Below are 144,179 nucleotides of genomic sequence, written 5' to 3'. Positions count from 1 at the left end.
GCCTAGACCTTCAAGAGCAAAGATCATTCAAGACTTGTCAATTTGCCAACAGATGCTTCAGCAAATAATCCAGCACTTTGAGAACAAAGTTCCCCAAAGACAAATTGGAAGGATTTTGGGCATTTCACCCTCTACAATTCACAATATAGTTAAAAGATTCAAGGAACCTTGTCAAATCTCGGCACGTAAAGGGCAAGACGAAAACCACTTCTGAATGCGCGTGATCTCTGATCCCTCAGACATCACTGTCTTAAAAAAACATTATTTATCTGTAATGGATATCATGAACATGGGCTTGGGATTACTTTAGTAAATTTTTGTTAGTCAACACCATTCACTGCTGCATCCACAGATGCAAGTTAAGACTTTACTATGCAAAGCAGAAGCCTTACATCAACACTGTCCAGAAGCGCTGCTGACTTCTCTGGGCTCGGTCTCATCTTAGATGGAAAGTAAATCAGTGGAACTGTGTTTTTTGGTCTGAAGAGTCCACATTTCAAAAAGTCGTTGTGTTGTCTGGGCCAAAGAGGAAAAGGACCATCCAAGCTGTTATCGGTGTCAGGTCCAAAAGCCAGTGTTTGTATGGGCCAGGGGTGTGTCAGTGCTCATGGCATGGGTAACTCGCACATCTGTGAGAACATCATGAATGCAGACAGATATGTACAAATTTTGGAGCAACATATACTGCTATCCAGCACCGTCTTTTCCAGGGAAGTCCCTGCATTTTCCAGCAGGGCAACTTCAAACCACATACTGCCCGGATTTCTAGTGCATGGCTGTGTAAGTAGAGGGTGTGGGTGCTAGATTGGCCTACCTGCAGTCCTGACCTGTCTCCAATTGAGAATGTTTGGTGCATTATGAAGCACACCATACGGCAACAAAGACCCTGTACAATTGTGCAGCTAAAGACCTACATAATGGATGGCTGGGGGAAAATTCCACTTTCTACACTTAAACTTGTGTCTTTAGTGCCCAAATGCTTAAGTATTATTAGAACAAATGGTGATGTTTCACAGTGGTAAACACTCGACTGTCCCAACTTGTTTGGAGCATGTTGCAATCATCTGATTTGAAATGACTGTACATTTTCAAAAAAACAATGACATTCACAAGGAAAAACTTGTGTAGTTGTAGTGCTTTAAATTTAGCAAAGGGTGAATATAATTTTCAAATCACTCCTTTTTGATTTTATTAGTATTTTTCATACAGTCCCAACTTTTTCGGAATTGGGGTTGTAGATTTAAATAGGGATCTCATGGGTTGTTTTAATAAATATTTGAGTAATTATTATTCATGTACTAATGCCTCCAAAACCTTCCAGTCTTTCTTGAATTATTTGGATTTATATAAAGTAAAATGTTGAATGCCATTCAAATAATTTTTTCATTATTTTGTATAATTTCCTCTGTGTAATTTTATTTAAAAATGCTTTCAAAACTCTTTTTTCTAAGTGAGGAAAGAGGAATCTTACAAGAAACAAAAGGTCAATATTTTCCCTAAAATAGCCACTACAGCACAAGACAATTGTAACAGACTCCGGAGAACAGAGGTTAAGATCCATATGCGGTTTATTAGTAAATGTGCAACTCAAACAGACAGGCAGGGTAAATCACCAGTAATGGAACAGCGTAGGCAGATGAGACGTAGTAATAAACAGGCAATGGTCAAGGCAGGCAGTATCAAACAGTGGGAAACAGGCAGAAGTGAATACAGGCAGGCAGTATAAACAGAGGTAAATGCTCAGAAAATTTAGCAGGAGCAAAATAAGACTTCGCAATGATTACTGTTTGAACAGTGCTTAAATAGTCTATGAAATAGGGAACAGGTGTGAGTGTAATCAGTCCAGGTTGACATGCTGGGAAGTATAGTTCGAGGTGCCCTCAGAACTCGGGCGAGAGGGACCTCTAGTCCTTGAGTTCGTGACAGAGCCCCCGCCCCGCGAGCGGCTCCTAATGCGAGGAGGCATTCGACGCTGGGGTCTTCCACGGGGTCGAGGGGCAGGTCTTTCCGGATGCGTCCTGTGAAATTCAGTGGTGAGTGTGAGGTCAAGAATATCATCTGCTCTGACCCAGGATCGCTCCTCTGGGCCATACCCCTCCCAGTCAACCAAGTACTGAAGAAAGCGACCCCGACGTCTGGAATCCAGGAGCTCTCGAACTTGATAGGCCTCCTCGCCATCCACTATTATGGGTGGGGGGTTTGGATCATCGATCTCCTCCTCCTCCCTCGGGCCACCAGCAGGTTTAAGCAGAGAAACATGGAAGGTAGAAGGAGAAATGCGGTAGTTAGAGGGCAGTTGAAGGCGATAAGACAATGGAGTAATTTGTCTAAGAACATTGAAAGGATCCACATACCTGGGACTGAGTTTCTTGCAAGGCAGATGGAGATGAAGGTCACGTGTGGACAGCCAAACCCAGTGGTCGGGAATGTAGACAGGATTGGGGCGATAACGATCGGCCTGTTCCTTCTGCCTCCTAACAGCTCTTTGGAGGTGGACATGAGCATGGTCCCACACCTCCTTGCTCTGCCGAAGCCAGTCATCGATGGCCAGTAGCTCTGTGGGTTCTCCAGACCAGGGGAACAGAGGGGGTTGAAATCCCAGCACACATTGAAAGGGGGTCATGCCCGTGGACGGCTTCTGAAGGGAGTTCTGGGCGTGCTCAGCCCAAAGCAGATAACGGTTCCAGTCAGCCTGGTTCTGATGACAATACATTCTGTAAAGCAAGTGATATCCTGGCTTAAGTGCTCGGTCTGGCCATTTGATTGAGGATGGTAACCTGAATTGAGACTGATGTTGACTTGTTGAAAGAACGCCTTCCAGGCTCGGGATGTAAACTGTGGACCCCTGTCGGAGACGATATCTTCTGGTAGTCCGTAGAAGCGAAACACCTGATGCATGAGATGTTCTACAGTCTCGAAGGCTGTGGTGAGCTTGGGCAGAGGGATTAATTGACATGACTTAAAGAATCGATCAGTGACAGTAAGAATGACGGTGTTACCTTGAGAGACAGGGAGATCATTGATGAAGTTGCTGGCGATGTGAGACCAAGGACGATGGGGAATAGGCAGAGGTTGGAGTAGTCCTGCTGGAAGTTGCCTGGAGGATTTGTTTTCTGCACAGGTGGGACAGTTGTTGACATAAGCAAAGGTCTCCGCCTGCATGGTGTTTCACCAGAAACGGTTCTGAAGCAGTTGTAATGTGGCTGCAATACCTGGGTGTCCGGAACTGGTGGTAGTATGGACCCATTGTAAAGGTCTTTTCCCGAAGGAGTCATGGAACGTAGGTTTTCTCTGGAGGGTAGTCAGGAGGAGTCGGGTCCTGAATCTGAGCTTGGGCAATCTTGGTCATAATATTTCATTGAACCAGAGCCAAGAATAGAGATGTGGGGATGATGGGTTCAGATGTCTGGTTCTGAGTGTCAGACTCAGACAAGAGAGAGCATCGGCTTTGGGATTTTTGGAACCTGGACGATAGGTAATGGTGAAACTGAATTGAGTAAAGGACAATGGCCACCTAGCCTGCCTAGGATTCAGTCTTTTAGTGGAGCGTAAATATTTGAGGTTTCGATGGTCTGTTAACACGAGTAAAGGATGTCTCGCTCCTTCCAGCCAATGTCACCATTCCTCTAGCGCCGCTTTCATAGCCAGCAATTCTCGGTTGCTCACATCATAGTTTTGCTCAGCAGGAGATAACTTATGGGAAAAGTATGCACAAGGGTAGAGTTTTGGGGGCGTTCCATGATATTGTGAGAGAATGGCTCCGATTCCCATGTTAGAGGCGTCCACTTCAACCGTGAAAGGAATGTTGGGGTCAGGATGGTGCAGGATGGGAGTGGAGGTGAAGTGAGACTTCAGGTTCTTGAAGGCTTGGAGGGTCGTTGCAGACCAACACAGTTTGGAGCCCCCTCCCCTTAACATGGACGTCAGCGGAGCAGCGACTGAACTGAAATTTTGGATAAATCGCCTGTAGAAATTGGCGAACCCCAGGAAGGGTTGCAACTCCTTCACAGAAGTAGGTTGAGGCCAGTTTAGTACCGCACGTACCTTGCTGTCATCCATGGCGACCCCCTCTGGGCTGATGACATAGCCAAGGAAAGACACAGAGGTCTGATGGAATTCACACTTCTCGACTTTGGTGTAGAGTTGGTGGTGGATCAGATGCTGAAGGACTGCTCGAACATGGATGATGTGTTCTTCCAGAGAGTTTGAATAAATGACTATATCGATGTAGACAATAACCCACCAGTTAAGCATTTCTCTGAAGACATCATTAATGAATGACTGGAAGACCGAAGGATTGTTGGCCAATCCGAAAGGCATGACTAGATATTCGTAGTGGCCACTGCTGGTGGAGAATGCTGTCTTCCATTTGTCCCCCTCCCGGATGCGTATGAGGTTCAGTAGTTCGTATGTTAATGTAATCTTGTGTTGAAGCAGTAAACGTATTTGGCTTGCTGTCCGTAAATGGAGGGCTTGAAGCTCGAGACTCAACTCGAGTCCTGATTACCCCCCTGGACTTTACTTATTTAGATAATGAATCTAGAGAATAGGTGGAGATGGGGTGGAGGTGGGATGTCAGGAGAGTTGTCACAGGAAGCAGGTAAACAGCGGCTTATATACTCCTGCTTGTGGGCTGTGATTTGTCAGATTAAAATTAACATGTTCCTCCTGAACCTCTGTTAATTAACTCCATTTCAGTAGTTCAGCAGACACCTAGATAGAGAAAGTGACTGCTGGAAGTAATATTGGTGAGACCCTGCAGAAGGCGCAATTTCAGGCGTTGCTGTGGAAAAGACAAAATAATCATATTTAGGTGAAACTTTAGAAAATTAATTTGTATTTTTTTTTTTTTAATTAATTAATTTTTTAAAATGTGCTAGGGAATACAGTACATTTTCAGAAACAATGTGAAAAAATAGCATGAAATGATCTGAGAAATAAGAGCTTTGGCTCTGTACTGCATACAGATATGCATGGACTTGTAATCATCATTGAAGGATTCACTTTAGGCCATTCGCTTTTTAGGAGTATAAATGTCACCTGTAGTACAATATACTTCTTGCATAGGAAATGCATCACATAGCAATAGATGTGAATTTTCTAGGAATGCATTGAGTTGCAGCTCTGCACTGCATACAGAAATGCAAGAGGAATGTGCTGGGAAATATAGTATGTCTTAATAAACTATGTGAAAAACAGCATAAAATGTTCTGAGAAAGAGCTTTAGCTCTGTACTGCATGCAGATATGCAGGTGAAATGGCTTGCAATCACTTGTGGTCATTCACTCCTTAGGATTATGACTGCCCCCTGCTGTACAATATGCGTCAATAATGCTGAGGGGAAGCGAGAAACGTTGCAGAATGATTATGAATGAGTTGGAACATGGTGCATGATCCGCCTCTCGCAGAGCCAAATTCGGCTCCTGTCTGTTCGAACAGAGGCCGTGTAGAACTGCAGTGTGCTGTGGAATGGTCAGAGTGAGTGCTGCGTGGCAGCAAACTTGTGTTAAAATGTCTGCGTTGGTTTGAAAATAATTTGTCATTAGATTATCAGTCGATTGAAGGGAGTTCTGTGTTGCATGATGCCCCTGTGTTCAGAATGAAATAAATCACGCTCCGAAGAGCACTTTGGGAGAAACAATCGTGATAGTCATGACGAACAATCGCTGAATAGAGCACGCCCTCTAAGCAAGCTGGCATGGTAATCACCTGTGCAGCAGAACCTGATTAAAAATGCTAGTGGTTGAAATGGTGGTTGGATAGAAGTTAATCTTTGTTTCTTTCGCTTTAAAATAAAGTTGAATTCTAATGGCACGAAGCCGGAACAGCGCCCGTTCACGGAGGCAACTGGCACTGCTTTCTGGGTGGAAAGTTTAGATAAGAAAACATATGAGCAGTCGAGAGCTGTTTCACATTCTTTTAAAGTGCAGGAGCAGCCAGTTTGCGGTAGCAACTTCGCACTATAAACTGCTTCATCGAATGGAGCATAGAAAGACAGACAGGGTAAAAAAATAAAAAAATAAAATAATATTTTATATAACACTTAACATGGTAGCCATCAATACTGCTAAAAAACAAAGAGCTGCTGTGGCAGCTTCTGTTGAATAACGAGACTGTTTGGATGGAAGAGCTGTTCTGGTGGAGCCAAATGCTTTGCAGGGAAGTTGCATCCGATGGGTCTGTTCGTGGGAAATGGGTGGGGCCGAATGCCGGGAACACTCTCACATCAGCAGAGTTGTCACAGGAAGCAGGTAAGCAGCGGCTTATATACTCCTGTTCGTGGGCTGTGATTTGTCAGATTAAAACTAATATGCTCCTCCCGAACCTCTGTTAATTAACTCCATTTGTATGCACTGCGAAGGTCGAGCTTGGTGAAGTATCTTGCGGTGCGTAACTGTTCAAGTGCTGCTGGGACAAGAGGTAAAGTATAACGGAACTTTACCGTAATGTCGTTGAGAGCGCGGTAATAAATGCAAGGACGGAGCCCGCCATCCATCTTGCCAATGAAGAAGAACCCGGCTGCCGTGGGTGAGGTGGATGGTCGGATGAAGCCCTTTGCCAGTTCTTCCTCAATGTAGTTTTTCATAGCCTCAGACTCGGGTTCAGACAAAGGAAAGATCCTACCTCGGGGTAATATAGTGTCGGGCAACAGTTCAATAGCACAATCACTGGAGCGGTGAGGAAGTTGAGAGGCTTTGGCCTTACTAAAGGCTTCAACAAGGTCATCAAACTCAGAGGGTAGTTTGAGCACTGAAGAGGGAACCTCCGTGACAGTAGTGGATCCGATGGAAACAGGTGAAATGGGCTTTAGGTAGCTGGAGAAGCAAGTTGAGTCCCACCGGGAAATCTATCCTTCACGCCAAGAGATTTGAGGATTGTGTTGTTGAAGCCACGATAATCCAAGTATTACAGGGTTGTGAGGAGAATGAATAATATAGAGGCATGTTCTTTCAGTGTGAATAGTGCCAACTTGGAGGGTGATGTCCGTAGTGGTGAAGTGAACATGGCCGGTTCCCAGGGGGCATCCATCTAATGCTGCCACTGCCAAAGGAGATTCACAGGGGATCAGTGGTATCTCAAACCTCTTGGCTAAGCCCTCATCAGTAAAATTGCCTGCGGAACCAGAATCGATCATGGCTTGGGTAGTGATTATGTTCTGACAACCAGTTATAGTGAAGGGTACTTCAATACAGGAAGAAGTGAAGAGGAGTCAAGACATCACTCACCGCCGGTTTAGATGATTGAATTGGCCGTAAGGAACAGGTTGCTCGTAGATGTCCAGCCTGACCGCAGTATAAACACAGATGGAGCTTCATGCGGCGTTCTCTCTCCTCCAATGTCAGATGAGCATGTCCAATCTGCATGGGTTCAGTACCACCAGTGCTGGATGTGGTCTGTGAAGTGACAGTAAAGAAGTGGACTGGTCTTCGAGAGCAGATGAGATTATAGAGGCGAATGGCTAGGTCGATAAACTGGCCCAGGGTTCTCCCTTCATCGCGGCATGCCAGCTCAGATTGCAGCTCCAGATTGAGTCCCCTTTGGAAAAACAACTTGAGTGTGTCCTCTACCCATACAGTCTGAGCGGCGAGAGTACGGAAGGTAAGCGCATACTCAGCAGCGGTGTCCTTCCCCTGTTGGAGTGAGAGTAACAGCTCACCAGCATTCTTTTCTCCCTCGGGATGTTCAAATACTTCTCGGAATCGCTGGATAAAATCAAAGGTGGTGAACCTCGAACCCTCACAAGACCATATAGCGGTAGCCCAGTCCAGATCCCTTCCGGTTAATAAGGAGTAGACAAAAGAGATGCAGCTGTCATCAGTGGGATATAGCATGGATTGCTGCTTCACAAACATCGAACACTGCATCAAAAACCCCTTGCACCTAGCTGATGTGGCAGTTGGTCCAATGCATAAATGCGTAGGTTTTGCAAGATCTTTACTAATTCCTCCATAGAAGCAGTCAGCCGGGTGAGTTGCTGTTGGTGGGCAGCCAACACATTAGCTTGTGCAAAAATTTCAGTAGACAATTGCTGGAGCGCCACTAGATCTGTAGTTGGCAAAGTCTTCTGTAACACAGACTCCAGAGAACAGAGGTTAAGATCCATATGCGGTTTAATAATAAATGTGCAACTCATAAACAGACAGGCAGGGTAAATCACCAGTAATAGAACAGCGTAAGCAGATGAGAGACATAGTAATAAACAGGCAATGGTCAGGGCAGGCAGCAAACAATCACAGTAAGAGTCCAGGTAAACAAGGCAGGCAGCAGAGTATCAAATAGTGGGAAACAGGCAGAAGTCAAGCGCAGGCAGTATAAACAGAGGTAAACGCTCAGAAATGTTAGCAGGAGCAAAACAAGACTTTGCAATGATTACTGTTTGAACAGCGCTTAAATAGTCTATGAAATAGGGAACAGGTGTGAGTGTAATCAGTCCAGGTTGGCATGCTGGGAAGTGAAGTTCAAGGTGCCCTCAGAACTCGGGTGAGAGGGACCTCTGGTGGTGAGCAGGAGGAGTCTTTGAGTTCATGACAACAATAGAGTAGACCAACAGGCTGTCCAATCCATTAGTGGGACTACTGAAGACCCAACTGCTTTCAATACTGCACAGCTAATGCATAATGGATCTGGCCATCTGGATTTCTGTAACTGTATGTGTGCCAAGATGTCTGTATCAGAAATCAAAGGCAATGGATTTCTCTGTGAGTTTCAAATAAAATACACATGCTTTGTCATTATGGGTCAGTCAAAATACATCCATATATTTTTTTTTTTTTTTTTGCTATTGCATTCTTGTTAATTACAAGAAAAATCCATCTCTCTATCTCCTGTAATATATTTGCCAAGCATTTGTGATTGTGATTGGTTTGTTATTTGTGATTTGCTGGGTTCAAAAAGACAAATTTTTACAACACTAAAGAAAAAGCGAAAATCTGGGTTTTGGATTCAAGGAGGCACACAAACCACACACTGGTGTCCTGAAATATTAAGGTATAATCTATAATGCACCAGTATGTGAGATGTTTCAGGATGGCACCATTTGCCTTTTCTGAGTTGAAATTTTACGCACTCTATGAAAGTAACCATGACCAATGGTTTGAATGTTCTTAAGAATTCAATCTGTCCTTTCATGCAATACAATATGCAGCCTTTATTAAGCACAGAATGCTGTTATCCATTGAAAACTATTATGAGGTTGTTTCTGTGGCATGCTGTTTTCATGGTAATGTTTTAATCTCTAAAAATATTTTAAGGTTTAAGAGTTTAAGGTTTAAGAGTGTAAATATATATATATATATATATATATATATATATATATATATATATATATATATATATATATATATATATATTTATAAAATATATATATTTTTATAAATGATAAACTAATTGCATTTTATTTTTTTTATATTTTGCATACCTCCAGTTCATTATTTTTAGGCATTTACAAATGTGGTATAAATAAGGCCTTCTAATTTTGACCTTAGAGGACTCTTTGATCTCTCTCTCATAGAGCTTGAAAAGGTAAGATCACTTCTTAATATTCTTCAGCATTTATGGTCATATTGATTTGGTGGTTGCATAGTAGTGTCTCAATTTTGGATTAAAAATCTAAATTATCTTAAATTATTCTGATAGAAACCTAGTCAACAAAAATGTAAAATGATTATATGACATTAAATGTGGTGAACATCATTGTGTAGTTAGTTAGAGTTTGGTCTGATTGAATTTGTGGAAAGTCAATATTTTCCTTCTTTGGTAGCCTAAGACAACATCATTTAGACTTACTGCAGTGCATCAATTGTCATGGTAACATCAGTGTTTGTTGATTACAAGAGCAGAACCTGCCTCTATATGCTTCAGAAAACAAAAATGGAACTTAGCGAGAATGGTCAAAAAGATGCTCAAGTTTGCATATTTCTATAATATTGTAGAAAGTGAATCATACTTATATTGTACCGAGTCAATATTTTTGGTCATAAACTCCCACACACAGTTGTGCTCAAAAGTTTGAATACCCTTGGAGAATTGGTAATATATGTACCATTTTTAAAGAAAACATGAGTGAGCAGGCAAAACACATTTCTTTTATTTCTTATGGGATTCATATTCAACTGTAGGTTATAACAGAATGGCACAATCATAAAACAAAACATGGCAACATAGAAAAAAATGAAATGACCCCTGTTCAAAAGTCTGCATACCCTTAGTTCTTAATACTGTGTATTGCCCCCTTTAGCATCAATGACAGCATGCAGTCTTTTGTAATAGTTGTCTATGAGGCCCCAAATTCTTGCAGGTGGTATAGCTGCCCATTCGTCTTAGCAAAATGCATCCAGGTCATGCAAAGTCTTTGGTCGTCTTGCATGAACCGACATTTGATATCTGCCCAGAGTGGCTCGATGATATTAAGGACAGGAGACTATGTTGGCCACTCCAGAACCTTCACCTTTTTATGCTGTAACCACTGGAGGGTCAACTTGGCCTTGTGCTTAAGGTCATTGTTGTGCTGGAAAGTCCAAGAGTGTCACATGCGCAGCTTTCGTGCAGAAGAATGCAAATTGTCTGCCAGTATTTACTGATAACATGCTGCATTCATCTTGCCATCAATTTTCACAAGTTTCCCTGTGCCTTTAGAGCTCACACACCCCCAAAACATCAGTGAGCCACCACCATGATTCACAGTGGGGATGGTATTCTTTTCACTATAGGACTTGTTGACCCCTCTCCATACATAGCGCTTATGGTTGTGACCATAAAGCTCTATTTTTGTCTCGTCACTCCAAATTACAGGGGTGAGGTGTGTCAAGGTTTTGTTGGGCATATTGTAACCGGGCTTTTTTGTGGCATTGGTGCAGTAAAGGCTTCTTTCTGGCAACTTGACCATGCAGCTCATTTTAGTTAAAGTATCGTCGTATTGTGCTCCTTGAAACAACCACACCGTCTTTTTCCAGAGCAGCCTGTATTTCTCCTGAGGTTACCTGTGGGTTTTTCTTTGTATCCTGAATAATTCTTCTGGCAGTTGTGGCTGAAATCTTTCTTGGTCTACCTGACCTTGGCTTGGTATCAAGAGATCCCTGAATTTTCCACTTCTTAATAAGTGATTGAACAGTACTGACTGGCATTTTCAAGGCTTTGGATATCTTTTTATATCTTTTCCATCTTTATAAAGTTCCATTACCTTGTTACGCAGGTCTTTTGACAGTCCTTTTCTGCTCCCCATGGCTCAGTATCTAGCCTGCTCAGTGCATCCACGTGAGAGCTAACAAACTCATTGACTATTAATACACAGACACTAATTGCAATTTAAAAAGCCACAGGTGTGGGAAATTTACCTTTAATTGCCATTTAAACCTGTGTGTGTCACCTTGTGTGTCTGTAACAAGGCCAAACATTCAAGGGTATGTAAACTTTTGATCACTGCCATAAAAGACAGTTATTAATTTTTTTTTAATTTTAATTTTTTAGTTTTTGCATGATCAGTCATATTTTCAAAATCAATGCCAAAATTTCACAATTTCTGCCAGGGTATGCAAACTTTTGAGCACAACTGTAATTTGTGGAGATTGAACAACAACAAAGTAATATTCTACATTTTCCTTTGCTCTTTGCAAATTTACAATACTTATTTCATGGCTGTCTGGAATACTTGATTCTGATTGGTCAAACCAAACATTCTGTGGTCAAATATTTTTGTATAATGACCTACATAATTTGTATAATAGCTGCAAATGAATGCTGTCCCAGGCAACCAGTTTTCTGTTGGTTGGCCCCTGCCGTGCTTTTTTACAGTAACATACTGGCAACACTATTGCAAGCTAGTAACTGTAAAAACTTGATTACAGTAAGCTACTGAAATTGCTGTTTGCAGTAATTTACTGATTACTGTAATTGGAAGCTAAGATATTACTGAAAAAATATAAATTGTACAGTAATTGTAATTATCCCATACATTGTTTTATTTATTTTATCATTATTATTGTTATTATAAAATGTTTATTATTAATAATAAAGAAAACACATTCCTTTATTATCAGCAAAACATTAAAGTAAAAGACTACACAACATGTACAACAATTAAAAAGGTATGGTAACAAGGATAAAAAAAAAAGGAAGTCATCATTGTCAGTCAGTGCAGGGCCACCAGGATCAAGTGAACACTGAAAGAAAAATATATTTGATCAATGTTAATATTAAAGTCCTAAAGTCATCACACCCAATACTTCCCAAAATGTCATTTAACTGTGTAGCCGTTCACATAAGACATCTTCTTGTGCCCAAAACAGCAAGACGGAGCGCAACAGAATGGTGAACGTGGGTCTTGAGACTTTCAACTGGATGCACCATTTTTCTTTAATAATCGTCTTATAACTGCTTACTTAATTTGGTGTTTCCACTTGAATTTTGTGAAACTTTATTGTAAAATATTCTGATATATGCAAATTAGAGCAGTCGAAATTAATGTGTTAACTTTTAATGCATAAGATTAATTTAAAATGTTTAACGTGTTACTTTTTCTTAACTGCGATTAACACATTTACAGATTTTCACATTCGATTCTGACATTTTATTCAACTCCATGTGAGTGCTGAACACTGGTTGGAATAGGGCGGAAACTTTGCGCTGTGCAAAGGGCCTCTTAACCATAACTTTTTGTACACAAGAAACCCAGATGGGACTTGTGATAAGTCACATTCACAAGACTCGCTGGAGTGAAGCATCAGTATTTCCCCGGAGTCTCATTCCAGACAATTAAGCTGAAGTATCATAACGTGGACAGTGTCAGCGCTAAAAAAAACCAAGACGTTATCTGCAAGCACTTTTCATGTGCAGTTCAAAGCGGTAAATCATGTAAATACGGCTTCATGATCGCTGTAGCAAAGTGGATTGCCACTTTTAATATTGTGGAGGATGAGTGTTTAAGAGATTTAATGCACATTGCAATTAAAAACAAAAACAAATCCAAATTGCAGGGACTATATATTTCAATTAGTTAACCTCCAACTTAGACTCTGGGAAACATTTAATGTTACTTGATTTGGTGCTATTTTAGTGCATTTCTATCCTTATACTGTCAAATGCTTTGTTTATAAATATTAATAATAGTTAATAAAACATGAATGTTACATACTGTAAATATCTGAAAAATTAATCACAAAAATAAAGATATTTCCTTTGTAAAACTCCACAACCACACATAAACACCATGTAAAATGTGGTAACTTGGAATTGTTACCTTAAGGAGCTATTTTTAGTTGATATAACCCTTAAAATGAGTTTTGTTGGTTTAAACTAGGTTGATTAAGAGATGTTAAATACTATTTTTGACTAAACCAGTCATTTTAGATGTTAACAAATTGTTTTGGTACATTTTTTTACAGTGATAGGAATCTGATAGGGATAACCACAGGAATCAATATTTTAACACTAAGTGGACTTGTTTTGTTTGAGCATTCCCAGAACATCCAAAGCAATCTCTTATATAATCTACATCTGATCCTGTGAACCTCAATGTTGTTACCAAGCAATGTTTCCAAAGCAGAGCTTCAAATGGTTTCCCATGACTTAAAAGGATTTGACACTGCAGTGGTCAAACTGGCACTAGCATGATGTTAGTTAAACCCATGCCTTTTTATTTTAGGGCCTTTGCCTCTTGAATGTTGCATTTATATATATATATAGTGCTTTTTCAGACACTACACTCAAAGTGCTTTACACAGTGAACAGGAGACTCTCCTCAACCTCCACCAGTGTGCAGCATCCTGGATGATGCAACAGCAACCATTGTGCACCAGTACACTCACCAGCTATTGGTGGTGAGGAGAGAGTAGTGATATAGGGCCAGTTTATGGATGGGGATTATTAGGAGGCCATGACTGAGAAGGGCCAATGGGGGGAATTAGGTCAGGACACCAGGGTTATACCCCTACACTTTTACAAGAAGTGTTCTGGGATTTTTAATGAGCACAGAGAGTCAGGACCTCAGTTTAACATCTCATCCAAAGGATGGTGCCTTTTTACAGTATAGTGTCCCCATCACTATACTGGGGAATTAGAACCCACACAGAGTGCAGGGTGAGCACCCCCTGCTGGCCTCCCTAACACCTCTTCCAGCAGTAACCCAGGAGGTCTCCCATCCAGGTACTGGCCAGGCTCAACCCTGCTTAGCTTCTGTGGGCAACCGTACTTGAGCTACAGGGTGATATGGCTGCTGGCATTAAGCAGATGCAGTGATGAAGGGACAGGAAATTATTGGAGAGAGAGAGGGAACAGGATTTCATATCACAAGCCTCAAATGCAAATGGTCTCTGATCTAGGAATGAGCTGTTCATATAAATTCTATATAACAGTCTAACACATTTATCCTTACAGTTGCTGCAATACCTCTAACTCTAAAAGTAGTAATTACTTTGATTCTAAAATAACAATTGCTACTTTTCAGTCTGTTTTGTTAACACTTTGAAGCCTATATGCAAATGAATTTGAATTGTAATTGCAGGGAATAAACAAAAAGAGCCATTTAAGCCAGTAATTTATAACTGCTGTTTTCCCCATCTTCGTAATATCTATTTGAAGGATATAACCGCAAATTAATCAAATTAGCATTTGTCTGGCTTCTCAGTCATGACTTTGAATATCACCCTCATGCCAGCTCAAATGCTGGTCTGGCTTGGCATTCCAATGTCCATGCCATGATATATAATTGTGAAGCATAGTTTTAAAAAAAGAAATATATATATATATATATATATATATATATGTGAGTGTGTGTGTGTGTGTGTGTGTGTGTGTGTGTGTGTGTGTGTGTTTTCATGTATTCAGACATTGTGTGTCTGATTAGGCTGAGAGCTGGTCATCATGGTTGGCTGTTCACTTACTCAGGACAGAGAACAGTGCTGATGGAAAGGCTTTAGTGATGAGGCGATTCATGATATGTCACTTGCCCAGTCAGTTCATTCTGATCCTGATTTCACAGCACCACTGTGGAAAAAGAAACAGTAATCGTACCAACGAGCCTGGATTGGTACTGAACAGCATGGTTCCACTATGAGAATCGTTCAGCCCGATGGTATAAAAGTGCCTGTAGTTTACTCTGCAAACTGTATTGCAGATAAGATAAATGTAGCTTTGTTGATCATAATGGGAGCAATTTCATTTTGGCGTGACGTGTAGCCCTTGTATAATGATGCAGTTATGGCTTGTTAAGATCTCTATATTATAAGCATGCTAGAAATTGGCAATGTTCAGTCCATAATAAATAAATAAATAAAAGATTCTGTTTCTCTTTTTTTTTTTTTTTTTTTTTGGCATGCCCAATTCCCAATGTGCTCTAAGTCCTTGTGGTGGCATAGTGACACGCCTCAATCTGTGCATTTTATCTTGTGGCTTGTTGAGCATGTTACCGCTGAGACCTAGCGCTTGTGGAGGCTCATGCTATTCCCTGCCATCCACGCACAAATCACCACGTGCCCCACTGAGAGCAAGAACCACATTATAGCGACTACAAGGAGGTTAACCCAACGTAACTCTACCCACCCTTGCAAACGGGCCAAATGGTTGCTTAGGAAGCCTGACTGGATTCACTCAGCACGCCCTGGATTCGAGCTTGCAACTCCAGGTGTGGTAGTCAGTGTCTTTACTTGCTGAGCTACACAAGCCCCCCTCAAGTTTCTGTTTCTTGTTAAATGGTGTACTTAGTGAATTGTTCAAAAGACCACACATGAATGCTGTTGAAACTGGCTCCTTGATTACAATCAAGAGAACCTTAAAAACAGCAGTGGGCTATAAAATTCCTATAATGCTGACCTTCAAGACAAACAAGCACAGTGTGTAGATTCAGTTATCCATTGCACAGGAACCACTGGAAGCACATACAGCTGACCTCATTAATCAGACTTCATGGACAGATATATTGCTCCACAGCTATCAGTCCACATAATAACTCTGTGTGCACGTGTGTGAAATTTTTGCCAAGTCGCCATTGTCCAGAATTTGGGTGTTACTATTCATCACTAGACATACTGAAAGCTCATTTGCTAAAGTTATGTTTTGTTGCAAAGTTCTCTGGAGGGACTAAAAGCCCTTCGATTGCCTGCAAATCTGACATAATTAGAAAGTTACACTAATGAGAAGGGCAAATGGAGTGGAATCGATGGCTCATGGGGTCAGAATTAATACCAGGCTGCTGAGGGGCCTGAGAGCAATTAGATGTGGACTACAAAGACACCCCAGTGCAGTTTCATCGAATCTGTCAAACTGTGAGGAACACCAGAAGGTCTGATTAAGGACTGGAATAGTATGAACTCAGCAAAATCAGACACTGTGCATTCCCTGGCCCTCAATTACTTTACTAGAAAAACAAAATTAATGGACAAACACAAGAAAGAGAGGATGAAAGAACTTAAATGAGAGTTGATCATTTGGAAATTATGCAACAGTTAGTTCTGGTCATCTAATCTGATTGGACAAGTGGTGTTCCAAGAGTGCTGATACATAATAGCTCAGAGATTCTGCACTACTTGTATCATACTGAATGTCAGTCTGTGAGTTTCTCGGCACCACACAACTGCTGATCCTGCTTTGGCTTCTTTTGGAATCCTTTTCTTTAGCGCCGCAGAAAACAAAACAAAAAAACGGACTATATTGTATCTAAAATGTAAGTTACTCAATATTAAGTCACATTAACTTACCTATGGCAAATAATAACTGTGCTGATATTAAATATATTTTAGTATTTTTATTAATTATAACAGCCACCATGATTATTATTTATCCTCGTGCGACCCCATGTACATATGCGAGGATGTATTTTGACGCAAGGAGTCATGTGACAAAACAACATGGCACCGATCACAGTGGAGTTTGTCTTTGGGAGAAACAGCAACAAAAATATCTCTGGTAAGAAATGTAATTACATTTTTACATTGAAACCTGTTTAAGTCGAATTATTGGAGTCTCTAGTTTCTTCTGATAAGCCATTTTTAAAATTTAAGAGATTTATTGTGAAACGCCACGCTGCTAAACACTATGTACACTTTAGCACATTTTTTCCTTAGAAATCCTATATTTACTGTGCATTTTCACACTGAGGAAAAAAATATATACTTTCAGAGGCTTTAAATGGAGTTAGGATGAAAATAAGGTGCATTTTGAACCGGTCTGAGACCAGTGCAGACAGACAGCACACTGGAGGTTAAGTCATTCACTAATAAAATCCAACCAAAAATTAAGTTTCAGGCTACAGATGATGTTTGGATCACTCAACATGTTTGGCAGACATGGGACAATGGTAATCAGTACATAGATTTAGTATAATGAATATAAGTAATGTATCATTTTATTTTAACATGGTTTTCAGTGATTGGATGATGCTGGACATTACTTTGAATCAGAATTATTTATGTTAATTTCTGATGTAATGTCTGTAACGTCTAAAAAACATGAATAACCAACACTCCTGGAAACATAAAAGACCATTTGATTTAAAAAAAAATATTTTTTTATTTCCCCATGTTTATTAGGTGCTACTAGTTACACATCAAAATGGAAAATGCACACAGCAGTCACGTTCGGGTCTCAGGAGGTTATAGCTCACAACTACCTAGTGTTGTGTAGAAATGTTCACATATTTTCCTTCACTTGGAAAAAATGCCATATCTTGTCTCTAAATTACAGCATTTTTGCCGTGGATCATGACAAAAACAAACAGGGACCCTAAATAATAGGCTGGGATGTCTTTAATGATTACATAAATTAAAGAGATGATATCATAGATTACATTAAGTATTTAAGGAGACCAAATTTCTATTGTATCTTAGATAACTCACAATTGCAGTAGTTTTTTATGGGTTATTAACATTCAACACTGAGACAATTAAAACAGTACTCACAAAACTATTTCTTTTTTAATTATTCCAGGAATTCTCCCCCAGAAATTAGAATGTGATGTCTATATTGTGACTTTGAGTGGGTGTGTGGGAATGCTGAACTTCACTGTGGCAAATACTGATCCGTCCCTTGACGCTGAGATTTGACAATATTCCTAAAATGAACTGAGAACACTTGATAACAAATTTAACTCCATGTGAATTTCAGGGAAAGCATTCGAGGTTGCTGTCTGAAATTATTTAAAATGTTCTGCCAGTTTTTCCAGTGGTTTCTGGCTAGGGGGCTGTCCTTCCATTTGCATTCCTCTCCTATCCTGACATAACATCTCTCTGTTCATTTCATTTAGTGGAAGATACCCCGAAAATACATTGATGGACAATCTCTATTTTTATGTCCCTTTATTCACTATGGAGGAAAGAAGAATATGCTTGTCCAGTGTGGATGAGAGGCATAAACATTGCACAATCAATTAGTTTTCAAACAAAAACATTTAAGTGTGGACGTTAGAGTGTCTGACTGTTGATACAAGAGTAAAATCATCACAGTTTTTTATATATTCAACCTTGTACATCATGAATTTGTTAGGTCCATTAAAGTTTAAAGCAATAACAAGCAATGTTTTCAGATTTGTTGTCACATTCCATATAAATGATTTCTTCTCAATGCATTTCAGATCAGCTCTAATTAAAAAGCTTCCTCAGAATATGAAATGGTTTATTTGGCTCTGCCTAATTAAAATATTTCTAGTGCATTTCATACTTCAGTGACATGAAACAGCATTGCATTCTTTTTTTCCAGTAACTATTATCCCAAATCCACAGGATTCTTGTAAACAAGTTCAACTATTTAAATCTGACAACAAATACATTTGTTTTTAAAAGAACAGTCCACCCAAAAATGATAATTCTCTCATCATTTACTCACCCTTAAGTTGTCTCAAACTCATATGATTTTCTCTCTTCTGCAGAACACAAACAAATATATTTTAATGGAGATATGATGTCTGTTTGTTCATTCAGTGCAAGTGGATGGTGACCAAATGTTCAATCTCCAAAAAGGCAGCATAAAAGTAATCTATAAGACTCCAGTGGTTTAATCCGTGTCTTCTGAAGAGTCTTTGGTTCTTACCCAAAACCTATTGGATCGCTTCAGAAGACATGGATTTAACCACTGGAGTCCTATGGAGTAAGAGTCTTTATTAAAATACTGAGAACAAAGTAACACATTTCAGCACCACAAAAGTAATACAACAAAAGAAAGAAACTTTCCAGAAATGTGGTCCATTTTGTTGCAGGAAAATGACATCTAGGACTCTCAAAACTGTTCACATTAAGGTAGTTTTTAGGAAATTTATGTGGCTGTTCCAAGCAACTTAGCTAATGTGAAAATGGTCAATCTCCATTTCAAAGTCAGCAAATGCTTGGCCTAACATCTCAAACTAATGAAATAAAGATCTTTCTGTAATTTGACTCTCAGCAGTATTTTCTCAGAACATTTGTAAAGAATAGGACCATTAATCATCAGCTACTGTATACATATTATTTAAATAAGTAAAACAAGCTGTAGTGAATGTGAATGTACAGCAAGACTTACTTCTGTGCATCAGTTTGGCTCTAAATACAAACCCTTCAGTATTAATTTTTTTTTCCTTTCACAACAAATTGTTTCTTAGCTCTGAATAAATAAGTTACAGCCTTTTTGTCAAGCTAATCAGGACTGCTTCTCGCTACTTTTGTTTTTCGAGCACTTTTATGAAGCCTGCAGGGGGCAACAGTCATATTCAGTTATTAACCTTTATTCAGGGCTCATGGAGAGTATTGTGAAATAAAACAAGAGCATTCATGCTCTTATTTTTTATTGTAAATAACTTGAGTCCATTGGTCCACTACTTCCAATACCATGTTTACTATTAAATTAATGATTCAAACTTCCATTCGCTTCCATTAGTATCCCCCTAGGCATAGCACAGTGCCAGGATACTCACTAACTAGGATGGTGTCTCTCTGAGCATGATCAGTTTTCATGGTATACATAGTAATAATGTAATATAGAAGGTTGTTGTGCATCTAATGTTGTTTCCACAGTGTAATTTTTATGCTCCAAGAATTCAGTATATCTCTTTTCAGCTTCCTTTTTGGATTACACAACAACATGACTTTATTTGGTTTGATAAATTCATAAAATATGTCACAATTACATTATAGACAGAAGTGGCATTCAGGACCAGAGGCCTAGTTAAATAAGCTAATATGCTTTTCTCTATGCCACTGGAGGAATTGTCATTAATTTGGGAACATTGGCGTCACATCTGCTAAGAATTCCAGTATTTTTAAGAATCATGATTGTACCCACTTGAATTGTACATTGGATTAAAATCAGATGGTTTGTAAACAGTTTAGAGTGTTTAGAGTTATTATTGCCATTTATAACATATTACAATTTCTTTGTTTTCATACAGTATGTGTACCACAGTTGACATCATATTCTATTGTTTTGTTTTTACCAGTTAATGAATTGTGAATTAACCTTTTACTCCTTAAATTTAAAGACATTTAGGAATTAGTCAACTCATTACCTCTGCAAGAGAGTTGGAAATAGTATACTACATTGTTATTTGACTCAATTACTTTATAGTAATCATACAATAATGATGATCCTCTTCCAAATTTCATTTTGTGCTCCAGTCCCATGATTCTCATAACTGATTCACCAACCATTTATTACGATCCTTACACAAATGCTAATTTTCACCTTTATTTAACTGTTCCCTATTATACACAAGATGTTTCAGTGTCCCACAGGGCTTTTTCTGAGGGATGTGCACATTTCCATATGCAAGTAATGGAAATTGAACAGGATGTTTTTGAAGAGCAGTACTAGCCAGTGAAATAGGTTGTAGAATGACTTTTCACTTGATTTAAGGCCCATTCAGTCCACTTTCTAAAATGTCTCTTAAGGTTCAAAATTACATTGTAAGAACCTGTATTTGTACAGGGGAAATTTTGATCTGCTTCCTTGCTGTTATTTTAAATGTTCTCCATTTGCATAATGCAAAAGATGGTACAAGGCTTCCCAAATTACACTTCCCTGTCTCTCCCTCCCAAGTTCATTAAGTCTGCCTTGCTCAGACAAAGAAGGAAGTTTGAGGCTCAAATGAAGCCAATATGTACATGCAAGGCAATTACTCAGCAGTTAAATCAAGCATATGCTCCAACCTGGTGAGCAATTCACAGAGTAATGGACTATAAAACCCATTTTGTCTGAGACACTTACCAGACATGTGACCAGAGTGAGATACCCAGGCCCCCGGTTGTCACGTTGCTTTTGGGTTTTCTACAGAAGAGCCTGCAAGACAATTTACTAATCCTGTTCTCATTCACTGAGCATCCACTGTGGTCAAAAAGTTGTCATGGAGGACTGTGACTGAAACACCAACCAGAGAGATTAACTTCATGCTTTCACTGACCTTAACTGGAAATTATATAACTTTTTCTGACAAGCAACATTCATCTGACCTTCAGTGTATCATGATGGAGACTCGCAATCTCAGAATTTCTCTTGACCCCTCTGTCTTCTTCTTGGAAACATATCAGAGTTACAGATAGCAAGCCACCTCAAACCATTTTTATCTGTAGTCTATCTATTACAGAATGAAAATTCTCTCATTATTTACTTAGCCTCATGCCATCCCAGGTGCGTATGACTTTTTATCTTCTGCTGAACACAAACATAGATTTTAAGCAGAATTTTTCAGCTCTTTTGGTCCATACAATGCAAGTGAATAGTGGCCAAAACTTTGAAGGTCAGAAAAAAGCACATAAAAGTAATCTATAAGACTCCAGTGGTTAAAACCATATCTTCTGAAGCGATATAAGTGTAGATGAGAACCAGATCAATATTTAAGTCCTTTTTTACTATCAATCTTAACTTTCACTTTCACATTCTTCATCTTTTGATTTTGCTGATTCACATTCTTCGTGCATATCACTACCTACTGGGCAGGGAGGAGAATTTATAGTAAAAAGGAACTTAAATATTGATCTGTTTCTTACCCACACCTATCATATTGCTTCTGATGATATGGATTTAGCCACTGGAGTCTTTTATGCTGCCTTAATGTGCTTTTTGGTACCCAATGCAATTCACTTTGGTACCATATAGCGCGACAAACCGCTACATCGCACATTGTTTGTACACACGAACTGAGGCAATAATCAAACACTCTCTGCATGCGATTCTCTTTCTCTCAATGTGACTCATAGTAAATAATTTCACACTAATCGGTCATTTTGTCATATGCAATGGTGGAATGTCTGATTCATTGTTGTGAATCGGTTCATCCTAAACGAGCCCCTCTCTGATATTTAGCATTGCTAAGTCTGATTCATTCTAGTGAATCGATTCTTTCGGAGGGTTCATATAAAAGCAATTCACTAATTCGTTTTAGGTTGTATTGTGTTTTTGGTCCTTTAACTGTAATGTTTTATATTTTGTTAAAAAGTTTAATAAAAAAAAAACAAAAAAAAACATACTAAGCAAACAAAAGATTGTCAGTCTGCTTGTGGAAAGATTTGTAAAGAATTTTTTTTTTTATTCATCCAATGTATTGTACAAAATGCTATACCTCAGAGAACATGCCTGTTGGTTCAACATCCTGAATATTGATTTCATTGCAGGGTTATATAAATCAAATTCTGATTTTGATTATTCTGAACTGACTAAGGAAAACTATGCAGCAAGTAAATATGCATATTAAGTGTGTGACTCTTAACAAATTCATTTAAAAAAAGGCATTCTGAGTTTGTTATGCGATACATATCACGTTCAGTCCTCCTCATTTGTTAATGCAGAAAAGGGTCTCCATTGTTTGCTGAGTAATGAGAAAGATTTTCCTTGACAACTCCACTCCCTTTGCAAGCCAGAGGCTTCTCTATCAACAGCTGACAAATGTCTGGTCATTGTCAGTATGCCAGGAGATGACTGAGCAATTTCATCTTTACCGCCCTGGCCAACTGCCACCTCTATAGCATGAAATACAAGCAATCAGAAACACAAAAACATTTAACATTTAAGGGTAGACTGTGATTACTCTGATTATTAAAACTTAATGTGCTAAAAGCTTATAATCTTTATAAGCCTTTAATAAAGCTCTTTATTTGGATAGTGTCAGTTTCAGGCCTTGCAAGTTATAAATAAATCCTTAACCCATGATTAATCATGGCAGATGGATTGTGTCAAAGTCTCAATTTACTGTCACTGAGGTTGTTTTATTTATTTAACATACATGGTAGAGGTCCCCAGAGAGACAGTTATAACAAGCAATTTGTTCTCTGTTGTATACGTGAAAAAGTAAAAATAAATAAATAAATAAAAGGAACAAATTAGGAAAAATTCTATCACCTTAAATTCAATATTTATTTAAACATTCATGTATTAATTCTTTCATTCATTCACACAATCATTTCCCGTGTCGAACAGGCCATTTGTTCAACAGAAAAAACAGATGTTCCTCTGTTGCTATAGTTACTCTGAAGGAATAATGTGTGCTTTGAAAACAGGAATGACAAGGAAAAGTTTTCACCTTTTACTAATCCTAACCTCTAGAATACCAATTTAGCTTGATATATTTTTCATTCTATGAATTCACATAAAAATATTATGAAATTATGAAAGGCAACAAAATTATGTGCATGCAGAAACCATGAATACATTTTTAATAGTTTGATTTATTTGTGGAATGTCAGTATGTAACTGTGATTTATGTCAGTCTGTCAGAATTTTTAAGTAGACCTATATTTCTAGGGGACCCTGCATCATGGAGTTCCAATAGAGGTAAAAAAAAAAAAAAAGATGAAAAAATTACACCTGTGAAACATTTGTACATACACTCATTGAACACTTTATTAGGAACACTATGGTCCTAATAAAGGTCCAGACGTGGTCTTCTGCTGTTTTAGCCCATCCGCCTCAAGGTTCAACTTGTTGTGCATTCTGAGATGCTATTTTGCTCACTACAATTGTACAGAGTGGTTATCTGAGTTACCGTAGCATTTCTGTCAGTTCGATCCAGTCTGGCAATTCCTCAATGACCTCTCTCATCAACAAGGCATTTCCATCTGCAGAACTGCCACTCACTGGATGTTTTTTGTTTTTGACACCATTCTGAGTAAACTCTAGAGACTGTTGTCTGTGAAAATCCCAGGGGTTCAGCAGTTACAGAAATACTCAAACCAGCCCATCTGGCACCAACAATCATGCCACAGTTGAAATCACTGAGATCACATTTTCCCCATTCTGTTGGTTGATATGAATGTAGCAGACTATAGGATGAGGGACTGGGGTTTATCTGTATATTTTGGGATGGTTGATGCATGCTTACATTTTTGCTGTTTTATTGGAGTGTCGAGTGGCACGTGTGTTTGTTTACATTTGTATTTGCGTATTATGCTGTCCTATTGAAATCTGCTACACCTGTCCTTGTTAAAGACTAATTGACCCCACCCTAACCAAGGTCATTTCTTAAGTTATCGAACAATATAAAAGTAACTTACCGGTGGTGGGAAGACAAGCAGATATGTGCCGGTTTCCTGATGCAGAATTTTCGCTGGTCCGATGAGCTGATTGATCCCACGCCGTTCCTGTAAATGAGAGAAGGAGAGGAAGGAGATGGAACTATTGCATCACTCACTAATTATAAATTAAAGGGACATGTTCGTGCCTATCCAAGTTAATTGGGTGTGTAGCTTTACCATGCTGTGAAGTGGGAACTCATATGTGTTTGTTGCTTGCAGTAGAGGCATACGTGGTGACTGCTTTCTTTTTTGATTCCATTCAATAAAATAAATAAACCTAACAGAAAATAAGGAATCAAATTATATAAAATTAAACCCTTCCCCCCAAACATCTCTAGATGTAGACTTGACATTTTTTAGAATCATAGCCCACACTCCCTCCTCCAATACCAAGTTTAAATCTTTCTCCCATAATCTCTTGAGAGAAGTTGAAGCTCCGTCCCCCAGACTCTGAATTAACAGGGAGTAATACACTGATGCCTCATGACCTTTTCCAAAAGCAGTAATCACCACTCCCAGAGTATCTGCCGCTTAAGGGGGGTGTATGCTACTCCCAAAAATAGTACAGAGCAGGTGGCACAGCTGTAAATACCTAAAAAATTGAGACCTGGGAATCCCAAAATATTGAATCAAATTTTCAAAGGATCTCAACACTCCACTCTCATATATGTCACCGAGCATATTAACCTCCCTCACAATCCACTCTGACCAGCAGAAAGGGGACTTATTAATACATAAATTTGGGTTCAGCCATATGCTCGAGGCAACATTTAAATAAATGTCTGAATTAAACACTCTGGACACTTGTCCATACCGAGTGCAAATACGAGATAACGGGGTATAACTTAACTTCTCTGGTTAGTTTGATAGAAAGGCTTTGCAATGGCGAAATAGGGGCAAGAATTTCCTGTTCAATACAAAACCAGGGAGGGGCTCTCTCATGTGGAAGTGACCAATGAGCCAAATGTCTGAGACCAAATGCATAATAATAAAACAAAATCTTGGGTAGGCCTAGCCCACCTTTGTCAATCAGCCTCTGTAACTTACTGAAATGTAATCTGGGACGTTTACCATTTCAAATCAAGGACTTCTCTATGCTATCAAATTGCTTGAAATAAGAGAGGGGGACATCTGTAGGGATAGATTGTAGCAGGTAGTTCAATTTTGGAATACAGTTCATTTTAATAACATTAACCTTCCCAGTCATAGATAAATGTAATGAAGTCCATCTACCCACATCGCACGATAACCTTTTTATTAAAGGGTAAAATCACACAAATTTGCTGGGAATAAAATACCCGAATACTTAATGCCCAGTTTGGGCCACTGGAAGGCGCCCGGCTGAAAAGCCATTACCGGGCAGTACGCTGTCAGAGCCAAAGCTTCGGATTTAGACCAATTCACTCTGTATCCTGAGAATTTAGAAAAGGAATTAATAATTCTGTGGAGGCAAGGCATAGATCTAGTAGGGTCGGAGACAAATAATAAAATATCATCTGCTTAAAGCAAAAGCTTATGTGCCACGCTTCCCGCCACCACCCCTGGAAAATCATCCTCCTTTCTTATCGCAGCTGCTAATGATTCCAGGGCAAGACAGAACAATAAGGGGGAAAGAGGGCAACCCTGCCAGGTGCCCCTATCCAGAGTAAAATAATCTGAAATTAATCCATTCGTTTGAACCACCGCTACCGGGCATCTATAAAGTAAATTAATCGACCCAATAAAATTATTCTCAAACCCGTACATTTCCAAAATCTTAAAAAGTGAATCCCATTCTACCATATCAAACGCCTTTTCAGCGTCAAGTGAGATGGCAGCGACCAGAGTCTGATCATTCGCCACTGCCCACATGACATTAATGAAACGCCTAATGTTATCAGAAGAATTACGGCCCCGAATAAACCCCACCTGATCTATATGTATAAGAGATGTCATAACTTTTTTTAATCGGTTAGCCAAAATGTTTGACAATATTTTAATGTCTAGCTGGATCAGGGAAATTGGATGGTAATTCTTACACTCGCTTGGATCTTTGTCCTGGTGACTGCTTTCTTGTCACGGAGCTTCGTTGGTCCGGTGAGCCGATCGATCTTGCACTGGTCCTGTTAAATGAGAGGAGGAGGAGAGGATGAATCTATATAACAATGCTCACTAACTATATATTAGAGGAACTTGCTTTTGCCTATCTAGATCTGTTGACCTGGGAACTCATGTGTGCTTGTTGTTTACCGCAGGGGTGTGGTCATACATAGTGACATGGGACGCATGACTATACGTTAGGAGTCTGCTACGGGAATTGCAAAGAGCAGTGTTGGGATTTGGACACACCTGGAGAACGTGGAATGGAATAAGAGACTTATGTGGAGAAAGATAAGACTTTTTTGTTGTATCTTGGTTTATGGGATCCCCTTGGGTTCCCAAATTTAATGGTATTGTATTACACTGCCCTGCCCCTAGTGTTATTAAGGTAGAAGTAAGGAGAATCAAAGGAGTTCTTTCACTGCAGGGGGTAGGACTTGATAAGGAACAATGGTGGCATCTTTCAGAGTTATTGAAGAAGTGGAACAGAGTATTTGCTGCAAATGGGGACGATTTTAGCCGTACCAATGCAGTACATCATTGGATAACTATGGGTGTTGCACCGCCAAGTTGAAAGAGGTATCATCTGATTCCACCTAGTTTATACCCTGAGCTCCGGTCCTTGCAATATGGAATGGTTGACAATGGGGTTGTTAAGGAAAGCTCCAGCCCTTGGGCAGCCCCAATTGTCCTTGTTAAGAAAAAAGATGGTGTTGGAGATTATGTGTGGACTATCGGAGACTAAATACTGTCATTTAAGAGTCCTTAACTAGTCTAAAAACGCAATGGTATTCCACATTAGATCTTGACAGCAGATATTGGCAGGTGTAAATGGATCCCAACACAGAGAAATGACTGCATTCATGACACCACTTGGGCTTTATGAGTTTGAGCGCATGCCCTTTGGATTAGGTAATGCTCCTGCTATGTTCCAAAGACTCATGCAGCATTGTCTTGGGAACATGGTGAATTATTGTTTCCTCATATACTTGGATGATGTAGTTGTATATTCATCTGACTTTGATAGCCACCTGCACCACCTTGAGCAAGTGTTTGAGAAGCTCCATGTGCAAGGATTAAAACTCCAGCCCTGAAAGTGTCCACTGTTCCAAAAACTTACCTGGGCCATGTCATTTCTAGTCACGGAGTAGCTACTGATCCCCCCAAGACTGCAGTAGTTCGGGACTAGCTGGTTCCAAGTATGGTGAAGCAAGTGAGATCCTTCTTGGGGTTTGCAGGCTATTACAGATGTTTTATCCCTGCCTTTTCAAAGATCGCTGCTGCTCTGCATGGGTTGCTCCAAGGTACTGCAACAGTTAAAAGAATGCTCCAGTCTCTTGGATGCCTAGTTGTCAACAGGTCTTTAAGAATCTTAAAGATGCTCTCCTTAAAGCTCCTATATTGGCATATGCAGACTTCACAGAGCCATTTCATTTGTACACTGATGCACAGCATTGAAGGTTTGGGGCAGTACTGTCTCAAATTCAGGATGGTCAGGAGCACGTGATAGCTTACGCTAGTCATGGCCTGAGCCCCACGGAAAGGAATGATCAAAATTATAGCTCCTTTAAGGTTGAGCTGCTGGCTTTGAAATGGGCTATTACTGAAAAGTTCAAAAATTACCTGTGGAGGGCTGAAGTGGATGACTTCTCCAATAAAAATCTCTTGGTCCACCTGGACTCTGCACAATTAGGAGCTGTGGAACAACGTTTGGTGGCCCAACTGGCCAACTATAGGTATGTTCTAAAGTATTGACCTGGTACTGCTAATAAAAATGCAGATATTTTGTCAAGGTTGCCAGGAGAACATTAAGAGTAGGTGGCAGTGAACTCTGTGCAGAACCAAAATGGAGAGGTTGCAGGAGAGGACATTGACTGGCCTACATTACAACAACGGAATTCAGACATAGCCTTGTTGCGCAAGTGGGTAGAGCGCAGGAGTCCACCTTCTAACAGATGCGTTCTTCCTTGTCTCATGAGCTGCAGTCCTTATTAGTGAAGTGGGAGCACTTGGATGTTCAAGGTGACGCTTTGAGGAGACAAGGGTTCGAACAAAGAACAAAGTCGCCAATTTTCCAGTTGCTGGGGCCAAAGGATGAAACAAAGAGGATCTGGCTGATGTATCACAGAGCAGCTGGGCATCCTATTTGGAAAAGTACATGCACCTTGCTCCAGAAATTATTCTTTTGGCCTGGGATGGGAAAGGATGTCCAAGAATGGTCCAGTAGTTGTTAACTGTGCAGTGAACAAGAGAGGCCAAGAGGTAAGAGCCCCATTAATATCAATTAAGACATCTTACCCATTCCAAATTGTTGGAATAGATTTTTTGTCTCTTGGTCGCCCTGAGGTCCCTTATCCTTACTTTATAGTGATGAAGGATTTGTTTTCTAAGTATGCCTTTGCAGTACTTAATAGGGACCAGTCAGCTTTATCAGCAGTGAAGGTCTTGTGGAGTGGTGTGCTCCAGATCTTTGGGTGTCCTGAATAGATCCTGTCAGATCAGGGGGCAGCTTTTGATTCATCCTTGTTCCAGCAGCTGTGTTCCTTGTATGGTTGTGTTAAAAAAACGTATGACTCCATTCCATCCTCAAGGGAAAGGGGCCTGTGAAAGAATTAATCAGACCCTCTTTCAATTGCTTGGAACATTGACCGAGGCTGAGCAAACATGTTGGCCTAGTAAGTTATCTTCATTACTGCTGGCTTATAATAATACCATCCATAATACAACTGGTCTTACTCCACACTTCGCTGTTTTTGGAAGGCAGGCACGTTTGTCTGTAGACCTGGCTTTAAGAGTGAGCCCTCCACTACAGGGCCATAGCCTGGATGGATGGGTGTACCACCATCATCAGACCCTAACCCAGGCATATCAGCTGGTAAAGCAGAGTACTAATTCAAGACAAAAACAGAATGAGTATGGTTATAATAGTCAAGCAAGGTCTGTTCCCTTGTTGCCAGGAGAGAGGGTTCTGCTGCGGAAGTTTCACAGACAAGCTGCAGGAAAATTGGCACCCTGATGTCTACCGAAACACTTTGTGGTAGTTTCCCAACTAAGACCAGGTCTCCCAGTTTATGTGATCCGTCCTGAAGGTAAAGACCACATTGCTCGTACAGCCCATAGGATTAATCTACGTTTGTGCCCCCTTGGTGTGTTTCAGGAACTGGAATCCGATTGTCCAGCAAGAGAAGTGGAAGATTATGCTAGTCAACCCCAAGAAGCCCGGTTGTTCCCCTTATTGGCTGTACCTGTAGTGCCTTCCGTTGAACGGTACAGTACCACGTTTTTCAGGCCAGATGCTGATTTAAGTTCAGATTACCCTGACCCTGTCAATCACTAAGAACTTGGTCTCACACAGTCTGAGACATCTTTTGCATTCCAAATTGGGGAGAAAAAGGGGAGAAAAAAAAGAAAAAAGAAAAAGTAATAGCCAGCATCATCCAATCACTGCCAACCATGATAAAATGCAATTTTGCATAAAAATTTCTGAATCTACAGTATGTACTGATTACCATTGTCCCATGTCTGTCAAACATGTTGAGTGATCTTAACATCATCTGCAGCCTGAAACTGATCTTTTGACCTCCAGTACGAAGGACAGTTAGAGTTACAAGGAGAATTCCTGCTAGGTATCAAAATGAATGATTCGTGGTCAGGACGACCAATGTAAATCTAGCGGGGAGTTTTAATGCAGACTATAGGATGAGAGACTGGGGTTTATATGTGTATTTTGGGATGGTTGATGCATGCTCACATTTTTGCTATTTTATATTTGCTGTTATTGGAGTATCGAGTGGCATGTGTGTTTGTTTACATTTGTATTTGTATATTATGCTGTCCTATTAAAATCTGTTACACCTGTCCTTGTTAAATACTAATTGACCCCGCCCTAATTGAGGACATTTCTTAAGTTATCGAACAATATAAAAGCAACTTACCAATGGTGGAAAGACAAGCAGACGTGTGCCGGTTTTCTGATGCAGAGTTTTCGCTGGTCCGATGAGCTGATCGATCCCACGCTGATCAATAGCACGACTACACGTTGGGAGTCCACTATGTGAAAAGGACATTGCAAAGAGCAGTGTTGGGATTTGGACACACCTGAAGAACGTAGAATAGAATAAGAGACTTATGTGGAGAAAGATAAGACTTTGTTGTCATGTGAAGTTTGTTGATTCATGTCTTTTATTTTGAAATGTTTAGTTCCTGTTTCCCTTGTCATGTGATTTCTGTTTTCCCTCCATGTTCATGTGTCATGTTTTCATTGGTTTATTGTTTAATTATCTTGTTATCAGTTCTGTTTGTTCATTGGTTTATGTTCCCCATGTCCATGTATTTAAGCCTCATGTTTTCCATTGTGTCTTGGTCAAGTATTGAATTTGAGTATAGATGTTTATGTCAGGCCATGTTTATGTCAAGCCAAGTTTATATCAAGTCAGGTTTATGTCAAGTTCATGTTTATGTTTATGTTTAGTTCACGTGTATAGTTAGGGCATTCACTTTTGTAAATAAACTGCACTTGGGTTCTTCATATTCACGTCATCTTCGTCATTGCCATCATTGTCAGCAGCCAACATCGTTACAGAATACTTGACCAACCATGAACCCAGCAGTTCAGCTTCTGCGCCTACGTCAGGGGAATCGTCCCCTGGAGGACTATGTGGAGAACTTTTGCGATCTGGCCTTCCAGGTGGACTTTAATGAGGTTGCACTCAAAGACTGTTTCCGGTTTGGACTGAGTGAGCCAATCTCCATTCTGATGCCAGGCAGTAAGAGTACCCTTACCCTCGCTCAGTATATCGACCTCGCCCTGCAGATCATTGGTTCCACGTTCACTGTGGGGGAGGCAGATGCCGAGCCAGAGGTCCACGACATGACCGCCGCCAAGCCAGAGGTCCACGACATGGCCGCCACCGAGCCAGAGGTCCACATCATGGCCGCCAAGCCAGAGTTTCTAGTCATGGTCGCTGAGCCAGAGTTTCTAGTCATGGTCCCTGAGCTAGCACCATCTTTTCCTCCATGCCACATCACAGCAACGCCTCAGCCTGCTCCATGCCACGTCACAGCCACACCTGAGCAGTTGGACCTGGAGATGGTTCCCACCCTTATACCCACCCTTCGTTCTCCTGAGCAGGCAAGGGGAACTTTCGGCCCTCCGACCCTGCCTGGACCCTCTGAGCCCTGGACTTCGCCTTGGCCTGTCAGTCCCTCGACATTGCCTCAGCTCTGCGTTCCCTCGGCTCCACTGCAGTCCTTCAGCCTGTTGGCTTTGCCGGGGTCCCTCGTCCCTCCGGCTCCTCCTTGGTCTGTTGATCACCTGGCTCCGCTTTGGCTCTCCGATCCTTTGGCTGTGCCTCGTCCCTCCGATCTGTCAGCTCCACCAGGGACCTCCTTCCCTACGGCTCCACCTTGGTCCTCAGTCCCACCGGCTCCGTCTCAGTCTTCCGATCCCCCAGCTCCGCCTTGCTCCTCCGAGCCTCCAGCGCCGCCTTGGTTCTCCCTGCCATCGGCTCCACCCTGGCCTTTCGAGTCTTCGGCTACTCTCCGGGCACCAAGTTCCATGGCTCCGCCCCTCGAGCCTCTCACGGCTCCGCCTTCCATAGCTCCGCCCCTCGAACCTCTCATGGCTCCACCCTCCATGGACTCTGCCACGCCCCACGCCTCAAGACACCCCCCCCCCACGCTCCCTACAGAACTTTGAATTTATGTCATGTTTTACGTGTTTTGTTTATGTGTTGGGGTGTCGGGAGCCACCCCTTAGTGGGGGGGATATGTCATGTGTAGTTTGTTGATTCATGTCTTTTATTTTGAAATGTTTAGTTCCTGTTTCCCTTGTCATGTGATTTCTGTTTTCCCTCCATGTTCATGTGTCATGTTTTCATTGGTTTATTGTTTAATTATCTTGTTATCAGTTCTGTTTGTTCATTGGTTTATGTTCCCCCATGTCCATGTATTTAAGCCTCATGTTTTCCATTGTGTCTTGGTCAAGTATTGAATGTGAGTATAGATGATTATGTCAGGCCTAGTTTATGTCAAGCCAAGTTTATATCAAGTCAGGTTTATGTCAAGTTCATGTTTATGTTTATGTTTATGTTTAGTTCACGTGTATAGTTAGGGCATTCACTTTTGTAAATAAACTGCACTTGGGTTCTTCATCTTCACGTCACTTCGTCATTGCCATCACTGTCAGCACTCAACATCGTTACAGTTGTCAAGACTGTAATTAAATATTGCAAGTGTAACTTCCTCTAAGCCCTGTGATCAAACTAATTATTTTATACTGTGCATTAATAGAGGTTGAGTAACAAAAGGGTGGGTGAATTATTTATAAATAGTAATAGTGTTTCATTTGATATTACATTTGACTGTTGGTTTTTCATTATTTTATGGTGAATGGTTTAAAATAATAAATTAATTTTTTGAACTTACCTGTGGTGTTGCTCATGATTGTGAGACTGTTGGGGTTGTATATTTACCTTATGAAAAATAAAAGACATGAAGTTTACTTGAACATTAACTGAAGCTCCTGACCCCATCTGCATGTTTTATGCATTGCACTGCTGCTACACAATTGGCTGATTAGATAATTGCACGAATAAATATGTGTACATATGTTTTATTTACTTGGAAATATAGCATGCTCTAAGTTCTAGAAGCACTTGCTAAATTCATTATATGAGTTGTCAAGCTTTCTTTGAAGTTGTGAATATTTATTAAATCATCTAATAATCAGATACTTCAAAAACAAACCAGACGTTGCTGTTTGGATTAAATTCTCAGCCTTGCCATTGTCCAAGTGTTTGGGGTTATAAGGAAGATAGGAACATATTGTAGTTCCCTCTATGGCTTTTAAAATTTTTTTATTAAATCTTATAATAATAAGAAACACACACAAACACACACACACACACACACACATATATATATATATATATATATATATATATATATATATATATATATATATATACATATATATATATATATATATATATATATACACACACACACAACATTTAAACCCCCCAACCCCCAACCCCGCCTCCCCCAAAAACAATCCTGTGGTCACAGATAAGTAAATATATACATACACACACATACATATATATATATATATATATACATACATACATACATACACATACATATACATATACACACATAATAATCATACTCACTTAAAAACTATACTACAATACTTTCTCCACACCCCACCCGAGAGCCCCCAAAAATTCCAAATACCTGTCCCATTTCCGGACAAACAAATCTAAATCACCAAGTCTTCCCAATGACACCTCCTCATAAGCCACTACCCTCCCCATCTCCGTGCACCACTCCGGATATGGGGGCACACCAGCTGACCTCCAACCCCTCAAAATAACCTGCCTGGCGATCATCACACAGGTCAGACACCCAGTTCTCAATATGGCCATCCCCCACATTGATGGCCGCCCCATCACCCAGAACACAAAGTCTGGGGCAAAACGAAACCCGAGTGCCCACCACGTCGCACACAAAATTCTGAACCTTTGACCAGAATTTCTGGATCTCGACACACCACCAGAAAACATGGGCCATGTCTCCATCCTCCGATTAGCATCTCCAGCAGGTGGGTGTGTCTTTAAGACCAAGCCTATACAGTCTAGAGGGGGTCCAATAAAATTTGTAATTGTATAAGATGCACCCTTGCATCTCTGGATGCAGAGTTAACGTTTTTAAGAATCTTAGCCCACACTCCGTCCTCCAATGCCAAGTTGAAATCTTTCTCCCATACTCTCTTGAGAGAAGTTAAGGCTCCATCCCCCAGACTCTGAATTAACAGGGAGTAGTACACTGATGCCTCATGACCTTTTCCAAAAGCTGCAATCACCTCTCCCAAAGCATCTGCCTCCTTAGGGGGGTGTGTGCTACTCCCAAAAATAGTACAAAGCAGGTGACGCAGTTATAAATACCTATAAAACTGAGGTCTGGGGATCCCAAAATGTTGGACCAAGTTTTCAAACGATCTCAACACTCCACTTTCATATAGGCCAACAAGTGTAGCAACCCCCCTCACAATCCACTCTGGCCAGCAGAAAGGGGATTTGCCAATACACAATCTTGGGTTCTGCCATATGCTCGAGGCAACATTTAAATAAGTGTCCAATTTAAACAATCTGGACACTTTAGTCCATACCGAGTGTAAATGCGAAATAATGGGGTGTAACTTAGCTTTGTAATGGCGAAATAGGGGCAAGAACTGCCTGTTCAATAACAAACCAGGGAGGGGCTCTCTCAGGTGGAAGTGACCAATGAGCCAAATGTCTGAGACTGAACGCATAGTAATAAAACAAAATCTTGTGTAGGCCTAGCCCACCTTTGTCTATCAGCCTATGTAACTTATTAAAATGCAATCTGGGAAGTTTACCATTCCAAATGAAGGACTTCGCTATGCTATCAAATTGCTTGAAATAAGAGAGGGGGACATCTACAGGGAGAGATGGTAGCAGGTAGTTAAATTTTGGAATACAATTCATTTTAATAACATTAACCTTCCCAATCATCGCTAAATGTAATGAAGCCCACCTGCCCACTTCGCTCGAAAACCTTTTTATTAAAGGGTCAAAATTAACACAGACAAATTTGCTGGGAATAAAATCCCCAAATACTTAATGCCCTGTTTGGGCCACTGGAAGGCGCCCGGTTGGAAAGCCGTTACTGGACAGTACGCTGTCAGAGCCAAAGCTTCGGATTTAGACGAACTGACTTTGTATCCTGAGAAACTGGAAAAGGAATTAATAATTCTGTGGAGGCAAGTCATAGATCTAGTAGGTTCAGAGACAAATAATAAAATATCATCTGCGTGAAGCAGAAGCTTATGCGCCACACCTCCCGCAACCACCCCTGGAAAATCATCCTCCTTTCTTATCGTGGCTGCTAATGGTTCCAGGGCAAGACAGAACAATAATGGGGAAAGAGGGCAACCCTGCTGGGTGCCCCTATCCAGAGTAAAATAATCTGAAATTAATCTATTTGTTTGTACCGCTGCTACAGGGTGTCTATAAAGTAACTTAATCCAAACAATAAATGTACTCCCAAACCCATACATTTCCAAAATCTTAAAAAGATAATCCCATTCTACCATATCAAATGCCTTTTCGGCATCAAGTGAGATGGCAGCGACCAGAGACTGATCATTCGCTACTAACCACATGATATTGATGAGACGTCTGATGTTATCAGAAGAGCTGTGGCCCGAATAAATCCCACCTGATCTATATCTATAAGAGATGTCATAACCTTACTTAATCGGTTAGCCAAAATTTTGGACACATTTTTACATCTAGTTGGATCAGGGAGATTGGATGGTAACTTTTACACTCGCTTGAATCTTTGTCCTTTTTAAGAATCAGACTGATCCAGTCTTGTGACATGGTTGGAGGAAGCTTTCTGTTCTTTAATGATTCAGTATAAACTTCTAACAAAAGTGGAGCCAGTTCTGTAGCATAGGACCTAAACAATTCTGCGGCAAAACCATCTGGCCCTGGAGCCTTGCCAGTAGGTAGGGACTTAATTACCTCATCAAGCTCCTCCAAGGTTATCTCAGAATCAAGAGAGTTTTTTTGTCCAGTCTTCAGTTTAGGAAGATCTAATGGTTCCACAAAGTTTCTAATACCTTCATCAATAGACGAAGACGAGGAACTATAAAGATCAAGATAGAACACTTTAAAGGCATTATTAATATCAATGGCTGAGGTAAATATATCACCACCAGCAGATTTCACTGAGGGAATGATAGAAAGAGACTCTCTCTGCTTTATATATCTAGCCAAAAGCTTCCCTGCTTTGTTCCCCGACTCAAAGTATGACTGTCTTGCCCTGAATAACCAAAACTCCACTTTCTGCAACAAAATAGTATTATATCTATATTTCAATCGGGTCAATTCTCTGAGGCCATCAGATGACATACGGCACTTCAGCTCTGCCTCTGCACTTTTAATATTTCCTTCCAACTCCACAAGTTCTCGTGATTTGGATTTTTTGATGAATGAGGCATATTGTATGATCCGACCCCTAAGAACCACCTTAAGTGCCTCCCAAGCCACGCCCACAGAGGATGCCGAGGACCAGCTGGTCTCCATATAAACACTGATTTCAGTCTTTAACATTTGTTGGATATCAGGATTTTGCAAAAGGGATACATTAAGGCGCCAACTATATGATTTCTTTTTCTCTGTATGTGGCAACACCTTTAAACTCACCAGGGCGTGATCCGAGACTAAAATGTTTCCAATTGAGCAATTAACAACAGATGAAATGAGGGATTTGTATATCAAAAAAAAAATCTATTCTAGAATAAATCTTATGGACTGATGAAAAAAATGTATAGTCTCTACCAGATGGGTTCAAAAGTCTCCAAATATCTGTAAGACCAAGATTTTTACACATCCTGTGAAGCGTCAATGTTGCTCTAGGGGGCTTACACACTTTTGCTTCACTATGATCAAGGACCGAGTCCATCAAAAGATTAAAGTCTCCTCCCAATATTATATCATGAGGGGTGCCAGCGTCTTGCAACATCCCTTCAAGATCTATAAAAAAGCCCTGATCATCAGCGTTAGGTGCATAAATATTAGCCAAAATTAGACTTTGCCCCTGAATTTCTGCTAAAACAATAATGACTCTTCCTAATTTATTATTAAACTGTTTGAGACATTTGAATTGTAAATGTTTATTTTCCAATATAATGACTCCCTTGCTCTTACTTGAGCCAACACTAAAGGAAACATGTCCACCCCATATCTTCCCAAATTTTTCAGCTTCCTGCGGGGAAAGGTGCATTTCTTGAAGAAACACTATATCATATTCCTTACGTTTAAGAAAAGAAATAACCTTCCTTCTTTTTATGGGGTGCCCCAACCCATTCACATTCCATGTGGAGAGAGATAGTACACTCATATTAACATTTGACATTTTGATATAATAGAAAAAATAAATTGTGTGCCAAAAACAAAATTATGAAGACCACATTTCAACATTAATGCAACAATAAAACCCCGAACTTCCCCCCTAACAGAAAAAAGAAAAACGTGTGCATTAACCCTGCACACGACAGCGCCAACCGGCGTCAATCCCTCTAAACTCAAAAGGTCCATGTACGTCTACGAGAGCCCCCGCGACAACTTTGCCATCGGATTGCTAAATTTTGCCTCACAAATTTGAAAGGCAAAATTACATAACATAAAAATTTTTGTAAAACAAACCCCAGCCAACAGGCAGAATAAACACAAAGAACATGTAGACTCATTCACAGAACTGTCTCGAAGGTGTGTTCCTTCACAAAACAAATTCCAGCCGATATAAAGCCGTTCATTTTCCTCGGACAGACAAATTAATCTTCAGTGAGCCAGCTGATGAGTGCAGCAGATGACGTAATCATTCCAATGTCCCACCAACTTTATAAAAGACATCCTTTGTGTGGGCATGTAGATATTTTGTGGTCATCCGTAGTGTCTATTCTCAATCTGCCTGGGAACTTAATTGTAAAAGTGATCTTCCATCAATGCAAAGTTTCTTTAAGGAAGAGTGTTAATCCACAAAACAAAATAAACTCCAGCCACTCGGAGGAGCCAACGCAAAAAGAAACAAAAATGGCTCCCAGCTTCCTCCGAAAGCCAGAGTATGTACAGTGAGTCAATCCACTCACAAGAAAAACACCCAATGGTTACTCACCCATTGTTTCAATAAAAGACATTGCCTGATTGGGACATGTAAATACTTTGCTGCCGTCCTTGGTGTTTATTCTCAGTCTGGCCAGAAACATCAGAGCAAAAGTGACCTTCCGCTGATGTAAGTTTCTTGCATTCCTTAAACCGATCGCATTTCTCTCTTGTCGAGTTCGCAAAGTCCGGGAACAAGAAAATATTGTATTTCTTCCAGGAAAGCTTTCCTTTGCTCCTCGCCTGGTGCAACATGAGATCTTTATCGGATGATCTCAAAAATTTGGCCAGAATCGATCGGGGCCTTTCTCCCTCGCGTTTCTCTCTTGTCGAGTTCGCAAAGTCCGGGAACAAGAAAATATTGTATTTCTTCCAGGAAAGCTTTCCTTTGCTCCTCGCCTGGCGCAACATGAGATCTTTATCGGATGATCTCAAAAATTTGGCCAGAATCGATTGGGGCCTTTCTCCCTCAGCAGATCTGTGAGCTGGGTCTCTGTGAGCTTGCTCGCTCGTTATGTTGAGCAGACTCGGGAAAATTTCTTCTAGGAATTTCACCATATCTCTGCCCTCCTCATGCTCAGATATTCCAACAATTCGAAAGTTAATCCTGCGGCTTCTATTCTCAAGATCTTCAAGCTTTTCAAGAACACATTCCAAATCAACTTTGGTCGCAGGCAGATTAGCGGCTAATTCCCTCTCTGATGACTCCAAACAATCGACTCGTTTCTCAATATCTGTCACTCTTGTGACTAGCTCAGAGAATTTTTTTCCATCGCCGTAATCGATCGACGTATTACAGCGAGATCCTCCAAGTCCGCAAATACATTCATCAACATCACCGACATGTTGGACAGTTGACGCTGAATTCCTTCTCCTGCCGCGCCATCCAAATCAAGTCCCCGGTCCACAGGCCTGTCTGGGCTTTCATCTTGAACACGTAAGTGTCTTTTAATGTCTCCAGAGCCCGAGGATTTTGACTTCTTTGCCATGTTTACCTCAAACAGCAAATGTGTAACTGGGTGTATCGAATTTCACCGGATTATATCACAAAAATAATTTAAAAAAATTAGCAAAGTGCGCAGAGCTATCTCGCACACGTCTGCCCTTCCAATGGCGTCACGTGTTCCCCTGCCCACATATTTGTGAACTCGAAATGAAAATATTTTATTCCATATCACAACACAGAACCAAAGAGTCTATTTCCCTGCACTTTGGAAATACTGGGGAAAATATCCATGTTGACCAAAGCATGATGTATCCATGTATCATATGCTTACCAGAGTGTCCCCCACTCTGGATTATAATGTCATTGCAGAGGCAGAACACTGAACCAGCTTAATGGAATAGGTTATGACCTGATGGTTTCTGATATTGAAACAATCAATAAATGCTTTGACATTTTTAAAATGTAATAGAACAATATGTCACAATCTTGAGCTCAACAACACAAAGCACAGAGGTCAAAAGTTAATCCAAAAATAATTTATTGGTTATGCCCCATTAAAACTAATAGATATGAGATTATGCATAATGTAATACATGGCAGAGACAGGCAATACACATCACTTCAGATGTCCAATGCATTGTCTTCAAAGTAGTCCACTGATTCAAGGATAGACCCATATGCTTCTGCCCTGGAAGTTAACTGAATCCAAATGAGTCAATACCTGGACGTTTAAACTCATGATTTGTGACTGAATGTCCTCAATTAAAAAAAAGACTCATTTTAATTCTGGTTTAGGTCTGCCAGGGTCTGGATGGAAAAAACTGGTGAAGTTAGCATTCATGTCATGATGAGAGGTAAAGATGGGTCTATCTAACATGCATTGTATCCTGGCAGGTTATCAAAATTTTAGATGTATAGTGTCATTTCCATTAAAAAGAGGAGCTCTATTTTGTTTGTGTGTAAGAGCCAAGAATCAACTGCATAATGACTGAGCATCCAGAATAGACAGACAATGGTTTTCAATCATTATCTTTATTTATTCATTTTTAGTTTCTTTTTAAATGTTTTTTACTTAAAATGTTTTGTCAGTTTTATGTTACTTTATTATTGTGTTTTTGCTGCCTTCTTAGCCAGTCACTCTTACTAAAGAAATTACATCTCAATTAGTTGATAAAAAACAAAAACAAAAAAATGTTACTAAGCTATGTTGGAAGACTTTCTGACATTGCTTTTTATATGGTCAGGTTACATAATACATAAATAATTGTTAAAATAATCTGTCACCTGTGGTGTTTTAAAATGGCATATGGTTTGTTAATTGTTAGTTTATTGTTCAGAACAGTTGTTTATTGCCATGTACAGATCTACAGTTAATTGCTGTCATTTTACAAAATTCAACAATAATTATACTTCCTTTACTCTGTTATCTACAGTTCTAGGGACAGATGGAGCTGATATTACCAGGAGTTCAGGCCCTTGTGTAAATAAATTAGCGGTTGAGGAGACCTTCAGAATCTAGCATCCACTGCCTCCACTGTGAAACAGAAGCCGCCATAGAATAATTTATGTAAATGTCCTGGTAGCAGGGTGAGCCTGGAATACAACAGATGGCTGGGGTAATATTGTACTTGAGTGCAGAAGAGGGTATTATTCAACTGGCTAATGGGATAAATAGTCATATTTCTAACAATCTGTCCAGTAGCTGTACTGTTAATGCAAAAACGTATAATCAAATTTTTTACCTCCTGAGACCCCAGCATGACTGCTGTGTGCATTTTCCATTCTCCTTTTTGATTTGTAACTAGTAGCCCCAAAGAAACATGCAAAAAAATTAAAAATGTTTTAGACCAAATAGTTTTCCTGAAAATGTATGTCCACATATGTGGACAGTGGGACTAAGTTTTGAAATTTTAAATAATACCAAGTTATAAATAGACATATTTTTATTTTATTTATTTATTTATTTTATTTTGTATTAAATTGTTTATTATGTTTCCAGGAGTGCTGGTTATTCATGTTTTTGAGACGCTACAGACATTACACCAGAAATTTGCATAAATAATTCTGATTAAAAGTAATGGCCAGTGGGGCCTGGGTAGCTCAGCAAGTAAAGACGCTGACTACCACCCCTGGAGTCGCAAGTTCGAATGCCGCAGAGAATAGAGTGAAGCCTCCACACGCGCTATGTCCGCAGTAACGCGCTCAACAAGCCACGTGATAAAATGCGCAGATTGACGGTCTCAGGAGGCAACTGAGATTCGTCCTCCGCCACTCGGATTGAGGCGAGTCACTATGCCACCACGAGGACTTAGAGCGCATTGGGAATTGGGCATTCCAAATTGAGGAGAAAAAAAATATATAAAATAAAAAGTAATGGCCAGCATTATCCAATCACTGCCAACCATGATAAAATAAAATTTTGCATAAAAATGTCTGAATCTACAGTGTGTACTGATTACCATTGTCCCATGTCTGCCAAACATGTTGAGTGATCTTAACATCATCTGCAGCCGGAAACTGATCTTTTGACCAGATGTTAGCAGTGAATAGACTTGGCTGCATAGGAAAGCTATAGGATGCTCCATTGCTCCCTAATTAGGAAATTATGTAACCTTCATTGTGCTCTGTTTGCACTGGTCTCAGAACAGTTTGAAATGCACCTTATTTTCAACCTAACTCTGTATTCAGCCTCTGAAAGCAAAATTTTCCAGCTTTTGGATGCATCTATTGATTCTCAGTGTAATAATGCACAGTAAATATAGGATATTTTAAGGAAAATGAGCCTATAGTCCACATTCGTTGTCATTGTGTTTAACAGCGTGCTGTTTCACAATAAATCAATGAAATTGTTTTAATGGAATATCGGATGACGCTAGAGACCATACTCTTTTCACTCAAACAGGTTTTAATGTAAAAACTTAATAAGGTTTCTTACCAGATGCAGTTTTGTTGCCGTTTCTCCCAAAGACAAACTCTGTTGTGGTCGGTGCCATGTTGTTTTGTCACATGACTTGGTGCATTGAAAGTTTAACTCTTTAATGCACTGAGATCAGTCAGTTTCAATTAAATGAAATTATGCATAGCCTATAGGGAAGCCAAAACGTAATGTCCACGTTTGTGGACGCGGGGTCTCAGGAGGTTAAAATATGTTTTTAAAGATTGATCGATAATCGGTTTGACCAATTGTTTTTACAGATATTCACATTCTTCCACTTCATTAGTTTACCAATAAATACCACCATTTGGTAGGTCTCTAACAATTGCAAACAAAAAAGTGATTACACTGTGTGTTCAACAGGAAACAACGGTGTTCATAGGTAATGTCATATTGTAGTGTGTTATTTACATAAATTGTTATTTTTTAAATTATTTTTCAGTGCAATATATTCTTGCAAAGCAGTCTCTTTCAGAGATTATGATTAATGATTAACTTATTGTGTCAGAAAGCATAAATAATTAAAAAAGGTAACACCTTACAATAAGGTTGTATTCCTTAACATTAGTTAACTACATTAGTTAACATGAACTACTAATACTTTTACAGCACTAATTAATCTTGGTTAATGTTAATTTCAAAATATACTAATACATTGTTTAAATATAAAAAATTACATATGTTAACATTAATTAACTGTTATTGGTTATTGGTCATAAAAAAAAAAAACTGTAAAACAATATCGGCTGATTTCTAATCTTTTTATGTTGTTTTTGTACATTTTACAAAATATCTTATGAAACATCCACTCATAAACTAATTATGAGTTGGATGTCTAGTGTCAGAAAAGGTCAATATACAATAGCACTGGTCTTAAAAAACACAGGTCTTAATTAAATCAAACATAATCACAATGAAACATAAATAATTGTCCAGTGTGATGAAGGAATAAAGCAAGTTGCCTATACTATACCCTTATAAAGCTGATAGATCCGGTCTGCTGACTTCATGAATTATTCATTAGGATTTTCAACACAATTTAGGTATATGTTGTGATCTAAACAGAGCACAAGCATGATTTGAGACACAAGCAGGTTCTGTGTGATGTGCAGACCAATTTTCTTACTGCATGTCCTTCAGAGGTTGAGAAATAACTTAATGTCAGTTTGATTTACATCTTTATTTGTGTTTATTCTTTAGCTCAAACAGTCAGTTGTAACATTTATACAACTATAACTGATATTTCATTTGTGTATATTTTAGAACTTTTGGGAAGTTAAACAAATTAAGAAAAAAGATGTGGAAAATGTGGTGTTATTTAACGCCTTCGCTGTGACCATATTTGGTATACAAAACATTTCTGTGACAGAATACTCTGGCTTTGTTAACATGCACTGTCATCTGTTTATATGTTTCAGAGTGGTCTATTCATAGGGCATTGTCTAGACACAATAAGATGTATTCTGTTTGCTGTATTTGTCTTCAGGCTCTTCTGTAGGCCTGTCAAAGTATAATATTTACAGCTGAGAGTCAAGTGACTGATGGACTTGACGAGTTCAAATAGCTTCACAATTCTCAATAGAAAGTCTCCATCTCTGCAGAATGTCTAAAAACATTTTGCCTGATCTTTATCTTAGTAGGATGCTGTATCTTTGGATGTATACTGTATATTGTGGGATGTATAAGATGCTGTGTTTGTTCACCCCCTTTGTACATTGAAGGAGTAAACAGCCACTCACAAAAAAATGAATGGGAGAAATCGTAATGATCAATCGGGCATCTGAAGGAACAAATGTACTTTCTTTAAGTTTAAAAAATCATGTTTAGCATGATTTGAGCTAGAAGCCACTTTTACTATGCCATTATAGTCAGATTTTATTGCTCACCATTTAAAATATGTTAAAATACCTAATCTTTACAAACAGTGTTGGAGATTTCAGTCTTTCCCCATTCAAATAAATAGGAGCTGTACATGTATGTTTAGAAATAGTAGCCCAAGGCGAGGCCAGCATGGCCTCAGAGGGAACTGACTTGCCTTAAAAGGTACTTTGGCATAGGGCATATTATATAAATTGGACCAGATCCATTATCATAATGGGCAGCTCTCTAAAAGTCGACTAAAGGGACTCTGGAGCATTAATTGGATGGATTGCATCCTAAAGGCTGACTGCCAGTATCAGTGTCAGCTTTCAGGTGTGATAAAGGTCACATAGAAATGCCATTAGCCATTAGTAGATTATTCTTTACTCTATTTTGTCCAAAAGGCTACAGCAATTGAAGCAGAACAACAGGGTTTATAAACTGCAGCAATCTCATATATCATTATGAGGCAAACCTGATTAAGATTAAGACAAATGTTTTTAATAGTGCCACAGAGCCACAGTGTTGACAATTTCGGGGGAAATCAACATACAAATTACTTACAGTTGTCTAAGGTGGTATTTTAACATGGAAAAAAAAAACACGCACTTTCCCTTTAAGACTATTTGCATATAAGTACATTCAGAATCATTGTATAAAATATGTTTTGCCCTTAAATGGCACTTTTGAAATGCACCATGGTTCAAATTCAGGATTATTTCACAGGAGAAACTAATATCCATTTCAGCACCAGTTAGCTGCACACATACTGTTAAATCACAAGGCATCAAGAGTGAGTCATAATTTCAGTGTTGACTTAAATGGTTCATTTAATTTCTGCTCAGCTCATGTTCTTTTCAATCTACTTCATCCAGTATTTTTACTTCTCGTGTGTGATAAAAAGTTTGGTGAAAGTTTGGAATACATTTTCATTAAAATGTATGTGTTCAATTAACATCATAAATATGTATGCAATTGCCTCTATTATATGGTATTCTCTCATTTTACCTCTATAAGTCAACAAACTACTCTCTAGTAGAGAATTAAGGAAACAGGTCAAAACTGTACTTAATTAGCTTTATATGACCTGTGGTTACCTCCTCCTCTTGTATGGGATAAGAGTGTAATGAGTACAATAGCAGATCTTATGTAATCATTGGTCCGTTAATTTTCTTGGAAGTATGTTCAATAATGCATATGTTTGCACAGGTCTACATGCTATATGTATTGTATGATCTAAAGCCATGTTTTATGTAACAGCCATTGCCCATGATGTAGAAATTTACATTGAAATTTAGAGGTGCTGGAGGCATAACATCATTCGAATTCTAAATGTAGCCGAGAAGTGTTGATGTGTTTCACAAAATAACATGCTTTTGGGTCTTAATGGCTCTTTGAGGTGGGGTAATATTTAATCAGCATCAGGAATTACTAATTAAATTACTAAAAATTGGAATTTGTGTATATCATTATATATATATATATATACAGGTGCATCTCAATAAATTAGAATGTCGTGGAAAAGTTCATTTATTTCAGTAATTCAACTCAAATTGTGAAACTCGTGTATTAAATAAATTCAATGCACACAGACTGAAGTAGTTTAAGTCTTTGGTTCTTTTAATTGTGATGATTTTGGCTAACATTTAACAAAAACCCACCAATTCACTATCTCAAAAAATTAGAATATGGTGATATGCCAATCAGCTAATCAACTCAAAACACCTGCAAAGGTTTCCTGAGCCTTCAAAATGGTCTCTCAGTTTGGTTCACTAGGCTACACTATCATGGGGAAGACTGCTGATCTGACAGTTGTCCAGAAGACAATCATTGACACCCTTCACAAGGAGGGTAAGCCACAAACATTCATTGCCAAAGAAGCTGGCTGTTCACAGAGTGCTGTATCCAAGCATGTTAACAGAAAGTTGAGTGGAAGGAAAAAGTGTGGAAGAAAAAGATGCACAACCAACCGAGAGAACCACAGCCTTATGAGGATTGTCAAGCAAATTCGATTCAAGAATTTGGGTGAACTTCACAAGGAATGGACTGAGGCTGGGGTCAAGGCATCAAGAGCCACCACACACAGACATGTCAAGGAATTTGGCTACAGTTGTCGTATTCCTCTTGTTAAGCCACTCCTGAACCACAGACAACGTCAGAGGCGTCTTACCTGGGCTAAGGAGAAGAAGAACTGGACTGTTGCCCAGTGGTCCAAAGTCCTCTTTTCAGATGAGAGCAAGTTTTGTATTTCATTTGGAAACCAAGGTCCTAGAGTCTGGAGGAAGGGTGGAGAAGCTCATAGCCCAAGTTGCTTGAAGTCCAGTGTTAAGTTTCCACAGTCTGTGATGATTTGGGGTGCAATGTCATCTGCTGGTGTTGGTCTATTGTGTTTTTTGAAAACCAAAGTCACTGCACCCGTTTACCAAGAAATTTTGGAGCACTTCATGCTTCATTCTGCTGACCAGCTTTTTAAAGATGCTGATTTCATTTTCCAGCAGGATTTGGCACCTGCCCACACTGCCAAAAGCACCAAAAGTTGGTTAAATGACCATGGTGTTGGTGTGCTTGACTGGCCAGCAAACTCACCAGACCTGAACCCCATAGAGAATCTATGGGGTATTGTCAAGAGGAAAATGAGAAACAAGAGACCAAAAAATGCAGATGAGCTGAAGGCCACTGTCAAAGAAACCTGGGCTTCCATACCACCTCAGCAGTGCCACAAACTGATCGCCTCCATGCCACGCCGAATTGAGGCAGTAATTAAAGCAAAAGGAGCCCCTACCAAGTACTGAGTACATATACAGTAAATGAACATACTTTCCAGAAGGCCAACAATTCACTAAAAATGTTTTTTTTATTGGTCTTATGATGTATTCTAATTTTTTGAGATAGTGAATTGGTGGGTTTTTGTTAAATGTGAGCCAAAATCATCACAATTAAAAGAACCAAAGACTTAAACTACTTCAGTCTGTGTGCACTGAATTTATTTAATACACGAGTTTCACAATTTGAGTTGAATTACTGAAATAAATGAACTTTTCCACGACATTCTAATTTATTGAGATGCACCTGTGTATGTATATATATATATATATATATAGTTTAATAATTCAAAGGCTGAGATTGTTACAATGGAAAATGAGTTCCTGTATCAGCATGCTTTCCAAAAAAAAAACTTTGAAGTCACAACTTTCTTGAAAATATGCTTCAAAAGATATAACATCTGGTTGAATCCAGCATAAATGTAGCAAGATTTAAGCCCATCCAAAACTATGTAAGAATCAATGTGAAATGTGAAACAAACTTGATATTGAAGATGGATTTGATGCTTGCTGCTTTGTTGTGTAACAAAGGCTTATTTTCTATAATTTCTCATTCCTCTCATTGGCATCATATTTCTCTGCTTTGTTCTCTTGAGAAAAACAGAGTCTCACAGAAATTGATTTTGTGTCAGGAAGTATAGCGATCTGGATCTCTGGTATAAGTACTAGTCAGTTTCATCCTGAGGCTGCGTGAAAAGATACATGAGAATGTAAACATTCAGATGCGCTCTCAGTTTGCTTTACAATTTGACTATCAGGAGTCAAACAATAAGCCTAAAGGTTAACTGATAAACTCTAAAAAGAATCCATTATCCTTAAAGGATTAGTTCCCCCCCCACCTCCCCCAAAAAAAACTTCTGTCATCATTTACTCAACCTTAAGTTGTTCCAAACCCGTAACTTTCTTTTTATCCAGAACACAAAAGGAGAAATTTTGAATTTCTCCTCAACATTTCTTGGACAAACTATTCATTTAAAACAGCTTAATAAAATATAATAATTTCCAGCTTTTAAAAAGATTCTTTTGTTAGGTCATCTTCCTGTTGCTCTAATTAAGTCTTTTGTGAAAGGTGAATAAAGGACAAAGTAAAGGCCTAACTCAGCACTGCTGTGTGCAGCGGAGTGTGTATTTCATGGTTTATGGTAGTGCAGGAGTTAAGACTTATACTTCTCCCCTCTGTCCACTGAGGTAAGATGCCCGTGTTATATTGTTTTGTAAAAACCTCACATTTTCAGCTACGGCCAATGGTGTGACCTCTGTTGAGGTGAAATATAGGCTGAATAACCACAGTGGAGGGCTAAGCATTCCTGCAGCTGCTATATAGTAAGGTACATTAAATTGACATTTTATATGAGCTTTAAATGACTGCTTGTGTTGGTCAGAATACTGTAAAAGTGGACTTACAATTGATTAGATTGTATGTTTAGGGCTTTGCATCACTTCTAAAGTAGATGCTAAGAATACATATCAGATTGCATAAAACTGACAATATGGTAATACATCTAGTAAAGCTGTATTAAAAGGAACTTCATATGGCAGTTTAATAATTTACAGGACTTTCTTATAATCCAATTAATTTTGAAGGCTTTTTTTCTATCAGTCTGTCTATAGCAGATCTGGGAAACATTTTTCATCATTCATATGCCCCACCGATCCATGCAAACATACATAGACCTCCATACTATAATCAATTCTACATGTGTTTACTAAGCATCTGACAGGGAGAAATATTCTCTTGGTACCACTAAATGTTTTTTCAATATATAACTTTGGTTATTTGTTCAGTGAATACTAACTACTGTAAAAAACTACTTCAAATTATCCATTTTTCTCTGAGAGTTTAGTGTAATAATTAGATCACAATTAATGCTTATTTATTGCTTTTATATTTCACAAGACAACTTCAAAATTACAAAGTCCTAGAGTGTGAATAAAGAAAGAGAATTTTCCACTCTCGTGTGTTGAAATGGTTTAATCTAGCATTCCCGTGTATGATTCAAGTGGATTTTCGCTGTACTCAGGAAAACATGGCCAACAACATAATTGGAAAGAAAGAAAGACCCTCTCTTCTTCCACAAGAGGAAGATCTTTCATGTTAAGCTACACAAGTTGTTCCTGACCTGTGGCGATAATGTCTAAATGAGTGAAGGCCCAATAATTCAGGCTGAACAATCCTTTGGTTGGGCAAATTTACAGCATGTTGTTGAGTCAAAGTCTATGGACAAAAGCTGCCACTGGATGACACATTCAGTACTGTGATGCAGCTTTTTGATTTATGACTGTGCACTGAAATGGTTGCTTATGGCTTTCCTAGGATCTAAGTCTCTGGGAAAACCTTTAAACTCATGTAAATGGGTCAAATTAAAAGATATATATTTTCAGTGATCTATTACAATAAAAGAGTTCAGTGTCCTGTACTGTAACTTTCAAAACACAAAACTTACTCCCCAGAGAAAGAAAAGACAATTTATTGAAAGTGGTTGCAAAAACGTTTCATTCTTTATCTCCACAACTTACTAATGTCAGACAGATGAATACAATACAGTGCCAACATTATGGGACCGGAGAGCAAACCTGAAGTAGTGTTAAAAAAGGCAAGAATGGACACAGTCATGCAAATCTAAATTATAACTGTTTTTAGTGCAACAAATATATATAATATAACCAAGGTTGGAAGGGTTACTTTTGAAATGTATTCCACTACAGATTACAGAATACATGCTGTAAAATGTAATTTGTAATGTATTCCATTAGATTACTCAAGGTCAGTAATGTATTATAAATACTTTGGATTACTTCTTCAGCACTGGTAGATTTTTTCACTTGTTTTGACTATAAAAACTCTGCCAGTACAGTAAGACAAAATACACATGTTAAAAATACATTCTCTGAAAAACCTAAATATCTTATGCAGTGTTGTTTCTAAAACAAGATCAATCAAATTGATCTTGTTTTAAGGATTTTTAGATATTTCTACAGGAAAACAATACAAAAAATATTATTAAGAATAGAATTTTTGCCCTAATATCAAAGGTCTTACTAGAAAAAAAGAAATTATGATCTAATGTGAATTTTCATGATAAAAAATATGATTGTGCCTGGTAACATGTGCATGTAAAATGGCTAGAAATAGCATTTTAGTTTAGCGTAAAGCTGACAATTTACACAAGGTTTATTTCTATTTCTTCTGTTCCAAACTTACTTCAAACTTACTTCTCTGTCTTGCAGTGAAAAACACCAAAAGAAAGATGCCCAGGGTCCCTGCTCATCTGCGTGAATTTGCCTTAGGCATGCTGCATGGAGGCATGAGGACTGCAGATGTGGCCAGGGCAATAAATTGCAATGTCCGTACTGTGAGATGCCTAAGACAGCGCTACAGGGAGACAGGAAGGACAGCTGATCGTCCTTGCAGTGGCAGACCACGTGTAACAACACCTGCACAGGATCAGTACATCCGAATATCACACCTGCGGGACAGGTACAGGATGGCAACAACAACTGCCCGAGTTACACCAGGAATGCACAATCCCTCCATCAGTGCTCAGACTGTCCGCAATAGTCTGAGAGAGGCTGGACTGAGGGCTTGTAGGCCTGTTGTAAGGCAGGTCCTTACCAGACATCACCGGCAACAATGTCGCATATGGGCACAAACTCACCTTCGCTGGACCAGACAGGACTGGCAAAAAGTGCACTTCACTGACAAGTCGCGGTTTTGTCTCACCAGGGTTGATGGTCGGACTCGCGTTTATCGTTGAAGGAATGATCTTTACACTGAGGCCTGTACTCTGGAGCAGGATCGATTTGGAGAAGGAGGGTCCATCATGGTCTGGGGTGGTGTGTCACAGCATCATCGGACTGAGCTTGTTGTCATTGCAGGCAATCTCAACGCTGTGCGTTACAGGGAAGACATCCTCCCTCGTGTGGTACCCTTCCTGCAGGCTCATCTTTACATGACCCTCCAGCATGACAATGCCACCAGCCATGCTGCTCATTCTGTGTGTGATTTCCTGCAAGACAGGAATGTCAGTGTTCTGCCATGGCCAGTGAAGAGCCCAGATCTCAATCCCATTGAGCACGTCTGGGACCTGTTGGATCGGAGGGTGAGGGCTTGGGCCATTTCCCCCAGAAATGTCCGGGAACTTGCAAGTGCCTTGGTGGAAGAGTGGGGAACATCTCACAGCAAGAACTGGCAAACCTGGTACAGTCCATGAGGAGGAGATGCACTACAGTACTTAATGCAGCGGGTGGCCACACCAGATACTGACTGTTACTTTTGATTTTGACCCCACCTTTGTTTAGGGACACATTATTCCATTTCTGTTAGTCACATGTCTGTGAAACTTGTTCAGTTTATGTCTTAGTTGTTGAAGTTGTTGTCTTTTTATGTTCATACAAATATTTACACATGTTAAGTTTGCTGAAAATAAAAGCAGTTGAAAGTGAGAGGACGTTTCTTTTTTTGCTGAGTTTATATGGTATTGTCAGGGTATGGTCCCCATGACACATGCAAAGTTTTATGTCAAAAGGTTAATGCATTGCTGAGATACAGCCTCAGATCCTTTTTGGCATCTTGACAACAAATTCAATGAAGCATTACATGACAATGGTTTGACCAAAGGCTGCTATGTGTCATGCATTTAGAGTGTCTGCTGCCATCTGCTGTAAAATTAAAAACTAAAAACAGAAATTTTACAATTTCATATTATATTATATTTTGGATATATACAGTATTTAGGCATTACAAACACAGTTATTTGTCAAAGAGTACCTATTTTTTTAAACAACTTGCTCTGAATATTCAGTTTTTGCAATAATGCCACATGTAGTGCTCAACGTACAGTCAAACCTGACTATGGTGTTACAAAGACTTAGTAAAAGTATTTTTTTCTAACATTTATTTTGCAAACCTCTACAATTACATCATTTAATAAACTCAGAGGATTTTTTTTATTTTTTTATGCATGAGAATATAAGTGTTTCCAAAACAACACAACAAATGCATTGTTTTGTTTGGAAGGGTAAACTCTTCCCAAAATTGGGGTCAGACATTGTAAGGCGGGATGCCAAGGACAGAACTCCCCAGGGAGGCAAAGAGCAAATGTATGATCTCTGAGAAAATCAGCATAGAAACTTTCTTGCACAGATACCATCTCACACCTAGCTGAGCAAGAACTGCCTCACTGTTGTCTTTACACGAAATATCCAAATCTAGGTAAGATCTCAATTGATGATCAATAATATTGGAATCTCAATCTAAAATAGAGGTCTAATATAATTGGAGTCAGATTAAATTATTAATGGAGTCAGATTCGGCCTTAACTAACTCAAATAGTTATGACGCTACAGCCACACATGCACGAAAAAGACGAACACACAGATACCTTCACCACTTCGCTGGATTCCGCCATTGGGCCAGCGAGGTGGCATTTTTACAACATTTATTTCTGTAAGTGTGTGTGTGCGTGCGTGTGTTTGTGTGTGTCAAGTCATTTTTATTAGTATAGCAATTTTTACAACACACATCGTTTCAAAGCAGCTTTACAGAAAATCATGATTTAACAGAAAATGAAACTGTAATATCTATAAAGTCTTATAGTCATCATTGTGTAATTGTAAATGTGTATAAAAATAAATATTTACATATTTAAATAATAATTGTATTTAGAACTCCAGTGAGCAAGTCGAAGGCGACTGTGGCAAGGAACACAAAACTCCATAAGATGTTGGTTAATGGAGAAAAATAACTTTGGGAGAAACCAGGCTCACTATGGGGGCCAGTTCCCATCTGGCTAAACAGCATGAATATAATGCCAATATTAGTTATTTTATGCAGTGCAAGTCATGGTTTAAAATTTTAAAAACTAAGTAAGTGTTAAGGGCCAGTGTTTAATCAAAGATTTTGTATGAAATGTAAGACTAATGACTAATGTCTTTGAAGTCCATCCTGGATTAACTGCAGAAGTTCACATTGATGCATTGTCCTTTGTTAGTTGGCTGATGAAGGCTTTTGTTGGCAATTAATTGATAGTCTATGTATTCCATTTCAAGAGTGCAGTCCATCAATAAACAAAGGTGATGCAGGCAGAGATCAGTGAGGTGCATCGCAGTTCAACCAGCAGGTCATTTCGGTGCTGTTCGGTGGGGTCCATCCTAAGTCCAAGGTTCAGGCAGTGGCATATGAAGTATCCAGTGTCTTACAGTTGGAGTTGGAATCAGTTCATCCTCTGAAGTCCATCGTAAAAGACGTCTGGCTAGCACCGGCTGTTGTTTTTCATCATCACTCAGCGATACGCAGCAGTGGAGTCCGACACCAAGCAGGAACAGAGCTGGATCTGGCCGGCTCTGGTAATATGAATCCCGAGGTTGAGACAGGAAAACAACAGAATTATAGATTATGAGAAATGATTCTGAGAAATGTTCCTGCAGAACTAACTAAAGAAGCCTAATTGTGAGTTGATGGATAAATTAGGTGTATGCCTGGCTAAATAGATGAGTCTTTAGTCTAGACTAAATCTGAGTAAGAGTGTCTGCGTCCCAAACAGTGTTAGGAAGACTATTCCACAGTTTTGGAGTCAAATGGGAAAAGGATCTACCTCCTTTTGTGGATTTTGATATTATAGGAACAATTAGCAGGCCATAATTTTGTGATTGTAATGAACATGATGGAATATGGCGTGGTAGGTCACTTAAGTACTGTGGAGCTAGACCATTCAAAGCTTTGTAAGTAGTTAACAGAATTTTAAAATTAATATGAAATTTAACAGGTAGCCAATGTAACGATAAAATGGGGCTAATATGATCATATTTCTTGGTTCTAGTCAGTACTCTGGCAGCTGCATTTTTTGAACCAATTGAAGTTTATTTATTGATCTTGCTGGACATCCTCCCAGTAATGCATTACAATAATCTAGTCTTGAGGTCATGAACACATGAATTAGTTTTTCAGCATCAGCAACAGAGAGCATGTGTCGTAACTTAGCAATATTTCTGAGTTGGAAGAATGCTGTTCTACAAACACTGGAAATTAGATTCTCCAGGACAGACTGGTATCAAATATAACACCTAAGTTCTTCGCTGTAGAAGATGATGTAACTGTACATCTATAAAGAGACAAATTATATTTTAGCATCTTATTTTTAGAGGTTTTTGGTCCAATAATTAGTACCTCTGTTTTGTCAGAATTGAGTAGAAGAAAATTTCTGGCCATTCAATCTTTGATTTCATTGATACACTCTACTAATTTGGAGAATTGTGAAATTTCATTGGGTTTAGAAGAAATATAAAGTTGGGTATCATCGGCATAACAGTGGAAACTTATTCCACAATTCCTAATAATCTCTCCCAGGGGACGCATATATAAGGGAAAAGCAGAGGCCTTAAAACTGATCCCTGTGAGACTCCATACTTTTGTTTGATTTGACAATTCCTCGTTAACACATACAAAGTGGTTGTAGTCTGATAAATAGGACCTGAACCATGCTAATGCAAGTCCACTAATGCCAACATAATTCTCCAGCCTGTTCAAGAGAATGTCATGATCTATAGTGTCGAAGGCAGCACTAAGATCTAAAAGCACTAGAAGAGAAATGCAGCCCTGATCAGATAATAAGAGCAAGTCATTTCCTTCCATGCAATGCGAAATATCTCTAATTTTGAATTCTTCCACTTACGCTCCATTTTCTGAGCTGCTCTCTTGAGAGCATGAGTGTGATCATTCATGGTGCTGGGCTTTATTCTAATCGAAGGGGGGCAACACCATCAAGAGTGCTAGAGAAGACTGTATTTATATTTTCTGTTCCCTATCTGTCACTCACTCGACGTTGTGTCGATGACACTAGGGGTCACTCTTGGGAGCCTGAGACACCTCTGGTCTTTGATAAAAGGCCAATGAAAATTGGCGAGTAGTATTTGTATGCCACTCCCTTGGACATAGGGGTATAAAAGGAGCTGGTATGCAACCACTCATTCAGGTTTTTTCTCTTCGGAGCCGAACGGTCATGCTCATTGAGCTGAATATCACTGTTCATTCACCTCTGCTGGATCTGATGGTGCATTTCAGCGGCTTCTCCCTCCTCTGCACTGGTGCACTGCAGAGAACGCCCCTGGGCGCTTCGGCAGAAAAACTAGAGAGTATATTTTCTGAAAGAGCATTTTTCCCCTCTAAAAGAGTATATATTTCTCTAAAAGAGCACATACACAGAACGTCTTTTTAAAGACACGTCTTTTTAAAAATGCCTTTCCGATTGTGTGTTATTCCTGGTTGCGGTCGTTATCTCTCAACTTCGGATGGTCATGATCGCTGCCTTTCGTGTCTGGGCGCGACCCACACGGAAGCTGCGTTTGTGAATGGTTAATGTTCTCACTGCAAGAACATGACCATTGCAACGTTGCGGTTGCGGCTTGCTTTCATAAGAAAGCAAGCCACCCCAGCGGCTCCCCGCCTCAGTCCTTCTACCTACGGGTATGAGGCCAGCGCGGCTAGCACTGGAGGCGATTTGGGGACCCCAATGGGATCGTCTCCGCTGGGTATCCCCCCCACGGACCTCCCATTCCCCACCACACTCGTCTGCCCCAATCGGGCTTCCGGATGAGTTTGCCGGCTCGTCTCACGGCGAGTCTGGCTTCTTGTTTGGAGCTCGCGAAGATGATGAGCTCTCGAGCGCAGCATTGGAGAGCGGGCTTGTCCAGTCGGGCGCAGAAGCCTCAGCTGGGCTTCCCCCTTTGGGGATGATCGCCCAGTCACAGGCTGATGCCGAAATGATGGACATGCTTTCCCGGGCGGCCACGAGCATTGGGTTAGAGTGGAACCCTCCACTCTCCCCTGAACCCTCGCGGCTTGATGATTGGTTTCTGGGCTCGTGGCGCCGCTCAGAGCAGCCGCGCCCCGCTCCAGTGCCATTCTTCCCGGAAGTGCATGAGGAGCTGACGAAGTCGTGGGAGGCACCTTTCACTGCCCGGCCCAGACTCCGCAGTTCCCCCGCTCTCACTACCCTCTATGGCGGTGCGGCCAAGGGCTATACGGCGATTCCCCCGGTGGATAAGGCGCTCACGGTGCACTTATGCCCGCAGAGCGCCGCCACCTGGCGTGGACGCCCTAAGCTCCCGTCCAAGCCCTGTAGGCTCACGTCGTCCCTGACGGCTAAAGCCTACAGTGCTGCTGGACAAGCTGCCTCTGCCCTGCACGCCATGGCTCTCCTGCAGGTCCACCAAGCCAAGGCGCTGAAAGAACTGCACGAGGGTAGTTCCGCCCCAGATTTGATGCAGGAACTGCGCTCGGTGACCGACCTCGCCCTCCAGGTGACGAAGGTCACAGCGTGGTCTCTCGGGCGGACGATGGCCATACTAGTGGTCCAGGAGCACCACCTTTGGCTCAACCTGGTCGAGACGGGCGAGGTCGACAAGACACAGTTCCTTGCTGCCCCCATTTCCCAGGCAGGCCTATTCGGCGACACCATCGAGGACTTTGCCCAGCAGTTCTCGACGGTGAAGCAGCAGACGGAGGCAATTCGGCACATCCTGCCCCGGCGTGGCTCAAGATCCCGCACCCCATCTGCTCGTCGCCAAGGGCGTCCCCCTGTGGTGACTGCACCGGCTCCGCCGCAGCCCGCCCCTTCGGCCCGGCCCCGGCGTGGAGCCCACCGCAGGAAGCCGACGCCACCCGTCTCACAGCCGGTGCCGAAGAACCCACGGAGGTCCGCGAAGCGCCCCTGAGACGGGCAACCCAGGGACGATGGACCCCACTCACGTGGAGCTGGTAGGAAGACCACTCCATCCCCCGGTGAAGGGCCAGGTGGAAAGTCTTTTGTTGCCTTTTTGTTTGATTTCGCCGCACGCCCAAGTGGCTGCGGTACCCAACAGTTCAGCAAAAGAGCGGCTTCCTTCCTCCCTGGGTCACATAACCAGTGCGTACGGTCGTCACCACGACTACCGTCCACGGGCTTTTTCTTGCAGGATTGGCGCTCCAGTGGTGCCCTTTTCGCCCCTGAGCGCCCAGCTGTGGCACACAGCCGCCCCCAATGTGGCAGCCTCCACGGGTTACGAGGACAGGCCTCTTCCTCCCCCGTCCCAGGCTGTTCCGGGGGTGGTCACAAGGAGCCAGGTAAGTGCTTCAATGTCCCTAGACTCAGCATGGCCACGACGTGCTGTGGCACCTCGCGCAGAATTTGGACGCGTGGCTTGCGCTTATCAATCCGTCGCGGTGGCTGATCCGGACCGTCCGACTCAGCTATGCGATTCAGTTCACCAGGCGCCCAGCCAGGTTCAGCAGTATTCACTTCACCTTGGTCAAGGGCAAAAACGCCACCAACCTGCACGTGGAGATCGCTACCCTCCTACGGAAGGACGCGATAGAACCTGTCCCTCCAGCCGAGATGATGAAAGGGTTTTACAGCCCCTAATTCATCGTACCAAAAAAAGGCGTTGGGTTGCGGCCAATCTTGGACCTGCGAGTACTGAACCGAGCTTTACACAGACTCCCGTTCAAGATGCTGATGCAAAGACGCATTCTGGTGAGCATCCGGCAAGATTGGTTCACGGCGGTAGAACTGAAGGATACGTACTTCCACGTCTCAATCCTTCCTCAACACAGACCCTTCCTGCGGTTCGTGTTCGAGGGTCAGGCATATCAGTACAAAGTCTCCTCGCGTCTTTACGAAGATCGCAGAGGCTGCCCTTGCCCCGTTAAGGGAGGTGGGCATTCGCATTCTCAACTATCTCGATGACTGGCTAATCCTAGCTCACTCTCGAGACGTGTTGTGCGCACACAGGGACCTGGTGCTCTCAAACCTCAGCCGACTAGGGCTTCGGGTCAACTGGGAAAAGAGCAAGCTCCTCCCGGTTCAGAGCATCTCTTTTCTTGGTTTGGAGTTGGACTCAGTCTCCTTGACGGCGCGCCTCACGAACGAGCGCACCCAGTCGGTGCTGGCCTGTTTGAAGGCATTCAAACAGGGAACAGCGGTTCCACTGAAACTTTTTCAGAGGCTCCTGGGGCATATGGCGTCCTCGGTGGTGGCCACCCCGCTCGGGTTGATGCATATGAGGCTGCTTCAGCACTGGCTCCAGACTCGAGTCCCAAGACGGGCCTGCCACCACGGGACACACCGCGTGGCCATTACGTCGGTTTGTCACCATCTTTTCAGCCCTTGGACCGACCTCTCATTTTTACGAGCATGTGTTCCTCTAGAACTGGTCTCCAGGCACGTCGTGGTCACGATAGACGCCTCCAAAATGGGCTGGGGTGCTGTTTGCAACGGGCATGCAGCCGCCGGCCTCTGGATTGGCCCGCGACTGCATTGGCACATAAACTGCCTCGAGTTATTGGCAATTCTGCTCGCCCTGCGGAGGTTTCGGCCGTTGATCCAGGGCAAGCACGTGTTAGTTCGGACAGACAGCACTGGCTGTGGCAGCGGTAGCGTATGTCAACCGCCAAGGCGGTCTGCGCTCTCGCTGTATGTCACAACTCGCCCGCCATCTCCTCCTCCGGAGTCAGCAGCACTTCAAGTCGCTGCGAGCCACTCACATCCCGGGCAACCTCAACACTACAGCGGACGCGCTGTCATGGCAGGTTTCCCTCAGGGGAGAGTGGAGACTCCACCCTCAGGTGGTCCAGCTGATTTGGAGTTGATTCAGATGGGCACAGGTGGACCTGTTCGCCTCCCAAGAATCCTCCCACTGCCCGCTCTGGTACGCCCTCACCGAGGCTCCCCTCGGCATAGGCACGCTGGCACACAGCTGGCCCCCTGGCCTACGCAAATATGCGTTTCCCCCAGTGAGCCTGCTTGCACAGACCCTGTGCAAGGTCAGAGAGGACGAGGAGCAGGTCGTCCTGGTAGCACCCTACTGGCCCACCCAGACGTGGTTCTCAGACCTCATGCTCCTCGTGACAGCTCCCCCCTGGAGAATTCCCCTGAGGAAGGACCTCCTTTCTCAGGGACGGGGCACCCTCTGGCACCCGCGCCCAGACCTCTGGGATCTCCATGTCTGGTCCCTGGACGGGACACGGAAGACCTAAGCGGTCTACCACCCGCAGTGGTAGACACGATCACTCAGGCTAGGGCCCCCTCTACGAGGCGTCTGTATGCCTTTAAGTGGCGTCTATTCACTAAGTGGTGTTCTTCCCGACGCGAAGACCCCCAGAGATGCGCAGTCAGATCAGTGCTTTCCTTACTGCAGGAGAGGTTGGAAGGGAGGCTGTCCCCTTCCACCTTGAAGATGTACATTGCCGCCATAGCAGCACACCACAACGCAGTTGACGGTAAGTCCTTAGGGAAGCACGACCTGATCATCAGGTTCCTAAGAGGTGCCAGGAGGTTGAATCCCTCCAGACTGCGCCTCGTTCCCTCATGGGATCTCTCTGTAGTTCTTAAGGGTCTACAGAGAGCCCCCTTTGAGCCTTTGCAGTCAGCCGAGCTTAAGGCACTCTCCTTGAAGACTGCCCTCCTGACTGAGCTCACTTCCATCAAGAGGGTAGGTGACCTGCAAGCGTTCTCTGTCAGCGAAACGTGCCTGGAGTTCGGTCCGGGTTACTCTTACATGATCCTGAGACCCCGACCGGGCTATGTGCCCAAGGTTCCCACCACCCCTTTGAGGGACGAGGTGGTGAACCTGCAAGCGCTGCCCCAGGAGGAGGCAGACCCAGCCCTGTCGTTGCTGTGTCCGGTGTGCTCTTTACGCATCTATTTGGATCGCACGCAGAGCTTTAGAGTCTCTGAGCAGCTCTTTGTCTGCTTTGGTGCACAACGGAAAGGAAGCGCCGACTCCAAGCAGAGGATCGCCCACTGGCTCATTGACGCCATAACTATGGCATATCTCACCCAGAATATGCCGCACCCGGTAGGGCTACGAGCCCATTCTACCCGAGATGTAGTGGCTTCCTAAGCCCTGGCCAGAGGTGCCTCTCTAACAAACATTTGCAGAGCAGCAGGCTGGGCAACACCCAACACCTTTGCAAGGTTCTACAACCTCCTGGTGGAGCCGGTTTCATCCCAGGTAGTGGCACGCAACACAAGCGGATAAGCCCGGGATAGCTGGCTGGGTGTATCGCTTGCAAATTGCGCCTTCCACCTCCCTTGGAGCTGAAAACATGCGCCGTTAATTCCCAGTAGTGTTCACAAACTTTGTTCCCTGGTTGACTTCCTCCGAGCCCTGTGGCAGTCGAGTTTTCGGAGAGACTCGCTGCTGGCCCAGTACACACGCTAAGAGCCCTGTTCTGGGGTAGGTGCTCCGTATGTGGCGGGTTCCCTGTAAGGCTAACCCCATGCGATATATATCTTCCGCTAGTTCATTTCCCTGCTGGCAAACTGCGTCTTCCTTGGGCAGAGCCCCTCTGCCCCAGTCCCCATGTCTGTAGTAACTTCTCCCCCATTGGGCAGGATCTACCTTGAAGGCTCTCCACATGGTTGGAAAGACCATGTGACGTATTCTTCCACTTAAATATCCCCCCCTCTCTTTGGGCGAGGTGTGGTCTCCGTGGTGTCTTCCCCTTGGGAGGGACACCCCCCGACTAGACCTGGCAGCCCAGTCGGATAATCCCCCTTCTTTTTTAGGGAGTGGAAAAAGAGAAGGGGAAAAGAGGCCACGACTGGGTTAAGCCTGTCTCTATCTTTGGGTAGTTGACTTGTCCCCAAAAAGGGCCATTCGACACTCATAACTATGTTGGGGGAGGTTACGTGTCGACCTGGTGTGCTGGCTATGAGGCACACAGCAAGTCTGCCCACCACACACCGCCAGTTCACGTAACACAGTTCAGCCAGTTGTGGCATTTCGTATAGGGACCCCTAGTGTCACTACATCGACACAATGTCGAGTGAGTGACAGATAGGGAACGTCATGGTTACTGGTGTAACCTCCATTCCCTGATGGAGGGAACAAGACGTTGTGTCCCTCCTGCCACAACGCTGAACTACCCACTGAAATGGCCGGACCTTATATCGGCTCCTCAGCATAAAACCCGAATGAGTGGTTGCATACCAGCTCCTTTTATACCCGTATGTCCGGGGGAGTGGCATGCAAATACCACTCGCCAATTTTCATTGGCCTTTTATCAAAGACCAGAGGTGTCTCGGGCTCCCAAGAGTGACCCCTAGTGTCACTACATCGACACAACGTATCGTTCCCTCCATCAGGGAACGGAGGTTACACCAGTAACCATGACGTTATACCATCAAGTTCTTCAAGACTTTTTGGATTACTGAGTATGTGAGACAATTCTGGAAGATTATAAGTGAAGCTATCTTCAGTGGTCAAAAGAATAGTTCTACCTGAACGATGGTGTGGTGTAGATTGAGAGGCATTAGCTGATCGCAGCAAACAAGAGACAAGGTAATGATGTCATTGCTCTGTGGTAGATTTTCTGTAGTATCAACATAAACTCCATATGACAGAATTAAATCTAGCATATGATTATGGTGAGGAGTTGGTCCTGTCACGTTTTGTCTGACTGCAAAGTGTTTAGAATATTGATAAATGCAATGTGTCATTTTCATTATCTATGTGAATGTTGAAGTCACCAAAAATTAAAGCTCTATCTACAATAAATACAAGATCTGATAGAAAATTAGCAAATTCACCAAGGAAATCAGAATACGGCCCGGTTGATCCATATACTGTAGCAAGGGCAAAAGACGACAGAGATTTTTTATTTATATCTGATGGTGTCACATTAAGCATTATTACTTCAAAAGACTTAAACTTATGTCCTGTCCTCTGAGTAACACCAAAAACTTCACTGTAAATTGTAGCAACACCTCCTCCTCAACCCTTCTGATGAGGCTCGTGTTTATAACAATAACATGGGGGAGTTAATTCATTTAAACTAATATATTCATCCGGTTTAAGCCAGGTTTCAGTCAAACAGAGCACATCCAAACTATAATCTGTAATAATTTCATTTACAATTAGTGCTTTGGTTGAAAGAGATCTAATGTTTAGTAGCTCTACCTTTAAATGATGTTAATCTAACATTTTTATTTAATTTTTTTCATGTTTGACCTTAATCAAATTTTTTCTAAATTATTTAGGGAGGGGTTTGTGTTTGGTAGTTTGGGGAACAGACACAGTCTCTATGTGATATCTAGATGATGCAGTCTCTATGTGTTGTTGTTTATGTGATCTGTGTGATGTCTCAAGGCAGCTAGCAGACGTTCGGATTAACCAGTTTGTCTGTTTCCTGACCTGGGCCCCAGTTAGTCAAATACTATCACTATTAAGACTATGAGCCAAATTACTAGCGAGGAAAGCGGCACCTTCCCTGGAGGGATAGAGTCCATCTCTCTTTAGCACAGGGGTTCTCAATGAGGGCGGTACCCCCAGGGTGGTGTTCAAAGGATGCCAGAGGGTGCTGAGAGCAAATTAGTAGAGAGGGGGGCATTAGGTTACAAATGGGGGGCGTTTATCACTCTGTTTAGCACGCGGTAAAATGGCAAAGGATGAAACGATGAACGTATAAGAATAAGCAATGCTAAGCAGGCTAGCAACTACAAGTACAGACTCGTGCAGCGTGCCGGCAGCAACCAGAACAGGAATTGAGTTAGGTACAGCTTAACATCTGTGTGTTTGTGTGTGTGTGTGTGTGTGTGTGTGTGTGTGTGTGTGTGTGTGTGTGTGTGTCCATGTTTATCCTACATTGTGGGGACCAAATGTCCCCACAAGGATAGTAAAAGCTGAGATCACATTCACTGTGGGGCCCAGCCAGCGGTCCCCATGAGGGAAATGGAAATACTAAACAATGTTTTTTTGAAAATGTAAAAATGCAAAAAGGTGTCTGTAAGGGTTAGGTTTAGGGGTAGGGTTAGGGGATAGAAATTATCGTTATATCTATATAAAATCCATAAAATGCATGGAAGTCTATGGATAGTCCCCACAATGATATAAAAACATATTTGTGTGCGTGTGCACGCGCGCGTGTGGGTTGTGTGTGTGTGTACAGGTTTTACTATCCTTGTGGGGACCAAATGTCCCCACAAGGATAGTAAAACCTGAGATCACCTACGTTGTAAGGACCAGCCAGCAGTCCTCACTAGGGAAATGGCATATTAAATGATGTTTTTTGAAAATGTAAAAATGCAAAAAGGTGTCTGTAAGGGTTAGGTTTAGGGGTAGGGTTAGGGTTAGGGGATAGAATCTATAGTTTGTACAGTATGAAAATCATTATGTCTTTGGAGGGTCCTCATAAGGATTGCTGAACCAACATGAGAGTGTATGTGTGTGTGTGTGTGTGTGTGTGTGTGTGTGTGTGTGTTCTGTATTGTGGCTGTGCCGATGACACAGACCAAGTTTCTGCAATTTCGCCAATTGACACATCAATGCGTTTGTAAAACACAACATTTTATGACTAAATTTGAAATAGCAGATGCCCAAAATGGCCGACACAGGAGCATTTGGGCATTGTTCGACTAACATTTGGGCATCAAATCTAAAGAGACCAATTTTAGGTGTTATAAGCAAAAAGAGGTAACATCAGGGCATGATGGCTATGACATATACCATGTTTCTTTTCAATACACCGAAGCTTTGCAAAGGTATAGTATAGCTTCACGACCTGTTTGGTGTGCTCGCCGTCAAATTTCTTGAAGCGCTATATGAGAATGGTTTGGTCTATCAAAAAGTTTTTAATAAGTTTTTGTCAGGAGTGCCTCTAGATGATTTTGTGGGAAATGGACAGAGATGTAAAGTAACAAATTACAAATACTCACGTTTCTGTAATTAAGTTGTTTTTCCCAGGAATTGTACTTTTTTAAGTAGTTTTAAAATGTTATACTTTTACTTGAGTACATTTTAAGTACTGTAATTGTACTTTTAATGCATTATTTTCCCACCGTCTGTGTTCCCTACTTCCCTGTCCTGATTTTATTTTTATCCATCAATATGATTGGCTAGGGAGAGTCCTGAGACTCCTGTCAAATCAAATCACACCTAAAAAACTTGAATGGCAGCTGCAGATCGGTACCAACTGTTATGGATGTAGAGGATGCCTCAAACACAGTTCAACACCTGAACATCACGGCCACACCTGAAAGGGCTTTTCGCAGTGAAAAAGGCCAATTGCTTGATCGTGTCATGTGAGTTTAACTTGCTCAAGCCAGATATCAGCATTAATCCTGCCTCTAATTTTAAGAAACATATCAAGGTAAATTTCATATTTTTGCTTACTAGATTCTGTGTCTATAACGTAGCCTGTAATTTAGCTGTCTAACACTGAGATTATTGGGTTGATGTGAAAAATTAAGGCAATGTTATAAATAGGGCTGTGCGATAAAACAATATTGATGTTTATCTGAAGAGAGAGAGAGAGAGAGAGAGAGAGAGAGAGAGAGAGAGAGAGAGAAAAAGAAAGAAAGAAAGAAAGATATGATGATAAACTTTTGAGTAATTTTCTATACTTAGCCTATGTTCTGCATCTAGACCAGGAGTGTTCATTACATCGACCGTGATAGCAAGACAACCACTGGTTGGTTGATCTAGATAAAATATAAAAGATTGACTTATTATTTCCTCAAGTCTGTAGCTGCGTGCTGTTTGATTGGCAGGCAGCTAATGTTTGTGCGCTTTACATGCGCGTGTGCTCCAAGTGCGCTAATGCGGTACGTGACTAAACGATCAAATACACTTCATAATTCCGGCAATGCCCATCTTGGTGAGGCATTAATGTAAATGCAGTCGGTTTGGTCTAAAGTGAATGTAAACAGTTGGACAAAAAGCATATTTGCATCAAAATGTTGGACTTGAAATGTGCATTTAACCGGATAAGAGCACTGTCTAGTAGGATATGTCATAAAAAGGCTATTAATCAAACAACAATAACAAGGAAACAAGAAAACCACTCACTACTTTTGGCTGAATAACTTGAGTAGCTTTAAAAATATTTTCAATAATATTGTTACTTTTTTTATAATACCGACCCCTGATGTAGGGAGTGTGTTAATTTGTATAATAACTTACCAGGAAAGTAGAGATGATAAAATAATTTATAATTATGCTTAGCCTTTATCAAGTTTTTTCTAATGCCTGATAGAAATGTATCAACCTTTGTAGAGCAATACTTCAGGTAGAACATTCCACCATTCACAAACTTCAGAAAATTGTGCATCATGCATTAGAATGAGAACACAAATATTGCTGGGCTTAAAAGATACAAGAACTAAATCAATGTGGAACACTGTATCTCAAAAAGAGGGCAATGTGGCCCCCCATGTGCTACTTAAAGAAATAGTTCAATCAAAAATGAAAATTCTCTTATCATTTACTCACCCTCATGCCATCCCAGATGTCTATGACTTTCTTTCTTCAGCAGAACACAAATTAAGATTTTTAGAAGAATATTTCAGCTCTGTAGGTCCATACAATACAAGTGAATGGATGCCAAAATTTTGACACTCCAAAAAGCACATAAAGGCAGCACAAAAGTAATCCATATGACTCCAGTGGTTAAATCCATGTCTTCAGAAGAGATATGATAGGTGTTGGTGAGAAAAAGTTTGCTAGAAATTCTTCTCCCTGCCCAGTAGATGGCGATATGCATGAAGAATGTGAATCACCAAATACAAAAGAGGAAGAATGTGAAAGTTAAAGTGGAGATTGACTGAGCAGGGAGGAGAATTTATAGTAAAAATTGACTTAAATATTGATCTGTTTCTCACCCAACCTATCATAACTCTTCTGAAGACATGGATTTAACCACTGGAGTCACATGGAATAGGCTACTTTTATGCTGACTTATGTGATTTTTTGAGCTTCAAAATTTTGGCACCCATTCATTTGCATTGTATGAACCAAAAGAGCTGAGATATTCTTCTAAAAATCTTAATTTGTGTTCTGCTGAAGAAAGGAAGTCATACACATCCATAAGGGTGACTAAATGATGAGAGAATTTTCATTTTTGTGTGAATTATTCCTTTGAAGCCCGATGTGGCCCCTGTACCAAACAAATGCTCTACTACCTCTATTGTGCGGGACATGACGTGCCAAGTGACCCTGCTTTTTTAGTAGATTTGTTTTGTTTTGTTTTTTTTTGTTTTGTTTTTTTGCTTTTGCTTTCCTTGCATTATTTTGAACATGTTTTTGCGCAACAGTAACTCTCTCTGTCGACATTAAGGGAAATTTAGACATTACACATAAACTAATTGTAATTGTTCCATACATTATGATATAAAATGGGGATCATTGTATTGAAAATAACTTTTTCATCTTTTCATTTCTGTAATCATGTCACCCTTTTATTTTTTCCATCAGATTCATGTAGTGTTTACAGTATCATAGATAAGTGATGTATTTTAAAAGTTATCAGTCACAAACCTATAAAATACCTATATTTTTTATTATTTCTGGCAAACAGCCATAAAAGGGAATGTAAATTACTGTATGTGTGCTACATTTTTAATTGCAGCATAGAGTTTTTAATATAAAGGGGCATAGCTTTCGCAACTCAGTACTCAATACACACTACTCATGAGTACTTTTAAATGAGCTACTCTTTTACTCTTACTTGAGTAGTTTTTAGGACAGGTACTTTTACTCTACTCAAACTAAATTTTTAAGAAGTAACAGTACATTTGCTTGAGTATTATTTTTCAGTACACTTTCCACCCCTGGAAATGGGCATATGGTTTAGGAGGAGTTTGAAAATGTAGGCTTTTCAGAAAATCCAAAATGACAGAAAATTTAGTTGGGCGGTAATTGTAACTCGGCATGAGAAAATGTTGTCTCTTGGCCTTACAGTTCAAAAGCTACTAACATAAACATAAGTGCAATGGTGATAGACAGTAAGAGACAGAGTCCAAAAATTTGTTATGGGACAAGTTTAGATTTTCCTCTATAACTGGGCCAAATTTCATAACCATGGTGGTGGAGCAGGAGGAAAAAGAAGAAATCAAAATGCATAGCATGTGTTTCAAAGGAAAGGACTTTGTGCCTTAATGTAATATTGGAGTCATTCCAATGTGCAATGGGAGCAGCCAACTGTGATTTCAACAAGACTGGTGCTTGAATTGTGATTAATTTTTGAAGCACCTCATGAGCTTCCGACTAGAATAAAAAAAAAAAAAAACAGAAACATCCTTAGAGAACTTAGTGTTAAGATAATGGGTAGAGCAGGTTTGCAATTATATCTCAGCAGGAAGAGAGGATAATAACCTATTAGAGCTTTCAAAGAGAGACCACTCTCACCAGATAGAGGTCAAAGGTCATTCTAAATTGCACTGTAACTGCTTTGTGCCACTCATTTAGAGGTTTTCTTGCTTATTTCATACTCATTTTTACCAGATTATTATAAAACTGAAATCTTGTATCGCATTGCCTTACTTCAGTGTATTTCAGGACACAAACAGTGAAAAAATAATAATATTACTAATACTAAGACATTGTTTGTTGCATTGTGTGTTCTAAGAAGTCTCATCTGAGGTCACGTGACGCCATGCAGGGAGCAGACGTGTGAGCAACGAGCTCTGCGCACTTTGCTAAATTTTTATGTGATAACCTGGTGAAATTTGATACAGACAGTTACACATTTGCTCTTTGAGGTCAAATATGGCAAAGAAGTCAAAATCCTCAGGCTCTGGAGACATTAAAAGACACTTACATGCTCAGGATGATCTTGTGTTGTGCCAGGCAAGGAACAAGGAAAGGCTTTCTTGGAAGAATCACAGTATTTTCTTGTTCCCGGAATTCGACGAGAGAAACACGAGTGATTCAAGGAGTGTAAGAAACTCTTGCATCAAAGAAATATCGTTTTGCACTGATGTTTCCAGCCAGACTGAGAACAGAGACGAAGTACAGTCGCAAAGTATTCACGTGTCCGAAACAAGCACTGTCTTTTATACAATCTATGAGTGAGTAAACCATTGGGGTTTTTCTCATGTAAGTGGATCGACTCGCTGTTCATTGACTCTACTGTTGGAGGAAGTTGGGCGTCATTTTTGTTTCTTTTTGCGTTGATTCTGCCTGGCGGCTGGAGTCTGTTTGGTGGAGTAACACTTTTCCTTAAAGAATCTTTTGCATTGACGGAAGATCGCTTCTGCACTGAAGTTCCCGGCCAGATTGAGATTAGACACTATGGATGACCGCAAAATGTTTACATGCCCACACAAAGGATGTCTTTTTTACAGTTGGCGGTCTGAGTAAGTCATGGTGTATTCTTTTCATGTGCCCTCTGAGTGAACTTGATTCTTGATCACCCAAGGAACCGGGATTCCTGTTTTGCTGCTGTTTATGATGGTTCCGCCTAGCGGCTGGAGTTTGCTTTGTGGAGTAACACTGCTTTGGGACAGTTTTGTGGATGAATCTGCACGTTCTTTGTTCTTATGCCTCCTGTTGGCTGGGGTTTGATTTGTGGAGTTTTTCTGCGGGACATTGGAATGATTACATCATCTGCTGCATTCATAAGCAACCGGTTCACCGTTCATCTGTTTGACTGTTCGAGGACACTGAACGGTTTATAGCGGATGGAATTTTGTTTTGTGGAAGAACACATCTTTGTGTCAGTTCTGTGAATGAATCTATACATTACATGTGTTTATGATGCCTATTGGCAGAGGTTTGTTTTACAAAGTATTTTCTGTTATGTAATTTTGCCTTACAAATTTGTGAGGCTAAATTGAGCAATTCAATGGCAGAGTTGTCGCGGGGGCTCTTGCAGGCGTGCATGGACCTTTTGAGTTTGGAGGGATTGACGTCGGTTGGCGCTCTCGTGCGCGGGGTTAATGCGCACGTTTTTTTTGTTTTTTGTTTGGTTCGGGGGGGAGTTCGGGGTTTGAATGTTGCACTATTGGGGATTGTGGTCTGTATAATCTTGTTTTTGACACACATTTTTTTTTCTTTCTATTATATCAAGATGTCAGTCGTTAATATGAATGGATTATCCCTCTCCACATGGAATGTGAATGGGTTAGGGCACCCCATAAAAGAAGAAAGGTTGTTACTTTTCTTAAGCGTAAGAAATATGATATAGTTTTTCTTCAAGAAACAAGTCTTTCCCCACAGGAAGCTGAAAAATTTGGGAAGATATGGGGTGGATATGTTTTTTTTTTAGTGCTGGCTCAAGAAAGAGCAGGGGAGTTACTATATTGATAAATAAACATCTACAATTCAAATATCTCAAAAAGATTAAGGATAGATTACGAAGAGTCATTATTGTTTTAGTTGAAATTCAGGGACAAAGGCTGATTTTGGCTAATATTTATGCACCTAATGCTGATGACCGGGGCTTTTTTATAGATCTTGAAGGGATGTTGCAAACCGCTGGCACCCCTTATGATATAATACTGGGAGGAGACTTTAATCTTTTGATGGACTCAGTTCTTGATCATAGTGAAGTGAAAGTGTGTAAGCCCCCTAGAGCAACAGTGACACTTCACAGGATGTGTAAAAAGACAGGTGGGGTGGAGGGATTATTGCTCGAAAAAAAGAAAAAAAAAAAAAATAAATAAATATATATATATATATATATATATATATATATATATATATATATATATATATATACTGTATAAAATGTTAGCTATTAAATTATGCCTCAGAAAAAAAAAAAAGAAGTCTCATCTAAAATGTGTTCTGTCCTTTTACTGATTCATCTATCGATCTGAAAGTCAGTGTCACCTCATACAGGGACGCACAGTAGGATCCAGAAGAGAGTTCCATAAATTCAGACTAAACAGATTTTCAAGGAAATAGGGGAGAGGGGATTGATACATAGTTGAAGCAAATTATTGAGAAATTTGCAACCAGGCTGGTTAATGGACACTGGAGTTTATAGTTATCAGCATGCCTTGCAGAGTAAAACAAAAATGCCTCTGGTAAGAATATCTTTACATTTTGGTTGTAATGAGTAGCGTCTCTAGTTTCATTTGATATGCCACTTTAAAAAATGTGTTCATTTTTTGTGCCTCAGCACGCTGATAAACATGATGTCTACATATGTGGACACTGGCACCGCATTTCCTCAAAAGTATATATATTTTTTTTTTAATAACTTCCAACTGTAACACATTTGTGGGTCATTTAGCTTCATTTTTAATACACATTTTGTTATGTTTAATTTTGTTATTTCTGTGCAATACGATTCTATTTATTAGCATTAGTAAATGCATTCCTATATATTTACTGTGCATTTTCACATAGAGAATAAATGGGTTCATTCAAAAGCTGAAAAATTTTGCTTTTAGAGGCTTTATATTGAGTTAGGATAAAAATGAGGTGCATTTTTAACTGTTCTGAGAACAGTGCCAACAGACTGGAGGTTAAGTCATCCACTAATTAGTGAGCAAGGGAGCATCCTATAGCTTTCTATGCAGCTAAGTGCATTCTATCCTAAAATCCAAACGAAAGTTCAGTTTCAGGCTGCAGATGATGTTTGGATCACTCAACATGTTTGGCAGACATGGGACAATGGTAATCAGTAAATAGATTCAGAATTTTATGATGCTACATTTTATTTTAACATGGTTGGCAGTGATTGGATGATGCTGGACATTACTTTTAATAAGAATTATTTATTCAGGGGGCCTGGGTAGCTCAGCGAGTAAAGACGCTGACTACCACCCCTGGAGTCGTGAGTTCAAATCCAGGGCGTGCTGAGTGACTCCAGCCAGGTCTCCTAAGCAACCAAATTGGCTCGGTTGCTAGGGAGGGTAGACTCACATGGGGTAACCTCCTCATGGTCACTATAATGTGGTTTGCTCTCGGTGGGGAGTGTGGTGAGTTGTGTTTGGATGCCGCGGAGAATAGCGTGAAGCCCCACACACGCTATGTCTCCGCGGTAACGCGCTCAACAAGCCGCGTGATAAAATGTATGGATTGACAGTCTCAGGCACAGAGGCAACTGAGATTCGTCGTCCACCACCCGGATTGAGGTGAGTCACTACACCACCACAAGGACTTAGAGCGCATTGGGAATTGGGCATTCCAAATTGGGGAGAAAAGGGGAGAAACATTTTTTTTTATTTATTCAGCTTTACAGAAAATCAGCAGTAATGTATGCAACATCTCAAAAACATGAATAACCAACACTCCTGGAAACATAATAACAATTTGATGAAAAACTTTCTATAACTTAGTGTTATTTAAAATTTCACAACGTAGTCTCACTGTCCATATATGTGGACATTCATTTTTAGGAAAACTATTTGCTGTAGAAATTATTTTATTTATTTATTTTTGCATTTTTATTAGGTGTTACTAGTTACAAATCAAAAAGGGAAATGGAAAATGTACACAGCAGTCACACTTGGGTCTCAGGATGTTAAAACTGGGCCCAACATGTTGTCAGCAAAATAACAATTAAATGGATTTTATGAAAAATATTAATATTAAGTTGACAGCAGATTTATAGCCACTATAACACTAAATTTATTGTATAAACCAGAAAAGAAACTTTTGCAATTAAAATGTATTTGCATAGCACTTTTCACAATATGTATTGTTTTAAAGCAGCTTTAAAGAGAGTAGGGCTTTATACCCCCCGTTAGCAAGTTACTGATATTATATGCCAGGTTTAAAATGCAATGCTCAATTTTATATAATATGTAACATAATATGTAATCCCTGCGTCGCTATATCCATCAAGGGGTACTTGGCCTGAAAAAACACTGGTTTAAACAAACCACCCTGTGAGCCCTCTCCTGGATTTTACCAGGCATGGTCATATTTTTTTATTAAGAAAATTCACGTTGGATCATAATTTCTTTTTTTCTAGTAAAACCTTTGATATTAGGGCAAAAATCATATTCTTGATAATAATTTTTGTATTGTATTCCTGTAAAAAATATCTAAAAATCCTTAAAACAAGATCAATTTGATTTATCTTGTTTTAGAAACAACACTGCATAAGATATTTAGGTTTTTCAGAGAATGTATTTTTAACATATGTATTTTGTCTTACTGTACTGGCAGAGTTTTTATCGTCAAAACAAGCTAAAAAATCTACCAGTGCTGAAGAAGTAATCCAAAGTATTTAGAATACGTTACTGACCTTGAGTAATCTAACGGAATATGTTACAAATTACATTTTACAGCATGTATTCTGTAATCTGTCGTGGAATACATTTCAAAAGTAACCCTCCCAACCCTGTATATATGAGTTATTCTATGATAAACTACTGTTATATAAAAGAAAATACTGCCTTGGCTCTAGAAGATGATAATGTTTACCTGAAAGGGAATCTGTAAGGAAGAAAGTAAGGAAGATAATGCAATATTATATATATGCAAAATTTCATGTAATAAATGAGCACTATGCCTGAGTGCTATTACACTATGATAAAATTTATCAGTGCACAGGTAAGTGATCCCTCTCAGTGCAGTGATGAATTTGATAATACTGACCCTGACTGAATGACAGGTAATGTCCTGTTCCAAATAATAGTTTCACATTTTTTATTTAGTTTTTACTTCTATTTAGTTTAAAATTTTTCGCTCCAATTAGTTTAGTTTTTGTTTTGTTTGTTAGTTCTTTGTTAGTTTTAGTTTTTCATTACATTAAGTTTTTATTTTAATTTTCGTTTTTATATCAAGTGATGCATATAGAATGGGGAAAACAGGCATTTGTGCAACGTGGGTCGTATAGCTGGACACCCAAATGTACAGTTTGTAAATTATACTTATAATATTAAAAATCTTCATTTTAAAAAGACCAACAGAATTTCATTACTGATATTACAGTAGGAAGAAAACACATAATTCCGATTTAAGAATGCTTCTTTTTTTTACCAAACTTTAACCACAAAGTCCTCTCTAGTGCATTTGACATGAGAAAGTAAATCTTGTCGCAACTCTGAAAACTGAACATCAAACAAAACTCTATACCAATTCCAAATGAAATGTAAAACAAATCACTGATTGACGGTGTAAGACAGAATAAGTAAAAAGACTGTATGTGTGTGTGTGTGTGTGTGTGTGTGTGTGTGTTCGTGCGTGTGTGTGTGTGGGCGGAATTGGGTAGTTTACGAGGAAAACAAATTTAAGTTACAAACTGGTAATTACAAGGGTATTATGCTATAAATGTGGTTTATGAGGACATTTCTAGTGTCCCCATAATTCAAATCGCTTAAAAATAGAATGAAAATGTAAAAATGCAGAAAGTTTTTTGTGAGGGTTAGGTTTAGGGATAGGGTTAGGGTTAAGGGATAGAATCTATAGTTCGTACAGTATAAAAATCATTATGTCTATAGAGAGCCCTCATAAGGATAGCCGCACCAACATTGTGTGTGTGTGTGTGTGAGAGAGAGAGAGAGAGAGAAAGAGAGAGAAAGAGAGAGAAAGTCAGAATAAATTACTGAATATTATATTGTTTCTGTTCTCTTTGTTTTAACATCATGCATTGGCAACACAACGAACAGTCAATCCAATAAAGGTTCAAATGTGTCATAATTGAAGTCCCAGACATGGCTAGTGCATTTTCTATAGGGTGACTAGATTTTGAAAGTCTCAAACTGGGACACCTGGGAGGTTCGTGACACATGAATATATATATACACTGGTGGCCAAAAGTTTGGAATAATGTACAGATTTTGCTGTTACGGAAGGAAATTGGTACTTTAATTCACCAAAGTGGCATTCAGCTGATCACAAAGTTTAGTCAGGACATTACTGATGTTAAAAACAGCACCATCACTATTTGAAAGAAAAGTCATTTTTGATCAACTCTAGACAGGCCCCATGAAAAAGCCACTTTTGAAACAGAAAAACAAGAAGAAAAGGTTAGAGTGGGCAAGGAAACACAAACATTGGACAACAGATAATTGGAAAAGAGTGTTATGGATCTTAACTCCATTGAGCTTTTGTGCGATCAACTAGACTGTAAGGTGCGTGAGAAGTGCCCGACAAGACAGCCACATCTATAGCAAGTGCTACAGGAAGCGTGGGATGAAATATCAATTGAGTATCTGGACAAACTGACAGCTAGAATGCCAATGATCTGCAAAGCTGTCATTGCTGCATGTGGAGGATGTTTTGATGAGAACTCTTTGAAGTAGTTTAAGAAGTTCTGAAAAAAAAATTCAAATTGTAATAGTAATTTTTCACGTTATTAATGTCCTGACTATACATTGTGATCAGTTGAATGCCACATTGGTAAATAAAAGTACCAAATTCTTTCCATAAGAGCAAAATCTGTACATTATTCCAGACTTTTGGCCGCCAGTGTGTATATATAGATAGATAGATAGATAGATACATTGTATTAAAATATGTAGCTAAATTCAATATAGCATCTTTTAGTATGTGAAATTTTATTTTATTATATATTGTTTTATACGATTTTAACCACATTTTAGATATTTGTAAAATGTACAAATTCCATATAGCCTAATATGATGCCTTATTGCATGTGTAATAATGATATGACTTGTCGGTGCTTGAAATGTCTTGTCAGCTACACATTTTTACACAAATTTGCAACATTGGAACTTAAAAGTTAACATACAATTCTACAATTCCACATTTAAGTGATTGTACTATTTGAAAAAATAAAATGCAGCTGTATGAATATGACACCTACAATCTCTTATTTAACACTGTGGCCATGGGAAAGTGAACATCTACAGTGACAGCAAAACATTTTAATTCCATTTTCACATGTTGTGCAAAGAAATGGATCACTTCTTTCAGCTTGTTGAACATGCATTTTCATTTGGGTATTTCTAATTTGCGTTGGATAATGACAGATAGCAGCGGAGAGCGTCAAGCATGTGAGTCGTTGTCATTGTAACCAGATAGTTTCTGAGCGGATTGCTGCAAAACTAGAATGAAAGTATCATCAAATCATCGTGCAGTGCAATAAAATATCTTCCCTTCCCTGCAGTCGATACCAGACACGATACCAAGAAGGATGTTGAGGATATTTAATTTCAAAGAAATAAATAAGTGAGCCTAACATCTGAAACCGGGACATTATTACATTTTTTAGAGAAATGACGGGCACCGGGATACACCTTGTGAAACCAGGACAGACTTCTGGTCTTTTTTCTATGATTATTTTTATTTAAGTTTATTTTTTTCAGAGCCATGAAAATGTATTTTGGTTTAGTTTCAATTTTTCCAATTATGTTGATTTTTATTTTTATTTCCTTAACCTTGTCCTGTTCCTGACAGGACTGGATGTTCCCTAGATGAACCATCAGTCTCTGAATCAACTATTGTGTTCTGTATGACGTCAATTAGTGATTTCACTGCTTCAATATTACAAAATTTTCTTTTGAGGCAAGCGAGCAAAGAATTTAAAAGCTGAATCTTGAGTGCCTGCAACAATCTTTCCTTTTATAAAGAGTTACCTGACATCATAGATTAATTAAAAGGAAAAGTCAGCTCTTAAGCACAGCTGAATGTTACGGTTCATGTATAATTAATTTCATTATTAGCAATAAAGAAGGCCTCCTATTGTTCCATTGAATGGTTTTATAAGACATCAGTCACATCAGCCTTAATTCAGTTGAAATAATGCACTTTTATGCATCCCTCATTTTCAAAAACAGGAAAAAGTGGCACAGGAATAATTTTGTATCCTAGAGATAACACAAGGGTCACAATACTTCCTGAGGGGGTTTGCATCCAGCAATACAATTAGCTTAATAGTCCTTCCTTTCTGAGAGATGGATACATGACATAAGTCTATTAGGTATGCTGGCGCCATTACAAATTGAAGAAAAATTGATGACAGGTTTTACATGCGTCATATGGCTTTATTGATTGAGAGCTCTGAGTTGTTTTTCAGACAAACTATTTAGAGTATTTGAGAATGTCTAATCTTTAAAGGTGAATGTGTGATTATTTTTTCAATGTTAAAATTCTCCTAACCAAGCTTATTACATGGCTCTTTGGAATAGTTGACTCTGATTGGTCAATGACGCCATCTAGCAGTCTGGTATTTCTGAATAACAGCTGCACATCCATGTGCCAGACCGGTCTTCCTGGTATTGCGAGCCATCTTTCCTGCTTCTCGAATCACTGTACAAGTAAGCTAATAAAATCATTTCAACTCAAATCATTGTTTCATGTGATTTTTTTTTTTTTTTTTTTTTTTGGCAAGTAGTCTTGTAATAGGCTGGATAACTTACAGTCAGCAGACGGTTGTTTTTGCAAAATAAACTCCTTCAGGCTGATACCTGTCTGGCTTTATTTTGCGATAACAACCTGCTGACTGTACATTATCCCTTACTTAACGTGCAGAGTCAACTATAAGTAAGCCATCTGTAGGTTGATTCCCCTGAAAAGTGTAACACTGTGGCACAAAAACATTGCTCTGTTTGTTTAAACATCCTGACCAGCCCAGCAAAGCAACATTGGCTAAACCAATGGTTGGGACTATCAGTTTGTTTGGCCAATAGCAGATAGGAGGATTGTTTGGGAAACTTGTTCGAAAGCACTCATTATTTTTGCAATTCCTTATGGTGATGCACAGAAATTAGACACTTCACTTTTCAAGCCAAGCTCTGTCTCAAAGCATATGGATGGCTCGAAGTGGAATTAACTAATTTTTTACTCGTTCAATCTGAATGACCCTAAAGTGCCAGAGTTGCATATATTAAATGTGCTGGCACACCTTCACAAAAACACTCTGAGGAATTAAAAGTCATCATCCAATAATTATATCCATAAAATTTCACACCCATTATAAAGCACAATTCTGGACAGAAAGTTGCAAAGTCACTTTTGATTATTTTGTATCTGTGCGAATGGGAAGGGATTGTTATTACCAATTTAAAAGCAAGTGTAAAGTATTGAAAAAGAAAGTTTTGAGGTCATTCAAGGTAGCCTATATCAGAGGGCAATACATCTAAAAAAAGATTAAATAGCCTGTCTTGTTCATTAACGGACAGGCAAAAAATTTAATGCCACTGCTCATATACCGGCAATAAAAACATTAATTTGATCAAATGACAGTAGGCTTTTAAGCAGTTTCTTTAGCTTTGTGAGAGATAGCTGGATGGAGTAAATGGTATTTCCATTTCTCTTTAAACCTTTCATATAGGAGTAAAAAAAACTGCATTCAAAATCATTCCTTGGCTTGTGCAAGGGACAGCAGATTAAAAATCTGGCGTGTGGGGGTGGGCAGTTCTGCGGACGGAAATGCCTTGTTGATGGGAGAGGTCAACGGAGAATGGCCAGACTGGTTCGAGCTGACAGAAAGGCTATGGGAACTCAGATAACCACTCTGTACAACTGTAGTGAGCAGAATAGCATCTCAGAATGCACAGCACGATGAACCTTGAGGCTGATGGGCAACAACAGCAGAAGACCACATCGGGCACTTTATTAGGACTATAGGATTCCTAATAAAGTGCTGAGTGTATTAGCATAGCTTTAGCAGTGTAGCAGGTTGCTAAATTGTTGCATAATCTGTAAACACTTGATGATACTACCAATGTCTGACCAAACAAATGTGGAAATTTTTTTAACACTTTGAATTACCTTTTATGTTAACAGAAAACCACGCTAAGACCCTGACATTGTCATTATCCTGCTAAGGGCCTAAGCTGGTTAGCTGGTTGCCCAGCCTGGTCAGTGGGCTTGTTTAAGAGGGGTTTTGAACACCTTTTTAGCCTAACCAACTATGACCAGGCTGGGTGACCAAGTAAACCCAGCCAACCAGCTTAGGCTGGATTTAGCGGGGGTTTTTTTTCAACCGGGTATAGACGGACATCTTTGACCATTGTGGAGCATTTTTCTTTTTTTTTTTCAGCATCTCTTGCATGAGTTTTTAGATGCTATGTTAAGTTAAAAAGTACTTCAACTTTTGAAAAACGCATTCAACTTCTGACAGTCTTTGTAGGTGAGAATCAAACAATGTTGCTCTACTCTTTCAAATATGTTAGAATTGGAAAACACAGCATGAAAGGAGCCTGGCAAGGCCAAACATGAATTTTGATAAAGAAAGAACATTAGGTCATGCAATATGTTCAACCCATGCTCATGTGCCTAATTTGTTCTAGAACTGGATCAGTCACAGCCTATATAGCTTTAGGAAATGCAGAGCAATCTAGCTTGTGGAGAATGGTTTTACCCGAAAATCAGGTTTTTAAATAATTCAAATGCATATACTTTTTAACAATGTTAGGGAACATACTTTTTTATAACTTTGTAACAGAACCAGGTTCATAGTATAAATAAATATTATTGAATGAATTTGACATTTTTATGGCATGAGGGCAGACAGAGACATTTAGCATGTTATGTCTGCCTTAAATTGAATGTCAGTGGCTCCCATACTTAAGGTATATGGACAGTAACATGCTGAGTTAATGGCTCTGAGCGCAACCTTTGTCACAGAATACCTGGGTTACAGTTGTTGCATTTCCTGTGTGTACATATCCACCCATTAACATTATATGATGCTTTCTAACAGAAGAATAAGCAGTCTCACTAGCAACAAATGATATGTATTTAAGCTATTATTCTCTCTACTAAAAAATGGTGAAATATCTGCTAACGGACGCTGTATGCAAATGTCATAGAGTTTACTAATTGGACAGTTTTGAATCAGTAATTAATGTAAATGCGGTGTTATTTATTTGAAATTTGTGCTATAGGCCTGACGGAAGGATGGTGGAAAAAAAGAATTTAAATTTAGTGACAAAAAAGTCATTGAAATTCTCTTTTTAAGTCTTAACCTTATCAATCTTAAGATAGGGGAGTATTGTAGTATGCATTATATTATATATTAGCACTGGTTTTCCACAGAACTAAACTATATTGTCCTGTTTTTTTTTGAAAAATACTTACCATCCTGATGAAATATTCTTCTATCTAATATTTTCCTCATTATCTAGTGCTTTTTGCAGCGTATGCTAAAATTCCTGGATTGAAGGAAATTAAAGGATGACAATTAAAGTTGTGATAACGTCACAGATCGCTAGGAATATTATTACCATGTCATGTCCATCCTTGCCATAAAATTAAATGCTGATTAATGCTAGTCCTGTGGAAAAGTAATTCTTAATCCAATGTCATTTAGTCTTGTACTGTAGCATTATTGATAATGTTGTTAGACACACACACTCTGATCGGCTCATTAGATACTGTATGTCTTCTTCCAATTACATGGTTTTTGCTCACTTCAAAGTGATTTTTTTATGGTGCACTGCCATCAAAGACATTCAGGAAGAAGGGAAAACAGAAACAAACAGGGAGAGACTACAAATGGCTTTTAATGGGTCTAGCAGCACAAAGAAAGATCAAACATGACCCTTTCACAACTGAAAAGAATCAAGCATTTAGGCAAGATCAATTTAAAATGTAAGCAATAGATGTGATTTTCAGTGTTATGAGGTGACTGTGCATCTTGATGCAGAAAGACTCTTATTGTGCACTTGTGCATTGCACCTTTTTTAGAATAAACCATTTGTTGATTCCAATACAGAATAAATTAATTATAAATAATGATTTGCATGATACCAGAATTCCCTTGCAGTCCATACATATTCCCATTAAAACTTTAATAGTTGTGGAGACGGTCTTGGTTAGCACCCCACAACCTCACCAAGCAATAATTAAAAAAAGATAGAAACGCAAAAGCAGCAAAAGTTAATTCAGAATATAATGTCATCTGAATATTTCCTGTATTTTAAATGAAAACATGGCAAATTAGCTGATCCATGAAATAGCGGAGTTTGTTGAGTATATTTGTTCCCTGACAAAAGCAATCAAAGTTTTGCAAGCATAACTGTCATACACTTTAAGCAAATTAATAATGTCCCAGAAAAAAGGGTCCTGGTCTCGTCCAGATGTGGAATCACTGTCGTTCCAAATCTTGATTTGCCTCTCATTTTTTTGGATGCTGTTTTAAAGAAGAAACAAATATGATTTCAGCATTTGTATGGTTTATGAGTATTATTTAAAGGTTCAGCAAAAAAGGAAAACTCTGCCATCTGGAATGTGTAATACAAAAGGATAATTTTTGAAGAATCTTTATGTAGACCAACACCAAAAAGGACGAAAAACAGTCCATTCAACTTGTGCACTATATTCCAAGTCTTATGAAGTCATATGATACATTTGTGTGAGGACTGAACAGACTGAAATGTAAAAAGTTATTCCCTGATAATCTTCCCCTCTGCCAAAATTATGAAATCTTACCACTGTCTGCGTTCAGATTCCAAAATGGCACATTAAATATGCAGGATGGAGACTGAGATTTGGGAGCTACAACAGAGGGGAAGATTTTCAGTGAATAATGCAGGGATGCAAACTCATCAGGGGTGAAAAAGGTGACAAAGATGCAAATACCCTGGGGGGTCCGGGGGCATGCCCTCCTCCCCGTGAAGATTTTTTTTTTTAAATATCAGCTTTAAAATGTGGATTTACAGTCGATTACAGTCGATCTCACCCTAGAATTTATGTAATCTTACAGCTACAAAAGTAATGTAAGGGGGACATCAGTTCAGGGCACTTAAAAAAATAAAATAAAAATAAAAACAGTCAATATAGTGCAGAGCCGGGTCCAAAATTTTATTAAAATGCATTGCATCCACTATACAATAAAGTTCATCAAACAAAACAAAAACACAATATGCACAACAACTGACAAATTAAATGGAAAACACAGCTTATGTTTTATTTTGGTAGAAAGAGAGACCTTACTTCATATCTTTTTGTCCTGGCTGTACTAGAGTCTCAAGCACCCGCTTTCTTAGATTTGCAGTGTGCTTGAGCCTAACATTAACGTTAGGAGCTAATATTATATATTAATATTCCAACATTGCATGCTTGCGATGAAGACGGCTTTGCTGATTATAAACAGGAGCAATAGTTTTATCGCATCGCTCGCTTACAGAGACGTGGTACAACACCATTCGCATGTCCAATTAACAGGATTATACCCATTTATATGTGTAAAATCTAAAGTTCAGTAAATATGCACTTCCCCACTGCTCGCACTCACAAGCTGCTGAACGCTGCACCACGACTGAAGGCGAGAGGGAGAGAGTGGGACACAATAGAGGTAATTCCCCGCATTTTGAAAGTGAAACATGCGGGAATGATTAAAATTGTGCTCCATCCCCACAGTTGAGCTAACATTCGTTATTGAGATTTTAATCAGGCTACTTGTCCGGTCTGGCAAGTAAAGTTCACTTTAAATTCCCCTTTCAAAATTCCACTTGTCCCAGACAAGCGGACAAGTGTTTATGTTGAGCTCTGTAAAAAAATTAATTCCCTGTGACTCTGTCCTCACTCCTTTTGTATTCCATGGGAAAAAATAGCAGACTACAAGTTTAGTGAGTGATGGAATTTTCATTTTTGGGTGAACTATTCTGCCCTGAGCTAAAAGGCAAAGGCAAACCACAGTAACTACAAATTGCTAAAATTGAGATATAACCGAAATCGGGTGTCTTAGTATACGATCTGTCCAGTGACGAAAGGTTTGGGTTAACTACAGTATGCTTGGTTTCAGAGAAAACGTAGTGAGACTATTTCATAAACCACATCTGGCAGAACAATCTGCATTTTCTGTTTCACCATTGGGGCAGTTACTACATTATGGCTGCTTGTTTCACTGGCTAGCTGATGAGCAGTGCCCCACAATCCCTGCCAACTAGTTGAAATACCACCCTTCAAAAGAGGGGGTCATTTGAAGCTCACCATGGAGAGTTGTTCAATAAATGCTGTGAATATTAGCATATTCAGTCATTAAAGAAATGGAGCTCTTCTTAACCTCACCAAAGTGCAAATAATTAAACTATGGGTTTCAGAGGGAATAAAAGAGACTGAAGATCTATAACTCTCCAAAACAAACTACATGCCAGGACCTAATGGAATTTTCCCCCACAGACCTAGTCATTTCAAATTAAACCACACCACAAAACACAAAGCCTCTTTCTTTAATGATCTCAGGAGGGTATTAGATATAAATTGGATATACGTCTTGATTTCATTCCCATTCTTTACAGTTGACCAGCAAAGCACATCTAAGGAATTTTATATGGAACTGAAAACCATAGTGCTGCTGGCATTGAATTGTTATGAGAGTAAGAGTCCCTCACCTCTGAGACACGATTATCAGATGTTCATGCGGCATGTGGTATAGCCGTGTACAAATCCTATCAAACTAACCTGCAGCACCTTTGCATCAGCTAACAGGCCTGCACCTCAGTGATATCATGGTCAAAGAGAGTGAACAGGGCTTGGTTCCCAAGAGACCAAACACAGCAAAGCCACTGCTGTAGCCTCCTCTACCCCCACCTTTCTCACACAAATGTATTTCTATGGGAATATTTTGCGGTGCACTTAAGAGAGGTTGGGGGGGGGGGGAAATAGCATGCACTCTCAGAGATGGCTCGCTGATCTTTATGGGCCGAAATGATCTCTCTATTGACACAGGGTTTAAAAAATGCCATGTCATTTTGGGTAATAAAATCAGTTTACATGAGAATGGACCATTAAATGTCTGAAAGCACCTTTGGGCAGAAATTGAGGCACTAGAAACAGAACTTTACAAATAATATCTTTAGCATGGAAATAAAAACATTGGTGCCATTTCGAGAGAATGCACTGGCCATCTGCACAGTGATTTGTTTTTACCTTGAAAGTAGATCTATTTAGGACTAGCGGAAATAAAAGTGTTTGTTTGCCCTGTGCAAGTCCTTCAGTATATGTATGTGGTTATGTAAACAGTGACCCCAAAACATATTGGGACACTTAAATTACACTTAAAATGTCTGGATGCCATTGCATTAGATACAAAATATCAAACCAAGGGGCATCTGCAAAGAAAATGATATTTACTTCGTTTTTATGAGACATTTTTTTAATTGCTTTCAACAAAATAAGGTTTCAAGTTTATTTATAGTGCATATCAGTTTCACTCAAGTTTTCACAGGTGTCCTAGTAGAGTACCACAGATATAGTTCACCAAATTACTATGGACATGTTCCACAAAAATATGACATGTGTTACATATCTTTATAAAAATGCCACTTGGTTTGATGCTTTTTCATAAAAAAAATAAAAATAAAAAGTTTTTAAAGGAATATTCTGTGTTCAATACAAGTTAAGCTCAATTGACAGCATTTGTGACAATGTTAATTACCACAAAAAATAATGTTGACATCCCTCCTTTTCTTTACAATCTAAGTTACAGTGAGACACTTACAACGGAAGTGAATGGGGCCAATTTTTGGAGGGTTTAAAAAGGCAGAAATGTAAAACTTATAATTTTATAAAAGCACTTACATTAATTCTTCTGTCAAAACTCGTGTATTATTTGAGCTGTAAAGTTATTTAAATCATAATTTTTTTAGTCATTTTAGGGTTTGTTGATATTACATCGTCATGACAAAGAATTTGTAAAATTGGCTATAACTTTACAAAGAAAAGGTTAGTAAGCGAATTGTAACCGTAAACTTAACATCAATATTTTAAGCTTATTTTAAACTTCACAACTAAGAAAAACTGTTTGCCAATATAAATGTAACAAAAACACCTCTGTTGCATTTCATATATACATTTTATGATTAGTATCCTGCTGAACAGATTTCAGAGTGGTTTCAGAATGAAAGCATATGCTTTAGGTATATGAAGACAAAACTGTCCTTCAACACAATTCTTATTGCATTCTGTTGACATTTCAATTATTTGTTGCTTTTTCCCCTCCACTCTAACATAGACTAAAGAAAGTGAAAGCTGCGTTATTCATTAAAACCAAGGTTATTATGTTTCGAATTTTAATTTAGTTTTTATTTCTACTTCATTTTCAATTTGTCAATTCAATATAATTTTGTTTTATTTAAAATTATCCCTATCTAAAGAAATAATAGTCTATACTGAGATTTCTTTCTGAATCTTTTTTCTCTATCTGCTGACTGATTTGGGAAAATACAGTACATACAAATGAGTCACAGTAGTAATTAGTGTACCTAAATCCCTGATGCGTCCGTGTGCGTCTCGCAGCAGCTGCCGCAGAAGTTAAATAATAATAATTGATATTTGCTTGAGCGGCAGCCGCGTTGGTCTGCAATCAGTCTGAAATCTTTAAATACCAACCAAAGAAAATTTAACTGAGCTCTTCTTTAACCACAAAAACATGAAAAATAATATTTTGAGTCATAAATTTATCAGAATTGTCCTTTAAAAAAAGTCAGATATATAGGCTATAAAAAAAACGTGCATAAGTTACCTGGTGGTTTACAATAAACATTTAAAATAAAAACATCATAACCAACTAAATTCACCTCGTAACATGAAGTTTACATTCATACACAAACTGTGTCATTGAATAATACATTTATTTTATAGTCTATAATTAAATTATAAACAAAACATTTCACTGCCCAAAATATCCTAATATTTCATTGTGCATGGTTGAATTGTGAATGGTGGATAAATTCTGTAAAAGAATGTATTTTAAGCAGCTCGTCAATGTTTTGAAAATAGTCAATCAATAATAAATAGGTGCTGTTTATCTGTTTATAGTTGCTGTCTGCTTTAGCAATAACGCTTTTTTCCCACGACTATTTAAATAGTTACACAGTTAATTCATCAAGCTATTATGGACCAGTTCAAGCTGACAACACAGTGTGTTGGCCACAAGAGACTACAGAAGCCTATATGCCTAGATACATTATGATGAAAAGACTTAATATCCAATATTAATACTATTTTTATGTATTTTTATTTTGATATGATGTTTTAAGTAAACTGTGAGAGACATGATGTGACATCGACTCAATGTTTTTAACCATGATGAGGGGGCCTGTGTAGCTCAGTGAGTAAAGACGCTGACTACCACCCCTGAAGTCGTAAGTTCAAATCCAGGGTGTGCTGAGTGACTCCAGCCAGGTCTCCTAATTGGCCCGGTTGCTAGGGAGGGTAGAGTCACATGAGGTAACCTCCTTGTGGTCACTATAATGTGTGGTTCTTGCTCTCGGTGGGGCACGTGGTGAGTTGTGCGTGGATGCCGAGGAGAATAGCGTGAAGCCTCCACATGCACTACATCTCTGCAGTAACGCACTCAACAATCCATGTGATAAGATGCAAGGATTGACGTCTCAGACGCGGAGGCAACCGAGATTCGTCCTCCGCCATCCAGATTGAGGCGAGTCACTACGCCACCACGAGGACTTAAGAGTGCATTGGGAATTGGGCATTCCAAATTGGGGAGAAAAGGGGAGGAGGAAAAAAAAAAAACGTTTTTTACCATGATGAAACCGCAATGCGAGCACTGTCTTGGCTGCACAAACGGCACACGCAAATTTACCAGGTCCCGTGTCGTGTGAAACTGCCTTGTTTAGTTTCCATTACACTGGATACATAACAAAAAGATGGTTTCATCATGCCAGCCAACTCGGTAGTCGATGTTATACAGTAGTCTCTGTAGTAACACTCAAGAGTATTGGTTGACTGATGAGTGCCTGTGCACGTGCGTATGTGCGTGTGTGTGTGTGTTTGCTTAAACGCAGAGAAACAACTCTGACTACATCTATGACTTCAGGGGCTAATACAGCTGCATGCAGACAGAGTTGTGTTCATTAATTTCTGTTTTGTTATTTATTTATGTATTTTTTCATTGCATCACATATGTCATGGACTCCAAAGGCTCAAGTCCGAGTAAAAATGCATCCGAGTCCATTAAAATTGGACTCGTGACTCGGACTCAAGTCCGAGTCCAAACTCGAGTACCCCAACTCTACACTGGAACCCAGACTTTTTTTAAAGAAAAGGAGTGGCAAGTCAAAATTGATTTTATTATATTAATATTAATCAACATTATGCCACAAATGCTGTCAATTGAGCTTGACTTGTATTGAACCCAATATATTCCTTTAAAAGTGGCTCAAGCATCCAAATACTTTTTAGCTCCCCTGTATATTTAATGTATGTGTTTGTAAAAAGATGCTGGGAGCCAGCAGAAAGCTGATGGTTTAATCTGGAATGTTGTGAGACAAAGAAGATGGCATGTCCTCATTTTTGTATTGCAAAATACTCACAGCAGCACTGAGGGCTTGATCTAGATCTGCAATAATATCTTCCTCATCCTCCAGGCCCACAGACAGACGAATGAGTGTATCACTGATTCCCAGCGCCTTCCTCTCATTTTCACACACTGAAGCATGAGTCATAATCGCTCTGGAAAAGACAAAGTGTACTATGGGAAATGGATTGTGAATGAGATATTCCTCCCAAATGAGTTTATTGAACCCCTAGATTAATTGATTGATTCAAATCTGTGTTCCAGGATAATACTGGAAATGGAAAGAAATCAAGAATGAATCAGAGTTCTGAAATACGCTACTGGGATTCAAATGATTTACTTTTCAACTGTCACTGAATTTTCCTGATTATAAGTCATTTAAATCTGTCATTATGCTCTTTTATAAACCATGTGGTGATGTGGAGTACCTCGAGCTTTGTATTTATACTGAAGGCCAACTGCTATAGAAAGATATGTTCTATTCTTTCCAGCTAAATAACAATCTACAATGATGCAAACTGCTCAGACAACAGAAGTGTTGTTTCTGCTTTTTTTTTTTTTTCACAACAACATTAAAGCACTCACACCCCCTTGTCATTATAAGTAATGAAACCCTCTCAGATTCAGATTTATATATTGAGATTAAGGCTGGGATTAATACAGATTTCCCAATTCAATTCCGATATGTGTATATTTCATGCCCCTTTTGCTTACATATGAAAGAAATTCTCTCCCAGCTAATGCTGTTAATTATACAAGGGATCTTCTAACTAGGTACATTACAAAAATATTAATTTTACAAATTATATTTTATTAGTTTTTCAACATTTGGTCACATTTTAGCTTTTTAAAAATGAACAAATCCATGTATTCAGTCAATAACTATGATATTCTATTGCATATATTATTTTTTGTTACATTTGTATTGTTTAATTGCATCATTTGTACTATTTACAGGTATTTACATTGATCTGTTGAACACGTGCTAAAACCGGTACTGTCTCTTTAACAAAACCGGCATTTCCGTAAAGAGCGTCTGTAAATGAGCACATGTTAACATGTGACCTCTTTACCTCATCTGGGCTATGCATGATTAGAATTAATGTCTCTTTTTAGTTGTTTTTTTATCAACAACTGACTGTAAATCGATGACATTCAGAGACATTATTCAATGACAAATGGGTTGCGTGTGAAAGGATCTTGCTGCTGAATACTCCACCACTATACTACACAATTACTGGTGAGTAAAATCTGAACATTTACCTGCCAGTTGCTAAATATATAAATGTAATCACATAGCGTAACATTTTGTTGCAAATGCGAGTGATTTCCTCTCATTGTAGAGGGCTTCGCATAGAGCAAAACTCGATCTTGGGATTTAAGAATCGATATTGAGATAGCTCAAATTAAGATCGCGATGCTTCTGAAAATCAATATTTTTACCCACCCCAATTTGAGTTTATGTCAAGGAAGTGTTGCTATTATTTTTTAGAACTCATATACATAAATACACACTAATAACAGCCAAGAATACTTGTGCACACACACACTATACAAAAAAAAATTGTACTTAAAGGTGCACTCAGTAACTTTTGTCTTTGTGTCGTCTTGGACTTACACTGATACCTAGTGGCTTGGATGCAGCTTCATTTAAAATCAATCGTTTTCAGATACAGATGCCATTGTAGAAATGTAGTATTCACAGTCAGCTATGAATAATTTTATCAATGAGTGAAAGTGTCAAATAACAGGACAGTTACTGAGATTAAGCGAGAAGTATTCGGCTGGTCATGTGATTCTAACATGGCAGCCCCCATGGACAGACCCAATCCATGTAGAATAAAACAACTTTTATGAGGTTACTGATGTGACTGAAGTCTTCACTTTAATGCGAGTTGTCATGATTTCCTACATATTTATCAAAATTACAATTCATGTCTTTAGGAGTTTAACTTTTTTAATGAGGAAAAAATTACTGAGTGCACTTTTAATGGGTTTTGTTGTCATGCAAAATGTTCACTGGCGTAAACGTACAATAGTCATAAATGCAGAAATTTATTCATACCCTCGTTCTAATGCTGATAAATCCAGATTACTCAAAATGAGGGCATGTATGTCCGCTGTTAGTACTTCGCATAATATACACCCAAACCACCTCCAAATAAGGTATTTCCACACAGCATATATCTCTATTACAACATTTTATCTAAATATATTTCATGTTTCTAAGGCCACCAAGAATCTGTGATTTTTGCATGAGTGGTTTAAGATGGTTCTAAATTTTCACACTCAAAATAATGCACAAATATGCACATATGAGCAGTTAGTGAATGAGAACCACTGTTATTACTTTTAGTGTGAATATTAGTAAAAATACACTCTTTCACACTCAAAATGTATTGTTTAGCAGCAAGTGTCAAAAGTATGCTCTGGATTTAAAGCACGTCTTAAAACAGTGGATTAATCAGTACTTACGGGTGCTCAGCTAGACTCTCATAACCACCAAGACTTTCAGCAAGTGCAAACAACTGTAATGTAGAGCACAACACTGAATTGTTTCATAAAATCATTGTCACATTAAAGATTTTCAAACAACATGTCACTGATCTGCCTTGAAAAGACTAAATTACCTTCAGATTGCTGAGGAAAGTTGTGGCATGATCCAGTTTCCCTTTGATGTAGAAGGTGATCATCCCAGGACAGCCAGTGCACTGTTTCTTTGTTAGCTCATGTTGAGGGTGTGATGGAAGTCCTGACAGAGGTAAAGAGCGAAGTCAATCATGTCTAGTTCAGAATGTCATATCTAAATGATATGGTTCAAGATTGCCCCCTTGTGGCATTTTACATATCACACAGTATTAAAACTAAGATGTGCAATTGCTTGGATGTTAATATACTTTCTCCAATAAATGTAATATTGAGAGGGGTTTTGGGGCAATTATTGACAAATTTGTCCTACATACACTATTATTAAAGTCATGATAATGGCCCTATCATAGACACCTGGGAAGATGACTTTGTCCACCCTTGGGTCAGCCTCCAGAAACTGTGCCACAGCCAGTGCATTCTTAAAGTGCTGCTTCATTCTTAGGTGAAGTGTCTTCAGACCGCGATTGCACATATAGCAGTCAAATGGAGAAGGCACCGCTCCTAGTGCTGAAGAGAGAAAGAGAAAACTAGTCTTTATATCCTAATTCTGCAAAGCAGATTTCTCAAGCTTATTCACAGTGTTACAGGCAAGGATGAATCTGCAATGTGACTGCTATCATAAGTACATAAAACAAAGCAAATCATTTACTTATTATATCAGGGCAGCACAGTATTACACAGGTGTGGTAGGTGAGAGGTGTGATTAACTTTTGATAGGGGATTCTACAATTTTCTCAAGAGGTATGCGCAGTGATTAGACAAGGATTTGAAGATATTTCAAATTACAGAATACAGGAATAACCTTAAATTTTTCCTCTTAGCTTTGCATTTTGAAAATAACTTGAAGGCTTAAAGAGATGTTTCACCCAAAATGAAAATTCTCTCATCATTTCCTCACCCTTATGCCATTCCAGATGTGTGACTTTCTTTCTTCAGCTGAACACAAATGAAGATTTTTAGAAGAATATCACAGCTCTGTAGGTTCATACAATGCAAGTGAATGGGTATCAAAATTGTGAATCTCCAAAAAGCACATAAAGGCAGCATAAAAGTAATCCATACGACTCGAGTTGTTAAATCCATGTCTTCAGAAGCGATATGATAGGTGAGGGTGAGAAACCGATCAATATTGAAGTCCTTTTTTACTATAAATTCTACTCCCTGCCCAGTAGGTGGCGATATGCACGAAGAATGCAAATCACCAAAACAAAAGCAGGTGAATGTGTAAGTGGGGACTGATGGTAAAAAATAACTTAAATATTTACCCTTCTCTCACCCACACCTATCATATCACTTCTGAAGATATGGATTTAACCACTAGAGTCTAATGGATTACTTTTAAGCTACCTTTATGTGCTTTTTGGACCTTCAAGGTTTTGGTCACCATTCACGTGCATTGTATGGACCAACAGACCTGAAATATTCTTCTAAAAACCTTCATTTGTGTTCAGCAGAAGAAAGAAAGTCATAGACATCTGGGATGAGGGTGAGTAAATGGTGAGAGAATTTTCATTTTTGGGTGAACTATGCCTTTAAGGGAATTTTACATTCCTGCTTAGCAATAAGTGTGCAGGTTATGACAAGAAGTAAATATTACCGATTTTAAAACAGGATTTCATGATTACTTCAAGAAAAGTAACTTCTTTTGAAGTGAATGAAAGGCATTTTTGTGTCTTTTTCTTTTCTCCCCAATTTGGAATGTCCAATTCCCAATGTTGCCTCTGCATCTGAGACCATCAATCCACGCATCTTATCACGTGGCTTGTTGAATGTGTTACTGCAGAGACCTAGCGCGTGTGGAGGCTTCACGCTATTCTCCGCAGCATTCACGCACAACTCACCATGTGCCCCACTGAGAGTGAGAACCACATTATAGCGACCAAAAATTATAATTAATTATAATTAATTAATTATAATTAATTAATAATTATAATTTTATAATAATAATAATAATTTTCTTTATTTATCACACATTATACATTTGCACATATACGGTGAAATTCTTCTTTTTCACATATCCCAGCTAGGCTGGGGTCAGAGTGCAGGGTCAGCCATGATACGGCGCCCCTGGAGCAGATAGGGTTAAGGGCCTTGCTCAAGGGCCCAACAGTGGCATCTTGGCAGTGCTGGGGCTTGAACCCCCGACCTTCTGATCAGTAACCCAGAGCCTTAACCGCTGAGCTACCACTGCCCAAAAGGAGGTTACCCCATGTGACTCTACCCTCCCTAGCAACCGGGCCAATTTGGTTGCTTAGGAGACCTGGCTGGAGTCACTCAGCATGCCCTGGATTTGAACTCGTGGCTCCAGGGTTGGTAGTCAGCATCATTACTTGCTGAGCTACCCAAGCCCCTGGCATTTTTGTGTCTTACAAAACACCCTCAACAGGTCATACATAGATCAAGGAACTTAACTGCTAGAATTCCTTGTTTGTCAAGTTACCGCTTTTAGCATAAGGCCTTTTGCTTAGTTTCAACAAATATATTTTCTGCATATTTCTTTGCATTATATGTTTGAACTGAACACTCTTTTGTGACGAGTTTAGTTGCCTTTGATTCCTTGGCCAATTACCTGATTAAAAACAAAGCTGGTCATACAAAAGCAATCTGGTTCTGACATCTAAACAGACATGCTTTTGGTGCCAATTAAGGTTTAGGGGCCTCCTGAGATCTGAAGTCTTCATAGCACCCAAAAGACAGCAGATGGTTCTATAACAGCAAATATGATACAACTACAAATTATTTAAGGAATATACTTTTCAAATGCCTTTAGGGAATCTATCACTATATAATGTTTTTTTTTTTTTAAAGCTATAAAGTTGTCAGACAAATATGTCTACAAAAACATTTTATTATCAGAACTGTCCACTGATTTGGCATTACTTCAAAGAGTAATAAACTCTTTCAATTATATCCTTTATCATATAATTATAACCTCTTGTGATCATTTTACAGCCCTTTTGATCTTGAGTCACAAAGTTTGACCTCAGTTTCATTATTTCAGTCATGCCACAGAGAAAACAGCTGCTTGCATGTCCACAAAATGAGGATGTTATTGGAAAGATTATTACACTTAAACCTGAAAGGTTTCAATGTAGCTTTAGGCCATGAGATTTAGTAGTGCCTTACCATTCTGCAAAAACTTCAGTCGTTCATAGAGGTCTTCACGTTTGACAGAAATCAGCCCCATGACAACATCGCTGTGTCCTTGAATTACATGGAAATTGTAACTTTCATTTTCATTTAGCTTAAATAAAATATTCATCTCATTTGCAATTTGTGTTTTTACCATTCATGTATTTTGTAGCTGAGTACATGCAGATGTCCGCTCCAAGAGCCAGTGGGCGCTGTATGGTAAAAATGTAAAAATATATTTTTTTTAAATATCTTATTTCTAAATGTAATTCCATCCCTGCCATTGGATCTTTTGATTAAATGAAAGAAGTGTTGCATTCAGTGTTTATTATTATTTAGAGTTTTTTACATTAAGGTTTGCTACCAAGTCCAATCAAAAGTACAATGCTTTTCTTTTAAATCACAAAGGCAAGGGTTAGATTCCATAAATAAGAAAGTATCCGCTGAAAGAATAAATGTAATTGTGCATACCTGGAAGTAGGCTGACATAAAAGTGTTGTCTACAACAACAATTGTGTCCTTGTTGTGCTCATGAACAATGTCTGCACAGGCCTGAATGTCCACTACCCTCATAGTAGGGTTTGTGGGAGTTTCAATCCAAACCATCTGCAGACATGGAAGAATGCAATATTTATTACCACATTTCTTTAAATTATATAGTGCCTAGTGTACTTCCAGGTTTAATCCCGCGGGTAAATATTCCCCATCCACCCACTTTGTCCTTTGTCACAACAATTGTGTTAAAGGCAGAGCTAGAGAGTCCAGAACAACTTAAACTAACATTCCAAAACCTAAATTTGAATGTTTTGAAAAACCTTTAGCTTTTGCTAAAATTCCAAAGCCATGTATACCTTTGTATTTGGTTTTAAAGCTGCCTTTAACACCTCAAGCTTTGTGAGGTCAGCAAAAGAGACATCAAGACCCACTTCTGCAGCTATTTTTCTGAAATAGCGGTTTGTTCCTGGAGGGAAAAACATGTCATAAACAGCCAGTATCACTCCCCGCTAAATCACTCTTTTTCTATTAAATGCAATAGTATTCATTTACTATTGGGAGCAATCACTTGCCTCCATAAACATCATTCATTGACAGAATTCCATCTCCAGCCTTAAAAAGATGTGTGATGGTCAAAGTAGCAGCCAACCCAGAGGCAACAGCGAGGCCTATTAAGACAGCCAGAGCTTTAAGTTTATGATTGTCACATGTACATATCTTTTTAATATTACTGGTTGATTTTGACTCACAGTATTGTGCACCATCCAAAGCAGCGACTGCTCTTTCAAGACAGTTTCTTGTGGGATTTCCACTTCTGCTGTACTCAAAACCCTGGCAGATATAACATCAGAAAATAATTGTAAAACACAACATACTGTGCATGAATCGTGTATTGAATCAGTGCAAAAATGAGAGTGATTAAAAGTAATTACAATTCATTCTGACATCAAAGTTCATAGAATTTCTTGGTTAAAAATATAACAATGATTTTAATAATAAAAAATACAGTTAGTTTGTGGAGTTTAAAGTAAGGTGTTGTTAAAGAATTAGTTCACCCAAAAATGAAAATTCTCTCATTTATTCACCCTCATGCCATTACAGATGTGTATATATTTTTAATTCTTCTGCAAACACAAACGAACATTTTTAGAAGAACATCTCAGCTCTGTAGGTCCATACAATGCAAGTGAATGGTGGCCAGAACTTTGAAGCTTCAAAAGGCTCATAAAGGCAGCATAAAAGTAATCCATAAGACTCCAGTGGTTTAATCCATGTCTTCTGAAGCGATCAAAACAGTTTTGGGTGAGAACAGACCAAAACAGAACTCCTTTTTCACTATAAATCCTGACATCAGCAGTCTTCTTGGCGATCATGATTTCAAGCTCGATTACACTTCCTAGTGCCATCTAGCGAGCTGCATGTGTGTCAAACACTAGGAAGTGTAATCAAGCTTGAAATCATGATCATGTCAAGAGACTATAATGGCAAGATGTGTAGTGAAAAGTGCCATATATTTTGGTCTGTTCTCACCCAAAACTGATTGGATTGCTTCAGAAGACATGAATTAAACCACTGGAGTCATATGGATTACTTTTATACTGCCTTTATGTGGACCTACAGAGCTGAGATATTCTTCTAAAAATCTTCGTTTGTGTTCTGCAGAATAAGGAAAGTCATACACATCCGGCATGGCATGTAGGTGATTAAATGAGAGAATTTTCATTTTTGGGTGAACTATCCTTTTAATTTGGAGACAGTACACAGGCGAACATATACTTTTATTTTAACATCTGGTTGTTCTTACGACTCTGTTGTGGTTGAGTACTGAGTCAACCTCCAGCATCTTTGCTGATGTAACCTGTAACCCGATCGAGCGTAATAAAGAAGTACTCGACCTAAAGGAGTGGTGATGTTTAAAATTGTCAAGGTTTATATATATATATATATATATATATATATATATATATATATATATATATATATATGTGGAGTTTACTTTGTTAACAATATGCAAACTGGCCCTGCCCTGGGATATAATCTGTTTTAGAATATTTCTAAGACAGTACATTAAGCTAGACAGTTTCTACATGAGTTCGTCCTTATAAGATGAAGCCTCATTTTACTTTGTGCTTAGTCACCACGACATACCTACACATGTCTAACAACAAAGTTTAACAACTTTATCTCAAAATCTGTTGGTGATTAAATGACTTACCCTTGGTATAATGGTTACATTTATAAATATGCACAATTTCATTTTTATTTCATAATAAAAGTACTGAGATTGTTTATTTCACACTGAGGATGGTCTATTTTACGGATACTGCGCATGAAGGCTAATCACTGAAACAGTCGCGTGATTATTGCCACTCATTCTCTTCATATCCACAGCCCTCAATCTATCGTTTTAAACAACGGATTAAAACATCATAACATTTAATGTATTCGCAATTTCAAGCCATTATAAAATGTCCAGATGACCAACCCCATGTTTTCCAGGACCATGTTGTTTAAACGTGGTAGATAATGAAATTGGAGGCACTACAGCCATAGAGCTCCATTGCTCCGGTTCTGAACCAACGTGGATGGCATCTGTGGCGAATGACTTGAACCCGTGTAGAAAGCCGGCTGAGCTGTCGTTCTGCATGTGTGAAGCCATGTGTAGTCCGGATGTGGCTGAGTATGTGAGATACCAGGTCCCTGAGATCACAGAAGAGTGAACCGCTCTTCCTTACATAAAATGTTACACTAAACAGGAAGGTATGATGACAACTACGCCTATCACTGTATTTGTAGTGTAAGGAGATGGAGTGGATTGGCCATTACGCAGCGCCGTAGTGTGCCACGTGACCTGTGTTTGACCATGCCACTGAATGATATCTGTTGATGCAACACTCGCATGACATAACTTCTCAGTGCTGCCCATTGAGTGCTTTGCCAAGTTTATTTGTAATGGTTTTCATTTCTATCTATCTATCTATCTATTTTTATTCTCCATAGCAGTTATATAATTGTATCAAAGCTTTGTGCATCTTGATTCTTTAGAGCATTCCTAAATTTAGTCTACAATAAAATATAAATAAATCATTTTAATATCTAATCATGTAGTTGTATTTCTAAATAACTTATGTAGATTTCAAATATATATGAGGCATTTAAATGGAATATATGATCTACGTGGTGCATGAACATTTGACAGTTTTGGGAAGGTCTATTATGGCAAATTATCAAACTTGTTCTGACAATATGCATGAAATGAGATTTAAAACTGGACTTGAGGCAACATGAAATCAGAACGTTCATAGATTGTTGAAACGTAGGGTTTAATTTTTAAACTGTTTAGTTAGACTGTTTACTGGAATGTTTCCAGACACACTACCTAACATGAATCTATGAAAATCACCAGGAAGTTACAAAATTAATTTGACTACTTGACTTGTACTAACCCAAAGAGACAACAAAAACAAGGCTATGCGTGCAGACTACATGCTGTTTCAGTTTTGGGCTCCTAGATATTATTGAATAACGAATTGTAAATGTGACAGTAGTTTGATACACAGTAGCTGTCAACTTATCTGAGGTCTGCTTTGAGACTTTTGAGGCATGAATCACATGACCTTTAACGATGACAGAGATCTGGTTCAGTGCTTTGCTGCTTAGTGTCACAAGCCTTGTCTCATTACAAGGTAAGTCTTTTGGGTGTACTGTATGTTTAAAAAGTTCCAGCTCAATTGACTCTACACCTGTTTCTGTATAGATACATTATATTTAACAATTACAGTGTATCTATTACCATCTAGCTGATGAATGCATGGAAGGAGTGATTGGGGAGGATGCCCTCCTTCCATGTGTCTATAATGGGGTGAAAAATGTTACCTCTCTCCACATCTCATCCGAATGGAGAAAAGGCATGGAAGTAATACACACCTCAGTCTGGACGGAGGGTCAGGTGGAAATGCAAAATGTGTCATACAGCATCCGAACGACAGTGTCATCTTTGGCTCCAAAGACTGGAGACTTCTCCATGGAGTTACATGATATACAATTATCAGATGCACATAATTACAGTTTTCATCTAAAGCTTGATGGTCAAGATAGCAGTCCTTCAATCTGTACCATCTGCCTCAATGTAGGTAAGGATAAAATAATGAACAACTACTTTATAAAAGTATTTGCAAGAAACAGTATTTTGTACCATCCGTCAAAATCTCACCAGACACATCTCGCCATTTCTTGCATCATTGGAAACTTTAACAGCAACAAACTGTGAGTGTCTTTATGCAGTTACAGTTATGGTGGTGTCCATTTTTGCATACACCTTGCAGATAATATGTAAAACAAGTAAATGTCCTGTAACTTGAACAATACAGCAGGTACAGCTTGATTCTAAATGACACCTTTCGGCTTGAGATGGTCATCCATATGAATCAGAAATGCACCCATACAATAATAAGAAAATATTTAAGCGGGTAAATTATCAGGATGTAGTTTTATAAGAAGACCATGTGACTGAGTCTGTTCATGTTTTTTGTGGTCAGTTGGTGTTAGTTCAAGTGCAGAGGTGGGACGGCTGTCAGAGGCCATGTGGATGTTCAGCACAGCTCTCTGTGTGGTTGTATTCTTGCTGGTAGCTTTGTCTCTGGGTTTCCAGAATAAATTGGATCGAGAAAGAAGGAGAGAGCAACACAGATATGGAGGTATTGAAGTCATGTGTGAATGAACAGACTTAAATGGCTATTGAGCTTCTACTGAAAGTTTTCTCTGGTCAGAATAGTGTGGATGACTGTGTTATATTAATATCATTTCTTAAATTCTTTGTGTTGCAGATGATTCATCTAGTTACGGAACTGAGATGATTTTGATGGATATGGAGCAATGGACTTCCCTTCCAGAGACAGATGTGTAACATTTTCTGGAAATGCATTCTTAGTTGATGCTACTTACTGTTATACTTCTTATTAACACTGTGATCTACTGGAATTGATTCACTGTTGCATTTTAGAGTCAGAGTGAACTAACAATCTGTCAAAGATTAGAAAAAAGTAATAAGTGATTGCTACAAATTTTATTCAGTGCCTTTAGTTTAACGCATTTAATCAAAAACATTTCCAAGCTAAGTGAAGACATGAAGATACTCCTTGGATTCCCAATGAAACAAACTACATACCTTTTCTTAAAAAAAATAAAATAAAAAAAAAATCTTATCAAATCGAGACAGTCTATACTTACAGTTATAGTTGATACCTTTGTGTAAAATACATCAACAACTGTTTCTGGACCCTTCAAATTTCAAACTAAATTTAGGTCACAAGTGTAACCGATGGGATTAAATGGGTTAAGTAAATATTTTACTTTTTTCTTTTTTTGCAGAAATGTCAAAACATAATAGCAACAGAATGCACCAATTATGGCCTATTTAACTCTTCCCCCCACCTATTTGAATAACATTTTTGCCCTCACTAGTTCATTTTAAATGGTTCTTCATTGTGTAACTAATACATTTTTTAAAAGGAGAAATATTCCACTTAGTCTTTCAATTAATATTAGGTCATCAATGCTGCATGCATAATAATTATAAAAGAATTAGCAAAATGCTATTTAAAATAGATCTAGATAGAGTAAAGCATGACACACTGCATGACATGTCAACTACCCATGTATACAAAAATTATGTATATTGATGTACTTTGACAAAAAATCGAATGAAACAAAGACATTTAAACATCTCCTTTGCTCCAGTGTGACGAGTAAAGTTTCTTATATTGGTAACCTACTGGAAAAGCTCGCTCAATTTACATTATCTTGAATTATGTGAAGAGTTTAAAAAAGTGCAAAACAACCCAAGTGTGATATCATGATAACTGAATAAGAGATTCACACAGGAAAGCAGAAAGCTAACATTGCTCTATAGCTCATACTTTAGATTAAATAAATGCATCCCATACAAAACTCACCAGTCAGCATATACAACAGACCCCTCCTCTGGCCCAGCTAATCTGATTACCTCAGCCCTGCATGAAAAGAGGCCACAGTTACCATGGTAACCCATACAATTGAATGCATAACCTGTCACTGATGAGCCAGAAAATACTTACCGGGGTTAATCACAAAGCAGTGACCTAAGGCTACATAGCTGGCAGTCTCATTTGCTTTAATAAAATAGCTCCCCTTCCAATCTTGGGATATAATCGAGTTCCCAAATTGTATGGTGTAACAGTATAAGGATGGGCAAGGAGGAGGCGGGAACCGGTTGAACAGTCAACATAAAGTTTAATGGTAAACATAAACTTAAACCAACATAAAACATAAGGACACACACACAACTCTCTCTTGACTGGCGTCTCCGCTCCCCTTTATCTCGCTCTTCCGCTGATCAGCTGATTCAGCACCGGCCGTGCAGACTCACGGCCCGGCCACGTCATCCTCCTCATCACATATGGATTATAATATACATAGGCATCGCTGAATCCCTCAGAAAAAGATTGTTCAGCCATGCATAGAAATGTCTGTACACTCCTGGTCAAATATTTTTAAAGAATTATTTTCTTCATTATCCGGTGCTTCTTGTAATGTACCATAAAACCTTACTACAATCATTGCACTCCCTCCTTATTTTTTTTTTTTTTTCTTCTTCCTCCTTATGGTACTAGTACATCATAAGCAATCACTTTGAATTCAACAAGCGTGTTGTTTGTTGACTTCACATTGATATAATTAAAGATGAATACTAATAGACATATCTAAAGCCGATCAGAATCTAACACCACCATCAATAATGCTACAATACAAGAGTGAATGGCAGCTTTTATCGAGAAGTCAATTATTTCTCGCGTCTAATTTTATGGCATGAGGACATGACATGGCACTGTAATTACTTTACAAGGGAACTGTGGCATTGTGACAAGTCTAATTTGAATATGTCAATTTCCTTTGCAAAGTCAGGAGCGCAAGAACTAATTGCAGCCTTTATTAAAAAGCTAAACACAGGAAAACACAAAACATGGCAGGAACGCACATTCAACACAGCTTTACAAAAACACATGAACACGAGACAAAAGCCCTGAATGGGAAAGACTATAAAATTAATTTTAATTGGGTCTGTTAGCACAGACAAAGATCAAATGAGATCTGTGCTTGATTACTTTATGAATTAACTACTACTGATTATTTCCACTCACTCCAATGATCACTCTACATAATGATAATGGCATTATAGTTGTAGAGCCTTTCTTGTTTAACACCCCACTACTAGTTAATTTATAGGTTACCACATGAAGCTAATTTTTCTGTTACCCAAAAAATACAAAAACCAATTCAGTGTACTTTAATGATGAAAAATGTGCCAGTATCCTGGTCTCATCCATGTGGCATCACTTGCGTTCCTGGACTTGATCTTAAAGGAATATTCCGGGTTCAATACAAGTTAAACTAAATAGACAGCATCTGTGGCATAATACTGATTACCATAAAAATGTGTCTATCCTATTTTTAAAAAAAAAAAAAAATAAAAAAAAATATATATATATATGTTGCAGTGAGGCACTTACAACGGAAGTGAAAGGGGCCAATTTTTGGAGAATTTAAAAGCAAAAACATGAAGCTTATAATTTTATAAAAGCACGTACATTAATTCTTCTGTTCAAACTCATGCATTATTTGAGCTGTAAAGTTGTTTAAATCAAAATTTTAACAGTCATTTAGGGTTTTACGGTTTGTTGACATTATATGTCATTGCAACGAAGTAGTAAAATTGGTTATAACTTTACACAGAAAAGGTTAGTAAGGGATTTTTTCAAACTAAAATCATGTTAACATGCATATTGTTTATGTCTTGTGGCTATACTTTTGAAAAAGTGAGTATTTTACCGTTAAAAATTGGCCCCATTCACTTCTATTGTAAGAGGCTCACTGGAACCCAGATTTTTGCTTTTTTTAAAGAAAAGGAGGTACAAGTAACATTTTTGTGGTAATCAATATTATGCCCCAAACGCTGTAGATTGAGATTAATTGAACCTGGAATATTCCTTTTATCAGCCTCTTATTTTTGTGGATACTGTTTTAAAAATTAACTGCAGTCATCAAGTCTAACTTAGGGTAGGCAATCAGTATTTGGTTTATAAGGTTTCATCTCAGTTTATTGGCTAGCTGATGAGCATTGCCCACAGTTGCTGCTGATTATTTGAAAAAGCAGCCCACTAGGGAGGCATCGATTTGAAGCTCACCATGGAGAGTGGTTCAATAAATGCTGAGAACAACAGCATATGCAGTTTAAACCTCAATTATAGATTTTGTGTCATTCATGCAAAAACAGATCCTAGTTACCATAGAAACAAATTATTTGGGGTGAAATGGAGACTTTTGTGTAGAGCATTTAGTACGGCAACTCTGCTCATTAGCACCAATACTCATAACCACCAAGACTGTCAGCAAAATCAAATGAAAATGCATCTGATCTGCCTTGAAAAGACAGTGGATCTAAATTACATTCAGATTGCTGAGGAAAGCTGTGAGATGCTCCAGTTTTCCTTTAATGCTGTTCTTTGATATGTGTATGTCATTCTTGCCGTTAGCTGATTAAAAAACATTTTGTTTTGCCACTTCTGACCAACAGACAAAGCTCTATTTGTATTTAAGATTTACCCATGATGATAAGTCTCACAACTCTGTAGCACTCATCAGACAAGTATGGTTTGTTTAGGGTGGCACATAACAGCTTCTATCTAAATTGTGAAGTTATTGACGGGGCGCCCTTACCATTCTGTAAAAACTTCAGTCGTTCATAGAGGTCTTCATGGTTTACAAAAATTAGCCCCATGACAATATCAGTAAATCCTGGAATTAAGTGGATAACTCTAACTTTGATCTACTAAATTTAGATAAAAAAAAAAGTTTATATAATTTGCCAGTTATATTTTTACCATTCATGTATTTTATTACAGAGTACATGCAGATGTCTGTCTAAGCAAGATTTTGGACAGAAAAATAGAATGCTTGTTGTTTTAAATGTTGTGCCTTCAGGCCAGATAGATTCCTTATTATGCCTATTAATGGGATTTTAACATTCCTTTAGTGTGTAATATAGCTGTTTGTGCATGTAAAATGTCTGCAAAGTTACAAAGCACAAAGTCCATGCAAAAGGGAGTTATTCTCTCCCACAGACAACACTGCTCAAGAACTACACGAAAGGGCTGGTTTGTAGTCCAGCCATTTCTTCCGTACAGTATCTACGTCACTATGTAACACACTTGCATAATGCCCGCTACGGGCTACTTTGGCCCGCCCTCAAACAAACGTAGTTATAGCCGAGGCCACAATGAGTTGGGTTAGTGTTGTCGCCATGCTGAAAAGACGATGTTTTCTTCACTGCGAAAGCAAAACCTCTTTGTATGGACTTCCAAAGACAGATGAATTGAAGAATCAGTGGTTAAAATTTTTTTTTACCACTATTCCTCAGCAGTACAACCACAACCAATGCCGGATTTTCAAGACGGTTACTCCTGAAAGATGGTGCAGTTCCCACTTTGTTGGGACAATCTGGCGCTTCAGGATCACAACCTTTAAGTATGCTTGATTATTTGTGGATTTATCAGCTACCGAGATTTCAAATGCAGAGTTTTGTGTTGTAGCTATGGTGTACACCCAGTGCACAGCTGTAGGCCTCTGCTAACCTGCTAGTTAATGTTATTGTGTTGAAATAGTTTAGCTAATCAGCTGCGGGCCCACTTTTACCTACAATTGTGTAGAATTACACTGCCGTTCAAAAGTTTGGGGTCACTTACTCAATATTTATTAATATTTTTTCTTCACATTTTAGAATAATAAAGTCATCAAAACTATGGAATAACAGAAATGGAATTATGGGAATTATGTTGTGACTAAAAAAAATCAAATATAAATCAAAAATACGTTAAAATGTAGCCACCCTTTGCTTAGAATTTGCAGAAATGTACTCTTGGCATTTTCTCAACCAACTTCTTGAGGTATCACCCTGGGATGCTTTTTAAACAGTATTGAAGAAGTTCCCATCTATGCTGGGCATTATTGGCTGCTTTTCTTTATTATTCGGTCCAAGTCATCCAATTCAAAACGAATCTTTTTTTAAATACAATTTTAGTTTTGTAATGAAAGAAATTAATGTGTTGACAATTATATTTTTTGTCTACAAATATAATTTCAAACATTTAAGCATATGCCTTCAGATCAAAATGTTTGTAAGATCACGTGAAACATTTCAGTCAAGTGACCCCAAACTTTTCAACGGCAGTGTATGCAGATTGTTTATAATAATCAACAGTGTACTTGTAAGAAAACTACAAAAGTAAAACTTACCACTGTGAAACGTCCTGCTCAAGTCGTGCTTGCGAAGGTCGTTCGGGTCGATCAGCTTGTTCTTCCAAACTTACATTACCGGACTCGGACTCAAACTGGTATGGCAAAAACCGACGCCACAGTTACCATAGTTACAATAGTGTTTACAGCTGTTAAGGAAGCCTGAAACTCAGTTATGGTAAGGGGTGTTACATTTCCGACACACGCTCTAAGCGGTTGACCAATCACAACAGACTGGGCCAGCTGACCAATCAGAGCAGACTGAGCTTTTCGGAAAGGGGGGCTTTAAAGAGACAGGAGCTAAATCAGAGCGTTAGAGTATGAAAATAGGTTTAACAGAAATGTACAGTATGAGAAAAAGAATGTTTTTTGAACATTAAAGCATTTACACCTATTCTAGTAGACCCCCAAAATAAAATCATGAACCTGTAAATTAGCATAATATGGGCTCTTTAAGATAATAATTTTAGTAAGATTTTAAAAGAATAAAACTGGATCTTTCTAATGTGCTATTAGGAACCCACAAAACAAAATCATAAACTACTTGTATTTGGCATTTGAGAATATCCTTGTCATTTGGGGAATAAGGTATCAGCAAATAAATGTTAATATAGTCCTGTATTCCTGGAAGTAGGCTGACATAAAAGTGTTGCCTTTTTGTGCTCATGAACAATGGCTGCACAGGCCTGAATGTCTACAACCTTGAATGGTTTGTGGGAGTTTCAATCCAAACCACTTACAGAAGAGGGTTAGGACTACTTCCCACATCTTAAAAGCTACTTAAATGTTACAGTACCCTTCAGCTTCAGCTATGTTGGGTTAAGCTGTAGACTAATGAAATATGCAAGGCAAATTCAAAGTTTGATTAAATGTAACCTTTGGTCAAAATGACAAAGCCCGGTGTACCTTTGCATTTTGTCTTAGATCTGCCTTTAGCACCTCAAGCTTTGTGCAGTCAGTAAGAGAGTACATCAAGGCCAAATTCTGCAGCTAGATTTGTCTGAGATGGCAGTTAGTTCCAGGTGGGAAACACATCACAAAACTCAGTATGCCCTTTGCTCGTATTCTGTTAAATGCAATAGTAACATGAATCAATGTATTATTCGCAGTAGCCATCACTCACCTCCATAAACATCATTCATATACACAATTCCCTCTCCAGCTTTAAACAGATGTGTGATGGTCAAAGTCACAGCCAAGGCAGCACAAAAGTAATCCATATTACTTCAGTGGTTTAATCCATGTCTTCTATAGTGATCCAATCAGTTTTGGGTGAGAACAGACCAAAATATAACTCCTTTTTCACTCAAGTCAATTAAATTCAATTCAATTGTATTTATAAAGCACTTTAAAAATGACATAGTATACCAAAGTGCTGTACAGTTAAAAGAATAAGGCTAAGGATATTCAATAGACTCCATCTACATAAAACATAAATTAAAACACAATTAGGTCTGTTCAGCACATATTAATCATTATAATGTGGCAGAAAACAAGTCTTAAGACTTATATCAGCAGTCTCCTTGGCAATCATGATTTCAAGCTCGATTACACTTCCTAGTGCCATCTAGCACTCTACACATGCGTCAAGCACTAGAAAGGGTAGTCAAGCACTAGAAAGGGTAATCGAGCTTGAAATCTTGATTGTGCCTAAAGACTACAATGGCAAGATGTACAGTGAAAAATGAGTTATATTTTGGTCTGTTCTCACACAAAATCAGGACGCATCAAGACACCCATTATCCTGTATTTAAGCAGAGAAACAGTCGACTGGCAAACATCCCGTATTTCCCATTACACAGGATGCATACTGAAGCACTACAGAGGCGAACACTGGGTCAACTGTCTTTTACAGTTGGATACAGATTTATTCACCCTTCACATTTACAGCTTGTGTAAGTCTGATCTATGTTTACAGTTCTCAACTTTATACAGCATTATTGTATCACCATATCTTGTGTGCCTAATAATACAAGTATTGGGGAGCAACAGTATGCCAACCTTGTTCAGTTTTCGATTATTTCAGTCGGAACAACTGTAGTAGTTTGACTGCTTGCTTCACATTAATTGGGACATACCGTATAGCTATTAATGACTGGGATTTTGTAAATCACTTGCACGTTTTCCTTCTTTTATTCTTGGGAAAAACATTTCCAAGAGTGTTGGCGAGGGGTTAATGCACTTCAAAGATGTTAGCCAATCATAACACAGTGGGTGTGTATATTGAAGTCTTATAGGGGACAGTACAGAAAACCGAGTGTTTCAGACAGAGGGCCAGAGACAGGGTGGCAAAAGGTAATTTAATACTATATTATGATTGCTTTTTGTGCAAAAACCTTCCCTAACATTATAAGGGAACCTCAAGGAAAATAATAAAGCATAAAAATTTTTTTAAAAAAAAGCATGACATAACCCCTTTAAGTACTGTGAGAGTTCATATCACTTATAGCATGAGCTATTTAACTCGATCAGTAGCACTGATATTTTCCAATCCATTCTAAACCAAATCCCAAAAAGGAGATACTATTATGATAGCTAGTATCTGGATGTAGGAGGAATAAACTTATTATGTTATACTGTTCCTGCATCTCTACCAAAGTTTATTTTCTTCAAGGTCACTGATTGCATCAGTACGACCTTAACAGTCAGTGTTTGCATTTCAGCTAAGATTGCTTTGTGAATCTGTAAAAAAATGCAATGCAGGCTTTGCAAGAAGCTGTATTGGAGGATGAGGCAGTGCCAACTACACTGCACCCAACAACAAACCTGCAACTCGTAAGTAAGCGTAGTGACACATTTCACATGCAAATAGTATAGCCAATCACAATAGACTTAAAGGTACATTTGTAAAAAAGGACTTAAGATTAAAAGGGGAAACATTTAAAGATTAAAATGGGAAACATTTAAATGCTAAAAGTCTAAGAAATGACCCCCTTAATGTTTTTGCAATTTCATAAGCCCTTACAAAATGCCCAAATGACATACCACATGTTTTCATGGACCATATTGTTTAAATGTTATAGACCAGGATTCCTCTATAGGCGGCCTGCAGGCCACATCCGGCCCACAAGAGACAAATGTTTGGCCCGCGCTAAAGGCCTGTTCCCAACAAATCCTTATTTTGCAACGCGGAAGTAAACAGCGCCTGCATTTCCAGCGAATGTTAAAAATTTCATTGTTATTGACTGCAATGTAAATAAATAGAAGCATAATAATAACAGAATTTAGTGATATAAGTTTATAAACTATCACACAACCACAGGATGTACAGCAGAATGATGGACTAATGTCGTATAATTTTCTAACTTCAGCATTTATGGTAAAAGAGCAAGTAAATCATTCACTTGTTGCTGTGTGTTGTATTAAATAGACGGTAATAAAATCTGCCTCTTACTTTACTGAGATCGTGACGATGCAGTGTTTCTTGTCTCCATGTAAACCTCCATTTATATGTACCTGATGCTTTTATTTGTTTATTTCCAAAGGCTATGTTTCATAAGCCATGCTGAATGCGAGATATGCGTGTCTGTTTACTATACACTGCTAAGAAAGAGAGAATACTGTCTGAAAAGAACGAATAAAATGCATTCATTAATTTGCCAAGATGAAACAATATGCAGTTTTGGCGCAAAGAAAGTTAAAGCAGCATTTGCCCAGCGGCTTTCCTCTCTCTGCTGGCTGTGTAAAGTTTGTGGAGGCATGTCAGATGGTGCGGAGGACTGTCCTGTCAGCGTCTAGTCTCTCATTAGGCAAAATGCACTAAGGTAAATATGCTATATGCGTTCAAAACCAATGAGTTTATAAAAATCATAATTAATGACCAGAGGTGCCCAAAGTTGGCCTGTGATGACCTTTGATTTGGCCCGCCTTGCCATAAATGACAAAGGGGGGGGGGAGAAAGAAAAAAAAAAACATATGGCATTGATGCAGCTCTTCATTTTTAATTAATCTTTTTGTTTTAACATTTTTTGTTTTACTTTTGCAATACAAAAGCTATAGCTTATTTGAAAAGTAGAGAGTATAAGTGATTTAATTTTTAAAAATGTATATGCATACTTCAATTACCTTTGAAAACGTGCTGTCTGAAAGTTCACTCCATTGGCCATCCCAAAATGCCACCCCAAAATCTTCACTATGATTGGCCAGCACCAAAGTCGGAGGTGGGCATTCAGTACCACCAGACTGAACCTAGTTTAAAACAGAGCGGTAACTGAAGCAGTGTCAAGAAATGACAGGTAATTAGGTGGCCTCGCGGAACAGTGCGTACAGTCATCCGAAATGAAATATATACGTTATAAAGCACTTCATATCCGCGTGAACGCGACCACTGAAGCGCACCCCTGAAGCAGGCTTGATAAAGGGAGTATTTCAATATAAACAACTGTTCCATTCACTCCAAACACCGCACAACATTTCGACAAGCACAATAAGTGAACAGACCAGAAATCCCTTTTCTGCACTGCCAGCTAGACAAAAACTGTAATGCGGTAAATTAATTCTTCATATTTCATCTTATTCTACACAGAACTACCGTGTGTTCAATGTGAAGAGATGTTCTGTTCTTAAAGAGACAGTAACCATGATTTAAGAGATGCTTGCATTGAGTCGTTCAGCTGATATTTTATCCAAAGTGACTCACAAATGAGAAAGAGACACAACATACATAAACACTGTATTGAAATCAATTATGTGCATTGTGCAAGTATAGGACACTTGATGATTTTAATTTTTAGAGTTCTGTGTTTTGCAGTATTAATATTTAATTTTAAAATAATACAGTTTGATATATGCAACGTTTACTTTTGGCCCACTGCCCTCAATCAAGTTTGATTTTTGGCCATTCCTAGCAAAAAGTTTGGGCACCTCTGGTCTATACACACGGAGTCCGTTAAAAAAAGAAAAAAGAAAAATAATTTCATCTCTGTACAGTAGGTGGCGCTGTTGCTGTTCTACAAACATTTATAACAGTCTCGTGCCCTGCTCATGCTTGCTGTCAGTGCTAGAGATTAATATATTGAATGCTGTTAAAGCATTTATTTACCTAATTTGGCATAACTGTTTCAATATGCTCTTTCCACGTTGTTGATGCATTCTAAGAAGTATATCATTTGTGTTTTTATGCGAGTGAGATGAGTAAAGAGCACTGTTGCATAAATATATGTCCCATTTATATTTACTCATGTATTTTGCTACGAGTATATTCCAAATAGTATATGCCAACTACTCTTTTTATAATATCCAGATTAATGCCTGAAGAATATAACACAAGGTACTGTGATACAAATACATGTGGAATAGTGCACATAAAGAATAACATTGTACAGAATAAAATATGATGCATTGCCTCATATTAAAAATAATTTATAAGGAAACATTGGATCATGGTCTTTTTTTTATTGAAATTATTGCAATACTTTGTTATATTAAGAACAATTACAATATTAAGGTTAATAGGTCTAACAACTGAATCAGCCATTAGGGAAAGTGCAGGGAGTAGATCCCGTTTGGAGATGAGCCGGAACACTTGACTCGCATGGAGGACATGGAGATCCAGACTGTTCATTAAAGTTTTTTTTCCCAGCAGGCAAAGTTGTGTAGTTTTGTGTATCTGTATACAAACAAAATGTTCATAATTGTTTGAATAAATGAAACAGGCAACTAATACTGAGAAAAATAACTAAGAAAAAAATCAGAATATTTATGCATGACTCTAATAATAAAAACAACAACAGTAATAATAATAACAATAATAATAGCAGCTGCACAAACACTTTGTCATTACATCGAGGGCCGTGGCCCTAGACTTTGTTTTGTTGACAGAATTTGGCCCTTGGTGAAAACTAATTAGGGAACCCTGTTATAGACAATAAAATGGGAGGCACTACAGCCAAAGAGTTCCATTGTTTTGGTTCTGAACCAACGTGGATCGCATCTGTAGCGAATGATTTTAACTCTGGCTGGAAGCTGGCGGAGCATGCTTGAAGCCACGTGTTGTCCGGGTATGGCTAATTGTGAGACACCAGATCCCTGAGATCACAGTTGAGTGTAGAGCTCTTCAAATTAAATTATTTACATTAAACAGGAAGGTATAACAAAAAAAACTGACAGTTTCTGGAAAGGTCTTACAACTGAAAAACAGAGGAAAATTTGGTTTAGTGGGATGCTAGCTGTAAAGGGAAAATTGGTCATCACCTTGTGTACATGCACAAAAATGTTAGGTTGTACGCCAAAAAAAAAAAAAAAAAAGGAGTACACAAAAGACTGTGCTTAAAGAGTGGTCTGCTTTCAGAATACAATACTCAGTTTTAAGCATGGTATCTACAATGTAAGTAGTTTGACAAAGAAGTTCCAAGCCCTTCAGGACAACCAAAAATAAAAGGCTACAGTCAAATCTAGGCTTCAATATTGATGCATTTGAATTTAACTGAATTTGTTCTTCCGTAGAGCTGCAAAGGATCAGTTGTGCGACCAGTAAGGGTCTTCCAGCATCATGATTTATTTTGACTATAGAAATATTGCTAATTATTAAAAATATTTTTAAAAATCTAAGTCCTTAGGTTTGCCATAACATTTTTGACTAATGCGGAAAAAAAGGTGATGTAATTCAGGTATGCAAGCTTAAAGATTTTGAAGTCTTTGTAGTAACAGAACAGACATTATTTAACAAATTAGGCAGGTGGACATATTTAAGCAATTGATTTTCATTTAAAAAACAGTAACTTTACTTGCCCTGCAATAACTGTAAAAAAAAAAAAAAAAAAGTCACAGATGTATTAAGATCTTAGTGGAGAAGAAATGAATGACCTTTTTTGATCTGTTTCAAATATAATTTTCATTGTAGGATAATTACTGTAACAACAGTGCAAATTGTGAGGCACTTCATGTTCTCAAAAATGAAAATATCTTTGTTGTATGATAACCCACATTACACTCATGAAGACACCTACTGACTGAGTTCTGCATTAAATCAAGACTTTACCACCGCAGTCCTACTTCTGTATGGGTGTTATGTCCTCCTGAACAGTGTTGACACTATATAGATCATTCCGCCGCTGCACAGTGATTGGGATCTGCTGACGCACATCAGCCAAATACTGCAGGTCTACAAGCAGAAGAGGAACAACATGAGTGAAGGTACTCAAGATTTCAGAACTATTTCAACATGTTGAATAGGAACGTACTAAGAAAATAAATAGACTCAAATTAAGTTCAAAACTCACCAATGTCGGCATACACAACAGCCTCCTCTGACCCAGCTTTGGTAATCACCTCACCCCTGCATGAAAAGAGGACACAATTACCATGCAATTACTCATGCAATTGCATGTATAGCCTGTCACTAATACAGCAGAAAGCACTTACCAAGGGTTAACAACAGAGCTGTGACCCCAAGCGACATAGCTGGCAGTCTCATCTCTTGCTGGCGAAGCAGTGGCCACATAGACCTGATTATCTACTGCTCTGTCAAAGGGAAACAAACCATTTTACAGGCAGCCTGTAATACAGCAAAGCTCAGTAACTACAGAGGGTCCAGGATACTGACCTCCCCCTTTGCAACAGCTCCCAGTGAGCTGGCCCTGTAGTCATATTGAAGGCACCAGGATATACCAAAAGCTGGCAACCTATACAGAGAATGAAATTAGGATCTCATACCAAGCATTCCTAAATTACATTTTAGAAACACTCTAGACATAAGCAATGCAAAGTCCTCTTACCTTTCTTAGAATAGATCTGTGCAAGCTCTGCAAATCGAATGTCATAACAAATTCCCACACCTACTTTACAAAATGCTGCACAAAACACAGGAACATATAGTATAACATCTTAAATAAGCACAAACAGGGACGTGCACAGACATTTTGGGGGGCAGGGGCTCAAGTGGAAAAAAGGGCACTTCTCATAATTATTTATTTTAAACAAAATGTTAAATATATTAACACAACTCTGACTTCCTTACCAATTTATTTTAATTCCCTCACACTCACGCAATTGTTTCATACTCAACAGATTTCTAAAAAATAATCAGTTTACACAGAGACCATGGTCTTCTTTACTAACTAATAGAATGGATTGTTATTAGACGAGGAGCCTACGATAATAATTATGAAGTTACCATTTAAGACAGGACACTTTTTTCATGTAGTGGTCAATTTTGAGATTTTGGTCTATTTTGCTTCCATGTCTTCTTTTACTCTAATGGAAAGAAAACTTCCAAAATACACATTTATATGGTGTTTGTTTTAAGCCTACTACCCTCCGTCTGTTTGCATCTGTAGATTTCTTCTAAATTAACCAATACAAGCTAATCTGCATATTTAAACATAACATTTCAGGGGAAAAGACTCTTGATGTAAGTCATTAACTGGGGAAGTTCTGTGGTGATATGCTTTAGTTATTTTGTTTATCCTATTCACCTGCAGTGCCTTGTCAAATGTATGCAAATTAGCGCATTTTAATTAGTTAACGCCTAATTTGCATATCAATGTGGTGATTGTGATGACGTTATTAGACACAAATTTTACTGTATTCACCTGTAGTGTCTCCATTAAAAACAGTACATTAGCCTGTATGGCCATGATATACTGCCTTAGCTAAACTTTAGCTAACTTATTACATTAGCTAGTAGCTCATGAGTCATGCATGTCAGCAAGACACAAGTTAACTATATTTGCCTTTTGGCTAATTAGCTGTAAAGTCGAGGCACTGGTAGCTTAGTCTTTTGTTCATCACCACTCAACTCCACACAAGCCAAGAAAAACACAACTGGGACAGGAGCTGGGAGGGGCTGCTGCCTGCCTGTCTGTCTGTGTGTCCGATGTGTGCTGTACTGCTGCGGAGACGCGGAGGGGGAGGGGGAGGGAGAGAGAGAGAGAGAGAGAGAGAGCATCGGAACTCGACAAAGTCTCATCTCCCGACCTGATATTTAGATTTTTTTATTCAATAAATATATTTGTTTGACAGGGAAGCTGTGCGCAAACAGGAATATATATATATATATATATATATTCATTGATATAAAAAAAAAAAAAAAAAAGCACCCCAGAAAAAAGGGCACTTTCTATTGAGGAAGAAAAAGGGCAGGTGCTCAAGCCCCCTTTGATGTCTATGTGTGCACGTGCCTGAGCACAAATATAAAGTTAACTTCATGGTGAAGACTTCAACAAAAATTACTCACGGGTATCAAACATTGACAAACTGTTTCCTGGATTTAGTGTTTCTGATTCCTGAAAGCGTATTTTCCCGGGAACATCAATATCAAAAAGATGAATCTGCAGGAATATTACAGTAAGTTTGATAACTGTCTGCAGTTGTTCTCTCTCTAACATCCGTTCGGTATTTCACTATGGGAAACGCCTCGAGCATGACGATCAAGGAAGCAATTAATAACACCACATCTGCCCAATGACAGACAAGTCTCAGCAATAACCAGGAAGCTCTGCCTTCCTGACATAAGTCGCTGTCACTGCGTTCCCCGTAGTGAGATACATCACTTCTGTTGTCAAAGAACCAGGGTTACATGTAACCTAATGTTTACTGGCAGTATATTCTTCCTATTTGTCTTGCCTATATGATTATGATGCTAATGAAAGAATTGTGCAAAACCTTTAAAGCTGAAATATGTAACTTTTTCGGTGTTAAAATACTTTCTCCTATCTCAGCTTAATATGCAGAGACAGCCATAAGTAAGCTATTCGTAGGTTAATTTTCTTGAAAACACTGTCTCTGCAGCGCTATGAAAATTCCTCTGATTGTTTTGTGTGACCTGTCTCAAGAGAGACAATAACATTGACACAACCAATGGTGTGAGTTGGGGGCGGGACTATCTGTTTGTTCGATCAACGGCAGAAGGGGACTTATTCTGAAAGCTGTTTTGAAAAAAACATGTTTATTTTTGCACTTCCGTTTTGTGGTGCAGAAATACCATACTTCAGCTTAAATACAAGGAAGAAAAGAAAAAAAAACAAGGACACAAAGTCATATATACAGAGATTGACATTAACACTCGCCAAATACGAGAAGAAACCAGCAGTGACAGGTAACTTTTAGGCTATTAGTTTTGTAACAAATACTATAGTTCATTTTTTGAAAGACTATCTACATTGACTGAACCACAGTAATGAGGAGCCATCCATGATCTTACCTGTAGTTATGGCCTTATTATTACAAATGCCCCTGTTAAACAATTCAAGAGCGATGGTAAACTTTCATAAGGGCAAGTCCTGTACAATTTTAAATGAAGTGGTATAAAGTCTGGACTTTCATAATTTATAGACACATTTTTTACAAGGTTTTCATCCTGTTCTGACCTACTCATGTTCTGACTGGTCATGTTTGCTTTCAGATATTCTAAGAGATGACTTCAATCATTAAGCCTAGGTCCTGCTAAACTCATTTTATTCTTGTTCAAATAAAATGTACAAACAACTGCATGCAGTTACAATCTCCAGTTACCTTTACCACTTTTTGTAGGGCAGGGAATTGTGGCTAGTGAAAATTAAATGACTTTAGAACACCACTAGCCATAGTGGCCTATGAGCCAAAAAGTTAATGTCAAGCCCTGCATATATATACACACACACACACACACACACACACACACACACACACACAACTGACTGTCAATCATTTCCTTTGGGTCAGTTCATCTCCAACAATTGAAAAGTTGGTTGCGTGACCATTTTTTTTTTTTTATCAAGGTGTATAGGTATTGCAAAACCACCAGTTTTTTTATTTATTTATTTTACTCTTTTTAACCACGACGGCCATCTTTGTGTCATGGCACACAACAAATTTTGGTTATACAGCCGTTTACGGAAATCTCAATATCTCAGCTCAGGATGGTCCTAGCTCCTTGGAATAAAAACTGATCTCTAGAGCACATTACAAGGTACATGTACATATATAAAAATGTTGCACATTCTTGTTCCTTAGACTTAGAACCTAAGTCCTAATGTAATGCTCACGATTGCTCAAAGTTCCACTTTTATGGTCCATTTATACTGGGTCTTAGTCTTTTCTTTTTTTTTTAGGGGGTTCACTTTTATTATTTGTTATGCTTATATTACATCTGTTCATTTCTCAAAATGCATGAATAAAGTAGGCTTTTTCCCCAGATTTCTACTAGCCCTAGCTCTGTATCCAGAGGAATCTCAAACTCAATTTTTTTTTTTTTTTTTTTTTTTTACAGCAGAATACTACTATAGAGGACTTATTTCTGTGAAAATTTCAGGTTCCTATCTGGTCACCCACCAGAGATATTCAACCCCGAAAGTGAAGGGAATTTTTTTTTTTTTAAATTGCACTTTCTCGCCCCCATTAAAAAAAATAAAAATAAGAGAAGTCTCAAACCTGAAATGTTCTGCATGCACCTAGGTACCCCCTAAAAAAAGAAATTAAGACTGAGACTTAAACCCTTCCCATTATAAATTCACCCTAAAAGTGGAACTTTGAGCAATCTTGAGCATTACATTAGGACTTGAGTTCTAAGTCTAAAGAGCAAGAATGTGCCAAATGTTTATATATGTACATGTACCTGGTAATGTGCTCCAGAGATCAGTTTTTGTTCCAAGGAACAAAGGTAGGACCATCCTGAGGCGAGATATTGTGGTTTCCGTAAACAGCTGTATAACCAAAATATATTGTGTGCCATGACACAAAGATGGCTGTCGTGGTTAAACCAAGTAAAATAATAATAATTTAAAAAAAAGGTAATCACTCCAAAAAAAATTAAAAATTAAAAATGGTCAAGCAACCTGTATTGGACCACTTGAGATGGAGTGACCCCTTTGTGATTTTGTGTGATCTTCTGAAATGTCACTAACCTTCCTGTGTTTAACAAGCAGCTTTCCATCAGGTCCAAAAACTGAGCAGGTGTTATAGAGATTTCCTCCATCCTCCTCAGGAATGGAACCTACAGCATACACACACAATTTTGTTAGGCACATGTAAATAAATGACTCAAGCACTGGTGCTTCAATAACACCAAAAGTGATGCTTTATGCCTGAAGGTCTTACCACCCACTAAATAGATCCCACATTCCTTGGCTACCTCTGACAACATCTGTGTGGATTCTCCAGGGATCTTTTCGGCATACTCTGCAAAGAACCCAGTTCCATAAGGAGAGTTAAAACATTCCTAAAAACAAATATATTCAATGCATTAATGCATTTATTGAAGTATAGGATAGAAGCATATTTTCTGCTTTGGATGAATATGAAATAGATTGATACATTATCAATAATCAGCAATATGGACTTGAATGTACCATCCAAACACATACACTATGCAATACTGGTGAATGATCGTATAACCTAATGTGTACTGCTTAACCTAGACTAGACAATGTAATACTCACAGGTAAGACTACAACTTTTGCACCTTGGCCTGCAGCCTCTTTCACAAGTTTGTGTGCTCTTCCCAGGTTGTCAGCCTTAATCTTTGACACATGCAACTGCACCACGGCCAGACGAAACTCTGAAGTGTAGAAGAACATGTTTGTTCATTACCTGCGGCAGGATCAATGATTTACAACTCTTTCAACCGGCACTCTTCTTGTCTGAATTTTGTTTTGGGACTCACTGCACTTTTGTATACGAGGTCAGAGTTGCTTTCGAAACATAATCAAAATTGAACACTTTTTCAGTCAAAACATAATCAACATCGTTTAACTAATTGTTTTGTTTGTAGTTTCGTTGCTATTTCGAGTGAATTAAGTCAAAGACGCAGTCAAAACTACATTTGCAGTCAAAACATAATCAAAATGATACTTGTTTATTGTGTCTATGCAACCTCAAATCTGACAGTGTGAACTGCTCAATGCAAAAGTGAAATGAAGGGTGTTAATGTACTAGTGATGACTGACTAGAAATCTTTTAAATAGTAAAGACTAATCACAGTTGAATTGATTAAGATAAATAATAAAATTATACTCACTTGACATTGCTTTAAAGATACCAGACATTGATATCGTGTACAGACACAGATACAAGCACAGCAGCAAACATGCATTAAACGCCAATGAGACAAGAGTAAATTCTCCGCCCAATAAAGTACATTCAAATTAAAAGTCCTCGGTCAGACTCTATTTTAGAGCACCTTTATTGTTCCTTCTACGGATGAAAAATATATACGATATATAAATTAAGCCTAAATATAAATGTTTAAAAAAAAAATCTAAAAAAAGACAAATAATTCCGTGAAGTCTATGTGTAATACCCCTTCTAGCCAACAGATGGCGATGTTGAGAATTCGCTGATTTTTAAACACAAGCGAGGAAGACGCATCAAAACAAGGTGAAACTGAAACGCAATTAGTTCTACGATAGTCTTCTCCGGGGCGTGTTTGGAACTGTTGCTTAGCATGTTTCTGAGGAAAACTTTAAATGTAACATGATTTGGAATTTGATTATACTATACATTAAATAGAGCAGATGGGTCTTACCAACCTAAATGCCCTGACCAAGCATGTGTTTCTATGCAGATTTGCATGGAGAAGTTTATGTTCAAAACATGTTGTAGGGAGGTGCTACATGAACATTGCCAAATGTAAACCCACCAGCTTTCACCGAGTGGGTGCCATGTTACCATGCCCAAAACAAAGTTTAAAGACTGGGTTTGCAGTGCCATTTGAGTCTTGTCTGCCAGCAAGGGCTGTCTCTTTGACAGCTTGCATGTTCAAGAGCAAAAATCACAGCACAGATGATGAAAGCTTAGAAGAAGATGAAATTGATGAGGCAGAAATTGAGGAGCTGTTCCAGCAGCAGATCCCCACAGGTATCGTTGGAGACCACCGAATCTTCATTGTTCATCCTGATGTGAAATGGGGCAGCAAAAAGCAATATTTGACCACAGGTAAAACTACTATTTACACTGATTTAAAAGGTGTCATTTAAAGGCATAGTTAACCCAAAAATGAAAACTGTCATAATTTCCTCACACTCATGTTGCTCCAATCACATATGATTTTCTATTTTTTTCATGGAACACAAAAGGAGATGATCGGCAGAATATTAGCCTCAGTTACCATTCACTTTCATTGTATGAAATAAAGGTGCAATGAAAGTATTTGTTTGTGTTAAACAAGAAAGGAATATAAGTAATGAATGATAACAAACAGTTTCATTTTTGGATGAACTATCCCTTTAAAATCTATAAGAAGACCCGTAAATCCTTAAATATAAAGAATTAATCTGTAGGTATGATCCTGTGATATATTGCATAAGACAGAGTTGTTCTGTTTAACAGCGGCACTTCAAATGGAAGAGGCTGTTGGTCTGGTGAATACCTTACAGAACTGGAGTGTTGTTGACAAGATCATCCTCTCCACCAAGACACCAGAGAAGAGGAAAATTTTTGGCAAGGGAAACTTCCAGACACTAACAAGTATGTAATTTACAGTTCTATTCAATGATTTGCATGTTTTAGACACAAACTGAATTTTTTTATTCTCTGCTCTTACACATTGTAAAGAGAAAATCAGAACAACACCTGGGGTCACAGCTGTCTTTGTGAATGTGGAGCGTCTTTCACCATCATCTGAAGTAAGTGACAGCATTCAGAACACAATACTGTTACAGCTTAAATGTTCATTTCAAAGGCTTCTCAACCAACATGTCATGCATATAACTATCTGATACGATGTCTTGACTATCATGATGCCAGTAGAAAGTGTCTATTTCACATACCATTGTAAATTGTTCTGTGGAACAATTAAAGTAAGTGCAAAGTGTTATACTTTTGTTTCAGCGAGAGCTGCAGGAAGCCTGGGGAGTAATGGTTCTTGATCGATACTCGCTTGTTCTACATATTTTCCGCTGTAATGCTAGAACAAAAGAGGCCAAACTGCAGATCTCTTTGGCAGAGATTCCCTTGTTCAGGTAATGAGAGTCATGCACTTAACTTCTTAAATATATTGTTTCTTGATGAAGTCAAGAGTCAATTCTTATTGTGGCTTGGCTTGTAACAAAATGAAAGGTGATTGCCAATTTTATTTTGTCCAGTTTGATTTTTACTAGTGTGGTACAAACTCACTGAGCACTTTATTAGGAACACCTGTACACCTACTTATTCATGTGATTATCAAATCAGCCAATTTTGTTGCAGCAGTGCAATGCATAAAATCAAGCAGATACTGTCAGGAGCTTCAGTTAATGTTCACATCAACCAACAGAATGGGGAAAAATGTGATTTAGAACGTGGCACGATTGTTGGTGTCAGAGGTGCTATTTCTGTGACTGCTGATTTCCTGGGATTCACAACAGTCTCTAGAGTTTACTCAGAATGGTGCCAAAAACAAAAAATTCAATAAGCGGCAGTTCTGCGTACAGAAAGGCCTTGTTGATGAGTGAGGTCAATGGAGAATGACCAGACTGGTTCGAGCAGAGAGAAAGGCTACGGTAACTCAGATAACCACTCTGTACAATTGTAGCAGAATAGCATCTCATAATGAACAACACGTCAAACCTTGAGACAGATGGGCTATAACAGCAGAAGACCACGTCGGACACTTAATTAGGACCATAGTGTTCCTAATAAAGTGCTCAGTGAGTGTAAATCACTAAACCCTGTATTGGACATTAATTTGTTTAACATAATGTCTTACAAAATCATCTTGTTTTGCCATTTGAACACATAAGATCACGCCTGAGAAACGAAGTCGCAAACTTAGACCAGCAAGGTGGCGGTTCAAGGTACATTATGGGTTCAGGTAAGGAAAAGAATGGTCTTTCCACACAGGAAATAGCCATTAAAGCACAAGTAATGCACACTACAAGCACTAAACCTGCTTGTCCATCTGTGGAAATGTTGGCATGTAAATACGCAAAAAAAAAAAATAATAATACTGTCTCTTCGTTACTCTTCGTAACAGTGGATCCCTCACTTTAGACTCTGTCGTCTGCAGGTGAAACTTTGTATGAAGTGCAGCAGAGGATGTTGAAGGAACGAGAGCTAAAGATCCGATCGGCCCTGGAGCGACTAAGGAGGAAGAGGCATCTGCTCCGCTCCCAACGCAAACATAAAGATTTTCCAATCATCTCTGTCATGGGCTACACTAACTGTGGTGAGGTTTGGAGAACAATTGACCAAACTATGATAGCATATTAGTTTTAGCATTGATCATAAACAAATTAAAAGTGATTTTTCTAAAGGTAAAACAACTCTGATCAAAGCCCTGACTGGTGATGCTGGGCTCCAGCCTAAAGACCAGCTATTTGCCACTCTGGATGTTACAGTACATGCAGGACAGATGCCAAGTCACATGACTGTACTGTACGTAGACACCATTGGCTTTTTGTCCCAGCTCCCTCACAACCTTATTGACTCTTTCTCTGCCACACTGGAGGATGTGGCACATTCAGTATGTATCCAGAGACCATGAATTTTTTTAATTATTTGCAATATTTAGAACATTTTAACACCCTTCCTTTTTGCAGGACCTTATCATTCATGTGAGAGACATTAGTCATCCGGAGACTGTGAATCAAAAAGTCAATGTACTTAATGTTCTAAAGAATCTTCAGATCCCAGAAAGGCTCTTGAACTCTATAATAGAGGTACACAATAAGACTGACCTCATGGAAGGGTGAGACCGCTTTTCTCTACCTGCTTTTTGGATCCATTTAATTTGAAAACAAATAGTAAAACAAAACAAAAAAGCATCACAATTATTATTATTATTGCTCATACAGCCTAACCTTAAGTATTAAACTAAACAAAATCTGAATTTTTGTTTTTTCAGAAACTGTAAAAATTTCATTGTAAGATTTATAAGATTTTGTCTGTTAATCTACAGATATGAAACCTGTGAACCTGAGGTTATCCCAATATCAGCACTGAAACAACATGGACTGGACATATTGAAAGAAAAGATTGAAGAAGCTGTTGTTAAATCGACTGGAAAACAAGTTATGAGCCTCAAGGTGCAGCTCAACAGCCCTCAATTAGCGTAAGTTTTGGGTAAAAAATGAATAGGGGAATAAATGTGTATTATATCCATAGACTTCTCAGTGTGGTGCCCTTTGCCCTTCACAGTTGGCTGTATAAGGAGGCAACAGTTCAGGCGGTGGATGATGTTGGAGATGACTGCACTGCCAACGTCAAGGTCATCATTAGCGAAGCTACATATGGCCGCTACAGGAAACAGTTTCAGGTCACCTAGCACCAGATGGCCCCTGAACTACATCATCCAGAATAATTAAGATTATGTGCTAGTTGTCTTTATCAAGCACTCACTGCAATAATTGTGTGTAAATATTTATTTGTTAATAATAAACTGTGTATTTCAAATGCCTCAATGTTAACAAACAATAAAATAAGACATTGAGGACTCAAGTGAGCTTGTGTAAATGTAAACAATATTATAAAATATGCATAATGTCTCTTTCAAATATGTCGTATTTACCCCAATAAACCCTGACCAAAAGATTTTTAAAAAGCTGCTTAATTCATCAAGCAAAAGGCATATGTAAACACACTGAGGATTAAATACTGTGCAACACCAGAATTTAGGCCACATAAAAACTGCATATACTGAAATGTGCTAAGCCTGTGGACAGCTTTTGCTTAAGCTAGAGTGAGTAACTGAGGAAAAGTGCAGTTAAAGGAATCCAACACCTAAAGATCTATCTAAAACATTTTGCTTTTCCAGCTCCCTGATTAAAGGAGTTTCTTGTTGAGAGCAATAACAAGCGAGCAAAATGGGATAGGTCCAATAAAGTCTCCAGCAATGATGTTTAGACTTGTGGATTCAGATCCTGGTTTCTGATCTACTAGCCATCTCCTAATGCAGTTCCAGTTTTCTGTAGTCAGGGTCTGGAGAGACTTTCGGGGGTGCGAAGCAATGAAGCATCTGTCTGTTGTCAAATTCAGCCCTGCTACAAAGAACCCATCTGTACAACAGAAATATGCCAATCTGATGCCTAATTATATGTGAACATGAGTTATAAGCATTAAAGGAATAGTTAAAAAATAGTTACCCAAAAATGAAAATTCTCATCATTTACTCACCCTTATGCCATCCCAGATGTGTATTTCATTCTTTCTTCTGTAGAACACAAACGAAGATTTTTAGAAGAATATCTCAGTTCTGTAAGTCCATACAATGCAAGTGAATGGTGACCAAAACTTTGAAGCTCCATAAAGCACATAAAGGCAGCATAAAAGTAATCCATATGACTCCAGTGTTTTAATCCATGTCTTCAGAAGTAATTCAATATTTTTGGGTGAGAACAGGTCAAAATCTGACTTCTATTTAACTATAAATCTTGACATCAGCAGTTACCTTGGCGATCATGATTTCTAGCTCAACTATAATTGGTTTAATCGAGGTCTTCTTAAGCAATCCAATCCATTTTTGGTGAGAACAGACCAAAATATAACTCCTTTTTCACAGTACATTTTGCCATTGCAGTCTGTAGGCACAATCATGATTTCTAGCTTGATTACACTTCTGAGTGCCATCTAGCATTCTGCCTCATGCTTTAAATTCTAGGGAGTGTAATTGAGCTTGAAATCATGATTGTGCCTAGAGACTGCAATGGCAAGATGTACTGTGAAAAAGGAGTTATATTTTGGTCTGTTCTCATCAAAAATGGATTAGATTGCTTAAGAAGACCTGGATTAAACCAATTATAGTCGAGCTAGAAATCATGATCACCAAGGTAACTGCTGATGTCAAGATTTATAGTTAAAAAGAAGTCTGATATTGGCCTGTTCTCACCCAGAAATATTGAATTGCTTCTGAAGACATGGATTAAAACACTGGAGTCATATGGATTACTTTTATGCTGCCTTAATGTGCTTTTTGGAGCTTCAAAGTTTTGGTTACCATTCACTTGCATTGTATGGAACTGCAGAGCTGAGATATTCTTCTAAAAATCGATTTGTGTTCAGCAGAAAGAAAGTCATACACATATGGGACTGCATAAGGGTGAGTAAATGATGAGAGAATTTTCATATTTGGGTGAACTATACCTTTAACTATATGATTATTAACCTGTCACACATAATTTTATATGTTTAGACAATTTTACACTTTACCCAAAATAACCTATAATTTGTAATTGAAAATGCAGCCTATTAGTCCATTTTGAAATAATTATAATGAACCCAAAGCATCTCTCACCAGGCCGGCCAAGCTGTTTCTGCCACTCAAGGTACTGGAGCAGCTCTTCTGCGTTTGGCTTATTGGCCCAAAGGTACGGGATGGCAGGCCACAACTCCTTATGGCGCACTGCAGACTGATCCTCATATGAAAGAACCACTTGATAGCGAAATGTCCACAGGCTGCGCAAGGTCAAAACTGTCTCCTTTAAAAATATGTATGGCATAGGCACATACAAAGAAGGACATGACATAAACCAGTGCTGCATGTATTGTAAGCCTGTAACAATTTAAACAATTTGTCATAAATAATTTTGCACATTTGCACTAATTGATGGTGCAGTACACTTATGCATAAACATTCAAATTGCCCCTTACATTGCGAGGACATAGCTTAGAGCCAAATATTTTCTTCAGAGAATACATAAATTCCTCATGGAGTTTATGATCTAGCCCTTCAAAATGACTACAAGCCAGAATGATAATTTCTTTGGGATGAGACTCAAGCCATGATGCAACTGTCTGTAGAGTTTCCTATAAAAATAAATAAACATGTTTATAAAGCAGAAAATAAACTAAATAAAATAAATGGCAAATTTAAATAGCTAATCCAAGCAACACGTGTTTATACTTACAACAACAGTCACGCGTGTGTAAATGACATGAGTGAAGTAAAGGTCTTTGGAAGAATCATGCTGTTTGTGGGCAATTCGAAGATCAAAGTATCGAATGCCAGCTGTAAGTTGCTCCACAATGTTTTGCACCTGTCAATATAGTATGTTCCATAATAAGGGGCTTTGTTATGTGGTTGCAAATACATGTACATCAATTTGCACTGTAAAAGGGAGGTTAAAAAAAAAAAGGAAGAAAGAACTGAAACCAGGACAGCCATGAGAAAGTCACTCTACTGTATCTCTACTTTTAAATATTATAAGCTCTCAATACAATGACCAATAAGTGAATGAGGTGCATGCATGCCTGAGTAGTGGCCCATCTGTAAATAGCTGGCCGGGTGAAACAGTAGAAAAGTCCATCCAGTAGCCTGAAGGTATCTGACTCAGATCTGAGCAGAGGAGATCTGATATCAAGACAGTAGCTCATTGCATCATGGCTACCTGAAAACAAATGAGGGTTCATAGACTGGTTGCATGATGAGGACATTACACACACACACACACACACACACAAACAAAGTCAATTATTTTATGCAATAACCAGAAAAAAATTATTAAATAATGTAATTTAAAACAATTAAATTGACAAGGCAACTCAATATAAATGAGATCATAATAATTTGAATAAAGTTCATCTAAAATGTTAATCTACAATAACTGTTCTCACAGTCCTGAATAACCTTTTGCTAGTCTAGCTTTCATTCTGTGTTCACACTCCACAGGGGCTCACCTGGGATTGAGAGATTTGTTAAAGGGATATCCCACAGTTTCTCTGGCAAAGTTGACATCCAGCCCTCGTTATTATTGTCACCATCTCCTCTAACGGGCTCCATCAGTAAAATGGAGTGTTTAAAACCCGTTGCTCTTTACAAATTCATCTGGCAGGCGTGCGTTTAAAAAAAAACGAAATATAAATTCGCTGATACAGTGAAACATTCCGCGTTTGAGGTAAACAACAGATAACATGCCATTGATAAAGAGGTCCAAAGCCCAGTTTTGTAACTTATCCAACTTCAGCGGTTTCTAAACTCCATGTTTTGCTAAATTACGTCGATATAGATGTAAATCATGGCTGAAAAGACTCGCGACGTGATCGCAGTCTATTTCCTGTTGTTTCCTGCTACATTCCTTTCACACAACTTTAAAGCTGGTTGTAGAACAGCTTTGCGTCACTCGTGTTAGGGGCCGTTCATACCAGTTTTGTGTCTGTCTGTGCTGTTTTTCAGTTGAAATTCTGTGCGCTAGACGGACGTCTTTGACCGTTGCGCCGTGTCTCGATGTTTTTTCAAAGTCGCTGCGTTTTCCAGACGCTGTCAGGTTAAAAAGAACTGTTAAAACGCATTCAGAGACACCTGCGTTCTGTTCTATTCGTTCCGCTCCGTCTTGATTTTTTTAACACCACTACGCGTTCGGTCTGAATGGCCCCTCTCATTCTATTAAAAAAAAGGCACCAGGTACATCTTTGTAATTTACATAAAGGCCAGTGGTTTTTAAAGGCACATTCAGTAAAACAATTCCTCATTAAAAAGTTTTACATTTAAAGAAATTCATAGTAATTTTAATACATATGTATAAAATCATGACCACTCATGTGAGATGAAGATTCCAGTCATATCTGTAACCTTTTATTCTACATAGAGAGGGTCCCTCATGGGGGCTGCCATGTTAGAACAGGACCAGTCGAATACTACTCGCTTTATTTCAGTAACCTCCCTGTATACTTTCCCTCATGGATTAAATTAATCATGGCTATATGTGAACAGTGAATTTCTACAATTACATAGGTACCTGAAAACTATTGTGTTTGAATAATGCTGCATCCATGCCTCCATGTTTCAGTGTAAGTCCAAGACGAAATCAAATATTACTGAGTGTAGCTTTAACACTTGTGACAAATTATTGTATTAGTTTAAGCTACTACAGCTCCAAAATATGGTTACCTTTCATCATTTTATCACCTTTGAGCAGGGAAGAGACAAAAAACCCTATTATCTTTTGGTAATATAGCTTAACTTTGACTAAAGGCTTTCATCACATTCTGTGATCAATAAAACAATGCACAGAGAAATGTCTCTTTCCATGTCATCTAATCCTTGTTGTCCCCTGTGTTGATAAAGTCAAACTAAGGCCTTCAGATCATCTGTTGCTTTGAACCTACAATGAAACAAGGAAATTGTATAAACATCACTAGAAATCTTTAAGTAATTATGTATTTAGTTGCCTCTAAATCTGCCTCTGAATAAACCTCAACCAAGAAATCTGTCTGACATAGAGTGAAAAAAGAAGCAGATTTACATTATAGCTATATGAAAGAACTCTACATTTACATTTATGCATTTGGCAGACGCTTTTATCCAAAGCGACTTACAGTGCACATATTACAAGGAGCAACCTGGAGTTAAGTGCCTTGCTCAAGGACACAATGGTGGTGGCTGTGGGGATCGAACCAGCAACCTTCTGATTACCAATTATGTGCTGTGTAGGTCCCCCTCGTGCCACCAAAACAGCACCAACCCTCATCTCAGAGTAACATTCTGAGATGATATTCTTCTCACCACAATTGTACAGAGCAGTTATCTTAGTTACCGTAGACTTTGTCAGTTCGAACCAGTCTGGCCATTCTCTGTTGGCCTCTCTCATCAACAAGGCATTTCCATCCGCAGAACTGCCCCTCACTGGATGTTTTTTTGTTTTTGGCACCATTCTGAGTAAATTCTAGAGACTGTTGAGTGTGAAAATCCCAGGAGATCAGCAGTTACAGAAATACACAAACCAGCCCGTCTGGCACCGACAATCATCCATGCGTTTATCTAATCAGCCAATCATGTGGCAGCAGTGCAGTGTAAAATCAAGCCGATACGGGTCAGGAGCTTCAGTTAATGTTCACATCAACTATTAGAAAGGGGGGAAAATGTGATCTCGGTGATGGTTTGAGTGTTTCTGTAACTGCTGATCTCCTGGGATTTTCACACACAACAGTCTCTAGAATTTACTCAGAATGATGCCAAAAACAAAAAACATCCAGTGAGCAGCAGTTCTGCGGATGGAAATGCTTTGTTGTTGAGAGAGGTCAACAGAGAATGGCCAGACTGGTTTGAACTGAAAAGTCTATGGTAACTCAGATAACCACTCTGTACAGTTGAGGTGAGAAAAATATAATCTCAGAACGCTATTCTGAGATGCGGGTTGGCACTGTTTTGGTGGCACAAGGGAGACTTACACAATATTAGGCAAGTGGTTTTAATGTTGTGGCTGATCGGTGTATATATCAGATCTATATCCTCCATTCAAACTGTAGATACTTGTGATTTAAATTTTATTTGTCAGAGAGGCCAAAATCGCTGACAACTTGCTTCATGGTTTAGATGACATGCTGCTACGACAGAGAACATGTGCAATTGCAGAAATATTCCGCAATGCCTCTTCATGCTTTTGTTTGTGAAAACCATGCAGAGATGTAACCATAATCTTCATTTTGTCATTCCATACAGTAAAAAGTTTAAAAGTTTATATATTATAACAAATGCACAGTCCTGAGTGTTTGATTCCATTTGTGCAGGCTTGGATTAAATAGTCTTCAGCAATCCTCATGCAAACTGTGAAATTCTGGTTCACTGCTCACTGGCACTATGTATGTAACATGTTATGCTTATGACTGGTGCTATATTTTGATGTTGTGATCATTTGGACCATGATAATGTCCAGATCCAGGAACAGGTCCTTATAAATGACCTACATTATTGCAAGATCAGAGGTATATATCGGAAACTGCATAAATAAGCCTAATAAGACAGTACATTTAACTCATAAAAATTAGTGCATTACATTATTCTACTCATAAATCAATTCTCTATCACCCTTATAATCAAAAAGTGCAAAGTTATTTTATAGTCTATTGACCAGTATAAAAATCTATCACAAGAACAAGAAACACTTCTTTCCTTAAATGTTAAATACATTGTGCAGTCTAAGAGTGTATCAAGGCTCTGATAATATGGTTCTGTTCAGTAGATTTTCATTCAGTGCAATGACAGTTGGTATGAACTGGCTCTCAGCCACAAAGTCCGCAGCTATGATGTTGAGGGAGCCAGTGTTAGAGCCAGGCATCTGCTGCCTGACCCAGCTGAGTAATGTGGGATATGTGGACATCACCATATCCTTCAGAGATTCTGTGGGATGGGAGCATATATACTTCAAATCTTCAGTAAGATTGATGCCAGTCACAAAGAACCCTCCTGTGGAAAATGGTGCACACAAGAACATTGATTTTTGTTTCCATTATTCCAACAAAAGGATGTCTGAATAAGATCAGAATTGCCTATGATTTGTTGTTACTGTAAACATTTATGATGTAATTTTAAGAAGTACCTGGTCGGCCACTTTGTTTTCTACGTTCAAATTCCTCGATCAGCGCTTCAGCTTTGCACTTGTTGGCCCACCAATAAGGTATATGGGACCACAACTCTATGTGGCAGTTGGCAATATTGTGCTCATATGAAATGATGACTTGGTAACCCTGGCTCCATAAATTCCGTAGTGTAACACGCTCCTGTCAGACAAATTGGAGGTATCTTATAATTATTTAAATTAAGTATTTGAATCAATTATACAGAGAATACATTTGCTAATGAATCGGTTTCCAATCAATGATTTCTATAATTTGATAATGACAATCAATGCATACCGTTTCGGGACATAGTTTGGAATCAAAAACACTCTTTATTGTTGAGACCAGCAGTGAGTGATGATCTTGACAGAGGCCCAGGAAGTGGCTAAAGGAGAGGATGACTACTTCCTTTGGATGAACATCCAACCACTTTCTGATCTCTTTTAATACCGTCTGCAATAACACAAGAAATTTGTTAGGTTCAAGTGAATGCATTTAATTCTATTCTTTAAACCTGGGTTCCAATTAGAGCTACAGAGCGCAAAAGTGCCTGCCCACATTTTTAGCTCTCTTGGTACAGGAAGTATTTTTCCTGTTCATTTTCTCTTATTGAGATCTCATCAAGTACTTCTTAAAGAGTTACAGTTGAAGACAGAAGTTTACATACACCTTAGCAAAATATATTTAACTCAGTTTTTCACAATTCCTGACATTTAATCGTAGAAAACATTCCCTGTCTTAGGTCAGTTAGGATCACTACTTTATTTTAAGAATGTGAAATGTTAGAATAATAGTAGAGAGAATTATTTATTTCAGCGTTTATTTCTTTCATCACATTCCCAGTGGGTCAGAAGTTTACATACACTTTGCTAGTATTGGTTAGCATTGCCTTTAAATTGTTTAACTTGAGTCAAACTTTTTGGGTAGCCTTCCACAAGCTTCTCACAATAAGTTGCTTGAATTTTGGCCCATCCCTCCAGACAGAACTGGTGTAACTGAGACAGGATTGTAGGCCTCCTTGCTCACACACGCATTTTCAGTTCTGCCTACTAATTTTCTTTCAGACTGAGGTCAGGACTTTGTAATGGCTACTTCAATACCTTGACTTTGTTGTCCTTAAGCCATTTTCCCCATTTGCGACCAAGCTTTAAATTCCTGGTTGATGTCTTTAGATATTTCTTTAATATATCCATATAATTTTCCTTCCTCATGATGCCCTCTATTTGGTGAAGTGCACCAGTCTCACCTGCAGCAAAGAACCCCCACAACATGATGCTACCACCCCCATGCTTCACGGTTGGGATGGTGTTCTTCGGCTTGCAAGCCTCGCCCTTTTTCCTCCAAACATAACAATGGTCATTATGGCCAAACAGTTACATTTTTGTTTCATTAGACCAGAGGACATTTCTCCAAAAAGTAAGTTCTTTGTCCCCATGTGCAAAGTGTATTCTGGCTTTTTTATGGCTGTTTTGCAGCAGTGGCTTCTTCCTTGCTGAGCAGCCTTCCAGGTTATGTCGATATAGGACTTGTTTTACTGTGGATATAGATACTTGTCTACACGTTTCCTCCAGCAACTTCACAAGGACCTTTGCTGTTGTTCTGAGATTGATTTGCACTTTTCACACCAATGTAGGTTCATCTCTAGGAAACAGAATGCATCTCCTTCCTGAGCGGTATGATGGCTGCATGGTCCCATGATGTTTATACTTGTGGAGGTCCACAATTTTATTTCTGAGGTCTTGGCTGATTTCTTTTGATTTTCCCATGATGTCAAGCAAAGAGGCATGGAGTTTGAAGGTAGGTCTTAAAATACATCCACAGGTACACCTCCAATTCAGTACACCTCCTATCAGAAGCTAATTGGCTAATTGTCTAAAGGCTTGATATAATTTTCTGGAATTTTCCAAGCTGCTTGAAGGCACAGTTAACTTGGTGTATGTAAACTTCTGACCCACTGGAATTGTGATATAGTCAATTAAAAGTGAAACAATCTGTCTGTAAACAATTGTTGGAAAAATTACTCACGTCATGCACAAAGTAGATGTCCTAAACGGCTTGCCAAAACTATAGTTTGCTAATATTAAATCTGTGGAAAAAATGAGTTTGAATGACTTCAACGTAAATGTATGTAAACTTCTGACTTCAACTGTATATACCTTAAACCAAACCAGCCATCTTCAGGGTTAATAACAACTTTGCACAATGATTTGAAGCAAAATATATTTGAAAATCTGACAAAGAGACAAAGGTACAAGACTGTGTGCTTAACATCTTTCTTGAGGGAATGAACTGCAATCCCATAAAGAATTGAAAATGACATAACTGAATTAACAACAATGGAAACATAGAAAACTATTGATTTAAAGTTGATTATAACTATACAATCAATATATTTAAAGGTTATTGCAAAATATTCAGATATACAAATACAGTATTTTCATATTTTGATAGTGTAGGGAGACCAACTCGGTTTGCAGTACGTCATGGAAGTGGGTGGTCACTTCAGAGATCTTTTGCAATTCTCTGATTGGTGGATTTTCCCCCTCAGGATCATTGGTAGTGTACTTCTTCACCAGGAAATCACGAAAACTTTTTTAAAAATTACATAGAAAAAAACGCAGATTGATAGCTTCAGCAGAAGCATATACCATCGATTAACAACCTCGAAGCTCACTGTAGGTCTTTCTTTAAAGGTTTAAAAAATTATTGTTAATAATGAATTTCCCTATGGAAAAAAATTTATGGGATTTTTAATTCCAGAACCCATCTGTTGTGCTCTATTGCTCATACTGTATAAAATCATGACATATTCAGTTGCACAGCACTTTAGTTTTAAAAGAATATTTTCACAACACATGAAAAATGTATAGAAAATTACATTAAATAAATTTTAAAAAATATGCTGGGAAACTGTATGCTATATTTTGCATCATTAATGGCCTTGGCAGCTATTCAAGACTTTTAAATGAACATCTCAAGTCCAATGATCAATTGTTTGCATAGTTTTTTTATGAGTAGCCATTTGTCTTACCTCCACAGTAATAGTGGTATAAACACCATGGTAGAAGTAGAGATCGTTAGAGCTGTCATTAGGCCGATGTGCTATCCTCAGGTCACAGTATCTCACCCCAGAATCTAACTGCTCCTGTACGCTAGACTCCTATGGTAAATAATGTAAAGCACATTCATTAACAATGCAGGTGCAGCAAAAGGACTGCTGAACAGCTATCAAACAACAAGTCAAACAGTGTGAGTGAAACCACCAAAAGTGAAACAAACATCTCTCTGTTATAACCTTTTATATCTAACCTGACATATTGAAAATTTGGGGAAATCTGTTCAACCATCAGCATTTTATACCTATAGTTATAACTATTCTATTGAATTGTGGTTCAAGTTTATTGACAAAGCTTACAGAGTAGCAAAGGCTCGAAAAACTACTCAGTGTTTCATTGATTTCTGCAGGAAAGCACACAACAATGTATTCCCTCTCATGCTGATAAATTTAAGTTTCTGAGCTGACAGACTCAAGATCTACAGGAATCTGCTGATGCACATTGACATAAATTGGTCTATTACCTCATGAGGGATTTGATATCATACTCAACATAATTCCATTCATTTCAACCTTTAAACTGTAATGCTTATCCAGACACTATTATAGTGCCTTTTTCAAATGTGCTTACTAACTCAGTGTCAGGGTTCCTGGGTAATCCGCTCCCTGTTTCCCTGTTTGTCTTCGTGTTTCCCCTCCCCTGTGTTTTTTTATTTATTTATTTTTGACAGGTGCCACGTGGCAGCCCCGATCACGCTGTATATTTGTTTCTGCTTAATCATCGTTGCCGCTCATTATCAGCTGCACATGTTTCCCATCTCCCCGGTTTGATTTCTCCCTCTATTTATTCCCCCTTCGTTTGCTGTCTTGTGCCAGATTGTCTTGTGCATTTGCCCTGACCATTCCAGCCATTTCTCCAGTCAGTCTAGTTACCTAGTTAAGCTTTTTGACTCTTTCCTGTTTCTTCCATCTTGTCTGCTCCCTCACTCCCTGTTTGGATTAGGTCACCTAACTTGATTGCTCTTCCGGTTCTCTGCAATTACGACCGCTCTGGATTACTCTGTCTACGCTTTTGGACAGTTCTGGCTCCACTACCATCATTCATTGCTGTCCTTAATGTCTTGTCTTTGCCTTTTTCACTCTATTTTGCAGTGTTTCAATAAAAACTGTGAAAGTTTACTTACCACTGCATTTGAGTCTTCTTCCAAACCTGACAGTACAACAATGCCAGAATGGACTCAGCAGACGAAAACCCGACGAGAACAGCAGTGGATCTGCAAGACGCTTTGTTGGGGAGGCATGAGGAACAACAAGCATCGGGCAAGCAAGCGGTGGATGCCCTGGTCATGCAAGTCGCTGACCTCACCAACCTACTCCATTAATCTTCGTATCAATCGGGATGCGGTTCTGTACGCCGCCACCACCGTTGCGACTGCTCCTCCATCTGCTCCAAAACCCTGTGTCAATCCTCCGCCCTGTTATGCTGGTGAACCCACAACCGGTTCATCTTTTCTCACCCAATGCTCCATTGTGTTCTCTCACCAGCCCATTACATTTTCCACCGAGGAAGTCAAGGTAGCGTATGTCATCACTATTACTCTGTGAGAAGCCAAAGCCCAGTTCTGCACAGGATTTAAGATATCTCAGAGGAGATGAAAAAGGTGTTTGGGAAGGAGGCAGCACGTCACTTGGCTGAGTTATGCCAAGGGGAGCAGTCTGTAGTAGAGTATTCCATCAAGTTCCGCACTCTGGTGCCATCCAGTGAGTGGAAAGCGGCAGCTCAGTTTATACTGTGGAAGTTCAGTAAATTTCTCAAACGGCTGTTTTGATTGATTCTTAATCAATTTGTTTTTGTGTAACTGGATGACATTCTTATCTTTTCTTCCTCTCTCAAGATGCACATTCAGCGCATCCAAGGAGTGCTGAAGAGGTTGCTGGAAAATCAGTTGTTCATCAAGTTGGAGAAGTGTGCCTTTCACCTTCAGTCGGTTCCGTTCATGGGGTATATCATCTCAGTGGAAGGGATTTGCATGGACCCTTCAAAGGTGAGAGCTGTCTCCGACTGGCCAGTTCCTGACTCTTGCAAAGCCTTGAAACAATTCTTAGGCATTGCCAATTTTTACAGAAGATTTATCAAAAACTACAGCCAGGTAGCCATGCCACTTACTATGCTCACTTCCACAAAATGCTTAAAGTGGTCCCCTGCGGCCTAGTCTGCATTCAGTTCCCTCAAGTCTTGTTCTCTTCTGCTCCCATTTTGGAAAGGCCGGACCCTGAAAGGCAGTTAATTGTGAAAGTAGATGTTTCTGACGTTTGTGTCAGGTTGTCCTCTCCCAGCAATTCCCTTGATGATAAGAAGTTACATCCTTGTGCTTTCTTCTCTCACCGTCTGTCCCAAGCTGACCTAAACATCGGGAACATGGAATTGTTGGTGGTTTAGTTGTCCCTGGAGGAACTGCATCACTGGCTAGAGGGAGCGGCTGTTCCTTCCTGGTCTGGACCAACCACAGAAATTTGGAGTATATCCATTCGGCCAAGAGGCTTAACTCCTGGCAGACTTGATGGGCACTGTTCTTCAGTACTTTCGACTTCACCTTTTCCTATTGTCTAGGTACTAAGAATCTTAAACCGCATGATCTTTTGCCTCAGTTCACTGCTGGGGATGGCAGATCTCCTCCTGACAATATCCCTTCTTCTGATTGTATGGCGGGGGTTGTCATCTGGGGCATTAAGCAATGTGTGAGGAAGGCATTGGTTGGGGTTGAGGTGCCCAGGGGGTGTCTGGGTGGTCTGCTGTTTGTTCCTGAGTCAGTACAGGTTGCCATTCTCTAGATGGGTCATTCATTCAAGTTGACTTGACACCCAGGAGTCAGGACGACTCTGGCTGCCATCCGCCAAACGATTTTGGTGGCTAGCCATGGTAGAGGAGGTCCACCGTTTCGTGGAGGCTTGCTCAGTCTGTGTTCATAACAAGTCTAGCAACAAGCAACTTGTTGGTCTCCTCAAATCACTTCCCATTCCCTCCCGTCCCTGGTATCCAGTGGTGTTGATGCACTTGGAGGAGGGCCAGGCAGGCACTCCTTTGGACCGGGGGGGTGTATCAAGATAGCCGTTGACTGTTACCCGGACTCTGGCACCTAGGTATGTTTGTGGACAGAGGGTGTGGCTCTCAACCAAGGACCTGCCTCTTAATGTCCTGGCTCGTAGGTTAGCATCACAGTTCATCAGGCTATACCCTATTGTTAAGGTCCTCAGCCTGGCAGCGGTGCATCTTCAGCTTCCAGTATCTTGTGAAGGGTCCATCCTGCGCTTAATGTCCTCTGGGTCAAACCTGTTCTCTTAATCCTTGTGTCTCTACCCCCAGCTCCCCTCCCCCACACCTTATCGAGGGTTCCCCTGTCTACACGGTCAGGAGGCTGTTTGAAAAACCATGTGATGGGGATGGGGATTTCAATATCTGGTGGATTGGGAGGGTTATAGTCCTGAGGAGAGGAGTTGGGTGCCGACTTGGGATATCCTGGACCATTTGATCATTGAGGAGTTCCATCACCGGCGGACGCCTACCCCCTTTGGAGCACCAGGTGATGCTTCAAATGCAGGGGGGTGTACTGTCAGGGTTCCTAGGTGATCTGCTCTCTGTTTCCCTGTTTGTCTTCATGTTTCCCCTCTCTTCGTATGTTTGTTTTGTTTTCTTTTGACAGTTGCTAAGTGGCAATGCAGATTCGTTCCTGCTTAATCATCATTGTCGCTCGTTACCAGCTGCACCTGTTCCCCATGTCACCAGTGATTGATTTTTTTTTCTCTATTTATTCCCTCATCATTTGCTGTCTTGTGCCAGATTGTCTTGTGCATTTGCCCTGACAATTCAGTTTCTCCTCTTGATCTGGTTACCTTTTTTGTTTGTTTTTTTCTTTTCTGGTTTATGAACCTTGCCTGTTTCTTCGATCTTGTCTGCTCTCTCACTCTCTTTTCGGATTAGATCGCCTGCCCTGATTGCTCTCCCGGTTCTCTGGATTTACCCCCACTCTGGATTACTCTGTTTTCTACGCTTTTGGACAGTTCTGGCCCCACTACCATCACTCATCACTGTCCCGGGAGTTAACGTCTTGCTTTTACTTTTTTCACTCTATTTTGCATCATTTTAGTAAACTGAATTACTCACTGCTGCACTTGAGTTTTCTTCCAAACATGACATTCAGACCAGTCAGTATACCATAGTATAATACATACAGTACATACACAAAATTTGATCATGCATTTTTTAAATTATAGTAGTAATGATCTTGTATTTCACCAACAGAAAAACAACAAAGCTTGTCATGACCTCAAATAGTTAATACATATTTGCTCATGTAAATTAAAAGGTAAATTGTGATTTATTAATATGTATGACACCTTGTCTACACCAGTCGCGAGTGGCACGGCGTGATGCGATGAAAAGAAATCGCTCCCAATATAAATAATGATGCTGTCTACACTGGATGCATCGGTCGCATCGTGCCTTGTTGCGCAGACAGTAAACAGATGCCCTGTTCTATTTTGCTCTGCACTCCTGCCACTACTCCTACCAACAAGACAAATAAATGGTTTAGAACATTCAGTGGTTTTGGTGGCCAGTGTAGACAGCCTCAAGGTGTTGCGAGTTACGGCGCGACATCGCTCACGTCCAGTGTAGAAAGGGTGTGAGTCTGTCTTGATATGGAAAATACATCAAGTAAACATTCAGCATGAAACCAGTGATAATCATTATATTTAATGCATTAGAAACTAATTTAAACACATTACACAAACTACGAAGGAACTTTCTGTCAAATTGATTGATGTGGCAAGTACCATACCTGTGCTATCGCCCACTTGTAAACAAACGGGCGTATGATGGGCTTCATGTACTTGTCCAGCTTCTGCAGCATATCTGGTTGAGTGGGGTCAACTGGGGAGCGGTCATTCTTATCCAGACAGTACGTTATAGAATTATGGCTTCCTGCAAACCAAGAACGTCTATGACACATAACTGTAACCACAAATGGCACTGAACATATAATGCCTATAAAAATAAGGCCAGTTAAGTCAATAAATCAATACAAAAATAAGTTGATTGAGGGCTATGAAGGCATGGATTTTAATGGAATATTTCACCCAAAAAGTCTTGGAAAATGGCACACGAGTTGCATGGACTACTTTTATGATACTTTTGGGTCCTTTTTTAAGCTTTATTAGCCTAAGTCACAATAAACTGTCATTGTCTATTGTGTTCTGCAAAAGACAGAAAGTCATATGGGTTAAGAATGACATGTGCATGAATAAATTTTTTTGAGTAAACTAGGGTCTATTCCTTTAAGAAGGTTGTAAAAAAAAATAGTTATTATGAAATGTTGTTAGTCATTTTAAATCACACACATCAAGTAATTAAACCCTCCTACTATAATCCATATTCTCAACTGTGGATCCCATTTGTAAAATAAACACCATAAAGAGTCTACCATTGTGGAAAACAGCAGAAAAAAAATAAAGGTAAATGTTCAGTTTTTATACTCTACGTGCATAATAAGAAAGGCTTTGTATTCATGCAACATTTAGTATAAGTAAATGAAAAACTGAGGTTATACCTGGAATGGTCATGTAACAGAGAGGGGTATCCCACAGTGCACTGGGCAGATGGGCCATCCAGTTGTCCATGGGCAGCTCACTCAATGACACTTGGCTGACCTCTGATGCCATCTTGAAATTCTGTCAAAATTTAAAATATGGGTTAATAGGTGGAATATATGTCATCATACAAGTACAATCATGAAACTTGGTAAACATTCAAATTAAGTCAAAACAGAGATGACTAGTGTCTATTCAAATGAAGGATTTCATTGAAATTCTTATGGAGGAACCTCAGGAGAGAAAGCTTTTATGTTTCATTGCAATGTGCATTGTCATAAGTTACAGTTACAATCAAAATTATTCTACCCCCCTGACCAGCAATACATTCTGGTGATGTGAATTAAAACACATCAATTAAAACCTCAGTAAACAAAGTAAGTTTTTAATACACATTTGAGTGATTTTGAGAACAAAGAGTTGTTTACCCAAATTTTAAAATAAAAAATAAATAATTCTCTCCACAAATGTCATGTCAAAAATATTCAACCCCCAAAGTCAATCATTTGTGGAGCATCCTTTATCCTTAACAGCAAATAAACATTTCAGGTAAGTGTTCTCAGGCTTCGGACACCTCTCTATTAGACTTTTTACACATTTCTTATGAGCAAAATCTTCCAGCTCATTGACATTCTTTGGTTTCTGTACTGCCACTGCTTCCTTGATATCCCAACAAAGGTTTGCAAAGGGATTTTAATGATGGACTGAAAGGGCCATTTAAGGACTTGCTGGAAAGTCCAGTGATCACCGAGCTTCAATTTACACACTGAAGATATCACATTTTTCATGCCAAAATGGCCTGATACCTGAAAGAATCCATGGTGTCAGTCACATAGTCAGGATAGCCATTTCCTGCAGCCGCAAAACACCCCCATAACAGGACTGACCCACCTCCATGCTTGACTGTGGGGATGGTGTCGTTCTTGTCATCACCTTGTCATCTTACTCCAAACATACTGCTTACCCATGGGTCTAAAACTCATTTTCAGTTTAGTGTCATACGTCTATAAAACCTTCTTCCAGGACTCCACATGTCTTTCCTAGTTACTTCTTGAATATTCAAGTCAACATTTCCCTTGGTGAAGTTTTGCTAAACTTAAATTTTAACACTTCAATAAGTGCCATTGCAGATTGATGACTTAATTTTGTTTTAAAACAATTACTTGTGTAGCCTTACATATTTAAGAAACATCTACATGCAATAGGGGTTGAATAATTATGACATGGCTGTATTTTTAAAAAATCCTGCTATTTACAAATATTAGGTTAAATATTCACACTATGACTTTGAATGTGTCACTCAACTGATATAGATGTAAAGTTTAAAAATTCTGGGTCATCAGAAAAGCTTACCTTTGTAAATCCTTACTGTCTTGGGGGGGTTGAACAATTTCGATTGCAACTGTATAATATTAGGATTTACCGGTTTTCGGCTCTGTTAAATTTAGGTTCCTAGACCAGGGAGAATGGTTCAGCATTGATCCTTTAAAAAAAAAAAAAAAAAAATTAATGGGTACACTTGTCAGTTTAGTGCAGGTTAAGGACACCCACCGGCGGCTTCAAAAGACTCGGATGAGGAAAGGAAATGAAATATTCGTCCTGGTCATTGATTGCCAAAACTATGATGGTCGTGTAGAAGTGAGGTAGATGATACGAGGAGCTGAACTTGTCATTGGCAGCATAAGGTCCGGGCAGGGTATCCTTCGGTGATGAACCGAAACAGTCCGGAAGAAACTCTTCTCTGTGTAATGGTGAAACTGAACTGATTTCAGAGTGTCCCTTTCATTTTAATCCGCAAATCGATTTATGTTATGCTGGACGTCTCGATTATTTATTCTTTGAAGAGATATTACTGTAAAGAAAGAGTGAAAGAAATCCTGCCTGTCCACTGCATCCTCCACCCTGTCAGCCTGACAGGTTCAGAAATATACTACGGTGAAGGATTGGCTCATGACTATTAATTACGTAATGAGACGTTCGCAACGTACAACGCGCTTATTTGAAGAAAGGCATGTGTTTATTAATATTAATTAGGCCAAACGACTTTGCGCTTCCAAAAAAAGGCTTCGAACTTGTTATGTTTGTTTATTTAATATTCATGAGCTAAGCCTTCCCCTTTAGTAGGATTCGTACAGGCAGACGTTGCTATAATCTTTACCGAGCTAAAGACCCGCCTGTGCGCCGTTTAAGCGATAAATGTCTTGATGTTGATACACTACTATTATCTAATGTAGAGAATGCCACTGTCTTGGAAAGTTTCATTTGATACATTGTTTTATTTAGAAGGGATTGGCGACACTCATGCTGTTCTCTCTGCCGGTGTGAGCAAGGCAGAATGGTAAATTGCTGACTTCAGTGCTGTAAAAGAAACAGCGTTTCGCGATTACACGGGACTTTTCTCTCTTATCCCACAGCGTTCCGCATCGCTACCGCACATAAAAGCACCATATTACGCAGAGTAATTTAATCTATGATGTGTAAAGAAATATCTTCAGAAGAAAAAATACTGAGTAATGGAACCTGTTCATTCCAGCAGTTCCATTGTTTTCAGTTTCACAATACCAACTTAGTCCAGTTCTCTATGGCATATCGGCTGTAGCTGACCTTCCTTTTACCTTAGTAAGACCAGCATGGAGTGGCTCCAAGGGTTTCTTTGTCTTCTATTATGTCACAAAAACCTTTTCAAGATACCTAGCACTTCAGCCGTATCACAGTAGAGCTTTTATACACTATGCAAAATAGCCTAATGCAAGAATTGTCTAATGTTCATTACATTATTACAGAAAACAAGCAGATGACATTCAGTCTTCTTTGTGCTCCAAGATGCAATACGTCAATGCCTCTAGAGTGTTCACACAGGAATTTCTGAGTTTACAAGTCCCTTTTGTCTATCTATCATCTACCAGCGTACGTGGATGCATGTTTTCATCACTAATAGTCCCTCAGGCAAATCACACTCATTGCTCTTACAGTAAAAACATACAACTTCAGGTGAAAGCATATTTAACAGCATGTCCTAGCATGTCTGTTCTTCAAACCCCCATAAGGGCTCTACCATATATTAGGATTAAAAAATTTGAAGGCAAATGACCACTTGTAAGGTAGGCTAAATCAATTTTATGACGGGGTAGCAATACTTTCCAATGTCCCAATACTACTGCGCTACTATACAATTATACATTTCTTTTATTATTATTAATATTTTATGCTTCGCTGGCAGCTATGATAGTGTTAGGATCCTGTCACCTTTGTCAGTCATGTTTATTGTGGTGACAGGATCCTGATACTTGTGTTCTGTGTCTCTGTGTGAGCACACGGCTTTGGTTGTTTTCCTTGCCGTGTGCTCTGCTGTGTAGTCTGTGTTCCATGTTCAGAGCGTGGTGTCTGGATCCTGACTCTTTTGTCAGGTTCGGTCTTGTTTCTGAGTCGGGATCCAGACACTCATTCTCTGTCTTGACTTTGAGAGCGCATGGCTTCGTGTTCGGTTTCTGTTCTCTTGCCATGTGCACGTGTCTGGTCTTGTCTTTTGTTGGAGCACGTGGCTAATGATGGCTTTGTTGTCATGTGCTCTATTGTCTTGTCATTGTTTTGTTCCATGTGCACTCTTGTCAGTTGGTCAAGACCCAACTACGCCTCCTCGTTCCCTCATTACTCTCCCTGGTTTAGTCCTTGTTTATGTAATTAGTTTCACCTGCTCCTCATGTGTCTTGGTGCATTTATATTGTGCCTTCTTCCCTCATGTCTCTAACATATTGTTTTGTACTATTGTGTATGTACTGCCTGTGAGTTGCCTTGTTTTGTTCCAGTTATCCAGTCGGTCCTGTCTTGATTTTGTTTTAGTTTGTTGGTTTCTCCCACGTGAGAGTTTTTGTTTTCTTTGTTCTTTTTAATAAAAGCCCTTATACATGCCTTCTGCGTTTGGGTCTTTCCTCAACAAACTGTGACACTTTATCATAATACGTATCAGTGTGGATGTAGCATCAAGCAAAATCAATAGTTTTCACTGCCAGTTACCATTGTAAAAATACTCTATTTGCAGGTGAATTTGTCACCCATGATTAATTTATTCTGAAAAAGAAAAAGAAAATGGTGGGGTTACCGAGAGGTGTACCTGTAGGTGAGGACAGGTTCATCTAGTTCAGAGGCGCCCAACCCTGTTCCTGGCGATCTACTTTCTTCAGCAGTTTAGATCCAATTCTAATCAAACACACCTGCCTGAATCAGACAATCAAGGAGTTATCTAGGAAAATAACAGGCAGGTGTTTAAGAGCAGAATCAAAACTCTGCAGGACAGTAAATCACAAGGTTGCACACCCCTGGCCTTTTTTGTTTTGTTTTGTTTTTTGCTACTAACCAAATTTAGAGAGGATAATTGCTAAACAAGGAGTGTTCAACATTATAGTCATAAAGTGGGTAACATTTCAAAGTGTACATTAAACCCAGTAATATAAGAATGTGTAATTACAAGCTGCACAACAAAATAATTACACATAACGCCCTTGTTGTTCATTAGTAGACTATTACTCAGTAATTGTGTAATTACACAGTAAAATTAGCAGTGCATGGCATGAGGTGTACGTCACTCATCTGGAAGTAATTTTGATCAGAACTCAGTGCTCAGGACTTGGGAGTGCATTTGAAATAAGCAACATATAAATGTAATTAATAATAGTATTTTCCTCATTACAGCATTCTATCCCTCAAGTAAGGAATATTACTTAAAAAAATTAGTAATACATGTCATATATTATAAATATATTATTAAAAAAATAACGTATACTCAGATGAGATGAAGACTCCAGTTATATCAGTAACATAATAAATATATATATATATATATATATATATATATATATATATATATATATATATATATATATATATATATATATATATATATTACATGGAGCTGGGCTGCCCCTTGGGGGTCGCCACGTTGCGATCACATGGTTTGTCTAAAACAATCTATTTTATCTCAGTAAACCCCCTGTTATCGGGACACTTGATTTAATCTCTCATGGAATTAATCATTGCTGACTGTTAATCGTGCATTTCTACAATGGCATCAGTGACCAAAAAAATGTATTGCTTTTGCATGATGCAGCATCGCCACTTGTCCAAGTCCAAGATGACAACATAAAAGCAAGAGCAACATAAAAAATTACTGAGTGCACCTTTAATGCACTTTATTACACAATTATCTGGAATACTTGATTGTTATTGGTCAATCGTAGCAGTTTGCGGTCAAGTATTTTTTTAATATCTGCTTCGCGTCAGGACCTGGGTAGAGTTGCCCTAGATATGCGTAAGGTCTCACTTAAATTTGGGCGTAAAGTTCAAACTAAGGGCTTAGTAAATACTATTACTACTGTAGTTTGATTTTAACCAAGTAAGTGCTTAATTTGGTTGCACCACTTGTTCTTAACGCATGACTTAGCTAGTTGGTCGTAAGCTCTCCGTAAAGCAATGTGTAGTCACATAATATGACTTTTACCTTTATTGATCCAATAAGTAGCCTTCAAATTTGTAAACAGAAGTGTTGAACAGCCATGCATTTCAGTTCTATCTTGTCACAGTTGATGTTAACCTTTTTTTGTCTCACATAACTGTAAACGGTAATACAGTAAATTAAATTTCAACTGAAATTCGCTATGTAAAAAATAAATATAATAAATATTAAGCATATAACTATATATGTAAATAATATTACGATACTGTATCTAGCACTAATAAGGGAAAATAAATACATTTTAACTGACTGGAAAAATGTAACAATTATGCATTTTAATATTCTATATATTTTGTATGTGTGGCAGCGGGGGCGTGGTCAAGCATATCTCCGGAGAGAGAGAAAGCGGTAAGGGCGCTTACACCTGAGCTAAATTATGTCTAACACTGTCTCTAATTTCAGTGAGCACGGGGAGAGCGGCTTAAAAGAGCCACACCGCCAGCAGTCGGAGAGAGAGAGAAACAAGTGTGCAGCATTGTCAAACTGTTTCCATTATATGTTGAAGCTATTGAGTGTTTGTGAAGAAGTTTGTTTATTTTTGAGAGTGAATTATTGAACTGAGTGAAAACCCTGAAAGAGTGTATCTGCTGCACAGAAGAGAATAAAACGCCTACCTGAACCAGGAAACCTTGCTTCTTGCCTCCTCCTTCCATTGAAAAGTGTTACAGTATGTGTTGTATATTTTCCCAGATAGCACATGTACATCTCAGAGATGTCTGTTTTAGATCTTTTCATCTGGAAAGCATCACAATCTAATTAACATCTGCTACACATCTTAAAAAATATCAGATTTACAAACATTCTAAATCATAAACGTCTCAAAGTCATCTGCTGAATGTCTTACTGGCATCCGAGACATACTTATTGACATACGTCTTATACACGTATTGCAGAGGAGCAAACAATGTAAAAAAAAAAATACTTCCAGATGTAATCACACACATCAAATAGACATCTGGGTGATGTACATGTGCAATCAGGGTTGAAACTGTGTCATCTTTAAATGTGTTTTTGTTCATGTCTTTTATTTTGGAAGTCATTTAGGTTTTTGGTTTTGGATTTCACGTTGTAAATAAACTACAGAATACTTGACCGAACAACATGAACCCAGCAATTTCACTCCTGTGTCTCCACCAGGGGAATCGTCCCCTCGAGGATTATGTTGTGGACTTTTGTGGACTGTGTCACATGGTGGACTTTAATGATATTGCCCTCAAAGGCTGTTTCCATTTTGGGCTAAATGAGCCAGTCTCCTCCATGATGCCTGGCGGTCGGATTACCCTCAGTCTGGCTCAGTACATGGATTTAGCCCTGCAACTGAGTGGTTCATTTTTCACTGTAGGAGTGGCTGATGAGGAACTATGCACTCCTACAGTGACTGCCATGTCAGAGCCGTCCACCGTCATGGCCGCCAAGCCAGAGTTCGACGTCATGATCGCCAAGCCAGTGTCCCACGTCATGGTCGCCAAGCCAGGGTCCCACGTCATGGTCGCCGAGCCAGGGTCACACATCATGGTTGCCGAGCCAGGGTGCCATTTCATGGTCACCGAGCCAGGGTCCCATTTCATGGTCGCAGAGCTTGTGCCACCTTCTGCCCCAGATCCTGAGTCTGCTCCATATCATGTTACAGCCACATCTGAGTCTACTCCACACTATGTAACAGCCACGCCTCAGCCTGGTCCATAGCATGACACAGACACGCCTGAGTCTGCTCCATGCTATGTCACAGCCATGCCTCAGTCTGCTCCATGCCATGTCACAGCCACGTCTGAGTCTACTATATGCTATGTCACAGCCACGCCTGAGTCTGCTCCATGCCATGTCACAGCCAAGCTTCAGTCTGCTCCATGCCATGTCACAGGCTCGCCTCTGGTCCACGAGCCAACGCCTATGCCTACCAAGGTCAACGAGCCAACGCCCATGCCTGCCACGGCCAACGAACCAGCGTTGCAAGCCTCGTCCGTCCCAGAGCCAGCGTTGTAAGCCTCGTCCGTCCCAGAGCCAGCTCTCACTGGGCTATTAGACCTGGAGTTGGTTGCCACCCTTGTGCCCACCCCGAGTACTCTTCCTCCTCCTCCTCCTGATCAGCCGGTTCCCCCCAAGTCACTGGCTCGATCATCGCCCCCTGTGACATCCCAGAGAAGGGGACCTTCCAACCCTCCGACTCCGCCTATGCCCTCCAAGCCCTGGGGCCTCATGTATAAAACTCTGCTTAGATTTCTTCCTAAAAGTGTGCTTAAGCACAAAAGTCAGATTTTGCATACGCACAAAAACATTCAGATTTATAAAACTGTACATACGCCAGAACCTGCACATAGTTCCCTTAATAAATCCCTGCTAGCGGAAGATTGTGCGTACATGCACGTGATTCATTCCCCACCCCGTCTCCTCCCCAAAATAACCATATATGGAGTGTACAACGCCTGATTTTACTATGCATATCCTCATCTGCATACATTCACCATATGCATTTCACCATCCAAACAGATGATTACTGCGTTTAACGGTACGAAAAACTGTATTATAAGAGATAAGACTGTAAATGTCACATGTACTCAAAGGTTAGATGCTGCACCATGAAGAAACATTGTTTATTAAGATATGACCTTGTTTTCAAAGAATATATCTTGAATATCCCTTGGCAAAATGTTTTTATCTTTGCAGACATAAATTTAACCTAAGCAATTTTGCTTCTCAGAAAACCTTTTAAATTGTTTTAAGGGTATTGAGAAGTTAAATATTTAGTACTGAAAACAAAACGAAAATTATTCAAATTCTTTGTGCAGCATTGTCTGATATCATCTCATTACTAGGATTTTATATTTGACTGGGATTTTATATTCAAAAAACAGCTGAATGGCAAATGTACTTTTCATAATGCTTTTATTAGACTAGAACGGGGGTTTCATTTCGATGAGGTTCAGGATGAAGTGGAGCAGGCAGCACATCTGATGCTCATTTGATGTGCACTGCTGTACCTGTTTGCAGCTGTACAATACTGTTTCTGATGAGCCATGTCTCTCCAATGGTCCGTTCGACTACTGAATGTGTCCAGCAGTGCCTGTCTTTTAGCTACTGTCCGTTTTACCGAGCCATTTCTCGTCAGTCAGAGTCAAGCACGCATCGCATTACAGATAATCTTCATTCAAATGCTGTACTTATCTCAGTAAATGATTGCAATAGAACAGAAAATATCTCAGACTAAGAAATCTTTGCTGTCATTTTTAGTTACTGTATGTTCCTTCTCTATGAGGACATGGAAAAGTTTTCCAAACGTAGTGCATCCCAAACCAATATTTCCCTTTTACAGCTTATATTTGAATACCTTTTCAATTAGTTACATAAAAATAATAACGTCCAGCATTTCCACCTTATTTTCATTTTGAGAAGACAAACTCTGGACATATTTGCCAAAGTGATCAACACCTTTTCACTGTACAGCAAGCACTTAAGTTCTACTTTACAAGGAGCGATCTCATGCTGGTTTGGGAAACAGGTGTTACTCTATTGTAAAATAAC

General features: G+C 39.1%; 6 protein-coding genes across 12 annotated transcripts; 2 read left to right on the top strand and 4 right to left on the bottom strand.

The window, feature by feature from the left end:
* Positions 1-78,907: 78,907 nt before the first annotated feature.
* cth (cystathionase (cystathionine gamma-lyase)) lies at positions 78,908-94,739 on the bottom strand. Its single transcript, XM_051707545.1, has 12 exons — positions 94,445-94,739; positions 92,709-92,790; positions 92,532-92,627; positions 92,316-92,425; positions 91,936-92,070; positions 91,619-91,676; positions 91,459-91,536; positions 88,687-88,839; positions 88,314-88,435; positions 88,159-88,211; positions 85,700-85,838; positions 78,908-79,554 (listed from the first exon to the last, which is right to left on the bottom strand). Exons 1-12 carry the CDS (start codon positions 94,616-94,618, stop codon positions 79,540-79,542), a joined length of 1,215 nt encoding a protein of 404 aa, XP_051563505.1. The 5' UTR covers positions 94,619-94,739; the 3' UTR covers positions 78,908-79,539.
* A 629-nt stretch (positions 94,740-95,368) lies between these two features.
* On the top strand, positions 95,369-97,602 carry LOC127446551 (uncharacterized). Its single transcript, XM_051707546.1, has 4 exons — positions 95,369-95,645; positions 95,760-96,092; positions 96,498-96,656; positions 96,786-97,602. The coding sequence occupies exons 1-4, from the start codon at positions 95,585-95,587 to the stop codon at positions 96,863-96,865; spliced, it is 633 nt and encodes a 210-aa protein (XP_051563506.1). The 5' UTR covers positions 95,369-95,584; the 3' UTR covers positions 96,866-97,602.
* A 10,065-nt stretch (positions 97,603-107,667) lies between these two features.
* Positions 107,668-115,343, bottom strand: nit2 (nitrilase family, member 2). Of its 2 annotated transcripts, none has more exons than XM_051706978.1 (11): positions 115,223-115,343; positions 114,645-114,763; positions 114,304-114,424; positions 114,111-114,199; positions 111,464-111,557; positions 110,004-110,078; positions 109,832-109,910; positions 109,651-109,749; positions 109,509-109,564; positions 109,236-109,390; positions 107,668-107,896 (listed from the first exon to the last, which is right to left on the bottom strand). In XM_051706978.1, exons 1-10 carry the CDS (start codon positions 115,248-115,250, stop codon positions 109,278-109,280), a joined length of 873 nt encoding a protein of 290 aa, XP_051562938.1. In that variant the 5' UTR covers positions 115,251-115,343; the 3' UTR covers positions 107,668-107,896; positions 109,236-109,277. The 2 variants fall into 2 exon arrangements, with proteins under 2 accessions (XP_051562938.1, XP_051562937.1); XM_051706977.1 differs by having other exon boundaries at positions 109,268-109,390.
* Positions 115,344-115,539: 196 nt separating this feature from the next.
* Positions 115,540-119,460, top strand: gtpbp6 (GTP binding protein 6 (putative)). The gene is made up of 10 exons (XM_051706973.1): positions 115,540-116,139; positions 116,533-116,670; positions 116,758-116,828; positions 117,034-117,164; positions 117,924-117,994; positions 118,190-118,348; positions 118,437-118,645; positions 118,722-118,870; positions 119,081-119,233; positions 119,320-119,460. The coding sequence occupies exons 1-10, from the start codon at positions 115,719-115,721 to the stop codon at positions 119,444-119,446; spliced, it is 1,629 nt and encodes a 542-aa protein (XP_051562933.1). The 5' UTR covers positions 115,540-115,718; the 3' UTR covers positions 119,447-119,460.
* A 477-nt stretch (positions 119,461-119,937) lies between these two features.
* Positions 119,938-123,385, bottom strand: si:dkey-66a8.7 (PI-PLC X domain-containing protein 1). 2 transcript variants are annotated; one of them, XM_051706976.1, is made up of 6 exons: positions 122,794-123,385; positions 122,368-122,529; positions 122,025-122,153; positions 121,768-121,923; positions 121,412-121,595; positions 119,938-120,176 (listed from the first exon to the last, which is right to left on the bottom strand). In XM_051706976.1, the coding sequence occupies exons 2-6, from the start codon at positions 122,524-122,526 to the stop codon at positions 119,944-119,946; spliced, it is 861 nt and encodes a 286-aa protein (XP_051562936.1). In that variant the 5' UTR covers positions 122,527-122,529; positions 122,794-123,385; the 3' UTR covers positions 119,938-119,943. The 2 variants fall into 2 exon arrangements, with proteins under 2 accessions (XP_051562936.1, XP_051562934.1); XM_051706974.1 differs by having other exon boundaries at positions 122,368-122,504; positions 122,794-123,380.
* Positions 123,386-125,278: 1,893 nt separating this feature from the next.
* Positions 125,279-139,342, bottom strand: LOC127446674 (PI-PLC X domain-containing protein 1-like). 5 transcript variants are annotated; one of them, XM_051707802.1, is made up of 8 exons: positions 139,263-139,342; positions 136,505-136,634; positions 135,112-135,232; positions 134,344-134,486; positions 129,482-129,610; positions 126,748-126,903; positions 126,432-126,612; positions 125,279-126,298 (listed from the first exon to the last, which is right to left on the bottom strand). In XM_051707802.1, the coding sequence occupies exons 3-8, from the start codon at positions 135,221-135,223 to the stop codon at positions 126,042-126,044; spliced, it is 978 nt and encodes a 325-aa protein (XP_051563762.1). In that variant the 5' UTR covers positions 135,224-135,232; positions 136,505-136,634; positions 139,263-139,342; the 3' UTR covers positions 125,279-126,041. The 5 variants fall into 5 exon arrangements, with proteins under 5 accessions (XP_051563762.1, XP_051563760.1, XP_051563759.1 ...); XM_051707800.1 differs by lacking the exon at positions 139,263-139,342 and adding an exon at positions 135,958-136,123 and having other exon boundaries at positions 136,505-137,060; XM_051707799.1 differs by lacking the exon at positions 139,263-139,342 and having other exon boundaries at positions 136,505-137,060.
* Positions 139,343-144,179: the final 4,837 nt, after the last annotated feature.

Source organism: Myxocyprinus asiaticus, chromosome 9 (assembly GCF_019703515.2).
Source record: "Myxocyprinus asiaticus isolate MX2 ecotype Aquarium Trade chromosome 9, UBuf_Myxa_2, whole genome shotgun sequence".
In the NCBI taxonomy this organism is placed as follows: Eukaryota; Metazoa; Chordata; class Actinopteri; order Cypriniformes; family Catostomidae; genus Myxocyprinus; species Myxocyprinus asiaticus.
This window is presented reverse-complemented; position numbering and strand designations above follow the sequence as displayed.

What these genes read in the sequence shown, in the direction of transcription:
- LOC127446551 (XM_051707546.1), top strand. Translation starts at nt 95,585, where the DNA reads ATGACAGAGATCTGGTTCAGTGCTTTGCTGCTTAGTGTCACAAGCCTT. An exon ending in AAGCCTTGTCTCATTACAAG is followed by an intron (nt 95,646 to 95,759) that starts GTAAGTCTTTTG and finishes ATTACCATCTAG; the next exon opens with CTGATGAATGCATGGAAGGA. An exon ending in AGAGCAACACAGATATGGAG is followed by an intron (nt 96,657 to 96,785) that starts GTATTGAAGTCA and finishes TTTGTGTTGCAG; the next exon opens with ATGATTCATCTAGTTACGGA.
- cth (XM_051707545.1), bottom strand. Translation starts at nt 94,618, where the DNA reads ATGGCTTCACACATGCAGAACGACAGCTCAGCCGGCTTTCTACACGGG. An exon ending in AGCTACAAAATACATGAATG is followed by an intron (nt 91,537 to 91,618) that starts GTAAAAACACAA and finishes ATGTAATTCAAG; the next exon opens with GACACAGCGATGTTGTCATG. An exon ending in GAGAGTCTAGCTGAGCACCC is followed by an intron (nt 85,839 to 88,158) that starts GTAAGTACTGAT and finishes TGTCTTTTCCAG; the next exon opens with AGCGATTATGACTCATGCTT.
- LOC127446674 (XM_051707802.1), bottom strand. Translation starts at nt 135,223, where the DNA reads ATGGCATCAGAGGTCAGCCAAGTGTCATTGAGTGAGCTGCCCATGGAC. An exon ending in ACAAGTGGGCGATAGCACAG is followed by an intron (nt 129,611 to 134,343) that starts GTATGGTACTTG and finishes TATTTACCATAG; the next exon opens with GAGTCTAGCGTACAGGAGCA. An exon ending in AAAACAAAGTGGCCGACCAG is followed by an intron (nt 126,299 to 126,431) that starts GTACTTCTTAAA and finishes CATTTTCCACAG; the next exon opens with GAGGGTTCTTTGTGACTGGC.
- nit2 (XM_051706978.1), bottom strand. Translation starts at nt 115,250, where the DNA reads ATGTCTGGTATCTTTAAAGCAATGTCAA. An exon ending in CAAAAGTTGTAGTCTTACCT is followed by an intron (nt 114,425 to 114,644) that starts GTGAGTATTACA and finishes ATTTGTTTTTAG; the next exon opens with GAATGTTTTAACTCTCCTTA. An exon ending in ACAGATCTATTCTAAGAAAG is followed by an intron (nt 109,911 to 110,003) that starts GTAAGAGGACTT and finishes TTCTCTGTATAG; the next exon opens with GTTGCCAGCTTTTGGTATAT.
- si:dkey-66a8.7 (XM_051706974.1), bottom strand. Translation starts at nt 122,896, where the DNA reads ATGGAGCCCGTTAGAGGAGATGGTGACAATAATAACGAGGGCTGGATG. An exon ending in AACAAATCTCTCAATCCCAG is followed by an intron (nt 122,505 to 122,793) that starts GTGAGCCCCTGT and finishes ATTTGTTTTCAG; the next exon opens with GTAGCCATGATGCAATGAGC. An exon ending in ACACACGCGTGACTGTTGTT is followed by an intron (nt 121,924 to 122,024) that starts GTAAGTATAAAC and finishes TTATTTTTATAG; the next exon opens with GAAACTCTACAGACAGTTGC.
- gtpbp6 (XM_051706973.1), top strand. Translation starts at nt 115,719, where the DNA reads ATGGGTCTTACCAACCTAAATGCCCTGACCAAGCATGTGTTTCTATGC. An exon ending in AAGACTGACCTCATGGAAGG is followed by an intron (nt 118,871 to 119,080) that starts GTGAGACCGCTT and finishes GTTAATCTACAG; the next exon opens with ATATGAAACCTGTGAACCTG. An exon ending in CTCAACAGCCCTCAATTAGC is followed by an intron (nt 119,234 to 119,319) that starts GTAAGTTTTGGG and finishes TGCCCTTCACAG; the next exon opens with TTGGCTGTATAAGGAGGCAA.